At 40.8% G+C, this 128,072-nt stretch overlaps 2 protein-coding genes across 2 annotated transcripts; one reads left to right on the top strand and one right to left on the bottom strand.

Annotated features, from left to right (window-relative positions):
* Positions 1-4,507: 4,507 nt before the first annotated feature.
* Positions 4,508-72,158, top strand: ADAMTS14 (ADAM metallopeptidase with thrombospondin type 1 motif 14). The gene is made up of 22 exons (XM_063307512.1): positions 4,508-4,655; positions 7,171-7,556; positions 14,010-14,166; positions 15,658-15,848; positions 37,078-37,161; positions 38,256-38,403; positions 44,114-44,219; positions 45,100-45,243; positions 45,807-45,939; positions 48,820-48,933; positions 52,301-52,449; positions 54,677-54,852; positions 57,258-57,391; positions 58,323-58,446; positions 61,437-61,520; positions 62,613-62,776; positions 63,795-63,960; positions 65,978-66,110; positions 66,936-67,143; positions 67,846-67,975; positions 69,270-69,380; positions 71,256-72,158. Exons 1-22 carry the CDS (start codon positions 4,565-4,567, stop codon positions 71,864-71,866), a joined length of 3,744 nt encoding a protein of 1,247 aa, XP_063163582.1. The 5' UTR covers positions 4,508-4,564; the 3' UTR covers positions 71,867-72,158.
* Positions 72,159-78,405: 6,247 nt separating this feature from the next.
* On the bottom strand, positions 78,406-99,309 carry LOC134500299 (microsomal triglyceride transfer protein large subunit-like). The gene is made up of 18 exons (XM_063307516.1): positions 99,154-99,309; positions 96,346-96,533; positions 94,892-95,023; positions 93,767-93,874; positions 92,822-92,938; positions 91,742-91,881; positions 90,785-90,935; positions 89,508-89,665; positions 89,027-89,195; positions 87,262-87,369; positions 86,942-87,154; positions 85,929-86,143; positions 85,021-85,121; positions 83,507-83,628; positions 82,331-82,552; positions 81,986-82,110; positions 80,307-80,477; positions 78,406-78,577 (listed from the first exon to the last, which is right to left on the bottom strand). The coding sequence occupies exons 1-18, from the start codon at positions 99,218-99,220 to the stop codon at positions 78,430-78,432; spliced, it is 2,655 nt and encodes an 884-aa protein (XP_063163586.1). The 5' UTR covers positions 99,221-99,309; the 3' UTR covers positions 78,406-78,429.
* Positions 99,310-128,072: the final 28,763 nt, after the last annotated feature.

Here is a 128,072-nt window from a genome sequence, read left to right on the forward strand (position 1 = left end):
GACTGTTCCTGGTTGGGATCACAACTATGACATCAGGGAAATAGATTCCTAGTTTGCTTTCCATTGCCCTTGGTCACTGTTTGCCCTGATTTTTTAAAACTCTAAAATTGGAAGAAATAATAGCTTGCTGGGAAGAGGAAGTTCCAAGAGAAATAGTCCTCAAAGTGTGATATATTTTTCCCTCAATCATCAGGGTCTGGTTTCAGGTTCTCATGGGCTGCAAAAACCCAGATGACCACCAGATAGAAGCAAAAGGGCAGAGAAAATCCTAATGTTTGCTGTTGACTGGCAGTTGCTTGAATTCCTGCATTGCAATCTGCAAAAAGAGATAGGACATTAATAAGAGCAACAACAGTGATTTTTCTTCTTCTGAAACTCTTCATGAGTTATTTTAACTGTTCAGTACTAATTTATAATTGAATCAAGAAAGATAAAGTCAGTTGCATATTTTTCTGTGCCATCCCTGCCTCAGGGATGGAAAATCTATGATACATTGGTTTGCAGTAATTTTATCATTTTGCATGGTAATTGACACAAGCGAGGGAAAACACAGACGTTTCCTTCTTATTACAGCGTAATTACTGAATTTGCAACCACATTTCTTGTTCTGCAACTTCCTGGGTGGTCTTGAGTGTGACGTGTGCCGAATTTCAATTTTTGGATGTTACAAAAGTGCCCTCAACTGTTTTATAATACATTAGTCTCTCATAGGAAGGAAAATTTGCACTTTAGCAGTCTATGGGGCAGCATATTGTTTTTCTTCAGTATTAGTGGCAACTCCTTGCAGGGAACTTGAAATCCTTTTGGATGCTTGATTGATGGGTCCATTTTTAAGATTCTGAACTTGAAACCTTCATTCCACCACAGCAACCTCTCCCACAGATTTCCCCTATATGTGGTTTGGCTTACAATTTATGTTATCCAATCCACACAGTCTTGGAACATGCAGACTGGAATTATGGGGGATGTAGTCCAACGTGTCCATGAGTTATCAGTTTGGGGAAAGGTTGTTCTATGGCAAGGCCTGAACAAATGTAATGGTATACAGCAGGTGAAAGTAGCTTTATGATTTTTTCATAAAATCCTGGTTCTAATCAGAATTACTTGTGGAGAGTTACAACCCATAAAATGTATAAAATATTTAGTACGCCATCATACGTTTTATTTTTGACTGTCCAATTTGGTAATCATAACCTCAGGAGCTGCAAAAATCCTATTAGCATTCCAGGAACATCTCCCTCTCCAACTATTCCTCTCCATGCAACTGTTTGCACTTAAGATCATATGGTAATGATACTTCACTACTCATGATTTGCATCGTGCAAAAACAGATGTTGTCAAGTCTCAACACATAATTGTACATGACAAGGAAGATCTCTGTCATACAGAAGGGAGAGCATTTTCCTTCCTTGCAAGCATCCTGTGGTGTGGTTTATTTTAGATGAACTATAGCTCACTGGCAGATTACACTATTTATTTAAGCATTTACAGGGCTTCCCCAACTCAGAAAACATGACTCTGGGTAGAGTAATAGAAGGGAAAAAAGAGAGAGAGAAACCATAATCAACCAATACAAAAAAGCGTATCTCATTAAACTTGCAACAGTAGAACAATAACAAGGTGATCCAAACTGAAATCTCCTAAAATCTTTCACACTGGGAACTCCAGTCATCCTGACCTCAAGGCCTGTGGAAAAAGATGGGTGTTGACCACCTTTCTGAAGGCCTGCAGGGTTGGGGCCAACTATATGTTGGGGGAAGATCATTCCAAAGGGCAGGGAACACCAATGAGAAGCAATTCCTCCTAAGTTCCCTAAGATGACATTCTTTCAGTGAGGAGACCTGGAGCCTACCCTCGCTGTGGGATGGGCAGATACCCCGGGGAGCAGGCGGTCCTGCAAGTATCCCAGCCCTATGTCATGTAGGGCTTTATAGATGATAATCAGCACCTTGAATTGCACCAGGAAGCCTATTCGAAGGCAGTGCAGCTTGCAGAATAGAGGTGTTACGTGGGCATAGTGAAGGATGCTCATAACTACCTGCACCACTGCATTCTGGAATGATTGAAGCTTCTGGATGGGTTTCAAGGACAACCCCATGTAGACCGCATTGCAGTAATCCAGTTGGGAAGTGACCAAGGCATGTAGACCGCATTGCAATAATCCAGTCAGGAAGGGACCAAGGCATGAGTGATCCCCAATCCAGGAAGTGGTACAATTGATGCACAAGGCCAAATTCTGCAAGGCTGCCAGCTGTCACCGGCTCTTCAAGCAGGAGGTGTTAATCCAAATTGCACACTTAATCCAAGCAAGGCTAGGCAATGCTGCACAGATTTAAGAATGGAATTTCTCCAATTGCAGGTTCCATTAACCCCAAACCCACAGCCACTTGGTCTTGGCAGGGTTGAGCCAAAGCTTTTCCAACATTGTTTGTGGACCCAAGTTTGAACCCTGGCATCTCCAACTAGGATTAAAACTCTTAAACCCTGGGCCTTAATCTGATTTAGGATACTGAAGCTACCCATGATTTTCTCCCTGGAACTTAGGGAATTCTAAGCACACATAAGGAATGAACAATCAACAACAAAATAATGAACAACAAAATGATTTTGCTCAGTCTTCCCCAATCCATTGTCCACTGGATTGTTGGACTACAATTCCCATGGTTCCTTGATGATTGGGGAGGAAATTATTTTAGAGGTGAGGGCAGGTAAACTGCCTGCACCATCGCCATTTTCAGCAACAGATGTACATTCAGGTGCTCTCCTGGGATGTGAGCAACAGTTGTTGCCAACCATTTGTTCCAGTTTGACACATGTAGAAACAAAATTATTATAAGCACATAAAGGACTGTCTTGGCTCTTCTGTAGAAGGAAGAAAGATCCTTGAAAACACTGCTCTGAACTTGATCCCTCAGGGAAGAGAGATCAAGAGACTTTTCTAACTTAACTGGTACAGCGTTACCTCCATAATGAACACCATTTTTCTGGGATGTTTAGTCCACTTCCCACTTGCCTAAAGTTTTGAGATGTCTTGGTGTTTTCCCATCCTAATACTAACCAGGTTCCCTCTTGCTTAGCCAAGATGGTCTAGGTGCTGTCCCCTGGCTGGTACTTGAAGTAACCAGCTAATGGCTGTGGGCATCATCTACAGGTGGTCCTTGCTTAATGACCACAATTGAGACCAGAATTTCAGTAGCTAAGCAAAACAGTCATTAAGTGAACCTGACCTGATTTTACAAACTTTTTTGTGGCAGTCATTAAGCAAATCACAGTTGTTAAGTGAACCATGTGGCCATTAAGCATATTATGAGGTTCCCCGATTTTGCTTTCCAGAAGCCACCGGGAAGGTTGAAAATGGTGATCATGTGACCACACAATGCTGCCATGGTCATAAATGTGAACTGGTTGCCAAGTGCCCAAATCGTGATCACATGACTGCAGGGCTGCTGAACGGGTCATAAGTGTGAGCACTGGTTGTAAGCTGATTTTTTCAGCACTGTCGTAAGTCTGAACCATCACTAAATGAATGGTCATTAAGTGAGGGCTACCTATATATTTGCAATGGGGTGATCATCACAAATCACAATGGGAGACTTGTTTATCTACAGACTCTTAGGCACACATCCCACCACCCCAGGCAAAAGATAGTTTAGAAAACTAGGCAGTTCCAGGCATCCTTATATGCTAGAAACCGTCCCCGGGTAGATGCACTACAGAAAGTAAAGAACTCCGGTTCTCCGGAGCAACACCTCTTGGCTGGGAAAAGCAGACGCCGCCGCCACAGCTGCTCCCCTCGGAGCAGTGCGGAGGAACCTGCCCCGCGTTGCATTAAGGTCTGAGCTTCTCCACCATCTTTCTGGACGGGATGCGGGCAGGTAGGACCCTGCGAGCGGGCTTTACTACCCTCGAGGAAGCAGCGCAAAAGAACGCGCGAGAAGAGCGCGACGTCCTCACTCCAGCGCCCGGGCGAAACTGGGACCGCGGGCGAAACCACCCGGGGCTCCTGCGCGGCGGCCAGGCAGAGGGCGGGGCTTGGCTCCGGGGCTGGCCCTCGGCAAGCCGAGCCGCGGGGAAAGCGCCACGTGCAATGGAAAGTCCTCTCTCGGCGGCGGGGGGTCTCTCCAGCCCCCGCTCCGCCGCGCGGGTCAGGTTGCCGTCCTGGCTGTCGCTCAGAGGAGGTCGTCCAGGAGCGCGCGCGCGGCCCTCCCTCCCCTCGGCTCCCCCCAGCTGGCACCAGCCTTGCCGCGGGAAAGCGGCGCCTCCTCCGCTCCCGGCCGCCTTGCGGTGCAGTGCGTTGCGTTGCGTTGCGTTGCATGGAGGGGACGCGTCCCGGCTCGGGCTCCGTGGACCAGCTGGCGGACGGGCTTCGGCTCCCGCGGGTCTCCTGCTGAGAGTCCAGCCATCTCGGCGGGGGGCAAGGGAGGAAGCGGGGACGGAGGCGCAGTGGGCTCCCTTCGCGTCCCGGAGCAGCGCATCGGAAGGGGCACCTCCCCCCCCCCCCCCCCCGCTCTCTCGCTTCGCCGGGCTCTGGAGCGGCCGGAGAGCGCGTCGCGAGCCTCCCCGGATGGCTTCTCTTCTTCTCTATGTGATGATGCTCGCCTGGTTGGTGCCTCGGCGGTGCTGGCTCGCCCCCGGCCGGGAAGCCAGAGTCCGAGGTAGGAACGGCGCCGACTGGCCTCGGGGTGCGACTGAGTAGCTAGGGAGGGAGAAGGGGACCGCCAGGGTGGGCGGCAGAGACGCTTCCCCGAGGACGGGCGCGGGAGCGACGCCCCGATGGAGAGAAGCCGGGTTGCCCCGTCTGCTGGCGCGGATGGGAGATGCAGCGCCGGGTGGAATCTCGGTCCAAATCTGGCGGAGCCGCTTGCTGGAGAAAAAGAGCTTCGTTGCAAGCGGGCGTGCGGGCGTGCGGGCGTCTGGGGACCGTGTTCCTCTAGGCTGCGACAGAGTTCCGTTGCGGGGCAGTGCGATTCTGCAAAATCGGACCCGTTAAACTTCCCGGGGCAAGGTATCAATGAGCGTAACTCCTGCTACTGCTAGCCAGTTTAGATCAGTGTTTCCCAACCCTGGCAACTTTAAGCATTGCTGGCTGAGGAATTCTGCAAGTTGAAGTCCGCACAGCTTAAAGTTGCCAAGGTCGAGAAACACTGGTTTAAATGTTCATGGGTTGGTGGGGGCCTATATAATTGGAACGCTGCCTTTTTGCCCAAAGAACAAATCACCTCCTATCTGTTCGCAGGCTGGGAGTGGGAGGGTTGGGCTAGGAGACCTCCAAGATCCCTTCCAGCTCTATGATTCTATGATACCCCTTGATCCCTGTAGATCTGGGACAAGTCCCTGTCTCCCACATGTCGCTGTTTCGATATTTGAGCCTTTCTTTACAACTGGCCCACAAATTTCTAGGAACCAGCTTCCCATTTCAAGCTATGTCTGATTTGCCAAACTCTATCTTTCCTGATTTTATGCTTTTAAACTGGAAAGGAAGACAGAACTTTCCTTCTATTACAAGGGAGAAAATTTTAAAAATCCATCCATCAACCCTGCTACAAGTTGGGCATGGACATAAATAGCAGATTTAAACTTGATCATTCGTTGTTACTTTTCAGTCTCTACAGTCAGATTTTCTCAGTAGTGTTAAACTTCTTTTAATAAATATAGGATCACACTAGTCAGGTTCATGGACTTCAGTTGGACTGTTGGTTCATGGGAAGGGCTGACTTTTTTTTTGGTATCTTCTACCAGGTTAGTTTGTTACAGGTAGAGTGGATCTCACTTTAGAGAACTTTGTGGTGCCTTCCTGATGTGGAAGACCGTAGGCTATAAAGCAAAACAAAATATACAGTAGGAGTTCTGCGGCATGCCAATCAAGAGAACTCTGTTTATAAAGGAAATCTTTGATCATCTTCTTAGTATGTATTATTTAATGTGTGAGGCTATTAGTCTTCTTTTGACATGTGATATCTGCCCCAGCAGATACCTGGTTTTGCTGGGATGAGAAACTGGAAACTGCTGTGAACGCAGAGGATTCTATTCCAAAGTCTTTTGGTGTTTGCTATTTTGCTGATGCACTATTTCATTTCAAAGGATTTCTCCCTTTTGGAGGATCTCCATTCTGTGTTACTTGGGGACTGCAGAATGAATCGCTTAGATGCTTGATGTTAGCCAGGCATATAAGTGGCGTAAATGTGTGTCAGCATGATTCTCTTCTGCTGTGTTGAACATACTGTATTCGCTTGACAAACTGAAGTTTGTAAGAGGAAATACTTTGTTCTGCAACTGGAGATGGAGCAGTGGTTCCTATTCACTTCAAATCTCCTCCACCAGGGGTAGGGGAAGTCAAAGGTAGTGGCTACCAGACTGTGTGTGTGTGCGTCTGTGTGCATGCACATGCGTGCTTGAAAACCAAAGCCTGGCGTTTACATTTTTCTATACGAATGCCCAGCCACTATAAGAATGAGGGTGAAAGATCAGAGTCAAATCACGATCTCTTCATCATTCTCCCAGGTCTGTACAATATGCAATACATCACCAAAACATTAGTGATCGCTGTATGCTTGTACCGCTCTCTATAGAGTGCAGTTCTGCATAGGCGTAGAAAAAAAGTGCAAAGTGCATTTTTGGGGGGCAGGGTGGACCTTTCTGAACTTTTTCAGTTCAAAAAGCAGGAGCGTGTGCAATAAAGGTTTGCTTTGGCAAAGGGTTTCGATGTGAAAATATGCTTTAAAGTGTGCAGCAGTGCCTTGTTGAATACATGTTTTGTATTTTCAGTGGTCAAAAGGCTTACATCACTCTTCCTCATATCTAGTGAGAAGTAAAATCAGAGTAAAGAAGGGAAAAATAGTTACTTATGAGTTTTGCAAATTACTACATTTGCATTAATGTATCCCGGTTGCAGAATTCACCCTTTTTTTATCTTAGTTTTTTTTCTCCCTGCGTACCTGTAACATACAGAAGTACAAACTAGCCACACATGCTAAATTAAAATATGGTTTAGTGACATCATGCAAACACAACCTTGTTAGGATTTGCTATAAGCGAAGAGTTGATGAACAAAGCTCCATGTTGCTGGAGTTACAAGTGTAGATGTTTTGGGAAGAAAGGCTTCTTTTCTCATGCAAAAGATGTTTGGTTTGAATGTATTGAAGTTTGTCTATCTGTATTTATTTCCACTAGAGCTGCTCCTGTCTGGAAAGCTAAGTGAATATGATGTGATTGTGCCCTTCAGTGCAGATCACCAGGGACGGTTCCTATCACACACGGTGTCTGACTCACTGGCTCCTCCACATCACTCAGGTCGACGCAGGATGGTTCGCAGCATCCCCGTGAGACAAGGCATGTCTGGGAATCACTTGTACTTCTTCAATGTTACTGTTTTGGGGAAGGAACTGCATCTTCGCTTGAAGCCCAACCAGAGGCTGGTATCTCCTGGCGCATTAGTTGAGTGGCAAGAGGATTTCAGAGAAGTCTTTCAGGAACCCTTGAAGCAGGAATGCATTTTCACAGGAGGCATCACGGGCATGCCAGATGCCACAGTGGCTATTAGCAATTGCGATGGATTGGTAAGCAAAAGGCAATTTCATTTCATTCTATTTGTCATCAAAGAGATTTTTAGACTTCCCTCTTGTACTGGTCACAATCACTATATCCTGACTTTTGCAAGTAGAAATTCCATGTATACACTAATAAAGACATGCAACCTTTGAAACAATTGCACATTGAATTATTTTCTGGGAGCAGAATAAGATTAGCACAAGAAGCAACATATTTTAAGAATGGCAGTATCTTGTCAAAATCTCACACACCACATTTTCCAGGTCCCCATTATTGGTATTAAAGTGGGCCTTAAGTGGGTATTAAAAGGCCTTTTTGGGAAATTTGGCTATTTTCTTGGCAACTGAAGTTTATTTTCCATTGCATAGTCAACCAGGAAATACCTGATCCTTTTTGTTCATTTTCCATGGCTATGTTTTGCCCTCTCTATATCTGGAGTTCCCTGAGGTTTCCTTCTCTCCATTTAATCAAAATATATGGACATTTTTTTCCCCCCAAGGGAATTGGAAAATTGAGTTTTCCATAAGCATTATCCTATTTTTAGCGCATTCTTGCTTAATAGATAAAAGTATCAGCTTAGCCACTGGGTAGCCTTCCTGATTCCACTTGATATGATAATGGAATACTTAATATTAAATAAATTTGGACTGTAGCCATGTATTCACCTTAATAACTTAAGGAACTTCAGTGAGTATCAAGGTTCCTGAGATTTTGTGTATCAGATCTTTAGCTCTGAATAATTTTCTGACTCAAACCGTTTAGTTACCATATATATTACTTAGGTAATATTAGTCAATCAAGAGACTTAATATTAGTCGATTGATACATATTCGTAGATAGCTATTTTTTTTTAACCAGAAAAGAGTCTCTGAAAGGTAGAATAAATCATTGATATCCTAGGGTGGGGCAAGTTGTACTGAAGTTACTTTTCTACAGGCCTCTTACTGGATAATAAAAACTTTTGCTATAACTATATTTATATTAATATGTAGAGGCTTGTTCAGGACTGGAGGAAATAGAGTTGTCCCGACAGTAAAACTAACATCGGGATGTTAACATTGGCTAATCATTAATTTTGGAACTTCTTTCCCTCCAGAGTGTGCCAAAGTAAAGTCTGATTATCATCCAGAAGTACGTTGGCTGGTTTTATCTGGGCAAGCATTCACTTGCCTGGTAGAAATATGCAAGCTGTTTTTTATTCTTTTAAAAATTTTCATCTCTTTATACTGCATCTGAAATAAAAATAGAAATACAAAGAGTGGTTTCCCTTTGAAGGTAAAAGATCAGGTGGCAATCAACAGTTAAATGCAGCATATATGGGGAAAATGTTTTTTATACTTTTCAGTCATATAATTATGCACATGGACCAAATCTTCCAAACTGTTTTAGGAATTAGAAGTTGTAATTCCCATCGAACCAAAAGCGAGTAAATCTTGTTCCAATTTGGAAAAAACAAAACAAAAAAATGTTTCCTCTGCTCCTCTATCAGTTGTTTGTTGTAGGTCATCTTATCAACACCCTAACTTTTTCTTGTATCCCATATGTTTCATTTGATTGCCCAGAAATCTGCTGAATTTTATTCCCTGAACGATTTCCAGGTTGAAGATCAAACAAATAAGTGGATTTTGGCAGTGATGATGAGGGTGGGGGAAAAGCATTTTATTATGTTTTTAGAATTGCAGGTATGTTTTAGACAGGGAAGATGAGAAGTTACTTTATACCACTGGTTTGCAGCAATTCTTTAGCAATTCCCACCAGTACCTTTCCTAACATTTGTGAAGATGCAGGGGATTTAGTGTGAGATCTTTTGCATGCAAACCTGTACTGTAAGCCATGCTACAGTCCTAGTCATTTAAAATATCTGCTGGCTAATAGACTTTGCCATAAATGCTCCCTCATCTTGGCATGCAAAATTACTGTTGGCCATCTGCTTTCTAAGAACGATAGCCATAAAAGTAATGGTTTTGGCAAACTTGATAGATGAAATAGAGTGGTGTGCTAGAACAAATAGAAATATTGAAGGTTAGGATTTAAACTGGATTTTGAGGAAATAATTTTACACTTTGCTTACTATCTTGTGTGACTTTGAACATACATAGATTAGGCAGAGGAGATCATCCAAATCCTCTTGATTTAGAGGACTCCCCCTTCTGTTTCCTATAAAGAAATAATACAATCTTCAACTTCATTTCTTTACACATATAAAGTATTTTTGTGTTTGTAGATGGAAAAGAGCAGTGGCATTTCTGTATAGGAGTTGCAGGAGATGTGGTCTTACTATATTTTCATGCGGGATCTAAGTTGTCTTAAATTATCTGTGATATAGATGTGGAATTTTAAATTAGCTTTCATTAGGTAGAGACTTCTGGAGCATAGTTTGGACAAGCTGCCATTTGGCCAAACAATCAGCTTGATTTTCTGGATAGCAACAGCAGTAAAATTAGACTAGCATTTGATGGCTTTGATCTACGTTAAAGGGGATTGTCTGGTCACTTTGTTCCTAGCACCACATTCATCCTTTTGCAAATCCTGTTGCTGCGAGGTCAACATACTTCTGTGGAGAAATTGGCGTTCATCCATGTTTCTGCGGCAAAATTCAGATGTCCATGTTTCCAGTTTGATGGAAGTGATGGTTTGTGTTCCTTCTATCTAAAGTTTAGTTTACATAGTATTGTTCTAGAACACATTAATAGAACATCCCCTGCTCTCAGACTTAAAATATAAGAGATGCATCAAAAAAGGAAAAGAGATGGGGTGGAGGAGACACACATGTGGAAGGAAGGAGATCTGTATCTATACTTAATTTAGTTGGTGCAAGTGTGGTAAAACTTGAATTGGATCAAAGCATAATTGTGAATGGTAACAACACGCGTTAATTAAATTAGGGGTTCATGGAAATAGAACTTTAAAATGTACAATTAAAGCTGAATTTAATTTAACACTAAACTGGTTCATGAAAATGCTCCCATCAGATTTTAACCTCTTCATTTTACTTTAGCCCATTTGGATGGGAAGCTTGAATTGCTTTCTCTGTTGGCTTGAATGAGGCTCAGCCTTCTGTTAATAAGGAGGTAAAACACTATAAAGAATTTGTTTAAGGCCTATCCCACTACTCATTTGAAGTGCTTTTCGCTCATCCTTGAATCATCAGAAAACAATATTGGAATATTGGTATAAAATTTACTGTCCCTGTTGAGGACTTTATCCTGTCTCTTCTGCCAGTCACTAATATCCCTCTAAGAAAATGGGTAAAAAAGGCTAACACCTCTAGAGGCTGCCCTTGGATGCTGTCAGAATAAGGGGTAAAAGATTGCTTAACATCAGCACAGTTAAGGGCAGCTTAAGACTGTCTCACTCATGGACTGGGAACAAGATGTAGGCATCATCATGGGACACAGCAGAAAACAGATGTGTGCAGGGTATGTTTATGCTATGAGTAGGTACAAATGGGAATAGTCCCTTACTGGGCAATAATAAATTTGGACTGACTTTTGTGATGTTTGAAAACATTAATTGTGTGGTTCCAGATCCTCTTTATCTGACTGATAAAGTTACAATGGAGCATTTTTCTGTAATTACACTTCTTGAGGACAGATCAAGAACCTTATCCTCAAGAAGTGAGCAGTGTTACCAGTTGTATTATGTTTCAGTGCCAGATTTTCCCTTCTGGAGAGTTCCATTCTCTTTTCCTCCTTTTCAATTAATTTATTTGAGAAGATACTAGAAAGGACAGTAATTACATCCATAATGGTATGGATAATGTTTATGTAAAATTGTTTGACTTCTTGTTAGAAGATTATTAGAAGATATTTCTAGCTGGTTGATTCCGCTGCCGTGTATCCATCAGACAATTGGTGAAGGTTAAAACTCAAGGAAACCTTGAGTTTTGTAATTTAATTTAAGTTTAGGGCATTTTTATAAATAAAACCTTCTGTACCTTACAGTCTCAATCCATAACACCCCTTCTTTTTTCAATAGTTAGAGCTGTAGCTGAAACAATTTTATCTTAATCTTCTAAATTTTCTTAACAAACTAACTGATTGTCCTCTAGAAAGGAAGCAGTGATGCTGTGGTGTCTGGCTTTGAGAAGTGCCTTTAGGAATTGCTTTCAAATTTCATAAACCTTGACTATTTCCAAAGTGTATTCACTCATAGCAACATCTGTTGTCACATATTGGCTTGGATAACTTCTTCCATAATGAAGTATAAATTGTTCAAATGATAAGGATGACAGAATAGGACTCTTACGTAAGCATCTGCAGCATCACAACATCTGGGGAAACATCTTCTTATTCCATTGGCCAATGCCCGGCATCTTGTGTGGAAGTAGGACCTCAGCAAAGTAGCTCAGTAGGGAAATGTTAATGCAAGAAAGTCTCCAATAAATTTGTTGCCGGTTGTTCTTGTCACGGACACTGTTGGATCACTGTTTACAACTAAATATCCTGATTCCTCTTTCCTCTCAGTGGGAATTCTGGAGATAAAACTTCCAGGCAGCCAAATGCACAGTCATGTGCTAACTCAGAACTTCCCCCAGATTTTGCTTGGACAGCATCTGCAAGTATCAGGAGGATTTGGCACGGAAGGTGGCTTTGAGATTACAGTAGTTAGCTGGCAAGATTCCCGTGTTTGAGCTGCCTTGATTCAGTATCAGATTCTTCCAGCCTCTCAACTGCTGGATTTCTCTTCAGGAATGTCTCTTCTAGGTTCAAGCTGGGCAGAACCTTGGCAAAGAAAGATGATGCAGAAGGGCTTCTGACTTTTCCGATTCTGTTGTAAAAATGTTTGGCAAATCTTAAAGAATCGTGAGTTCAGGGTTGCAAAATATTCCAGAAAGGATTACAGAATCTGCAAACTGATTTAGAGTACTGTCTGTGTTCTGAAATGGCCTGCCTGCAAAGCACATTGGCATGTGAAACAAGATCTCAGCAGGCTGTGCCAGGCATTGTTTGTATCATTTGCTAGGCATTCTATTACTTGCTATTTTTTAATAACATCTAGCATCCAGTGGAAGTTGTAAACTTAATGGGTAGATTATCCAGTAGCAAAAATCATCATTTGAGAAACTGTTTTGGTTTATGCCATTCAGACTCAATAATATACATTAGTCCTATTTTTCTTCTTGAAAAAAAAAGTTAAACTAAAAAGTACTGAGAAATAGCAGTGTTGAATGTGTATACAAGTGAAAAACAGACACTGTTCCAAGAATAAATGTTAATAAGTGGAATCTTTTTGGTTCAAACTCTTGAATTTAAATAAAATTATATGGTAATATATTCTTTAGGAAGATTATTTTTAGACCTATTTTATTCTGACGGTGTTTAGTCTACCCAAGGGGATTTGTGGAGATAGAATCATAATGAATATTATTAAGTAAATGTATATGCGTGGTTTAAAATGTGTATAGGATGGTTTTATAGCATGGTGAGATTTGATCTGGAAGTCGTGTCCTGGCTGCAGCTGAAATAATTCACAGAGTTCTAAGAGCACACCTTTCAGAATATAATGATACTGGTGCCTCTGAACATACATTTCACCCTGAGCAACTGTATATTGTTGCTTGTGCTACTGGTCTACTGGCACAAAGCATAGCTTTTCATTTCAGAAGAAGTTCTGGAGATGGGCATAAGGTCCTCATCAAATGGGAGACGACTTGAACACAGGTGGTCTCTGCTTTTTAAAGATAGGTTTCCTATCTTAAAGATGGCTTATAATCATTGTATATGTACAACTCCATTTTAGGATTTGTGCACATTCACACTATTTGGCTTGGTATTTTGATGCAGATGTCAGTAAGTGGCAAACGTCTGGTTAATCCTGCTTAGACTTTGAAAATCTTGAAAGTACCTGGCTTGATTAGTACATGGAAGGCCATCAGTGGATCCCAGGCTAGATTGTAGGCTAAATTGGGCAATAAAAAAAATCCTAGAGAACAACTGATTTCTATTTGCTGCCAAGAAAACTGCATCATAATTAGGTCCATATAACCATCAAGGTGACTTGAGGGTGTCTTTACCTTTTTTTTTGTGTTGCAAAGATAGGAGGAGTTGGGACATTCCTTTGTCAAAGATAAATGTAATTGCTCATTTGAAAAGAATTCTGCATGGTAGGTTATGATTGATCACTTACAGCAGCAAATCAATTGAGTTGTGTAAAGGAATTTAGAGTGACCTTGGGAAAGGCATAAAATTGCAGATTAGGAGGACTGCAAATAAATTTAAATAAATAAGCTCAAAATAACCATACCTTGATTTTGTGTAGTATAAGAGGGGCAGAAAGCAACTTAGACTGGCTTTCAAGATTGAGGAATTCACAGAAGTATTCTAATTGACTTATGTGGTTCATAAACAAATGAACTGGAGGGGAGGACAAGAAGAAAAGTTAACATTCCTGATACTATGCATCCTGACAATATTTAACTTCTTATTTTTCTTTCCTTCTTTTACTCTGTGGTTTTCCAGGCTGGTCTCATTCGAACAGACAATGGCGAATTTTTCATTGAGCCTCTGGAGAGAGGGCAGAGGGAGAAAGAAGAGGATGGGAGAGCTCACGTGGTCTACCGCAGGTCTGCTATCAAGCAGGAGAGAACAGAAGCATTCACAGACTATCGTAATGAAGGTATGACTGAAGAAACAGACACAATGATGCATTCATCTTATTTAGGTACTTGTACAAAATTCATGTGCGGTCTCAGTCTGTATAGCATCAGCTCCAGCTGGGCTCCCCAAAGAAGGTATACCTGTTCCTTGAGTGACTCAGGGCAAAGAAACATTGACAGAAATTTATAGTTTATTTGGTTTTGGTATAGCATGTTGTGTAAACCTAGCTCTGTGGTTTGCAAAGCACCATTTATAGCTATATATGATGTGTGAATCCAGCCACGTATTTGTTTATTATTTTTAAATGTTTATCCCACCTTTGTTTTGGGTTGCTCCTGCCTTGTATTTTCCCCACAACAACCCTGTGAGTTGGGTTGGGCTGAGGGAGGGAGTGGCTGACCCAGCTGGCTTTCATGCCAGTTATGACTTACTCAACAAACTATAGCTAAAAAAACTATGGCTTAGGAAACCTGTAGGTTAAAAATTATACTCTTGTCATCCGATTGCTTTAGTGCTTGATATTTATCCATTAGCCTCAATCCCTTGTTGCAGAGTCTAGAAGGATTTAAGCTTTGCCCTCACTGATCGGTATCACTCCACTCACGTTTACAATTTTCAATGAAGCTTCTTTGAATATTGCAAATGGTAGGTGTTTCCCTGATTTGAGGTCATGGCAGGAGCAAAAAGATTAATTCTCCTATCCGCGACTCCAAGATGTCAATCTATGTCGGGCAATTTCCTGATTTTTTTGTACTGGTTTGGAAAAAGGTAATTCCGATCAGCATGGGAAGCAAAGGAGAGGGCAGGCAGTGCCAAGGAGGAAAGGATCCAGGTTCCATCCTTAGCACTTCCATCCAGTCTGAGGATGGAAGGTGTCTAAGGTTCCATCTTTAGATGAGAGAATACTGTAGACTTGTCTAGTATTTGTAGCTTTATTATCAAATTGGCAAGCAGAACATCATAAAAGTAGGCAGTGTGACTATTAATCTTGTCTCTGATGCTGCAAGCATCCAATTATGTCTTAGCATCTGTTCTAGCTAAAGTGCTCAGAACTTTCTACCTTTCAGATTCATATTGTAAATGTTGCTTTAACTGATTCTCTATTCTTCCCAAAATTTTGATACTTAAGACCTCCAAGGACATTAGAGCAATTATATCAAAACCTAAATATACTTTGGTATTGGTTGACACTTCATGCAAATATCATTGTGGTAGACCCATTCATAGCATTTAAATACACACTGTGTTATCTTTCCCATTGTGCTAAGTTGTGGTTTGTTTTAGCCATGGTTTGTTGAATAACTCATGTTGCCTGCATTCATATAATGTATTAAATCAAACCACAGTATATGCCATATATACAGTATATTGCAGTTTGAGTGCTTGCATTTGTGCGTGTGTGCACGTGTTATGGAATAATGCATTTTAGAGACACTGGCATGCTTATTAAAGTGACCCTATTTCATTCATTTCTTAAGCTGTAATTTGTTTTTAACTTTCCTAACTCCAGATTTCATCTTGGGTCAGCTGCCCCAAACTCTGAATCTGATTGAAGATCAGATTGGTGAAGCAGATAGGAAAAGGCGGCATGCAAAGAAGGATGACTACAATATAGAGGTCCTGTTGGCTGTGGATGATTCGGTTGTACGGTTCCATGGGAAGGATCATGTCCAGAATTATGTTCTCACCCTTATGAACATAGTGAGGCTCTTTCATCTTGTGTTTCTTGTCTTGCAGGGGTGGGAAAGAGAGCAAAAGGAGATTGGGCCTAGTCACTGACTGGATGTGATCACACAGCCTTCCTGGTATTACTGTCAGGGAAAGTTTCCACATTAATTGCCCACATAAGAGTCCAGATGTGGGTCCTAAGAATCAGTGTACCCAGGATGAAGTCACAGTACATAACGTAATATCTTGAAGCATAGCATGACAATGTGGTATTATGCATAACAGCCTTCCCTGATGCCCTCAAAACATGTGCTGTTCCCGGAACATGTTGGCCATGCCACCTGAAAAATTGGATACCTAGTTTGTACTCCAAAATACACAAAAAAGTTGGTGAAGATGTTTTATAGAAGTTAGAATTTATGAGGAAAGGATCTACTTCACTGAAGGATAACAGGCTTGTAAGATAGTTTTATGGAAGATATTAAAAAGAGCTTTAAATGTTTTGGAGCAGTTATAGCCTTAGTCATAGAACAAGGATTTGTACTCTTTTAAAAAATGTTTAAATGGGGTTATAATATAAATACTGTATGCAATTCTGGGGGTGAGTGATGAGCAGATTTTGGGTGGGTGGCCATGGGTATGACTTTTTTTCAACCTACTGTATATGAAAGTGTATGAAAACCGATGGACTATTCGGCTGTTGTCCATGGCATTCATTTGATTTATTAGGCAATATAGTTTCTTGCCTAGTTAATACCCAAAATGATTTATTTAAGATTTTAAAAGATTTCAGTAAAGTAAGGAGTCAAGGGAGGGGAGAATTCATCGACAAGTGCCATCCCTCATTTTTTTCTTGTAGATATTGAAAGTATATGTAGAAAAGTAATACTGTATTTCAAATAAATCTGCAAGGAGGTTGGTTATTTTTCTAAGTGCTATCTTTTTGAGCTTCTCTCTCTGTTGGCTGATTGGGGTCTCGGTTTCTTCAGGAATACCCTGAAGACTAATTTCTTTTGCATGGCTTTTCCTGAGCTGCTTTTTTTTTTTAATGGGGTTGTAGTGTTGGGATTTTTGTTTTGTTTGGTATGGAGTACTCCTTTTATTATAGATGCTACTTTATATCGCAATATTTATTGTTGCATTGCATTACCCAGTGAGTTGTCTTTACAGTTTTAAACACTAAAAGTTGGCCTTTTGCAGGCTAAAAAGAGTGAAATGCTGGACCAGCTTGAAGCAATAGTGTTTTAATGTCAGAATTCCCAACACAGCAATTAAAACAAATGATGCTGCTTTCACTACCTTGTCAGGATGGATGCTTTTCGTGAACATGTGTCAGAAAGGCAAGTGTAATGGAATATAAGTGTTTATTTGAGACCAAGATTTGCCTTAGCTTGCTTCTTCCTGGCTGCTTGGAATAGTCACATGTCATAAAAAGTCTGTGCACAAAACATGCACTTCTGCCTGTGCAAAACGGTCCACTTGGTTACCTGTTCATGTATTCAGATGATGTGATACACTAGCCCAGGGTTTCTCAGCCAGGCTTCCGTGGAACCCTGGGGTTCCCTGAGAGGTCACTAGGGGTTCCCTGGGAGATCAGGATTTATTTAAAAAATTATTTCAAATTTGGGCAACTTCACATTAAAGAGGTAAGTTTCATTATTTTCAGTTTAAGAACACCGTTAGTGCATATATACAGGCCTACGCATGAAACAAATATAATAATTTTGTAACTTTTGGCCTATATTTGAGCCTGAATGTTCAGGGGTTCCCGAGGCCTGAAAAATATTTCAAGGGTTCCTCCAGGGTCAAAAGGTTGAGAAAGGCTTCATAGAATAAACCTCAACCCAAAAACATCTTGTGTACATATAAACATCATATTTGAGATAACCTTTAAATCTAGCCTTCAACGTGCATTTCTTTGATTATTAATCCTATCTGAACCATAAATGGGTTTTCCCTCTCCATGACTCTTAGGTTCCCTGTCCTGCAATGCTGGCTGTTGTTATGATGTCTCCTCCACCCTCCATTGGTGGATGATGGCATGAGGAGCCCAAAATGGTCAAGCTGAATCCAAACCTTTATTTCCACCTCCATTTCATGGGTTACGCTGAGTGGGGAAGGCATTTCACTTTGTCAGTATTCAGGATGTTACAGGGGAGGGTCCTGAAAGAGAGGTGCAGCTGCCTTTTGGAATGGAAAAATCTCTGTCAGAGAGCTTAATGAGGGAAAACATGACCTTTGCCTAATATGCAAAATGAATAGTTTACCAAACCATTATCTCCTTTGCTAGCTTTGAGGCAAGTCTTTTCCTTTCCTTTTGTTTTGTTCCTGTTTCTGGTTCTGAGACTTTCTTTTCGCAACCTTGTCAAATCTCTGGCAGGCTTGGTGAGGAACACCCACAGCTTCATGGCCTCCTTAGTTAGTTATCCATCAATGCTGGTGATCTTTTCAGAAGCTTGTCTTTAGGCTGGATTCCCATTAAGTGGTTATGTCACCCAGAGGGCAGTGGTGTTTCAAAAGGCATTTGTTTGATCCTTGGCAGCTTCTGAAGAAGCTTTCCTCAGAATCTGACAAGTCTGCCTTTGCTTTTTCTTGCTGCTAAAATAACTACAGAATATAACTTACAGATTTCTTTTAAAAACACACACGAGACCGAATAAAAGGTGACAGAGGTACTAATAGGCAACTCAGTATGTCGTAGATACTGGTTAGACTTGGTGAGTGAGCATAATCGCCCTAGTTAAAATTGTGGTTCTGCTTTGACTAGGCCAGGCAAAGACTAGCAAAGTTAGGATTGCCTTTGATTAGTGTTTTTGTGGCTTCATATGTTGTGTGAATCCAAGCCATTTGGTTAATGTACGGTGAGCACAATGTCCTAAACAGTTTCTTCCAAATTCACAATTCTGTGTTTCAATATATTGTACAAAGCTAGAAAATGACTTAACCCCATAACCAAGTCAAGCAAGTTGTGTAAATACAACCTGTGCCTATGATTAAGCCATGTTTAGCCATCATGCTCCTCCCTCCCTGCATATGGTCCTATGGAGAAGATGGTAAAGTTGCTTTGAAGATTTCTGAGATAATGTGGAGCTGCCCTTGAAAAACATTTTTTATTATTTTTATTAATTAGTAATTGTTCAAGGTATATTGAAAAGCATTTAGAAGACGTGTCTGCCACATTCAGCTCAGCAGATCAAAGCTTATGGAAACCTACCACTGTTGATGTTGAGAGTAGTGGACTGACAACCAGTGTTCTGAGTGCAATTCAGAATGTTTTAAATCCTTGTGTGGCCTGCATGTTGGTTCCTTTATAAGTACTTTGGTGAAGTTCCCCTTTACTAAATTGTGACACTGCTACATTGCTCTGGTTCTTCCTGAGTTACAAGGCTTTTTTTTTTCTGATTCCCATCAGATTTGTTTATTAGGAAGTTTATTTTTGGAAAATAGTGCAACAAAAGCACAGAGACTCTTCTCACACTAACTTAACAGCATGCCCAACAACTGAATGAGGCTGCTTCTCTAGGAGATGGAGCCTCTACCAAGTATTAATCTTCAATCCACTAATTATCGAAGGATATCAATTCACTAATGATCAAGGAAGCTACTAAGTCAGAAGATCCATCTAGCTTAATATTAGTGCTGTGCAGTGCTTTGGATTTGAAGGCAAAATGGTGCTTCAGAGCAAGTGGGGCATAAACACAGTTCCTGTCTGAAATGCTTTAAAGCAGCTACAACTTCTGCAGCTGAAACATGGTTTAGGAAAAAGATCTGTTTGGTTTATGGAATTGTAGATAGAAGTACAAATGCTCTGAAGCACCTTTTTGCCTTTGAACATGAAACATCGCACAGCCCTATTCCATGATTTGCAGCAGTTTTGCAAGAATTCAGTCCTGCCTATAAAGGGTCAAAAACCTGACTTTTGACCCTTTTATAGGTAAAGCATGTGCTCTGTCACCTGGTTTAAGCCTCCCTTCAGAAATACATCCTTTTTTGTTGTTGTTGTTGGATTGTTTGTAACCAAGTACTAGATAAACATTTCCAAAGGCATTTGTGGGGCATCTCAATATTTACTTTGAAAATAATATTAGAAATTTATTTTGTTGATTTTTTGGGAATCTAGCCTAAATTCATGTGGCATTTCACCTCTTACAACTGTTGAAAATGGCTTTGTGTTGTATTTTCATTTTAATTGTGTTTTTAATTGTACATAACAACAAATTCTAACATTTGATCCATTAAAAAAAATCTCCTTGGATAGAATGGAAAAATAAAATAGTTCTTGAAAATCTTAACATTTCTGTATAAAAGCTCCACATGCCAAAACAGGCCATTGCACGAAGGAGATTGGTAGAGGGAATACACAATGCTAGATGTTAGCTTTACTCAAAAACAACCTGGGTTATTTTTTTGTTTGTTTAGGCTTGGCTTTGCTTTGCATTTCTTCCTCAAAGGGGAAATATGTTCATGGAATGCACGCTTAAACCAAGTGCCCTGCATTTTTGTAGAGGGAGGAGCGAAACCATGTTCAGAATTCATCAGAATGATGCCTGCAAATATAAATTGCAACCTGACCAAGGCCACACAGATGGACACTAATCCTGTTAGCTCAAACCAAGAGTGAAGCGGAGAGGCTAGAGCCCTCTCCTATCAGATGGTAAGAAGAAAGGAACTGACAAACTAGCATCCTGGGTGAGCAGAAACCACAGCATTAATAGCAAGGGGGCTCAGATGTCTTTCAGAGGTTTCTAGGTGTTGTGTTGTGTCGTCAAAGGAGTCACGTGAGACCTCCACTGGAAACCCATCAATGAATACAGAATGTAGTTTGTTTTTCATATTCCCCCAGGGATATTCCAATGAAAGTGGTTCCATGGCACTTAGTTGCCTTTGATTTGTGGTTTAGTTGGAGAAAATCACTGTAGGATGGATCTAAGCAAGGTTTCTTTTAAATGGTCACATTGCCAAAGTTATCTATCTATCTATCTATCTATCTATCTATCTATCTATCTATCTATCTATCTATCTATCAAATTTATCACCGCCCATCTCCCCAGAAAAGGGACTCTGGGCAGTTTACAATAAAACGTAGATGAAAACCCTACAAAACAATAGAATAAATATAGTATGTGATAAAATACAAATATGATAGGAACCCAATGGCTAAAAGTTCTCTATAACCTGCAAGCTGAATGGGGCCATCCTAGGGAACTAGCCATCCCCAAAGGTGACTATTCTCCCTCCTGCCCCAGGCATGATAGCAAAGCCAGGTCTTTAATTGTTCTCTAAAGTCCAGGAGCTTCAGCAAAGGATCGTTACCTTGTCATGGTGCTGGAGCTTGAGTACCTCAATGATGCCATGAGCTAAACCGTGAAGGGCCACCCAAGACGGGAAGGTCATGACAGAGAGGTCAGACTAAATGCGATCCCTGGGGAAGGTAATGGCAACCCACCCCAGTATTCTTGCCGTGAAAACTAAATGGATCAGTACAACCGGAGATATGTCGGTATACCATCGGAAGATGAGACCCCCAGGACGGAAGATGGTCAAAATGCTACTGGGGAGGAACAGAGGATGAGCTCAACTAGCCCCAGACGTGATGACGCAGCTAGCTCAAAGCCGAAAGGACGGCTAGCGGCCGACGGTGCTGGTGGTGAACGGCGAATCCGATGTTCTAAGGATCAACACACCATTGGAACCTGGAATGTAAGATCTATGAGCCAGGGCAAATTGGATGTGGTTATTGGTGAGATGTCAAGATTAAAGATAGGCATTTTGGGCGTCATGAACTGAAATGGACTGGAATGGACCACTTCACATCAAATGACCACCAGATCTACTACTGTGGACAAGAGGACCACAGAAGAAATGGAGTAGCCTTCATAATTAATAGTAAAGTGGCTAAAGCAGTGCTTGGATACAATCCAAAAAATGATAGAATGATCTTAATTCGAATTCAGGGCAAGCCATCTAACATCACAATGATCCAAATATACGCCCCAACCACAGATGCTGAAGAAGCTGAAGTAGAACAGTTCTATGAGGATCTGCAGCACCTACTGGACAACACGCCTAAAAGAGATGTTATTTTCATCACAGGAGACTGGAATGCTAAGGTGGGCAGTCAAATGACACCTGGAATTACAGGTAAGTATGGCCTGGGAGAACAAAATGAAGCAGGACATAGGCTGATAGAATTTTGCCAAGACAACTCACTCTGCAGAACAAACACTCTCTTCCAGTAACCTAAGAGACGGCTTTATACATGGACTTCCCCAGATGGACAACACCGAAATCAGATTGACTACATTCTTTGCAGCCAAAGGTGGCGGACATCTATACAGTCAGTAAAAACAAGACCTAGAGCTGACTGTAGTTCAGATCACAAACTTCTTCTTGCACAATTTAGGATCAGACTAAAGAGATTAGGGAAGACCCAGAGTTCAGCTAGATATGAGCTCACTAATATTCCTAAGGAATATGCAGTGGAGGTGAAGAATAGATTTAAGGGACTGGACTTAGTAGAGAGGGTCCCGGAAGAACTCTGGACAGAAGTTCGCAACATTGTTCAGGAGGCGGCAACAAAATACATCCCAAAGAAAGAGAAAACCAAGAAGGCAAAATGGCTGTCTGCTGAGACACTAGAAGTAGCCCAAGAAAGAAGGAAAGCAAAAGGCAACAGTGATAGGGGGAGATATGGCCAATTAAATGCAAAATTCCAGAGGTTAGCCAGAAGAGATAAGGAATTATTTTTAAACAAGCAATGCGTGGAAGTGGAAGAAGACAATAGAATAGGGAGGACAAGAGACCTCTTCCAGAAAATTAGAAACATCGGAGGTAAATTCCAGGCCAAAATGGGTATGATCAAAAACAAAGATGGCAAGGACCTAACAGAAGAAGAAGAGATCAAGAAAAGGTGGCAAGAATATACCGAAGACCTGTATAGGAAGGATAACAATATCGGGGATAGCTTTGACGGTGTGGTCAGTGAGCTAGAGCCAGACATCCTGAAGAGTGAGGTTGAATGGGCCTTAAGAAGCATTGCTAATAACAAGGCAGCAGGAGACGATGGCATCCCACCTGAACTGTTCAAAATCTTGCAAGATGATGCTGTCAAGGTAATGCATGCTATATGCCAGCAAATTTGGAAAACACAAGAATGGCCATCAGACTGGAAAAAAATCAACCTATATCCCCATACCAAAAAAGGGAAACACTAAAGAATGTTCAAACTATCGAACAGTGGCACTCATTTCACATGCCAGTAAGGTAATGCTCAAGATCCTGCAAGGTAGACTTCAGCAATTCATGGAGCGAGAATTGCCAGGTGTACAAGCTGGGTTTAGAAAAGGCAGAGGAACTAGGGACCAAATTGCCAATATCCACTGGATAATGGAAAAAGGCAGGGAGTTTCAGAAAAACATCTATTTCTGTTTTATTGACTATTCTAAAGCCTTTGACTGTGTGGACCATAACAAATTGTGGCAAGTTCTTAGTGGTATGGGGATACCAAGTCATCTGATATGCCTCCTGAAGAATCTGTAAACGACCAAGTAGCAACAGTAAGAACAGACCACGGAACAACGGACTGATTTAAGATTGGGAAATGAGTACAGCAGGGCTGTATACTCTCACCCTACCTATTCAACTTGTATGCAGAAGACATCATGTGGCATGCTGGGCTTGAGGAATCCAAGGCTGGAGTTAAAATCGCTGGAAGAAACATTAACAATCTCAGATATGCAGATGATACCACTTTGATGGCTGAAAGCGAAGAGGAACTGAGCCTTATGGTGAAGGTGAAAGAAGAAAGTGCAAAAGCTGGCTTGTAGCTAAACCTCAAAAAAACCAAGATTATGCCAACCAGCTTGATTGATAACTGGCAAATAGAGGGAGAAAATGTAGAAGCAGTGAAAGACTTTGTATTTCTAGGTGTGAAGATTACTGCAGATGCTGACTGCAGTCAGGAAATCAGAAGACGCTTAATCGTTGGGAGAAGAGCAATGTCAAATCTCGATAAAATAGTTAAGAGCAGAGACATCACACTGACAGCAAAGGTCCGCATAGTTAAAGCAATGGTGTTCCCTGTAGTAACATATGGCTGCAAGAGCTGGACCATAAGGAAGGCTGAGAGAAGGAAGATCGATGCTTTTGAACTGTGGTGTTGGAGGAGAATTCTGAGAGTGCCTTGGACTGCAAGAAGATCGAACCAGTCCATCCTCCAGGAAATAAAGCCAGACTGCTCACTTGAGGGAATGATATTAAAGGCAAAACTGAAGGACTTTGGCCACATAATGAGAAGACAGGACACCCTGGAGAAGATGCTGATGCTAGGGAGAGTGGAGGGCAAAAGGAAGAGGGGCTGACCAAGGGCAAGATGGATGGATGATATTCTAGAGGTGACGGACTCATCCCTGGGGGAGCTGGGGGTGTTGACGACCGACAGGAAGCTCTGGCGTGGGCTGGTCCATGAAGTCACGAAGAGTCGGAAGCGACTAAACGAATAAACAAAAACAAAACAAAGTCCAGGAGGGAGGGGGCCAGTCTGGGGGAAGGATATTCCAAAGGGTGGGAGCTGTTGCAGAGAAGGCCTGCCTCCTGGACCCCGCCAGATGGAATTCTCATGCAGACGGGGTCTGCAGCATGCCCTCTCTGCATGACCGGGTGGGACGGGTTGATGCAATGGGAATGAGACAGTCCCTTAGGTAACCTGGACCCATGCCATGTAGGGCTTTAAAGGTGATAACCAACACCTTGAATTGGACCCGGAAGCAGGCTGGCAACCAATGCAGCTCACAGAGCAAAGGAGTGACGTGCTGATCTTGGAGCACCCAAGATCACCCGCACCGCTGCATTTTGCACCAGCTGTAGCTTCCAGATACTCTTCAAGGGTAGCCCCATGTAGAGCGCGTTGCAGTAGTCTATTACTATAACTGCAGTACTCAAATCAGATAATTGTTCTGCTTTATTTAAGGAGTGTTTGTACTACTTTGAAAGATCAGTTTTCATGGCAATATTTATGCATATCAATAACATTGCAGATGAAGTTTGCTTTCCACAATTGCAAGACACAAGCACTCATGGGGTGAGCTGGCTACATTTTCTTATGTAGGCATGCTAATAAATTAAGTTCATGTTGCCAAATCACGAATGTGCTCACATGTGCAGGTTAAACATGCTGTTCCAGTTGAGGCTGTTTTTGACCATATACTGTATATCACAAACTTTCATCTGCTTTCTTTCCATTTCTCTGCATGGCTTTGTCCAGTAGGTCCTGAGTTTGGCTATCCAAGATAAGAACAAAACTACAGTTCCCTAGGGAGAGGAACACCAGAACAAATAGTTTCACTGGATGAACTTTGCATAGTGATGAGGGTGCAATTCTGTAGTTTCTCCACAAGAGATATAAATACTGTAAGAACTCTGAAAAAGATTCAAGATTGCTCTGCTCTTTGTGAAAGAATACAGTTGAAGGTTGTTCCCTTCATCAGGGTAGATAGAAGGAAAACAATATAATGAATTTAATATTTGCTACGGTGGGGGGAAACAACAGAGATTATTGTTTTGTATCCAAGACTCTCACAATATACTTTAGTCTTGAATACAACAACATCTGGTGTACAAGAGGACATGATAATCTTAGCACTTCCTTATGTTTCGGAAATACGTTTATCTTTCAAACAATTCATAAAAAAACTTTTATAAAGACTTTGAATAACACATATTAATAAAATTAATAATAAATCTCTGTCCTTTTAAGTTCAGTACTTTGAGAAACATAGCTCATTAATTGGACTGTTGGAAAACATAATTGTCCTGGATTGAAATATTATTACTATCTTGGAGGTGAAAGGGGCCTCTAACCCTGTTAATGTGGAATTGGATTATATGGAATTGGACAGGTTGATGTCCAGATATTCTGCCATTTGTGTACTCATTGTCCTCCTGTGATTACCCCTGTGATTATAAAGAATACTTGTTTGAACTATTTGAAGTGGTGCTGTGGAAACTGATTTTTGCTTTGAAAAAAGCATATACCTATTGTGACAGTTGAAGTATTTAAGGGTATAGTTATTTTCATGCTTTCTCAGAAGTAAGATGTCTTGAACAAGCAAATTCAGATCGTGCAGGGACTATCCACATGGAACACAGGGCAAGGCATTTTGCATGGGATGGGAGGGAAGGGATTGGGCCTGTTCGCTGGGTGAAGAGCTTCCAGGAGCATAAATCCATCTACCATTGTAACAGAGATAAAGGGTAAAGGTAAAGGTTTCCCTTGACATTAAGTCCAGCCGTGTCCAACTCTAGGGGGCGGTGCTCATCTCCGTTTCAAAGCCGAAGAGCTGGCATTTGTCCGTAGACACTTCCTCCATGGTCATGTGGCTGGCATGACTAAATGGAATACCGTTACCTGCCTGCCGAAGTGGTACCTATTAATCTACTCACATTTGCATGTTTTCGAACTGCTAGGTTGGCAGGAGCTGGGATTAGCAACGGGAGCAAAATGTGGCTTTTATCACATAGACTGTATTTCCTTCTAAATTGGATAGAGCCCCAGAAGTATTTAAAACTAGTTCGTTTTGCACTTGCTGGTATAATGAGAGACAGACAGAATAGCACCCTTTATTTATTTATTTATTTATTTATTTATTTATTTATTTACAATTTAGTCCTACTTTCATTAAAAAAATAATCCAATAAAAGCTATGGGTATTAGTCTCTGCTTGCGTGCCTGGGTTTTATGGCCAGTGATTTTTATTCTTTATATATGAGCTGCTGGAAAGCCAGCAAATGCTTAGATTAGTAGCTTTAAGCAACCCGCTGAAGCTGGAAACGTTGAAAATTGCACTGCAAGAAATGGGGAACTTATTTATTTATTTTTATTCGATTTGTGTGGCCACCCATCTCATGTAAGTGACTCTGGGTGGCTCACAGCATGTAAAAAACACTCCAATAAAAAAACACAAGTTAAAAACCAATATACAAACATGTAAGAACTCTCCACAATCAATTTAAAAAACAGAAATTCATTGTCCTAACAGCCAGGAACCACGCTGAGACAAGGAATAGGTCTCTAGTGTTTTATTACTGCTACATTAGACAGAAAAACCTAACAAACTGAAGAAGCGTGGGCAAACCCAGACAGATAAACCCCAAAGTCAAGGCGGGTCTGATCTGTGTCTCTTTGAATGGCTGCTCAACTCCTCAGTACTACGCATGCGTTTTCCCCCCCCCGGGATAGGGGCCCCCTGCTGCTCACCATCAGTGCTCATGACATTCGTGATCAGCAGCAGAATTCATCCTACATCAGCTCAACACAGCCACTATAAGACCTCCCCACCATTGCCAGACCTCCAAGCACAGCAGCAGAGCCATGTGCTGTATTACTCATGTATTCCATTCCTAACAGTTGTGTTTACAAAGGGAAGGATAAAGCTCTTTATGCATTGTTTGTCTACATGAAGCTGAGAGATGGGTACTAGCTCCAGCAGCTACTAGCAGTTCCTGCCACCTTAATCTGATTAGAGGGGGGAAAAACCTTCCTGTGATATTCTTGAAGGGAAAACTGTAACTGGTACATTTTAATACTAATGAAGTTGCCTGATTACTTACAGTGATCCAGACATTAATGCTGAGGTATCTGGATTCCCATCAGAACCTTTGGAAGTTGTTACATCCAAGCAGCGAGATGTTATTATTGCCTTGCCATTTATTGCACCTACAACAGCTGTCTGTAGATCAGTGTTTCTCAACCGTGGCAACTTTAAAATATGCGGACTTTAACTCTCAGAATTCCCTAGCAAATAATGTTAAAACTTTATCCATTGCAAATAATGTTAAAACTTTATGATATTGGGTGGCTGCATTACTAGCTGTTCAGGGTTGCATGCAGCCCATGGGCCATGTATTGGACACGCCTGATCTACATGCAACCGCTGGGTGAGATCATCCATCACCACGGGATGAGGTATCATCAATATGCTGATAATACCCAACTATACATCTCCATCCCAGGTGACTTAAGTGATGCTGTGACCACCCTCTCTCGGTGCCTGGAGACTGTAGGGGTCTGGATGGGGAACAACAGGCTTCAGCTGAACCCTGGTAAGATGGAGTGGCTGTGGGTTGGGGCCTCCTCAGTAGCTGGGAAATTACCATCTTTGGTCCTGGATAGGGTTGCACTGCCCTAGGCAGACCTGGTGCGGAACTTGGGGGTCCTCCTGGACTCAGGACTCCTGCTTAAAGAGCAGGTAACAGCCGTGGCCAAGGGGGGCTTTGCCCAACTTTGTGTTGTGTGCCAGTTACACCCCTTCCTGGATCAGGAAGCCCTCAGATCAGTCACTCATGCCCTAGCCATCTCCCGTATAGATTATTGCAATGTACTCTATGTGGGGCTACTCTTGTAGAGTATCTGGAAGCTACAGCTGGTTCAGAATGTGGCCACGTGAGCAATTTTAGGGACCCCAAGGAGGGCACGTATAACACTGTTGTTGCGTGAGCTGCATTGGGTTCCAATTTGCTTCCGGGTCCAATTCAAGGTTTTGGTTATCACCTTTAAAGCCCTACATGGCATGGGTCCAGGTTACTGAGGGACCGTCTCACCTCCATTACATCGACCCGTTCCACTTGGTCAGGCAGAGAGGGCATGTTACGGACCCCGTCCATGAGAGACTGTAGATTGGCGGGACCCAGGAAGAGATCCTTCTCTGCCATGGCCCCTGCCCTGTGGAATATGTTGCCCCCAGAGGTGGGGCAGGCCCTCACTCTCCTGGCCTTCACTCCCTTCCGAAAGGGTTCTGCCATCTTGCCTTGGGCAGGAGAGGGGTTAATCAATTGTGGGGGTGGTTAGCACCTTGAAGAGGCCCCCGGGAATTATTTGTATTTAAATTAAGATCTTTGGATTCACCATATTTATATTCTTATGAAGAATTTTGCTTTTATTGTATTTTAATCTGTAGTTATTTCATTTTATTGTAAACTGCCCAGAGTTGCTCTTAGTGAGATGGTGATGAAATATGAAAAATAAATACATAAATAAGTAAAATGTGTGGTTGCTAAGAGTCAACACTGACTTGATGGCACTTAATCAATCATAATCAAGAAGGGACCTGATGAAATCCTCTGCGGATGCAAAGGTGTTCCCACCAAAGTCCAACCCCCAAAGTTTCTGAATGTCTAAAATTATTCTAGATCCCATCTGGGGTAGAATGTTCTTTTTTTTAAAAAATAGATAAAATATAGCCTGTTCTGTTGTATGAGGGAAAAGAGAAGCTGGATTCTAATTCTAATGGACTGCAATTTTTGTGCATATGGAAATTCTTCTTTTCCATGGAGGAGAATTCTGTCAGGTGAGGTTCTCGTCAACCTTCCTATCAAATGGCATGGACAAAAGACACAGCTTTTGTGTTCACCAGGGCTGGGAAAAAAACCCCATACATGATGTTGTAGGTGAAAGGAATGGTTATGACAAATACTGGGCTGAGACCCTGGTCAAGGAAGGACTAGAGCTCTCTGTTTCTCTTGCATTGTTTTCATTAATTGCATTACAGTTGTGGGGTGTGTTATTTGTATCATGCTTCCAGTTTATCTATTAGAATGGCACAGGGTTTTTTTTTTGCCCGAAGTTGCAAATTGTGAGGAAAAAAGCCTTCTTTCCCTTGATTTGACTGTGTAAATGGCAAAACTTCCCATTGTAGTTCCTTACATTCTAACATATCCAATTAGAGAGGCAGGTTTTCCTGTAAATTTAGTTGACAAGGCATAGTCTCTTAAACTTCTTCCTATTTAGGTTGTCAAATAGGGCAATTGTGGACTAAATTCCCCTAGGGGAGAATTTAATCTGAGGTATTCATTAATCAAACTTTTAACAAAGATGAATCTTCCTGTGCCATCAATGAAAGGCTGGACTAAATGCTACATCCTCTCATTGTGAAGAACTGTGGGGTGGTCCAAATCCAATAAAGACTGCTCCAGGGTAAACGGTTAAACTCTTCCTTCCATTCTTCCAATCCCAGTTAGCTCTCCCTCTGTGCCAGATATTTATTTAAACAGCCTGAGGAGAAAAAAAAAGACTTTGGAAATGAGGTTTCTGGAAAACAAGGAAGCCTTTAACTGTCCTGTAGTATTCTTAAGTGATAGAATTTGGGAATGTAGAAAAAACATTTATGGCAGAAGTGAATTCTGAAAGTTTCTTCACATGTTCTAATTCCCTCATGGCGAGAAGCAATTCTAAATATTATAGCACATGTGCATTTCTACATCAGTATGGTATGAATGTTGGGAAATGTAGTTTATTAAAGGTTTCAGCTTTGGGAAGTACATTGGAGTTGTAAGGGAAAGCCACCTGAAGATATTTTTGTACTAAAAATGCAGTTAGGCTTCTTATCTATATTCTTTTCAAAGAAAACTGAAACTCTTTGATTTAATCTCTTGAATTTTTTTTCCATGTGTCCTTACTTGCTGCCCAAAACTTACTTATAATCACTTGTTTTAGCCTGGCCTCAGGAAAGTGTACATTTAGGATGAGTAAGTCAGATACTTTGCAAGTGGTGCAGCAGTAAAATCTGCTATTATTTGATTAGTGCAAATCAAGTCTTGTGCATGTCTTGATGTGCAGGCAATGCAAAGTATTACTGTAACATTAAGTACTGTATCTGAATTGGGTCTGATTAGAGATAACCTGCTAAGGTGGGCAGTCAAATGACACCTGGAATTACAGGTAAGCATGGCCTGGGAGAACAAAACGAAGCAGGATAACTTGGATTTTCAGAGCCGATAGTGTCCTTTTCGGTGTGAAGAATTAGTAATGCACTTTCCTATTAAATTCTCTTATTTCAAGATTCTTGATATATGGATTCTCCTAACTTCACCTGCTATCAGATGAAGGCTTTTGACTAAGGAATCACTAGTGGAATAACTTCTTTTATGGTCCCACTCACAGTTCCAGTCCTTGGATTAGCTATTGCACTTCTTATCGTAACAGCATGCCCGTGAGATTCTTTATTAACCTAGAATTTTACATCCATTGATTTGTCACAGTATTTCTATGTTGAATTACAATTAGAATTAAAAAGAGATTTCTGTGTTTTTTGATAAATCCCAATTTTAAAGTTTAAAAGTGTGGAATGCACAGCATGGCTGAAAACAGTGTTTTTGAAACTTGGCAACTTTAAGATGAGTGGACTTCAACTCCCAGAATTCCCCAGCCAGCAAGCTGGCCAAGGAATTCTGGGAGTTGAAGTCCACACATCTTAAAGTTGCCAAGTTTCAAAAACACTGCCTTAAAAGGTAGTGATGCATTTGTCCTGTAAAAACTCGTCCTATGAAATCCTGGCCTTTCAAGAAGTCACAGAGCACTTCTTTGATACCTGCAGTTCTTCACCTGGCACTAGGGCTCTGCAAAGCATTTAAAATGTATTGGTTAAAATTGGGCCTCTCTCCTCAAAGCACTGAGGCATTTGCATCTTCCAGAAAGCTCAGCAAAGTTGCTCCAAATTGTTTCTCCAGATGGTCTTTGTATGTACTGACAAAGCTACCTTTGGGGCTGATGGTGAAGCCAAACAGCTGGGCATACTAATGCATGTGAAGATCAGCTGAGAAAGTGCGTGAAACAGCTATGTCAAGCCTGCCAGAGGGCTCAGCTCCTTCAATGCTTCCAGGGGGGAACTTGATTTGTTGTGACCTGCAGTATTCAGCAGTGAGATTACTTTTTCCTTCCCACAGTAAACACATAATGATCTGCAGAGATGCACATTCACTCTCATCTCTTTTAGTTCTAACTCAGCTTTTCCTTTCACTGCAAGCTTGACTTTGTGACACGTGTAACTCTGTCTTTCCAATGATCTGCAGTATGAAGGGCATAAGCATTTCCTGCAGAGGGCTAATAGCCAAAGATTTTTTCTACTTACTCTTTAACCTCCAGCTGAATTCAAACCAGATGCATCCACAAACAACCAGTTAATCTGCTCAGAAGTATGGAAAGGGGAGGAAAGGGATTTATTTAACCATGCTAAGTTAAGCAAAGTGCTACCGCTCAGCAGCTGATTTTTGTTTGCTTAGCTTAGAATGTAGAAATACACAACTGAGCCGTCTTCCATCTTTATTCTCATAGTTTGCCCTTCCCTAAATTCAGCTTGAGGTTTTATTTGCCAAAGTATTTTTGAAGGCACTTCAGGTCAGACCAGGCAAGCTCACAGAAGAGCTGGTCTACTCAATATGATGAACATTTCTTCTGTGGTCCTCCCCCAAAGGACTAGCTGGCCACTCATCTGCTGTTCCTAGTCTATGTTAATTATTGATTGTATCTGTCCTCCTTACACTAACATTCTTCCTTTTTTCTTGTTTTTAATTGGCTGTGAGACCACCTGATTCAGTTGGAATCTTAATTATGTCTATAAATGAGGACAACGTTTGAGAATTTACTCTTTCCTAAATTCATTCTCTTTGCTGGCATCTGCCACATTCAGTATTGCAGAGGTAGGCAATCTGTGGCATTCCATATGTTGCTGAACCACGGCTCTCACCATTCCTGACCATTGGTCAAACTTCTTAGAAATGCTAGGAGTTGTAGTTCAGCAATATTTGGACTGCCACAGGTTGGTTACTCTTGCAGTAATGGGTTGTTTACATAGGTTTTGACACTGGTTGAATTCACAAATTGTTCTAAACCCTAGTTTATTTAACTAAGCTTTTTTGACTAATTCTCCATTGGTCAGGATTGCCAAAATCATAATTCATGGCTTACAAACTCTTATGGTGGAGTTCATACAACATGCTAGCTAGAGTAAAACAAACAACATCATGACCATTGTGTTGTGTGAACTAGGCAGCTTTCTATGGTTTATTTGATGAAAGAAGGGAGAGAAGATCCAGATTCATGCCCTGCTTCTAAACAGGTGATTGTTGTTGCCTTAGTAAATATGCAACATTTGGAATTGCTTATTTGGAACTGAACATCTATTTGACATTCCTGTGCAGTTGATAGAGAAATGGCAATTATCCATTCTGCTTGCTTTTTCACATAGGCTTTCTTGTCCAGTAAATATGGGTGTGGAGAAATCTGTTTTTGCATTTGCATTTCTGGATTTCCAAATATGTGCATTTGTAATTCACTAAGAAATTGTTTGCATAGCATAGTTGTATCTTCGTGCTTTAGGTAAGTGAAGAAAAGGAATAGGAATTGGTACTTCCTTTGCAACTTTGGAATATCTTTGCCCTAGAAGTCTTGCAAAGCCTGAATTTTATCCATATTGACAAGTAGTCAGCAGTAGTGTGAAAAATTAGTTTTGTTCATCCTAATTTTTATGGCAAAATTTATGTCAAGGTCACATGCTTTAACTCTTTATGCTGTACTCTGAAAATTTAGGATAAGGTGCAGGGAAAATATTTTTTTCTCAGATATGTGAAAAATATTTACATTAGTGTCCTTATTTGATGGCTACTAGACTTGCCTTTTCTTGTGAAATCAAATTCATGTCTAATTTACATATGAATTAAGTACATAAAAGAATAGTAAAATAGTAATACTAGTATTATTTGGTGAAAGGTCCCCTGTGCAAGCACCGAGTCATGTCTGACCCTTTGGGGGGATGCCGCTTTTGCGAAGTTTTCTTGGCAGGCTATAGAGTGGGGTGGTTGGCCTTTGCCTTCCCCAGCCGTCACCTTCCCCAGCAAGCTGGGTCCTCATTTCACTGACCTCGGAAGGGTGGAAGGCTGAGTCGGCCTGAGCCGGCTACTCGAGAGAGAATCCAGCTTCCGCTGGGATCGAACTCAGGTTGCAGGGAGTTTTCGGTTGCAATACTGCCACCTACCACTCTGAGCCACACAAGGCTAGTATTATTTTACTAATAGTAAAATACAGTAGGAATAAAAATTTCATAGATAAGAAATCTCTGAACTGAACTGGTTTAAAATTATCCTGTTATCTGTATGTAGTCAAAGTAGAACATTTGGTAGTTCTCTAGTAGCCACTGGAAAGCTTTAGATAGACTGATACAACTCCCAGAATTCCTAACCAATATGACTTAGGGCTATTCTGCTGGAAATTGGCAGAGTTTTCTCAGTCCAGCACCTCTAGAGAGCACCGGAGTATGTTTGTTCACATGGGTTAGGAAAATATATTTCTTGATAGGAAGGACGATTTGTGCAGTGAAAAACTGCATATATATTCCATATGTTGTCACATCAGCCTCTCTGTTCATGAAACTCTCACTGCCTGTTCCCAAGTCTTATTCAGGAGGGCAAACACTGTGCTCACCACATTACTCCAGGAAAACTCTGATCTCTGTTCTGCCCTTTTTCAAGTATTGGGGTGAGGTCTCTTGGATGAAAGGTTAAAATAAATTATGGTTGGAAGGAAAAGAAATACTTTTTTTCTTATCCCTTCCACTAGTTGCTAATATCCTTTGGGTGTAGGTAGAAGTGAACAAGCTAGAAACAGATAAGGGTAAAGTCGTCTTCAAACTGAGCTTGGCTCCTGGTGACATCATGGACACAGCTATGTATTTCACTTGGCAGCAAAAGGGGAGTGGTTTACCACTGCCTTCTTCCAGAATCAGGTGCTATCCAGGTCTACCCTGCTGAGCTTCTCAAGACCAGCTGAAGCAGGTTAGGTGATGCTACAGAGGTCTCTCATAGACATCACCCATCTACTTTAAACTTTAGTTCTGTTGGTTTCCCCATAACATGAAACATCCTGTTTGTTACTATTAGTGAACACAGACCATATGAAGAGCTCAAGGTCTAACAAGAATTCTGGCAGAAGACTCTATGAGGTGCAGATGTGTTTAGTTATGAACTTTTTCCCTTTTGCTGGAATACATTCCATCCACATTTTGGCCATCTCATTTGCAAAATTCTTGCAGGAAGTTCATGGCTAACAAACTCCCCATAGGAAATCCGGCTGTGCCAAGTTCATTTTGGTGATATCGTCACCTGGTGTTCTACCCTTATTTATACATTTTGTTTATCAAAGACAGATCTGTTTATTGTAAGCAAAGAGGTTTCCTTAGCACCTGACAAAGTAGGAGAGGGGTGGGTAAGAGAAGAAATGTTAGTAATATCCAATAAAATATTGAAAAAAAATATTTATACATGTGTTGTTCTTTGAATATCTTGTGTAAACTGTTTCTAAGCCATTAGATGTTTCTATGGATGGAAGAAGAAGAAAGAAATGCTGTTTATTTGGTCAATGACCAGCCAAATTTGAAAAAAATGCACCAAAGTGAAATTTAGTAGATGTGATAAAATACTAGCATAACAAAGATAATATAGCAGATAAAAATGTAACATACACTACTATAATGGTCTGTTGATTGCCTATGCAAGTGTAAATCTAAAATATTACAATCTATGAAGTAAATATATATATATCACCTAAAATGAGATAGCTAGCATGTATTAAACTTGAAATGATAAATAAAACAGAAGTGGTTATTTCCTTAATCAGTTATGCCTTATTTTCGTCACGGCAAAACAGAATTTGGCTACTGTACAAGTGATAAAGGGTTTTGAATCTTCTAGAAGATGGTTCACACAGAAATTGTCTGGCCTTCCTGGAAATTTACATATTAGGGGCAGAATATAAGCAGACCTGATATTCCTGTTGAATTTACAATGTAATAATACATGAGAAATAGTGTCAGTCTCCTCTGTAGATGGAAACAAACAGTGCTTTGTCCTTTAGGAAAACAGAGTACGTTAATGTGGTTTGAGGGACATGCTCCCAGAGTGCAAATGGCATCTAGTCTTTTGGTAATGCAATTTATTTTGCTTTGAGATAGTTTTCCCCTCCCCAGTGAAGTCTTCCTCTGCCCCAGATTGGGAAGAATGGGCATGCTCCAGGTCTTATCAGTGAAACAGCGTCACTTGGTGGGACCTCAGAAGGTACCTCCTCTGTCATGGCGCCTGTCTTGTTGAATAGCCTCCCCTCAGAGATACGGATGACCCCAACTCTGCTGGCCATGAAAACCAGGCTGTTCCCCCAGGCACTGGAACCAGGATGCTAATGGAGCTGTGATGTGGCTCTATATGTTCTTAGTCAGATTTCTTAGGGCACTCGATTTGCCAGTTTTTATGCTATGGATTGTGATTCTGTTTTGTTTTTATCTGTGTGCTGCCCTAAGGACATTCAACAACCTTATAAATGTAATAAATAAATAAACTAATAAGATAGTTTTGGCCTTTCATTGTTTTCAGTTCTTACAAAATGTTGTAGGTTCTTGCGTAGAAATGAATGACTTCTTTGAAGGTATACTGAATCTCTGAGAACATGAAAGTCAAAATGATGGTGGGGAGCAGAAATAGGAAAAAAAAGACCGTTCTGGAGAGATCACTCACAGATGAGAATTCAGCTTCTGATCTAAATTGATAGTTGTGTGTGATTTAGTTGCGTGTGGAAGATGAAAAGATGGAAATTGTCCTGAAACTTTCTTTTGCAGGGTTGTTGAAATGTCTGTCTAATTGAGCAAGTTAAAGTGGAAGGGCTTGTGCTAGTATCTCAGAGCTACTTTTACACAGCTTACATGATGATTATTTTACACAGCTGTTCAGGGAAGCCATCAATCTTGCCCAAACTGATATCCTTTCAGCATCTTTATAATTTGGCATAATGGGAGTTGTAGTTTAACACATCTGAAAGAGGCCTGGTGGAGGAAGATAGGGCTATATCATCTTTTCTGTAATGTAAGAGGTTAATAAGCCAATATAGGAAACTCTCCTTCTAGTTTCATGTGTTGATCTGATTTTGCACACAGCATTGTATGTGGCAAATTTCCAAGTTTTCTCCTGAGTAGTATCAAAAAGCACTTGTGAATAACTTCCCACAGCAGTAGCCCTCTATGAAACAAGACAAGGTAGGAAAAAAAATGTATTAGAATTCAAAATCACCACAACGTTCTTGAATAGCACTGAGTATCAATCTCTTATTTTGTGTGTGTGTGTGCCTTTGAGTCAGTGTTGAATCCTGGCAACTACCTGGACAAGTCCCTGCAGTTTTCTTGGTGACGTTTTTGGAAGTAGTTTGCCACTGTCTGCTTCCTAGGGCTCAGAGAGAGTGACTGGCCCAAAGTCACCCAGCTGGCTCTGTGCCTAAGGCGGGACTAGAACTCACAGTCTCCCGGTTTCTAGCTCAGTGCCAGAACTGATATTGAGAGTAATAACCACAGGGTTAATGTGAAGTCAGATGAAGTGAGGGGATCTTTCATGTCCAAAAGATTATGCATAAGTAATTATAATTTCTGGGTTTCTTACATGTTTTCTTTTGCTTTAGGTAAATGAAATTTACCATGATGAATCATTGGGGGTCCACATAAACATTGTCCTTGTTAGAATGATCATGGTGGGATACAGACAGGTAACATATATACTGTATGTCATTTTGCCCACATATTTGAAGTAAATGTTTGCTTATGATTTAGAGAGAAGAACTAAAAGTTTTCAAAGAAGTTTATAGCGGTGAAAGTATAGTGTTCTTGTTTTCCTTTTCTTCTTCTTTTAACAGCTGTTTCTTAAGTGATGTAATACAAACTTTTCTACTGCCATAAATAGATGGTACTTGACTGTCATCCTCTTAGTGAAAGGATGCCCAGAAATAAGAGAAAAAGGGAGGGTGGAAGGATTCCTGCAAAGAACACAGCCTTAGTGGGTCTGTGTCATTGCAGGCTTCTTGAGGTGGAATCTAGTTTTCCAAACATTGCTCAGAGTTTTGTTTTGTTTTTTTGAAAAAGACCTTCCTGCTTGAATGTAGAAAGCATATTGGGAAAAGACTGAGCAAGCAAAAGGCTCTTGATGTAGGTGAAAGATCAAACATCAGTTCTTTGTGACTGAAGGACTTGATGGTGGTCAAAATTTTCTGAAGCTTCTGTTTCATCTGACGTACAGATCAGCTTCAGTGTTTATTTTATTTATTTCTTAGATTTATTACCCACATCAGTCCCCAAGACTCTTGATAGTTTACAGTTATAAAACATAGGAAATACTTATGATAAAAAAATGAAAACATACCTATAGAAGCATAAAATCCAAAGACTGTGGTTCATTCATACCCCCTAGGCAGGGTGTCCACAGGGAGGGGATCAGAAAATTGAGGTGGGCCACAACCATGTAATCCACCATTTGATTGCATGGTTGTGGCTGCCATATTGACTTTTTTGACCCCTTTCCTGTGGATACCCCTGCATTGTGCATAACCGTAGGCCCTCTGGAACAAATCCGTTTTCAAATGTTTCCAAAAAGCCAAAAGCAGGGCTGGCTTCATTTTAAGTTGGAAGCTATTCTTAAATGTAGGTGCTGTGACAGAATAGTGGAAATAGGGGACGGCCAGCACTCTTTTCTGGGACAAGCTAATCAGGTGGGTTGATTTTGGTTGGAGAAGGAAGCCCTGAAGATGCTTCAGGGCCAAGCCATGCAGAATTGCAAATTCACCTTGTCTTCTCTTGCTCTCTTCAGTCCATCACTTTAATAGAGCGAGGGAACCCATCTCGAAGTTTGGAGCAGGTATGCCGCTGGGCTCATTCTCAACAGCGTTCAGATCCAGCACACGCTGAATACCATGATCATGCTGTATTCCTCACCAGGCAAGATTTTGGTCCTGCAGGTATGCAAGGTACTGTATTTACCTCAATCAGGTATGTGCAGTTTGGTGGACACCACAGGAAAGGCCCTTTTATTTGACCGAGGCCTTTGTAGTAGTGAGTACGTAAAAGTTTTAAACTAAGAGTGGTGACCCCATGCATTCATTCATGTTTCCTTCTGGGCAACAGCATGGAACTGGTTCCCCATTGCCTTCTTCAAGGACTTTTAAAATTTTTTATTTTCCAGTCTGATCCACAGCTCTGATATTTCCTGGTAGTTTCCCATCCAAATTCTGAAAGTTTTGCAAAAGACAATTAAATTGGGGTTTCAATGTAAGAATAGTCTGCAAACATCACTGTATTTTGTCTTCTTGTATTGTTTATACAATTGTGGTTTTCAGAAATAAAAGAAAGGGAATCACCTGTTTATATTTGTACCACGTGTGACCAAAAGGAACATGCCAGTCATGAGCTGTTGCTTCTGCATACTTAGTAACTGCCTTCTAACTTGTTGAGAACCTCCCTGGCTTTTTCCCAGTTCCAGACAGGTAGTAAAAACAAAGCTTTATAGAATAATAGACTTACAGAATTAGAAGGAACTGCAAGAAACATCAAGTCCAGTGTTTCTCAACCTTGGCATCTTTCAGATGTGTGGACTCAACTCCCAGAATTCTGCCAAGGTTGAGAAACAGTGATCTAGCCCAACCGTCTGCAAGGTGCAAGAAACTTATAGAATATTTCTTGTTGGAGTAAGTTTGGTTTGGTTCGTCACAGATTATGCCAGACTAAGTTCAGTAATACCAAATAAAAAGCTGAAGTTGCATTCTTAACAGATCATTTAGAGAAAATGCATAAGAGCAGAAAAAAATCCTATGCAAGCAAACTTGAGCTCCATTCAGTGGACACAAAGATACTGCCTAATGCATGGAGCACTATCATCCAGTACTGAGACACCACTGTTTGTGCCCCAGCATTTGTACCTTTTCAAATTAGCCCTATTCTAGCTGATTATTTTTTTTGCAGTCAAGAAGAAAGCTCCCCTCTTTTTAAACTATTGGGGCATTTGCTCTAGTTATCTACACTTAAGTTGCTCTAAGACAGTGGGAAAGAATAGAAGGTTACCTTCTTATTCTGTATTTGCAATTGTATGATTAATCTTTTTTATGGAGAAAAGTTTTTTGGCAGAGCAAAGGAAGTGAAACCTGACTAAAAAATGCATTCATGTTTGGCTGATGTTTTTGATGTAAGCAAAAGAGGTGAGGCATTTGAAAAGAATCCTTAACATTTGTCTGTGTCGTTGTTCCCTTTCCAGTTGCCCAATAACAGGAAAATAATTGCACATCATACCTATCTTTATTCTCGAAGAGAATATCCTTAGCTCAGGGTTGAACTGTGGAGTCCTTGGTGCTCTCTGAGCCTTGTTGTTTTCTTGCAGACGTTTCATTGCCAGACTAGGCAACAGCTTCAGTGCGAACAGGGCTTTCTTTATCTTTATTCTATCTTTATTCTTCCCAAAGCAGGGCATTTCAGATTAACCACTTTAATATGCATTGCACATTAAAAAGGAGAGGGACTTCAACTGCAGGGTCACATCTTGACTTTTTGGATTCTCCCCTGAGGCTTTCCTTAAACGAAACTGCCACTGGTTAAATTATGTTCTCCTTCACATAAGGAGTCCTGAGTGGTTAAAGCCTTTGCTCCCTGTTCAAGACGGTTGTCAGATAAAGGTCGGGTTGAAATGAATGTCTGAAGACTTAAGGAAATGGATTGGCATGAAAGGGATTCATGAGTTTGCTCACTGAAAAAATAATTATAATTCATCTTTCGGTTATTAAAGTTTAATCAGTGGAATAAAAAAATATCCTCAGATATGAAAACGATCAAAGCTATAAAATAACTGAAAACAGCATGTTAGCAAATCACTGTTGTTTACCAATCAACAAATACTGGCTGAATTCTATGGGGCAGAGCAAACCAGTAGGAGCAAGTATGGAAGAACGTATGCCAGTTGTGTAGAAGTATATTTCCTTTATCCTGATACTTTTCTTTCTGTTTTCCTTCCATCCAGTATCACTACTGTGAGTCACATAAAAGGGGATTTTTTCCCCCAAGAACCATAGGATTGTGCCCTAATTGTAGGGCTTGGTGGGAGTGGGGGAAAGTCCTTTGACATTTAGATAGTCATTTTGTTTGCTGCCATGGAAAAAGACAGGCCAGAAGAACAGATTAGCTTTATAGTCTTTCCCGGTGGCCAGACTAGTTAGGAATTCTGGGAGTGACAGTTCCAATGCAACTGGAGTTAGTTGCTGTTTTGGAAAGCAGTATTCTAAACTGCATAGTGGTGCTTTTTAAAGATATTTATAATGCAAATGATGCTGATCAATATCCTTCTTCTTATAACAGCCCATCGCATGCCTCTAGGCTAGTGTTTCTCAACCTTGGCAAGTTTAAGATGTGTGGACTTCAACTCCCAGAATTCCCCAGCCAGCATATGCTGGCTGGGGAATTCTGGGAGCTGAAGTCCACAAATTGTAATGTTGACAAGGCTGAGAAACACTTCTCTAGGCTGTACTTGGAAACAATAACCACTCCAGTGATTATTCTAGCTACTGGTATTGATGGTACAGTATACTGCCTTTGAACACAGAGTCTCCCTATAATAATTAATGCTACTTATAAATGAGGCAGGGCAATGCTTTCAGTACGAAGGTGAACATGTACTTCAAGGGCACATTCCACTGAATTCTGCTCATATTTTCTGCTGTTCTCATTAGATATTAATTATCCCCCCCAAATGAATTAATGACAATACTGAGATTACTCTGGAAATATTTTACATTTTCTCATCGTTTTATTACCCTTCAGTCCTGTTCCACCCAGCTGCTTAGCATATAAATAAATTTCAGCATGATCATATTTGTTCTAATGCAAGCAGATACCATTCATCTGTGTTCTTGTATGGGATAGTTGTGCAATAAACTCTTCTTGGGAAGAACTTTGAAGAGCACAGTGCTCGGAGCCATTTGCAAATGTTTTCAAAAAATGCAGCAGTTTCACAATGTTTGACTCAGCAGAGGGACATCAGCTGAGAAACAGTCAGCAAATCTGAAATGGAATTCGAGTGCACAGGCCGGTGGGTGGTGTTCTTCAAAAAGGCCTAGCACTGAACCTGCTAAAGCCATTTGTTTTAGAAACTGCCCTGGGCCCTTAAAATCTGTAGGTATGCAGTGTAGAGAAGAGTGATGACAAGTCTCAATAAAATAGTTAAGAGCAGAGACATCACACTGACTACAAAGGTCCGCATAGTTAAAGCAATGGTGTTCCCCGTAGTAACATATGGCTGCGAGAGCTGGACCATAAGGAAGGCTGAGAGAAGGAAGATCGATGCTTTTGAACTGTGGTGTTGGAGGAAAATTCTGAGAGTGCCTTGGACTGCAAGAAGGTCAAACCAGTCCATCCTCCAGGAAATAAAGCCAGACTGCTCACTTGAGGGAATGATATGAAAGGCAAAACTGAAGGACTTTGGCCACATAATGAGGAGACAAGACACCCTGGAGAAGAGGATGATGCTAGGGAGAGCGGAAGGCAAAAGGAAGAGGGGCCGACCAAGGGCAAGGTGAATGGATGATATTCTAGAGGTGACGGACTCGTCCCTGGGGGAGCTGGGGGTGTTGACGACCGACAGGAAGCTCTGGTGTGGACTGGTCCATGAAGTCACGAAGAGTCGGAAGCGACTGAATGAATAAACAACAACATGCAGTGTATTGTAAAGGAATGATCAAAGTTACAATGATTCATTGGCAGAGTTGTCTGACTTTTCAACTCCATTTGCTAAAAAGTGGAGGCCTCTGTTTGTATGGAACGTAGTGCTTGGGAAAGTGCATGATAGTTTATTATTATTTGGAGAGGAAGAGTTGTGTCTCCTTTCAATTAATTTTGTTAAATTCCAGTCAGCCTTCCCCTGGCTACTGCTTAGAGAATTGGGTCTGTTGGTTAAGAATTCTGGAAGGGGCAGACTTTTCATGCTACAGATTGTCCATGTGCATTGACTTGAGCAACACGTGTAGAGATTTTCCTAACTGCCTTAAGGGAGGAACAAAACAGAAATGACAGTCCTACTTTAAAATATGGCCTCACTGGTCAAGGCTATTACATTTACATCATGGAAAAAACGAGAAATGTAAGGTGTAACACATATTCAGTTTTGTTCTTGGATATGAAAAGCAGGCTGATTTAATGGGAAATCCAGTCTCCTCTACCCTGCTGACAATTCAGCAAATCCTTCACCAGATAAGATATTTGGAAGAGTCCTTTGATATATGCTCTCCTTGATGGCATTTGTTGTACCTTCTACCAATATTTCCACCAGCATTTTCCACATGTGCTGTTTTCTAGATTTTGCTGCCTCTACAAAAGGTTTCAAAATTCAGATCAGAATAACGGGATATCTAAAATTACAATAAAGGGAATAACCAAAACCATAGGTTGTGCCTAATTTTCTGAATCTTAGATATTGTTTTAATGCTGTAGTGCTACAGAACAGTAGTCCCAAGTTCCAGGTGGAATTGGGCAGGCTTTAGATTTGTGGGATCTACATTTTTTTTTAAAAAAAATCAGAGCTCCAATATCTACTTCCTATTCCCAATCATAAGCAGGAGATAGTAACTAGATGTGATATGGAAAAGTCCATTAAAAAGTCATCTGAGTGGAATAAAATCTGAATAAAGAACATAACCTTTACAGCTCTTTGTTTTTTTTTAAGTGATCCATCTCAGCTGCAATACAGTACTGCCTGTTGTATATATTTGAATATAACATAGTGACGCTATTGAAGTTGCAACATTGCATATGAAGATTTCATGCATATTTAATAGCGTAAATTCAACTCAAGTCTTACATCATAGTGCTATAAATTATACTGGCCTCTTAACTCCAAATTTCATACCAAACATACTGCAGTCTCTAACAGTTCTCAAGCCAACATAATCAACATATTTAGAAGCACCAAACTTGGAAAAGCTATTTTATGACGTTAAACATCTTCAGAAAAAAAGTCAGACATGGAATGAGTAATATAGAAATTGGCACAGAATAATTATTCCTCTTTCTGCCTTTGTGAAAATGTGAACAGACAGTTTAAAGTGATAAACAGAATCCAAACTCAGTTGTGTGTACAGTATCATTTTTCCTTGCCAATAGGCCCAGTTTTTTCGTACTATAAGCTTACACAGCTTGTGACTCATCAACCTGAATGTAGCTCACAGCCATACTTGGTGGTCCACAAAAGAGCCAGTGAACGCTCTGGTTTTTGCTTCCTGCTTGGGACTCCAGAAACAGAACTGGTGTCAGGCACTTGGAGGGTCAAAATACTTAATTTGTGGTCTGTATTAGCTAGGTATAAACTTGGGGGGAGGAGGGGGTTGATATTTTTCTTGCTATTAGAAGGCCAGATGCTGGGGGGAAATGATATGGTGTAAGTGTGTTCTTAGATTTAAGCCAGTTATCATTTGATTAATGGTTCAAAACAGTTGCTTTTGTGAAATATGTGGCACAATCTAATGGGTCTCCTTTTTATAGCTAGGCAGCTCTGAGACTCATGTCTCTTCCCGAGGAAGCTGGGTGTGAAATATGATTGAAACAGTTCTAGCATGTGGTTCCTTCTTTCTCATATGCTCTTTTCCATCCCCCCCACTTTGTTCTTGTTCCTTGTGTTATCCTTTTATCTTATTCCAGGATATGCTCCTGTCACTGGCATGTGCCACCCTCTGCGTAGCTGCACTCTTAACCATGAAGATGGATTTTCTTCAGCCTTTGTAGTTGCTCATGAGACTGGACATGTGTAAGTTTCTGAGGAAGGTTGTTCTTTAATTGTCCAGTGTCTTTGTTGTGGTTGTTGCTTCTCTGAGGGAGCTGTGGCAGAACACTGGATGCCCTGGATGCCCTTTGCTCCAGCTGCTCTTTCCAGATTAATGAGAACTTTAATACCAGGACCTTTAATACCATGGGTTTTTGAACAAACCCATAACTTTTGATGTTAACCCCTGGCTGTCAACCATCACACTCTTAAACTTTCCTTTTCATGTAAAGCTGTGGAAAAGCTATTAAACTTGCAGCCTCAGGTGTACTTAGAGAACATTAGCTATCTTGTCCTGTGCCAATGCAATTTCTCCCATGGCTCTGAAATCAAGGAAGGGAAATTGTTCACTGCTGATCTTGTGAGACCATCACAGCCTTTAATACATTGACTGTGATGGGTTAATGACTCAGCTGTGGAACTTTGGTTATGGAACTCATGCCTGTGAGAGCATTTTCAGAGGGTGAGCATGAATTTTTGACTCTCATTGGGTGAGAATCTTTTGGCAGGAGTCATCCTCAGTTTGGTGTATTCTATAACTCCCACTATATCTAGAGGGCCACAGATTGGGGAAGAGCTTCTTCAGGTTAACATATGAACTTAACTCCTCCTTAATATATACAGTAGATGATACCACTGACTTGGTATCAACTATACATCACTTGCTCTGTTATTAATTTACCATCCCATTTCATTTCTCTTAATAAGAAAGGCAGATCTGGTTATATTAATAGCAAAGACCACACTTTACGCAGTTCAGTCCATGTGGTAATAAACGTTCAGTGGTATTCAAAATGCTGGTACTGTTTCATTATTTAGTGACTCATAGACCTTGGGAAATACCATTTAAAGTCTTTTTCAACAGGTTAGGTATGGAACATGATGGCCAAGGTAACCGATGTGCCGATGAGACCGGCATGGGCAGTATTATGGCACCACTGGTGCAAGCTGCATTTCACCGTTATCACTGGTCCCGATGTAGTAAACAGGAGTTGAACCGTTATATACAGTAAGTTTATTTAACTTTCTTCAATCTTTTTTGCTTTGAAATAGTTCTGTTTCATTGTGTGTATAGGATAAATTAATGGATAGAAGGAATACAGTTGAAATAATATGTGTTCATAATTTACAGTACAATTAAGATGACAGAATTTTATACAAAATGCCAAACCGCTTGGATATTGGGGTTGGAGAAAAATGTCACTTATTCCAAGGCTTGTTTTTGTGTCTGCTGATGAATTAGGAAGCAGTTTATAAACTATCATTTCTTAAACTTTTCTTAAAGTCATGATGTTTTGCAACTCAAATAATGTATACATCGCTAATTATATTGGAGAAAAGTGCCCAAAGAAATACAGATAAAACATGCATGAAAATGCATATGTATGTAATTTCTTGCCAATGAGAAAAAAATTTACAATCTGATGCAGAAATGGGGTGAAATGAATTTCTGGTCAGAAAAAAAATTAGAAACTGTTATTATCTTAGAGTGCCAGGACTTTTGGAGCAGCTGAATGAATCTGCATGGAACATTTAATGTCTAATACACAATCTCTGTTTTTTGTGCTGCAGTTCTTATGACTGCCTCTTAGATGATCCTTTTATGCAGGACTGGCCTGAGCTGCCAGAGCTGCCAGGAATGGATTATTCTATGGATGAGCAATGCCGCTTTGACTTTGGTGTGGGATACAAAACATGCACAGCTGTGAGTATGGAAATGTTTTTGGTTCGGACCACTTCTCTTTCCTTCTGTTAATTCCTAGGGTGAAGAAAGTTTCCCTTCTGAATGAATCACATGTTGGCTTCAACCCCCTGGGGGCTTAGATTTGTCCACCTCCCATGTCCTGCAGCTGCCGATGACCTATTCCATTCAGTTCCACAGAGTCCCTTCAACCTCAGGAGTAGCTTTGCAGGGTAGCGTGATGGAAGGCTTCCGTAGGAAGGCTGGATCAGCAAAAATCTGATTTATGGGAGTGGACATGTACTTGCTGTGGTAAAGCTGCAAGTTAAAATAACAAATAATGTTTATGAGGGCTACACTTAAAAAGAGATGTGAGTGAGATGAAATATGTCTTGTAAGTTCATGCAGATAAGAAAGGCCATTTTTTTCTGTGGTTTAATTGTATGTTCTATTGAAAACAAGTCTTGCTGCCTCATTCTGGGTAGAAAGGCTCTAAAAGAAGGTTCACATTGGATCATCTCTTTTTTTTATATATGTAAAAGAAGCTACAGGTTGTTGGGTTTTTTTTTTACTTTGGATATTTTTCTGTATTCTTATCAATGTATGTGAACCACCAAGAATCTGTCTTGATTGTGGCCTTTATTTATATATTTATTCATTAGGTTTGCCTCCTGCCTTTCATATAGTAGCTCAAAGTGGCATACAGAGTGTTTCTTCTTCCTATTTTTCCCTACAACAATAAGCCTGTGAGATAGGTTGGGCTGAGGCAGAGTGGCTGGCCCAGAGTCACCCAGTGAATTTCTGAGATTTGAACCTGGCTTTTCCTGGGGACGCGGTGGCGCTGCGGGTTAAACCGCTGAGCTGCCGATCGGAAGGTCGGCGGTTCGAAACCGCGCGGCGGGGTGAGCTCCCGTTGCTCGTCCCAGCTCCTGCCAACCTAGCAGTTTGAAAACATGCAAATGTGAGTAGATCAATAGGTACCGCTTCGGCGGGAAGGTAACGGCGTTCCGTGAGTCATGCTGGCCACATGACCCGGAAGTGTCCTATGGACAACGCCGGCTCCAAGGCTTAGAAACAGAGATGAGCACCGCCCCCTAGAGTCGGACTCGACTGGACTTTATGTCAAGGGAAACCTTTACCTTTACCTTTACCTTCCCTGGTGCCAGTCCAACAGCTTAATCATGATACCACACATCACCTTTCACACTTTTCCCAAGTTGGAAAGCTGGCCAGATATGTACAAAACCATTCTCCTTATGGGAATTGACACAGGGTGAAACATCTTGCATATCTGTGTTAAAATAGATTCTTTGCCTTCTGAAGCTCAAGGTGGGTAGCTTTTTCTTTTCTGCATTTTATCCTTTGTAATGAAGTTTTGTACTAATTCAACCTGAGAGATGGTGATCGACCCAAAGCATTTTGAGTTTCGTAATTCCATGCTTTAGTTATGTTCCTATAGTTGTTGTTATGCCAGAAAAGAAAAGTCTCGAGTGTTAATTGTGATGTTGGTAACTTCTGATGTCATGTTTAGTTAATCACAGAGATAGCTTTCCTCCAAGAACAAGGGACTGCTGTTTGTTTTTTAAAATATTAAATATTAAATTCAATATTAAATTGAATATGCTCTGCCACTAGCAACTAGTGGTGATCCAGTTAGGTGATTTTGGATTTTTAGAGTTGCTAATGGTTATAAGTATTCCACGTAGGAGTTTGATTCATTCATTTATGTAAAAAAGTTTGATTAAAGTCAAAGGAAGATGCCTAAAAGTATTAATATTTCTAAAACTTGTAAGCAATTATTCTGTTTCATTATTTAACAGTTTTAATCTGCCTGGCTTAGATCACAAAAGTTATGATACTGTGATAATTCGTGATAATTTTTAAGGTGAATTTTACTGTAAACCACCCAGAGTCCCCCTTTTAGGGGGAGATGGGCGGTGATAGAAATGTGAATGATAAATAAAATAAATAAATAATTCAAAGGTTCCAAGAATACTTTTTATCAATGAGAAACTAGTCTTAAGGAATGTTTCATATTAGGTATCTACAGTTCTTGAAAAAGAGACTGCTGAAATTAAAGGATGATACGTATTTAAAATGGATAATAAAAGCCTAAGACCTCAGAAGAGATTGTGCGTTTAACAGCCCAAGCTGCAACACCAAGCCAACTTTAATCTCAGACTTTGATCTAAGCAGAGTCATACTGGTTTAGAGTTTGGATGGGACATCACCAGGCCAGTCTCATAAGAATCTGCAGCAAAAAAAGGTTGCAACAAAATGACAATATACGTGCAACGACATCACAATGCAACTTCTGCCTTATATACTGGTTTCCCAAAGTCTGAAGCAGGTCCCTAAACGGCATTTTTTAAAATTATTATGATAATGATGTCATGATACATTTCGCCACTCCCCCACTTGCAACCCTTGCAGAAGCTGGCTATATTGGGAAATTAAAAAAAAAATCCTTGAAGAAGGCCATGGCAAGCCATATATGAGAGTGTGTTTGAAGTCACCAGGGGCTGAGCTCAACTTGGAGGAGTCATTAGCTTTTGAGATGAAGAAATAAGCCTTTGCTTGGTATGAGGCAAATGTGGTTGGAAAGGTCTCCTGTGCTGAACTCTGTATCTTGAGCTTATGTCAAATGTGCTGGATCAGGAGTTGTGCAAATGGTGGACAACAGATAACCTTAATAAATCCTTAATTTATGAGGTTGTTCTTTAGTAGATGTACAACACTTACTTTTTTTTAACTGTAGTTATAATGTATAGCTGCAACTGCACTAAATTAAAGGATAAAATACTGGTTCAAAGCAAAGTGCACTTTCTGCTGCCTTAAAAGATATATATATATATATATAGAGAGAGAGAGAGATACTCCTTATGTGGTCTTTCTCCTTTACAGTTCAGAACTTTTGACCCTTGCAAACAACTGTGGTGCAGCCATCCAGACAACCCTTATTTCTGTAAAACAAAGAAAGGACCACCCTTGGATGGAACGGAGTGTGCATCAGGCCAGGTATGTCTGCTGTTGAATGGGATGTTAGTCTCATTTTAGCAGGAGGCCAAACAGTTTTTCATCCATATATGGACAGACAGACATGTGTCCTATGGGCCAATACAGAGGATGTTATACATTTTTAATCCTTTACCTCATATGCATATTCTTTCCTTTCAGATTGACAATACAGGTAGTCCTCATTTAGCGACTGCAATTGGGACTGGAAACTCCGTTGCTAAACTCCACAGTTGCTAAGTGAAACCACGACCATGTTTGCAATTTTACTTCAGCTTTGTTTTGCTTCTTGCTACTTCCTTCAGCTGAACTGGGGTTCCTTCTCTTTCTCTTTGAGGATATCTTGGTGTGGGGTAAATAAACAAGTGAAAAATAACAACAGAGAGACACTGCAAACGTCATAAATGCGGGCATTGGTTGCAAAGTTACTTTTTCATCACCATCATAACCTTGAACGGTCACTGTCCAAGGCAGTCACTAAATAAGGACTACCTGTAGTGAGGAGAAAGTAATGGTTTCTGTTGTATTTGGTACTTCCTTGTTTCAAATCAGTACTAAAGTACCAGATATGTATAGACTGCAGTTAAGTGTGGCAAAGAATACTTCCTCTGTCATTTGGGGAGAGCCAGGTGGAAGGAGATTGTCAAAACGTCAAGATGCTGGGTGCAACTGCGTAACTGAAACTTTTTTACACGTGGCGGTGTGCACACAGGGCCTCCTCCCCTGATGTGCTGCGATCTGTTTCTATAGGCCACAGTATGAAACCTAGCAAGAGGACCAACTTTCTGGTCCTTTCCCCCCATGGTAAATTCACTGTTAAAGTGCTTCAGTTCTGTTCTACTCATGTGACCATACAAAAGGGGGCCATCCTCGCACTTTTTCTAGCCCCCTCTTCGTCCATTCTCAAGCTCAGACAAAAATGGCAGTCGTGATTGCAGCAGCCACCCTTAAGTTGTGTGCTAATCCCTATCTCTCCCTAGCAATCTCACTGGCAGTTTATTACCAAGCTAAACTTAAGATGAGGTCTTTGATCTCTTAAACTCCATGTCAGGAAAGCAGGTGATTTGGGCTCCTTCGATGTTTTAGAATTCCTATAATCCACATGAGCGGAGGCTTCTAGGAATTGTAGGGTAAAGTACTAAATTGCTAGTGTCTGGGCTAGAGATGGCTTTCTTCCGTATGCCTAATATTTTAAATAATCATAATAATTTATTAAATGTATATGCTACCTGACTCCCAACAACTCTGGGTGGCTGACAGTTGTTAAAACATTTAAAAACAAAGAACAATAGGGAAAAAAACCCACAAACACACAGCACAAGACAGAAGAACAGCGATGGCAAAGCAAATAAACCCAGAAGGGAACAGCCAGAAAGAAAGGGGCATCAATCATCCTCTCCAAAGGCCTGGGCAAAGAGCCAGGTCATTAAGGTCCTTCAAAACACCGGCAGGGTGGGAGCCATTGGGATCTCGGGAGGAACTTCATTCCAGAGGGCAGGCGTGGCTGCAGGGAAGGCAGGCTTCTGGGGCCCTGATAGGTGGCATTGTTCAATCGATGGAACCCGCAGCACGCCAACGTTGCCAGTTTGCACCAGTCAGGCAGACAGCATAGGAAACAGGTGATCCCTCAAGTAACCAGACCCTATGCCATGTAGGGCTTTATAGGTAGCGACCAGCACCTTGAATTGCACTCAGAAGCAAAGTGGCAACCAGTGGGGCTTGGAGGTCTTACATGGGTATACCAAGGCATGCCCACCACTGCCTGCGTGCTACATTCTGGACCAGCTGAAGCTTCTGGGTGGTCTTCAAGGGCAGCCCCATGTAGAGTGTGTTACAGTAGTCATGCTGTGAGTGAGTGACTGAAGTGCCCCCCCGATCTAGTGCATAATCAGGTACATAATATCAGGTACACAACTTTTAAGTGGTTGAAGGTTGCCCCAGCATTTGAATGGCACATTGTGGAGCCATACTACAAAGACATCAAAAGGATGAAAAAGACTCGGGAAGGAAACAAATTAATTAAATAGTAATGTTTATTATTACTTTTAAAGAATTGATTAATAATGAATTGATTACATTATATTTATTATTTTCACTTTTAACTAATTGAGTTGATTAGCTGTTAAATCTGTTTGCTTACAGTGATTCGCATACCCATGTCTCAGTGTCCAGGTTTAAAATGAATTTAAGAGCATGTGAGCAACCTCCACTCTTATTTAGATGCAGAGAACATTGGGGGGGATGCTGGGGCTACAGCTAAAGCCATGTGAGCCACAGAGCCAGTTTGGTCTAGTGGTTAAGGTGCCGGGCTAGAAACCAGGAGTCTGTGAGTTCTAGTCCCGCCTTAGGCAAGAAAGCCGGCTGGGTGACCTTGGGCCAGTCGCTCTGTCTCAGCCCAACTCACCTCACGTTGTTGTTGCTGTGGGGAAAAGAGGAGGAGGAAGGAGTATTAGGTATGTTTGCCGCCTTATTTATAAAAATAATAAAGGTGGGATAGAAAATAAATAAATAAATAAATAAAAAGTAACTTCCTTATCTCTGTTACAGCTTTCCCCAAGCTGGGTACATCTCACAGATGTGGATTTAAACTTCTGCCGTTCCTATCCTGGCATTCCATGAAATTTGAGTGGTTCTAAAAAATAAGGCTTTAATTTAATTTTTGAGTGCCTGAGGTGGTTGGGTGAGGCATGCATAAATAATGATTGAAGTCTCTTGCTAAACCACTTTGTACGTTTCCCTGGTAGTTGTTATTTTGCAACTGCTGGGTAATTATCTTCCTTTTGGGCTATGCTGGCTTTTCCTTGATGTCCCCTGTAACACTAAAATGCTTCAGGTCGCACTTCCTGGTTAGTTGTGAAAAGATGGTTGCTTTCCAATGTACGACTGTTTGCTGTTCATGCTTTGTGTTTGCTGTGTTCATGGAAGATACTCATATAGGCTTATGCCTTCCTGTTGCATCCTTTCAGTTTTCCCACCGGGAAATATTTATTTATTTATTTATTTATTCATTTATTTTTCAAATTTCTATCGCCGCCCATGATAGGCAGTGGAATATGGATGTGGGAAAAAAAAAAAAAGGTAAGGATAGGAGTCAGCATGTTTTCAGACTGCGCCAGGATTCAGCGTTGGTGCTCTAGCAGTGATAAGGTGTTTTCATGGCTCTCCTGTGCCACCCAGGCCGCCTGAGACCTTTCTTTATTACTTCACAGTCGTCCCTGTCTGCCTGACCAATGAGAGTGGGAGAAACAGATTCCGAACCCTGTTGTAAAGCTGGGTGCTTCCGTGGCTGTACAGCTGCTCTCCTCACTAACACTGGACAGTTATGAAGAGGCAGGTGTTCAGGTAACCCGTATTTCTTCTCCTGTTCCAGTGGTGTTTCAAGGGTCACTGCATCTGGAAGACTTCAGAACAACCTTACAGCCAGGATGGCAGCTGGAGTTCCTGGTCCAAATTTGGTTCCTGCTCCAGGACTTGTGGGGGTGGGGTGCGTTCCCGCAGCAGGAACTGCAACAAACCACCGTAAGTCTGGTTTTCTGTGGTAAAGGTGTTCAGCGCACCTGTTGTATTTGGCAGAGCAGCTCTATAGTTCCCCTAATATGGGTGTGTGTGTGTGTGTGTGTTCACGCGCCTTTGAGTCAGTGTTGACTCCTGGCGACTACCTGGAGAAGCCTCTGCAGTTTTCTAGGCAAGATTTTGGATGTGGTTTGCCATTGCCTCCTTCCTAGGGCAGAGAGAGAGCGACTGGGCCAAGATCACCCAGCTGGCTTTGTGCCTAAGGCTGGACTAGAACTCACCGTCTCCTGGTTTCTAACCTGGTGCCTTAACACTACACCAAATTGGCTCTCTCCCCTAATATAGCCAAAAGTAAAGAGGATTTTATGCCAAGAAATGGTAGAGCAATTAATAAATGCCAGAATATGAAGATAACTTTCTTTTTCCCTTATAGCCTTTGGGTATATGATTGTCTACAGTGCCAGTTCTAACAAAATTAGGACGGTAAATATAATACATTTTTATGGGAGCACATAAACAGATAAGCTATGATATACAGCTAATATAAAACTAGAACTAGAAAGAGAGTGGCTGCTTAGTTAAACCAGTTTTAATTATTAGAAAAGTTCTTTCTCAAGGTCAATCCCTTCATTCTGTCACATTCCTTTTGGGCATCTTATTACAGTGGTTCTGTTCCTACCTTCAGGGCAATGTTCGGAGAACGACAGATTATCATACTTTGGCTCCACAGCCCGGGTGCTATTCTGTTCTCAGTGATAGGTGTAATCGTCAGGAAATTTGGAGTAAATTTTCATCGGTATGCGGATTCCAGATTGTGATAACCCACTCTATTTCTCCTCTTCCATCAGAAGAGGCTGATTCAAATAACACATATTGAAACTGGGACAGGTGTCTGCATTGGTGGATTCGATGAGGCTAAGGCTGAATCTTGACAAAAGAGAAGCAATGGAGTTGTGGATAGGTGGTTCCCTTATCCTGGAATTACAGAGATTGCCTGCTTTGAATGGGATTGCGTTCTTCTTGAAGGAGCTGCTGTATGATCTGGCATTCTTCTAGAGCCATTACAATTTATGGGAACATAAGTGTCCTAACAGCCAGGAACCACGCTGAGACAAGGAATAGGTCTCTAGTACTTTATTACTGCTACATTAGACAGAAAATCCTAACAAACTGAAGAAGCGTGGGAAAAACCCAGACAGATAAACCCCAAAGGTCAAGGCGGGTCTGATCTGTGTCTCTTTGAATGGCTGCTCAACTCCTCGCTACTATGCATGCGTTTTCCCCCCTGGATAGGGGCCCCCTCCTGCTCACCATCAGTACTCAAGACAATAAGTGTTCTCTATGGCAGAGATTACTTGTTTCCATCTTTGGTTGGTTGTCAGCCATGGCTATACCTGTACAGTGATAATTTGGCCATTAAAAACTACCTCAAGATCGGACTGTTGGAATGAACTTCATGCAGTTTACCCTGAGGTTGGCCCAGAAGCTTACACGGTATGTAAAATGCTACCTCTAAGAGGCTGGAGGTAGCACCAATCATATTATAGCTGCTCTGAAGCAGTTACACTGGCTAACCAGTTTGCTACTGAGCCATATTCAGGTTACTTGTAATCTTTAACTATATATTCCTTGGGACCTAGATATCTGGCAAACAGCCTCCTTCTTTATTACTGTCTACTGGGGTTGTCTTCTTCATCTATCAGTGATTCATGATAAGCTTTCTGAAAGAAGGCATTCAAGTCTATTGGCTATGGAATTCCCTCATTTGCTTATGGATTGTACCACACCGTGTAAGCTTCTGCTGCCGGCTTAAGGTAGATCTGTTCACCAAGCCCCTATTAATTGATGCTGCATCATGTTTCTGTCTGAATGCTATTGTCCTGTGCGTACATAGTTTACAGTGGTTCATAGTTTTAGAGCTGCTTGTTAAATAGTAAATACACTTTAATCACAAATGTTTTAACAGTTTTAAATATTTAAATGAATTGCATCCCTGCTCTGAGATTTTTTTAAAATATAAAAATCTGAAATATAATTTTTATCCATTTATGCTGGCTGGGGAATTCTGGGAATTGAAGTCCGCACATCTTAAAGTTCCCAAGATTGAGAAACACTGGTATAAACCAACAAAGGAAAATATTAAAATGAATCAAACTGAATGCCCTTCCTGCCTGCATTGGTCTGCAGAATTTGAGTGCTATGCTCCTTAGCTGGCTCTTTGTTTGTTTTCCAGCCCAGCTTATGGTGGCCGTCAGTGTCCAGGTGCCATGTATGAATATCAGGTCTGCAATACAGAAGAGTGCCAAGGTCCCTTTGAGGATTTTCGTGCTCAGCAGTGTTCCAAGCGGAACTCTTATTACACGCATGAAAACTCTAAACACACTTGGCTTCCCTACGAACATCCTGATGGTAAATTACCGAAACATTCTGGATATATAAAACTTGAATGGACATAGCATGCCTGACTGGCCTTGTATTATGCCCTAAGGCCTAAGACGTGGCTGGGGAACTGGTGGCTTTCCTGTTGTTATTGGATTCCAACTCCCATCATCCCATCGGACAGAACTAGTAGCCAGGGATGATGGGAATGATAATCCAGCACCATCTAGAGAACTTGTTCATATCAATTCTGCTAAGTTTATTAGAAAATTTAAATCTAATTCAGTCAGAAAGACAAACAGTATATTAAGTGTGTATTAAGGCAAGTCCACTCAGGGACCTCTTTAGCATCACTTTCAAATGACATAAAATTTTAACCCCAACGTATTACGATATTTTGTGCTAGTTGGAGTAATTAAAAACGGCTCCTATACTGGCTATTTAAATGTTTTGCCATAAAGTTTTGGGGCAGGAACTTTATTAAGTTCCTTAAGAAAGGAAATGGCTAATACAAATTAAGCCTTTCTGCACATGACATAACGCAATCAATTCTGCTTCACTGCTGCTTCAGGCTCTTAAAGTTATTTTGGATTGGAGTGTATATCTATATCAGCACAATTCATATTATATTTAGAAGAATTTTAAGATTTTCCCTTTATTCTAATTGCATTTTGCTGCCTTGTAATGGGCTATGAGAACAATCTTGAGGAACAGGAAAAAGAGCTGCAACCAAGACAACAGTCAGTCCAAAGCAGGAATATAATTTGAGAAAGAGCCTCAGACTTGACCCTCCCTAGTTCTCTTGAAGGTAAAGGGAGGGAGGGAAGAGGCGCATTCAGATTTGCAAGATTCTGTTACTGTAATTTGATAATAAAATAAGTATAAATTCATAACTTTGGTTTCCTGGTCTGGACTACCTCAAAGGGTTGACATGCTTCTTATGGCCAGATCTGTGGCTTTTAGTTTTCCTTTTGTTCCTCCACTTCCCAACAGCTTCAACTACTTCTTCTTTTTGAACAATAGAAACATTGTTCAAAAACATCCTAATGTTTTTACCCTTATTTCTACAACAAAAAGTTCTGCCCAAGGCATAGAAACAGCAATGAGTAAATTTCAGATCAACTGTTCTTTAAAACCTGAGAAACTCATTCCTTATTCTTGTTCAAGAGCTGCTACTGCAGTGATTATAAAATATGCTGCATTCACTGCAATGACTTCTCCATGAGATGTTGAATTGCCATTCCCCACATCCAAATGCCCTTTTGATCAAGGTCCTGTTCAGGTTGGTAACAAAAGAATCCTGTGCAGAAGAGCATCTGGTTCACTGGGAACTAGACGAGGGACCATGTTAGCTAATTCTGCTCCTATTGTTGTGGGATTTCTTTCCTTGAGAAGAGAGGTCTACACATAAAATGTACTCTCTGTGTTCTGGGTACTCTTTGCAGATATTTGAGACCAATGTTCCAAGCAAGGTCAATATTGCATGAATAATCACATGGAATTACTTGCCATTGCCCTAGTCCTTGCTCATGTACCAACTTTGATGAGTGACTGTTCTTCTGTATAGGATTAACTAGACAACCCATAACCTGTTGGGTCATTGTTTCATGATATTGGTAGGAAATACCTGATCATGATGTTTCCTTACCAGATTCCTCAATGCCTTCAACAATGACAGAGCTTGTAATGTACTAGAAAAGTTCTTAAAAATTCAGGGAGAGATGTATCTGCCTTGAAAGTAGCCAATGTTGAACTGTTATAGCCCAGTCAAACATAAGGAGTTGACCACAGGAAATGTTTTATTACATTTGGTATTATGTCATAAAATGTTTTATAATATTTGCCAAATTTCTATTCTATGGGAGTCATGGGTCCTGGATTTTGGACACATTCGTAATCATTCAGGTTAGCTCATTTGAGATATGTTGGTTTTAAAACTGTTGCCCTATGATGCACCATTTCACCCAGTTGAAGGTTACAAATTATCAAACAGACACAAGAGTTTTAGTAGTCTATAGATGAAATCATGCAACTTGTCAAACCATTCAGATCAGAACTTTTATGAACACACAGAAATATCTAGAAGGTGTTTCAATCCATGGGGAAGCAGTAACATTGATTGATTGTTTAAGCATCTCTGAATATATTTATTGAAGAAGACTATTTATGTTTTCCTGATCCAGGTTTTCCATTTGCATATGCATCCATGGTTTAGTCCTTAGGATCATTGTTCTTTTTTCAAATAAAGAAGGATTGATAGGAGGAAGAAACCATCATAGAGCCATTTAGAAGCATGTGTCAACCACCCTGAAGTTAAGAAATTTAAAATGAAGAAATTGTTGATTCCCAGGAAGCTGAACTGCAAATACTGAGTCCCACCTGTGTCTCAATTACAAGAACATAGAATAAATCTCCATGTATTTATTTTTCTGCAGATCCCCAGAAGTGTGAACTGATTTGCCAGTCCGAGAAAACGGGGGATGTGGTATTTATGAATCAGGTTGTACATGATGGTACCAGGTGCACCTATAGAGACCCATACAGTATCTGTGTAAGGGGTGAATGTGTGGTATGTAACTGAACTTGCAGGTTCATTCATTTTCCATGCTGTTTCATATTCTGAAGAGAGAAAGAACAAGCAAAGGGTACATATAAAAAAAAAGTTGGTTGACCCTTCAAAGCTTTAGAGATTTTTCTGAAGGAGGAATTATAAGATAGATATGTATCAGATGCTCTCTGATTTCAGTGCTGGCAATGGCCATGTTAGGTGGGAGATTCTTAAAAGTTGTACCCCCAATATACCTGGAAGGCCCTGGGTGGGAGACAATTGTTCTAAAACATTTCAACAGTGGTGATTTAAACACATTCATAATGCCAAGCTCCCCAGTTCCAGAACTCTGTGGTTGCTGTCTTCCCAAGGAATCATGCCACATGGCCAAGGACTAAGTTTTATTGAAAGCAGATTGGGGATAAGGACAATATATAAACAAAATAAAATATACATGAATAAATAATTTTCCCATGAAAAGTGTAGGGTAAATTCTTAGTCACAGTTCTGAAGAGCCACCGCCATATACCCCAAAGAACTGATTGTGTACTCAAAGCAGAGTATCCATAATGCGTTTTAGTTTCCAGTACAAAATGTAAGGTTTGTGGGGCAGATGAATAAGCCATGTGAGGAATATCTGAAGGAAATACATTTGAAAACCAGGAAATGCACATTATTGTATATTTAGGCTTTTCTGAACGTTTGTTTTGGTTTTAAATATATTTTATTGATTTGTAAGGCTCCTCTAAAATATAAACATAAGCAGGTTTTGTTGGTTAAATCTGACCATCTGATGGTTGCCCACAAGTATATCGTTCTATCATGCAGAGGGAAATATTGAACTGTACTCTGCAAGGCCTGTTCTGAGGTTATTCAGAGGATTGCCATTTTGAATTTGCATCCTTAACCCCATTTTCTTAATACTCTGTTTTTCTCCTTCTTCCAATGGCAGCATGTTGGGTGTGACAAAGAAATTGGCTCTCTGAAGGAGGATGACAAGTGTGGTGTTTGTGGGGGTGACAATTCCCACTGTCGGACAGTGAAGGGAACTTTGGTCAAAACTCCCAAACTGCCAGGTGAGAATAGAAGAATAAACGTTACTTTTTGAAAAGGCAAATGGTAATGGATTTAGAATCGCAATTACTGCCAGGAAAATACAGCGTTCTATTCTTCAGCATATATTTATAGCCTTGAAAAGGCATAGCAGTACAGCAGGTCCCTGGTTTAAGAATGAGTTCCATTCCTAAGCCTGTCCTTAAGTCGAGTTTGTATGTAAGTTGGAACAGTTATTTAGCATCAGTTAGTCAAATGTTTGTCTTACTATATAGTATATATTTTACCATTCTATACATATAAAACACTTAAGAAATACTTCCAAATACACTAAAACATCTTAAACATAATAATACACAAAGTTTTGTTGTTTATTCATTTAGTCGCTTCCGACTCTTCGTGACTTCATGGACCAGCCCACGCCAGAGCTTCCTGTCGGTCGTCAACACCCCCAGCTCCCCCAGGGACGAGTCCGTCACCTCTAGAATATCATCCATCCATCTTGCCCTTGGTCGGCCCCTCTTCCTTTTGCCCTCCACTCTCCCTAGCATCAGCATCTTCTCCAGGGTGTCCTGTCTTCTCATTATGTGGCCAAAGTATTTCGGTTTTGCCTTTAATATCATTCCCTCAAGTGAGCAGTCTGGCTTTATTTCCTGGAGGGTGGACTGGTTTGCTCTTCTTGCAGTCCAAGGCACTCTCAGAATTTTCCTCCAACACCACAGTTCAAAAGCATCGATCTTCCTTCGCTCAGCCTTCCTTATGGTCCAGCTCTCGCAGCCATATGTTACTACGGGGAACACCATTGCTTTAACTATGCGGACCTTTGTTGTCAGTGTGATGTCTCTGCTCTTAACGATTTTATCGAGATTTGTCATTGCTCTTCTCCCAAGGATAATACACAAAGTAGTATTGTGTATTTAATCCGAAACATTGTACTTAACTCCAATTTTTAATGTAACAGCTTTTATGGCAGTCCGTTCTTAATTAGGAGTAAATTGGGACATTCTTAAACCAGGGACCGGCTGTACTCTAAAACCAATACTGTGCTTCAGTTCTCTTTCAATAGTTTGAGGTCTCTCATAAATCTAGTTCAGCTCCTGGAAAGCCTATGGGTGTTGGCAGTAATATGGAAATGGTTTGCCATTGATTCTTTTCGGAATGCTTTTCCAACTAACTAATCTAGCTAACCACTCTAGCCATCCATGCTAGCATTTCTTGACAATCTACCATCCCACTACTATCCCAGTGCAACTCTGCTTAGATTTTCTTGAGATCAGCCAAAGTCAGCTTGATGCTGCAGCTGCTATCCTTTAGGTAGAAAGCCAGATGTGGACTCCAACAGTGATGAAGAAAGGTTTCTTAATTATGAAAGCAGACTGCTTTTAGGAGGCCTTGGCCTGATCCAGTTGATCTTTAAGGAGTTTTGAAGTTCCTGGAGAAAGTGGCAGGCTTCTGGAATTGGCTGGGAAAGGTTCAGCGGCAGACATAGGTGGTGGCTGTAGGTAGCCTAAAATGGCAACATCTGAGTGGAGGCCTGAACTGAGTTAATAAAAGTGAACTGAGCCATAACTAAAAATTTAGCCAATTGTTTTGCTGGTAATTTACACTGCAACAGATATATCACTCTGAGGTGGCATTTGTCCTTCATGTTTCTCCAGCAGAATGTGGATGATGGGCAGAGAGCAGATGGAAGTTTACATCCAGTAGTTAAAACTGAACTTTCCAATAACATGCTATCATTTAAGGGCCTATGTAAAAAAATTGAGGTGAATAAGCAAAGATTGAGTTTCTGACAAATTGTTGAATGAAGAGCAAGCTGTTTCAATGGCAGGGGGAGGGACATAACAGGAAATGAAATGGGTCATCTTAGAAGACTGATGACTGTCATGAGAATGGCATCCAAGCCTTTACTTGTGATAGCTCCTAAGGAACTGTATCCCAAGGAATTGCTGGTCACAGTCGCAGGTGAGACTAGAATGAATGTAGGCTTTGACATTTCCTATAACATGAGGCCACCAAGAGATAACAGAGAAGATGGGCCTTTGTAAATGCTCCAAAATGTCCAGCTGTTGCAGCCCAGCTGCAGCATTTTTTTTCCTTTAAGAAAGGAGGGAAGTATATCCAGTTGTTTTGGTGCCGTTCTTCCGGTTCCCAAGCAAAGAGATCCACTGAACATTCTCTGAGCCCACACATCTGAGCTGTGCTTTTGCTGAGTATGGACTGAATTAGAGAAGGAATTTCTGTTCCTTCCCTTAAAGTCCTCACTGTGAGGAAATGGGGCAAAGTTTGCTGGCTACAGATTGGAGGCTGGTGGAGGATTGTAAGATGAGATATATTATAGTTTACATGTTGAAGCATTAGCCTTCTCTTAAAATGAAAAAAGAACTGTGCCCACCTGACCTGGGTTGTGTGAGCCGTGAGAAGTTTGTAAATGTCCCAGATTTTTGTGGTTAGTTCAGACCACTCTAGGGTATTGTGTGTTTTTTAGGAAATAGTGCTGATGCCAACAAGCCTCCTTCATAGCCAAAATCTCCTTGTTAAAAATACAACCAAAATTTAGCCCCAAAATTCATGGAAAATATCATCCATCAGTCTCTGAAAGATTAAGGGGCTGCCTGACAATTCTGTAGAGTAATTTTCAAATTTCCCATATTGGCAATCAAAGGCAGCTAAATATTTGTGACTCTTAACCCCTGATTCAGGAATTGGCTTACTCACTAGAAGGCTTTCAAATATGAGACCAAGGCATATAAATACAGATTTGCCCACTATAATATGCAGAAATCAAAATCTTAAATTCAACCTTTTTTCCTTCCAACTTTTATATCAATGGAGATTTGGTCATTTTCTTTATGGCCTTTCAAGGCACCTTATCTAGGTTGACATAACAGCTCTTTGTAGCCTGGAAACTGCTGGTTCCTGTCTAAGCAGCTTCTTTGTTTACATTTAGGATGCATACCTAACAATAACACTGCCCATTTTAAACATGGCTTATTTCCTTTGCAATTTTCAGTGGGTGCTCTGAAAATGTTTGAGATTCCAGTAGGTGCCAGGCATGTTCAGATTGAAGAGTTGGAGCCTGCATCCCATACAATTGGTAAGAACAGATTGCCTGGGAAACAGTTATATATTGTACTGTTTATTCAGAGGGAAGTTCAACAAGTGCTCAAAGTGAGCTTGTCAAAAAATAGTGGGGCTGAATCTAGTCAAAATTAAAGTTCACTTATTTTAAGGGAAGTAAAGGAGATGTTTAATTTTCACAGTGAACTCCTTGGGGATGATCTCTGGATGAGTTAATGGTTTTTCAAAAAACTGCCTTTGCATATCAGCCAATTAATATTTTTAAGAAATTTGTTTCCTAATGTCCTGTGCCTGTTTTATCCAGTTGTCATTTCTAAAATATAAATAGGCTCAGCAAGATTGACTCTTACATGGCTTATCTATTATCATTCATTACTGCAAAATATCAGTCTTTCCAAATGGTGTGTATGCAAGGGGGAAGGTTTATATAATGTAAAGAATCTGTGGTATTGCATTTTGTTATTTGATGTATATTACATCCATGTCCGAAATACAGCATTTACTGTCCTTGGTTGAAGTGTATGACTTAAGGTAACACATTTTCTATTTAAAGTCACTCAAAACGGGAAAATGACTCCTAGGGTGGGGTGGGGGTTGGATATCATGGTTGCTTTAAGTTGCAATTTTGCTCCTTAAAATTCACTCCCCACTCAAAAAAATAGTAGGTCCAAAATTTTTATCCCTGTGTAAGTTTTTTTTTTCTTATACAAGGATAATTAAAAATGAATTTACAATTTATGGTTTTGATGATTAGACAGGACATATTATAGACAGAAGAGAATCATGTTGTAACTTTAGAGAAAGGGGTAAATTTATAATCACTGCACTGAGTCCCAATCTCCCTACATTACATTAGTTCTCACAGTTTGTAAAAGACAGAGGCATATACCACATTCTGTTGCTTTATAGGTACAAGAAAATGCTGAAATGGCTGAAAATCTAAACCAGTGATCAAAATAACATTTCAAAGGGAAAACATTTCCCTTTATGACTTCGGAGTTTTCTGCAACTAAACAGTAACTAAACAATTTCTGTATCACTTCCCTCTGCTCCTTCTGAAGGATGTCGATGAGAGCCATAATCCAAATAATTTCTTTGTCTTTTCTAGCTGTCAAGAACCAGGGATCTGATGACTTCATTATCAATCCCAGCGCCAAAGGGGTCAAGAGCCATACCTTCCTCAAGCTGGGCTTGGAATGGGAATATACCACTGAGAATGGCAAGGAAAGCTTGAAGACTAGTGGCCCCCTTCATGAGGCTATCAATGTTCTGGTAAGCCCTGAAGATATCTCAGGCTCAGACACATATATGCAAAAAAAGAAAAGGAAAGGAAAAAAAAAGCAGAAGTATTGTTTTCTTGTTTGACACCAGAGATGTGAGAACTACAGCCTCCAAGTCACCAGCATCACTTTCTGTGGTCCTCCATAGGTCCCCCCAAAGGGTGTGGGGCTGAAAGTTGGGAATCCAGTTCTTTTGTGGTTTTGAGGTAGGGGGAGGTAATGTGTCCATTTTGCTGCTCTGAGCAAGTGGAAGAGAATGACTTCCCTCTTCCACTTGCTGTTCCATCTGTTAAAGAAGAACAGGTGGCACTGTGATTTCTTATCAATAGAGGGAGCTATAACACTGAAAGTCTCCATACCATAGCCCATCTGCCGATGACATAACCACCCCCCTGAAATTTATTTTGTTGTTACCACCCCGTCAGCAAAAAATAATAACATGTAATAATAAATTTAAATTAGGTTTTGAAAAATGTCTCGCTCGTTAGGGAATGCAATTCTCAATATGCTATACAAATCACAGAGCAGCCATGAAATTGACAGACATTGTGCACTCTAAATGTTGTGTTTTGGCAATAGATTTCTGGAGCCCATCTCTGTTGGTGGTTTTGTGTGCGTGTGTGCATGTGTGTGCCTTAGAGTCAGTTTTTGACTCCTGGCGACTGCCTGGACTAGTCCCTGCAGTTTTCTTGGCAACATTTTTGGAAGAGGATTGCCATTGCCTCCTTCCTAGGGCTGAGCAGGAGTGACTGGCCCAAGGTCACCCAGCTGGCTTTGTGTGTAAGGTGGGACTTGGACTCATGGTCTCCTGGTTTCTAGTCTAGCGCCTTAACCACTACACCAGACTGGCTCTCTATCTGCTGGACATGGCAACTCGTTCAGAATCCTTGTGCACAGCTGGCAGTTAAGTAAACTTCGGTAAAACAGCCCTCCAAAACATTAGGAAAAAAGGCAGTGTTATGAACATAAAAGAAGCATTTTCTTTATCATCCTGTTTCCTTTGATTCTAGGTCATCCCACAAGATGATAATTCCAAAAGCAGCTTGATGTATAAGTACATAATTCATGAAGATCTCCTCCCCGTCATTGGAAACAATAATGTCCTTCTTGAAGAAATGGATATCTATGAGTGGGCTCTTAAGGGCTGGTCTCAGTGCTCAAAAACTTGTGGAGGAGGTATTTAAACACTCTCTGTAAGCTTAGAACTAGTTTCCATATGCAAGCTTGTCCTGTAATGGCTCAGCCCTTGATGGGTCTACATCTAAATAAGTATGGGAACTCCTTTCTGAAACAGCTCTGGATGATGCCACAACTAAGGCTACAGGAATGGTAATATCCAAACGGCCACTAAACGGAGGCAGGGCATTTAGAATTCTCTACATTTTTTTTAAAATCTGTTTTTATTTTCTTTTAACAGGTGCTCAAAAATACAATAAAAAACAAAAACATAAAGAAAAAGTAAGACAAACCAACAAAAACAGAAAAGATATACAAGCGTAATGAGATTGAAAAAAAAATGTTTCAAAGTAACATTAGATTAGCTCTGCATATTAAAATACCTTGTATTGGTTTTGTTAGCAGATTGCTAGGAAAGCCTTTGGCCCAGGAGAGATCAGAAAAGTCACACACCAGGCATTTCTATAAAAATAATTTTATTTACAGAAAACAAACATAGTTAAAGGCTGTTTGCTGAGAGGAGAGATTTCGCTCAGCTGCATATTCTCTGCAAGCCTACACAGAAGGGAAACTGAAACTAAAACAAGTTCAGGCAAGTTTCTCCCTTAGGCAATGCAACCATTAACATGTGAAAAGGGGACAATTAAATTCAACCTCTTCACCCTGCCAAAATGATTAGTTACCATAGTAACCTTAATCTGTAGTAGAAAACATATTAACAGGTTTAGAACTTCAGAACTGTATTAAAAGCAAGTAAATATGTAATCGTTGATAGCCAATACAGGACGAATCATAGAGTTTTCTCTATATGCTCTTACTGCCATCTGGATTTTTCCTGCCCAGATCTGGTATCTTTGACCCTCCCTTTTCTTTTTTGACATCCTCCTTTCTCCCCTAAACCACAGGCTTCTTTTGCCAGAGACCTGAATTGATCTCTTTCACAGGAATTTTGAAATTAGGCCAAGGGGCACATGAAGTTAGTTGGAGGGCAACAAGTTCCTCCCCTCTGTATTAAGGGCATTTCCATAGTGAAGTGGTGCAGTAGGTGGGATCTTAGAAATACTGATACGCATACGCAAGGATTGTTTTTTTTAAATTGTTGCTTTTTAAGTTTGACAAATAAGGGAAAACAGCTGGTCATATTTGCAGAGTGATAGACTGCTTTTAGACAGGGTTGCAGTTCGTTATAGGACCCATTTGGCCCAACACAGTACCCATTCATTGAGATATGAATGAATGAATGAATGAATGAATGAATGAATGCAAACATGCTCAAAATAAAAACAAAGGGGTTTTTGAAGAGTTCAGTCTGAATGTGTTGACTCAAGCCTGTTTTTCTAATATTGCAGCTACATAATTTTGATTTCCAGGGATATGCTCTGGCAAAACCCATACTAATCTCAGATAGTGGTCAGGATTTGGCTTGGATTGCTTTTTAATTATTTTTGGTGGCTTTTGTTGGCATTGTGGATGACCTCATTAGAGTGGCACTGTTCACTCCCAAACCCAAACATTTCCTTTACAGATACATTAGGGTTAGAAACAAAATATACTTAATGCAAATCTGTCATCTAAAACAGCCTGCTAGAACATGCTTCCCAACCGTTAAACAAGGGTGTGAATCTGGTAAAATGTGAAGGAGCATGATGCTACAGTAGCACCTCCGTTTGTGTTCACTGGATTTCAGGAAAGATTCCAAATTCATCTCCTGCATGGAGGTCTCACAAATGTTTTCTATTGTTATTGCCACCTAATGTGAACTAAATTTCTGTGCTTTGTTACTCATGAACTTCTTCATATTCCTCACAAAGATTTACAAGTGATTTTGAAATATTGTCCAAATCAAGAATTGATTATTAGAGAGAAAACTATGCCAGAATGCTTTTAAACCAAGTGCTTAGAGGTATGTATTTAGGAGAATGTTCACCTCTCTGTAAGGAGGACTATCTTGCTGTCTGGCTTGGGCCTAGACATGCTGGTTCCCACATCATTGTGCTTTGCTTCTGTGGTCTGGCAGGAATACAGTACACCAAGTATGGATGCCGGAGGAAGAACGATAACCGAATGGTACACCGGTACTTCTGTGTCAATGGAAAAAAACCGAAGCCAATCCGGAGAAGATGTAATGTGCAAGACTGCTCTCAACCAATGTGAGTGCTTCTTTCATTAACAGTATTGATATGTAGGTGACAGTACACATGTGTTATAACTCGTGAACCACTATCGTCAGTTCAAATCAGTCAATTGTTTATCCACCTAAGTATGTATAGCAATGTTAACTTTCGATTTACATAACCTTGCATGGTAGCTTTTTTGGAAGATTTGTGCCTTTGTAAGAATGCTTGGAAGCCTGGGCCCAGTGAGAGAGAGAAAGAAACCCATGTTTTCTTATTTTATTCTATAAATACTGTATATAGAGGACAAATTAACCTACTGACAAATTAATCTTTATATGTATTGTAGGAAAGGACAATAATACATTTTCAATGGATAATTCCCTGCCCTGTGTTCACATGGTATAACAGTCTTGTAAGATATTGTATGATAAAATTGCAAGTTAGCTCATCTTGAATACCTAGAGAAAGATAATTCTAGCTGTGAACATTAAGAGAAAGTACACATGCAGCTACAAATTTGTTTTGATGCCTTGACCAAATCGGCTTTGTTGTTGCTCACAATGATGGTTTATTCTCTGGTTATTGCAGTTATTTGTTGTCGAAAGTCAAATCATTGTTTCCTAAGTTCAGTGGAGTTAAATAGAAGTCTGGTGAAGGAGTTCCTCCATTGTTGGCTGGGGAATTCTGGGGACTGAAGTTGGCACATCTTAAAGTTGCTGAGGTTGAGAAACACTGGTCTAGATTATATGAGTCCCCAAATGCAATCTGAAATAATACTCCAGATGACATTGGTCAGAAAGAATTAGGCCAGTGCCTTTCTTCTATTAACAATGCTGACTTTTGCTATTCTCTTGGCAGCTGGGGGGTTGAGCAGTGGGGTGCTTGCAGCAAGTCCTGTGGCAAGCTGGGGGTCCAGATCAGAGTGGTGCAGTGCATACAACAGCTGCACAATGGCACAAACCAGACAGTGCATTCAAAGTACTGCGCAGGAGAGAAACCAGATACTCGTCGGCCTTGCAGCCGCATCCCATGTCCTGCCCAATGGAGGATGGGGGCCTGGTCCCAGGTAAGGCATCAGCCCCATGTGTTACATTACTACAACCATTCTGGGATTCTGGCATTGATGCCCTAACAAAGCAATAGAATATAATTGCTCATTTTGCAGCAGGTCATGAAGATACTAGATTTGGTATCTCCCCCTCTTACAGGAATTCATGAAATAGAAAAGAGGCTTTGTTTCAACCTCAAAATAAAACATTCCCATTCAGAGCAGTCTGTTGAAACATTTGGAGGTGGCTTTGTTTCCCCAAAACAAAATACAAAATGTTTTTGAGTATTTTGGCCATGGGAAACAACAGGACCAGAGGTTGTAGGAGAACCATGTTAGTCTATGGCAGGGAAGGGAAGGGAAGGGAAGGGAAGGGAAGGGAGAATCCAGCTAGAGCAGCATTTTCCAAACTTGGCAACTTTAAGATGTGTGGACTTCAACTCCCAGAATTCTCTAGCGAACATGGCTGGCTGGGGAATTCTCGGAGCTGAAGTCCACACATCTTAAAGTTGCCACGTTTGGAAAACACTGAGCTAGAGGAACCATGTGCACACCAAACTTTTGCACACCCTGTTCTAATTACATGTACACTCATGGAACCTCCTAGATGGATCTGCCTTATTTGCTTAATTTATGTATCACATGAAAACTTTTAATAGCTACAATTTTCCTTCTTTTCACTTCTTTGATAGAACTGTTTTTCTTCTTCTCCTATGGCAGTGCTCAGTCAGCTGTGGAGAAGGCATTCAACAACGCCAAGTGGTCTGCAAGTCCAATGACAATAGCATTGCTCAGTGTGATGGTGAGAAGCCAGAGGCTTTCCAAGTTTGCAAACTGGAAGCATGCCCAGGTGAGAGAAGCTGGAATTATACAAGGAACTGAATAAAAGTGTATGTATACGTGTAATGAAATAAAATAGCTCCATTGTTAGAAACAAGTCAGAACATAGGAATGCTGATCAATATACATATGCATGGCTCTACGCTTGCACAGACATAATACGCGTTTAGATTTCTCTGTTGCTTTTTGCACTGTATTTGATGCTGTAAATTAGAATCACAAAGCATCTGGTCAAGACTCAAAACCCATGTCTTTCATCTGTATCACTAAAATTACAATTTAGGGCAGCCTTTCTCAACCTTTTGACCCTGGAGGAACCCTTGAAATATTTTTTAGACCTTGGGAAACCCCTGCACATTCAAGCTCAAATATAGGCCAGAAGTTACAAAATTATTGTATGCGTTTCATGGGTAGGCCTGTATTTATGCATTAACAGCGTCCTTAAATTAAAAATAAAGAATGAAACTTAGCTCTTTAATGTGAAGTTGCCTGAATTTAAAATAATTTTTAAAATAAATCATGACTCCCAAGGAACCCCTAGTGACCTCTCACAGAACCCTAGGGTTCCACGCAACCCTGGTTGAGAAACCCTGATTTATGGACAAGTTTCAGAGAGGCTCTGGAAGCCTGTATTCATGACTTTCAGGGACAATTTGTGGACCTGGTGCTGATGCTGCTTAGGGAAAGGAATTGGAGGAGGACAGGAAACAGCCCTGGAAGCTTCAGGTGTGCCGAAACTATTCAGCCTGTCAGGAAGTGGGAAAAAGAATGAAATCTGTTCTCGGCCATGTGGAGCAGAAGCAGGAGCCTCTATACACACTCTAATCGTGAGAGTTACAAAGAAAGAAAGCACATTTTTGACATCTACCTGTCCTGAATCAGCAGCATCTGTGATAGTGTGATAGTGTGCAGGGGGGGGGGATTATGAAAGCAGTATGGCACCATCATGAGTAAGCTCCACCCCTTTCATATGTTCATTGTGTATTGCATATGCATATGAAGTGGGTGGGAGCTTGTATCAATGGTGCAATGCTTTCATTGTTTTAATGAAAGTGGTAGATCCTGCAGATACCTCTGTCCTTGTGTTTTCCTTGGAGCTGCCTCCAGGAATGTTGTTTTCAAGACAGCTTAGACTACAATAAATCTGTTTGTCTTTAAAGGAACAAAGTGTACTGGTTTTGGATTTTCTTTAGAAGGCTTAAACTATGTCATCAAAAGCAGGAGATTATTCTAGGGAGGGGTCTAGTGACCCATCAGCATTCAAGCTGAGACCCAGATATGGTCCTCTACTTCTTTTCTTTCAGGAAAGACACCAAATGTCACAGCAAATGCAAACACCAGCAACCACGTGACTCCTCAGGTTCAGTGGGTTTCACGGGAGAGTGTCAAAAGTCCTGTTAGCAAGGTATCGTCAAGTAAGTGCAGAGTTTCATGTTCTGAACCAACCTCTGCTTCTCTCTCAATTCTTCTACTCTCCCCGGCATAGGAAGATTCCGTTCAGAAAATATTAGAATTGCTCTCAGGGCCGTGACAGGTTTATCACGATAATGTCAAAACAGATGCCGCTGTTATTGTCAACGTAAGTATCATCTGAATAACCACTGAACAGAAACAATGAAAGAAGCAATTCTTTAGAAGAACAGAATGATCTTGCTTTGCTTGAGACAACAAACTGTTCCTTACTTTACAGTACACCAGGCATGTTAAATACTTTCATAATGTGGAAAGTATTTGATGTGCTTCCACTCAAAAATGCATGATCCCAGTTGAGAGTAATGCTGATTCATTAGTGTAATCCTTTACATGTGTTTATTCAGATCAACGGCATTTACTCCCAGGTAAGCAACGTAGGATTAAAGCCTTCCAGTATTGCATGCCTGTCTGTTCAGTCTCACCAGGCTAATACCTACTCAGAAGTGAGGTGGACAAGGTCTGTGAGGCATATTCCGAGATTAAGTGGGTGCAGGATTGCAGTTCTTCTTTGAAAAATATTTTTTCAGTTTTTTTTTCTTTTAATTAAATCAATTGCCATCCAGCATTCTTTAGGTATCTGCAAATAGCCCAGATCTACCCATTCTACTCTAAAAGCGGCTTCTTTGCAGAAAGTTTAACCACATCTCTAAGTTGGTATTTGTGCCTGCCTGGTTTATATTTTTTAAGCCACCTTAAGCCAGGTTGGCATGGTGGTTAAAGGCACTGTGCTAGAAACCAGGAGATGTGTGTTCTATCCTGGGTTAGTCATGAAGCCAGCTGGCTGATTTTGGCCAGTCACTCTCCCTCAGCCCTAGGAAGGAGGCAATGGCAAACCACTTCTAAAAAACGTTGCCCAAAACCCCTACACTGATTTGTTCATGTAGTTGTCAGGAGTCAAGACCGATTCAAAGGTACAACCCCGAAACCTATAAAGATGTACCTCAACATCTTTTCTGTTCCTCTCTTCGTCTTCTCATCTTGGGCTCCGAGGTGACATTCTGAACTTGCTGAGCTACTCATAAATCTAATGCCATCTGAATGCTTGTTTTGGGGCACCTTGTCAAGGATTGTCAAGTAAGCAGTCAAGGACAGCATGTCCTTTTTTCTGGACACGCATCAGTTTGAATCGACTGTCTGTGTTCCAAATATGAATTTTAAGAACTGCTTATCATGAGAAACAGAGAACGCATACTCCACTTCCGTGGTCTGTATATCGTTGGAGCAAGGGCTGGGATGTTGGAATTGACAGTCTCTTCAGAGCAAAAGGAGATGAGAAGGGGAGGACACTAATTACTCAATTATGACTCCTGACGGAAATGGTCAGTAACATAGATCAGGACACAGATATCAATGACATCCTGATTTTTGGATAATCCTGTTTAGTTTGTCCCATATGTTTCACTTGAAGGTTGTCATGTAGCACTAGAAAATCTGTGGCTCCTCCTTATCTCTTTCCATCTCCTTCTTTTCTCTCTCTTTCTCCTTGTTGATAACTCCTACTTCTAGCAGTGCTGTGATAGATTTGTGTCTGTGTGTGTGTAATTCTCCTCCATTATAGCAAGAATGATGTAGACATGGTTGATCTATTTTGGATGTACTTGTATATAACAGGGGATTGTATTTGCATAACATGATGGCATGAACATTTATACTCTTTCTGCACAATGATTGGATGACCCAGAAAATTCATTAGTTATGTTCTAGATATTTATCCGTTTTTCAACTCTTCCAAATTGGGGGATTTGGCCGCAGCTTGCCTGCCTGAGCGAAGTGTATCTTCACTCCAAGAGACCTCTTTGTAATTTTTCTTGTCACAGAGGAGTCTTGCCTTGGGGACAAGTCTGTATTCTGCCAAATGGAAGTCCTGGCTCGTTACTGCTCCATTCCAGGCTACAACAAGGTGTGCTGTGAATCCTGCAGCAAGAAAGTTGCCACTACTCGGCCTCCTAGCATTGATCGCAGAGCCCCTGAGACTGAAGTACAGGAGGGGGCTGTCCTTCCCAGCCCTTTGCCACCACTGCCTTCCTACCCCACTGTTGTGAGTCATCTGCAAAGGATAAAGACCACCACTTCAAAGGAGAAAGGGGCAGTCCATCCCTTGCTCATCACACTTGCCAGTTTAACAGCCCACAGCATCTGCCATGTGACTACTCCTTGGCACTGTCCTGGCAGCAGCTCCACAAGAACTAGAAGATCAGGTCTCCTGTCTTCTCTTCACCGGGTGAGAGCTGGGTGGACTCCTGAGGACCTCCAGATTAACTCAACATTCCAATGGTTCCCTGTGGTGTTGGACAAAATTTTAGCTGCATCACAGAGAGAAAGCAAATCCTCTCGTGTCTCTCCAGGTGTGGCAGAACAGGAAGGAGACAGTGGGGTGTCAGAACAGCCAGCTGCCATTCTTAGGACCTCCTCCCTGGCATTGACATGAGCATGGCTTCCCTTTGCTAGAACTTCATCTCTCTGTCTCTCTCTCCCCCCACAGATTCTGTGGGGCACAGTCAAGACATTTCTCAGTTCCTTCCTAAAGCTGAAGAAATACCAATTCAAAGCAATACCCTATTCATTTATATTAGCAACAACAATTTTGCTGTTTTGTAGCACTTTTCTAAAGGTTTAAAAGGAAAAGAAAAGCCAGAAGCAAATGGGTATAGTTATAGCTGCCATTACGTTACGAATGAGAAGCCAAGAGTGATTGAATACCCAGCCCCTGTAGGTTATTTCAGAGCGTTATCCTCAGTAAGCAGGTCTTTTCGTTAAAGGTGCTCACAAAAGCATTTTTTTAAAGCAACAAGGGAACAAAAACAAAGCAACCCAACCCAACCCAGGGATCTTGTTTTCTTCCTCCTTGGTTTCTGGCCGTTTCTGCTGCTATTCCTGTCATTGGGTTTCTGAAATGGGCTATTTGTTACATAGCTTTAGCCTGAGTGGAACATGAACCTGGCGGTTTTAGGCCATATAAGAGAGACCTCCTGTGAAGGGGAGAAATGAAGAAAACTAGTTTAAAAAACTAGAAAGATATGTATGCCCAATTCGTATAAGTAGACTCCTGAATCAGCAACATAGCATCCAAGCTGATTAGTTGGGTGTCATGGGGAGGATTTGGGGAGTCTTGGAAACCAAGCAGGGAGAATGTAGGAACATAATGATTGCCTGGCTGGAAATGTCCATTTGTCCTGTGTGCCAGAAGCCGCAGGGTGCCAGAAGCCGCAGGGACTAGGAATGGGGCAGGACACTGCCCTCTGCCTGGAGATGTGAGCCACAGAAGAGGCAACCCCTCTACTGTAGGGTGCTGTCTCTCAGCATATGCTGGCTTTGCTTCCTGGTGTTTGCCTTGTCCCACCCCTTACCTGCTCAGGAAGTGGTTGTGGTCTAATTCAGACAACAACTCTGATTCCAGCACTTTGTCTATAGCAGCACTCAGCTGGAGAACCATGAGCAATGGATTTCGTACAGAAAGGACAGTAACATGGGACGAACTGCCTTTGCTTCTGAAATAATGTTACAGGAACAAAAAAGATTGTATGTAGGGTCCTTTTTTATTTTAAAATGATTTGGTTTCTTTTGTCTTTTACAAGTACACTTCATTTCATTTCATTTGAAAGTATTATTTTACATTGGCAAAGAGCTGTTTTGGACTCTGCTGGAGGTGGAAAGTAAGAAGCTCCAGTCTTCCTTTTTTTAGTATTATATGTCGATCAAGACTTTCAGTATACATTAGATCAGTGTTTTTCAACCTTGGCAATGTTAAGAAGTGTGGACTTCAACTCCCAGAATTCCTCAGCCAGCATGTGCTGGCTGGGGAATTCTGGGAGTTGAAGTCCACACATCTTAAGGTTGCCAAGGTTGAAAAACACTGCATTAGATAACTGATTGTAGGTCCATTTAAAAACTGCTCAGGGTGACATATAACCAGTTACTTATTGGTAGCTTTGAACACAACTTCATTATGTTGAAGAACATAAGAGCCATATGTGTAAGATTATTGTCTATTGGGAATGACATGTGGGGAAACTATCAACCTGTCTAGTGTATTTTAATCATAAAGCCCTTTCACTAAATCATGCCTGTCTTAACACCCCATTCCATCCCTTATATGCCCTTAAAACTCTTTATTTTCAGGGGATATGGTTGTTAAACTGTATATTTTACAGCAAGCTCCTTTCATTTTCTTTGAATATATTTGCATCATGTATGCAGGCTGATGTTCCTCCATTATCTGTCTTATCTTGTCCCTTTTAAAATGGTATGAGCATAATCTCAGGGATCAGAACAGCTTTTGTGTAGGGCCCAGTAACCACAGTTTACTTCTCAATTCCTACATTTTTTGTCTGTGAGATGATCTGGATATTGCTGTGAAAAGACTTCCATAGACAACTGCAGCATAAGATAGTGGGAATGATACCATGTTTCTCTTTATTCAAAAAATACGTAACAAATCTCTGGAAAGTCTATAATCATTTGCATTCAGAATGGGAAATTTAAAATTTGTCTTTGCTGAAACTTTAGGAAAGATAAAAATTACACTTCTCACTTTAGAGACTGTTTTGAAAGTCTGCTGTTGTGAGAAACTGATACCAATTATACGGAATTGTGGGAAAGGAAGTAGAGAGAAGATTGACACCATAATTTTATTTGGTTTAAATGATACAGGAAATCCCTTGATAGCAGAGGTCAGAAGCATTCATATATCCTCAAGGCCAGCAGCCAAAGATTTGGGTGGCTAGTATTTCATTCAATATGTGAACATTGGCTTCACTTAATCTCATGTGCAGCTCTCCTCTGTGTCCAATCTCCTTTTCTCTCCCTTCCTCCCTCTCTGTTTGCCTTACTCCCATTCTTCCTTTGGCCCCTGTTATCCCTCATGTCCTTTGAAAATTCTGGCTTCCAGCTCTGTTGCAGACTTGCCAATGCTGCAATCTTAGCTTTATTCCTCCCCACCCTCCTCCCCACCCCCATCCCCAGGCTTTATCTAACCCCCTTTTTCTTTTTTTTCATCAGAACAGCTTAGTCAACAGCAAAGTCAAGATGAGAACAGTTACATCACTGCTAGTAAGAGACCCTTATTCTTATCCTACTCCCTCTCGAATCAGGAATGCTGCGATAAGAGCTTTCATCTTAGGCCTAATCAAGTTCCTTTATCATAACATAAATACGTTAAGAGCATTTTGAGGTGCGCTGGTAAATCTTGCTTTCTGGATTCCATTTCTACTGTATCTGTTCCCCTGAGTGGACCACATTGAGTTTGTACTGTGGATGCTAGTGCCACTGAAGTAAGTGGGACTGGTGCAATGAATGCCATTCAAATTTAATCAAACTATTAAAAGCTTTTGTGGATCTATAGAGGAAGCTGCCTACAATAGCTATGATTTTTCCCCTCTCCTAGTAATTTCCACCTGCTTTGTTCACCATTTGCAGCAGAATCACCAGCCTCAAAAGAGACTACCTGGATCTTTGCAGGCCATCTATTCTGGACTTGGATCTCTCCAAAACAGGCTCCCAAAGAATGTGGAATACTAGGCTCCAGTGAAGCCATATGTATGTTTACTCTCCCACATTCTAGAAAGAGCGCTTTTTGGGATCTAAGAAGAAAAAGTGCCTTTGGGGCTAAATGCATTGTAGCCATCAATGTAGGTTTATAAAAGCAGTTTCTGTATACAGGGCTGAGCAATGCCAGTCTGTGTGTCAGTGAGTACTGTAAAAACGAGAGTGCATTTGGTCTGATCAATGGCCCCACAGTTCTCGTCCCATTCTCAGTTCCTGACAATCTCTTTTCTTTAAATAAAAAAACAGCTGGCCATTTATATCACAGTTGCCAGGGAGAGAGAGTCTCCATTGACATGAAAATCTGCAAAAGAGTCCAGCTGAAATGCTTCATTAAAGATAGAGTATCTGCCTCTGAACTGTCCTGGGTGTTTGTTCGCTACAGCAATGTATATATAAGAGAAGCTGGAATTTGGGGAAAACATTTCCAGTTCCATTCAGGGGGATGCTATCAGACAAATCCATCATTGAAGAGTTGTAAACTTGATGAATATTACCATGTATAAAGAGTTGTGTGAATATGAGATTTGGAGCTTTTAAAAGTATTTATTTTATTGTTTTTCAGTTTGGGGGGATGGGAAGAGAGATGTTAATCCTGTAAGAGAAATCAGACTATTCATAAAGGACTGATGTTTTCTTTTTTAAAAAGGAGAAATACATCTTATGAGTAACTCAGTGTGGCTGATTGGTTATTGATTTAGGACCCATTTATATTTGATTTAGGTGGCATGGGAGGATCTGCCTATAGCTAAACTGCCAAGGGATGATTGCATAGCCTTGGACCTTGTATGGTATCCATTACACACTGTGAGGTATTGGTGATACTTGGATAGACCTAAAGGAATGTCCTCAAATATTAGTTGAGGTGGGGAGACATCACCACCAACAAAAGCTCAAAATGAGCAGAGATTCTTTATTCTAAACAAAGATTCCTCCAGCCACAGTGAGGTAGTCAATGGAAAGTAATAGTCAATAGCCTTGGAAAGTCAGGTGAGAGAAGTGTACAGAAGGAGGGAGCACTTCTTTTCTAATATTACCTATAAGATTTTAGACTGATGGGAAGAAAACCTAGTCCGGTATCCTGCTTCCCATGGTGGAGAGCCAGGCATGAAGACAATAGCTCCCTTCCCTATTAGGTGGCACTCATTTTGGAACATGGCATTTCAATAGAAGCATTATGACTCATAAGTGTGGGAGGAGTTATCCTTCCTGAACTGAAAGCCAGCTGAGCTAATGGCTGTCACGTCTTGTGAAGGTGATTTCCATACAGAAATAACAAATTCGCTTCAATGATTTTAAGAGGAGTTGGAATCCTGCACCACGATTAGAAGCATATAAATGCAGACTGCATGGCCTCAGATTTTCCCCTAGGGTTCCTTGATGTCTTCATCTATGTCAATTCCTCTGAATTTGGATGAAAATGGAAAAAGTCCTTTCATACTTCACCAAAACTTCAAGCCTAATTGTGCCCCAAGAAGTAGCTCTCCAGGGTCTCAGGAATAGTTTTTTCTCGCCTGAAATGCTTTAACTGAAAATGCCAAATGTGTGTAAGATAGGGGCCCTTCCAATACGCTGCTCTTCTGCAGTTGAATGTTTTGATTTGTTCTGTTTAAAATATATTTAGGCTGTATCCTCAGAAGAGGGCTTTCCTGAGGCATTTGCAAAAATGGTATAAAAAAATTAAAAATCTCATCAAATTTTCAAATCTGGCCTTTACAAAGAAGTAAAAGTAAGACCATCAAACCAGTATGGAAACAGTCACTGAACAGCTAATGTGGAAGTTTGAAAGCCCTTCTAAACTGGCCAGGTAAGCAGTTCCTAGAGAGGAAATACCAAAGGGAAGATACCACCCAGAGAAGGAGCTAAAACTGGTATATTTGCTGGGATCAGCACAGGTGTGTTGTGTGGTTGGTTGGACTTTACTAGCAGAAAAGGCTACCTTCCTGCCCTCAGGCTTAGAAGTCATAATTACCAAATTATGTTCAAGAAAAGTCAGAAACTAGGAATAAGCTTTTTAACAAGAAGAACAGTCCTCATCTCATGTGGACACCTGTCTTCTCCCTATATACATCTAAAGCTCTTCCACACTCACTCAAAATATGTTTTTCCAGGGTAAAAGAATCCTCTGGAACAGATTTTGGGGAATCTGAGGGTTATTTAACTAATGACTGATTTGACAATATTTGCTAATAAATAGTGGTTTTTAAAATCACTATTTTGTACCAAAAAGCCATTACATAAATTATGTTACTATTGTTATTTCTACCCCCTTCTAAGGAAGGGGGAAAAAAATACTAAAATCTGTTTTTGGCATTACTGTCTTCCTTTTAAGTAAATATATAAGGTAGAAAATCTAGCAAACAAATACAAAAATAATACAGTTGTAAGACTGCAATGATTTGGCGAATTGTTCATTTTTATAATACAGGCTTCTCTGAGATATTGATTGACCTTTATTTCTTTTCCAAGACTCTTTGTATTTGTGCAAGGGTATAATTATCTATGAGAAGTTTTCCTTATCCTTTTCCAGAGTACAGAATAATTCATTTTAATGGCCTATATTTTAAATGGTGTCTTACAAAACAGCTCCCCTTTACAATTTCTGTTAGTGCAGACGATTACATTTATCTGTTTACCCATTTATGGTGTCATTGGTTGTACATAGAACTTTTCATAGAACCATATAAGTCAACATGGCAAGTTTCTGACACTCCCCAAGGACTTCATACTTTCTGTGGGAACATGCCCTTTTCAGCATTTCTTCATCACAGTTAAAAATTAGCATGCTGAGATTAAACATTGATGTAAAAAAACCATAAAAGGAGCATGAAAGAACAAAATAGTTATAAATTAGGCTTGTATATTTTGTGGCTTGATTTCCCACTGGGTCTGTGTGTGTGTGCATGTGTTACTCACAAGTAAAAATATTAAAAACAAGAAAAAATAGAATAAGAGACAAAAATAAAAGAATAAAAGATGACAAGGATGACAAGAACCAAATGGGACAAAAAAGAAACAACCGCACACAACAAAAGGGGGCTTTACTCACCCTTGCCAAAGGCGAGAAGCAGTGAAATAGAAACTGGGAGATACTATTATGGAGCATGCACAAAAGGCAAGTTTGTCCAATCATTGCAAGCTGTGTTGTACCACTACTTGACTCATATTCTGCGACTGCACAGTTTTGAAATAATGTAATGAAAGGGTGGAAATTAGAGGCTTCTGCAGACTAGTGACAGGCATCACCTCTGCAACTCGGTTGGACCATGGGCTTCAAGACTGGACAGGTGGGCTCTACAGGTTTCAAGTCTACTTCATGTGATATTTGGCTTCAATCCACCCTCCCTGTTAAAGAACAAGGCTCCAGATTCCCCATTTTTAAACTAGGATGTAGATCAGGTGGAAAAAGGGTCTGCGAGCTCACGATACGACAAATCAACACTGCTTTTATTACAATTTTTTCCCTGCAAGCAGGACTTTACACATTTCAGAGTTGGCTCTGTAGAAGGGAAATTCACGCCCAGACACTGTACTCTGTCTCCTTTTGCGAACACGAGTACTATAGTCTGCAGATGATTCAGAGACCAAGAACGTTTCCCTGCAAGGAGGAAAAAAGGGAAGCATACATCAAACTAATCTCATCTAATATGTAGCATCCACTGTGTCTGTGCTGGGAGCCATCCTCTGTATATACAATTAAGTTTTGAGGCAATACGTAACATCCTTTCTGTTGTCTCATGTAAGATAGGTTTTTTTTTAAAAGTATTTTGAGGGTCCTGATTCTCCAGTGGTGAGTGCCTCTTCAATATGCATGCTTTTAATTAAATAACACATGGAACATCACAGTTCCTTCCTTTTCCTACTAACGCTCCTCTGCAGAGTAATTTAAAGGGGAAGAAGGGAGAGTAATTTGGGTAAGTGTGTTTTCAAGCATCTGTTTGTCCAGTTTATACGTAACAATTTTAGGTGGACGTTAAAAAATATCCTCGGTGTGTAATCTGTGAAGAGAGCCTGTATATATAGAGCAATAGGTATTTTGTGGAGTCTTACTTTTGGGGGGGAAACAGTAGCTGATGTTGGCTCAGTAACCACTTGTAATGGAGAAGGGAAAGGAGAAAGGGCACGGATCGGCCCCTTGCTAAAACAACCCCATTGAAACATGGCCAGCACCACAACTAAATTAGCAAGGGAAGTTGTCTCGAAGGGAGCCCAATTACTTTCTCAATAGGTTGATCTGCAAACCTGCCTTTCCATCAGAGAAGGATGTTAGTAAAACAGGCCAAGTTATTGATGTACCCTGTCTAAAAGTTGAGACGGAGAGAAGGAATGAACAGGAAATTAAATTTTATAGTTTGGGTTTATCAAAGGAAGAACAAATCTTACCTACTGAGTGAGTTTTAAGAGTTTCTCAAGCAGGTCTGTCTGTCTGTCTGTCTTCCGTTCTTTCTTATCCTGCCTTTATTATTTTTATAAATAACTCAAGGTGGGGAACTTACCTATTATGCCTTCCTCCTCCTATTTTCCCCACAACAACCACCCTGTGAGGTGAGTTGGGCTGAGAGACAGCAACTGGCCCAAGGTCGCCCAGCCGGCTTTCATGCCTAAGGCAGACTAGAACTCACAGACTCCCGGTTTCTAGCCTGGTGCCTTAACCACTAGATCAAACTGGCTCTCTTAATATTGTCTTAATATTGTCATCTATAAATGCCTCTCCTAGAAGTTTCTCTGCTCTCCATGATGTAATTAGCTAATCGTATACATAGGGTTATACAACAATCTGACCCCATAATCCTCTTCCTCCCACTGGTCCCATCACATGCCTCCAATCAAAATTGTCAAAGAAAGGAGGGGTGCTTTGGGGAAACATGAATATATGTCTGAAAATTACAACCCCCCCCCCCCCACTTCTTCTAGCATTAGTACAGCCATCTGGCTTAGAATTTTATGGATATTTTTTTAAAATTGATACTGTATGCTTGAAGTTTACATCATGGTGTGAGTTCCTAACAAAACAGATGGTTTAGTGTCTGAACTGACTCTCTTTTGAAGTTTGATCTGTGGTGATCCTTCCATATGCAAGACCCTGCTTAATCCTCTGGGAATTGTGATAAACATTACATGCTTCACCTATAGATACATGTGTTGGAAGTCAGGAACAACACCTGCTGCAATATTCACAGTGGAAATGTCATGATTACTTAGAAGAGATGTAAATATTTTAAAGCAAAATAAAGTAGTATTCATAGCAATGTCTAAGATTATTTTGGTTTTGGATTCCATAGCTGTGAAAAGCATTTGTCTTGGCTTAAACTTTATATCTAGCTTACCTGTAAGAAGCTTGATCCTCTACAAGCTGCAGACACATGAGCATAGGACCTAAAGAAAATCTTGCATGAATGTCAACGTGCGTGCCCAGTTCTATGTCTGACTGACTTTTGAGTGTGGCTTGAAAGAAGGAAGTATCCAATTCTGTTTGGAAATCAGAAGTCAGTGCAACTCTGTGTTGGGGAAAAAGAACAAAGCAATACTGACACCAGTGAGAGACTATTTTTCTTGAATATTGCTTTCTACTCTAGAAAAATGTAAGAAGATTCCTTGTGGATCAGAATAAATATCAGTCTGAACTAGGAGCCTATTTCCCATAATGGCCAGATGGAGATCACCAAGCAGGACGTGAGGGCAACAGCCTTCTCCTGCTATTGTTACCCAGGAACTGCTATTTAGAGAAATGCTGTCTCTGATCTGGCCAGCATCATCTGGCCATCTTCCATGGTATTTATTGTAACATCAAGATTGTTTTGTGATGTAATTACTACATTAATTAGGTAAAGGTAAAGGTTTCCCTTGACGTAAAGTCCAGTCGTGTCCGACTCTAGGGGGAGGTGCTCATCTCCGTTTCTAAGCTGAAGAGCCGGCATTTGTCCGTAGACACTTCCGTGGTCATGTGGCCGGCATGACTGCACGGAATGCCGTTACCTTCCCGCCGAAGCGGTACCTATTGATCTACTCACATTTGCATGTTTTCGAACTGCTAGGTGAGCAGGAGCTGGGACTAGCAACGGGAGCTCACCCCGCCGCGCGGTTTCGAACCGCCGACCTTCCGATCGGCAAGCTCAGCAGCGCAGCGGTTTAACCCGCAGCGCCACCGCATCCCTTACTACATTAATTATATATTATTAATTAATTATGAAATAAATTGGATTGATTTGAATATAAGAGAAAAAGTAGTTCAAAATAAGGATAGAATGCCCTTTGGTTATCTTATAATTAAAGGAAGAGTCCTACTGGATCATAAATGCTTGATTGGTTATTTGGAATCTTCCTTATTCCTTGAGGTCATGAGTCAAATAATGATCAAATGTCGTATCTTCTGTTTAGCTTAGGCCAGTTGCTTTCATTGTAGAATCTAGGATGCTATTAAAAAACCAAAAACAATGGGCTTCATAGCTGGAGATAGATTTATGTATGTATATATGTATGTATGTACACACACACACATTTATTTGCGGCCCATCTTACTCAGAGAGCGACTCTGGGTATTTACATAACATAAGAATAAAACATTAGTTAAACTACAGTAAAACAAAACCGTACAATAAAAACTATCTTCTTAATAAATACGTTGTTACCATGGGCAATGATCTGGTAAATTCTCCTTGGCGTGACATTAAATAGGATTAACTCTATACGTTTCCCAGTCTGTTGGACAATGACTCCCAGAATTCCATACAAGCATGGCTGTTCAGCAGGAATTCTCAGAGTACTGTTCCACTTCATCTGGAGGGTACCATGTTGGTGAAAACTTCCATGATAAATAATGAGGACACCTCAACAGAGAAAGTGTGGCCAGCCTTTTGAGCAAGTTGCTGTCAATGGCTATATAATAGGCATAACCAGAGAACAGAATATCCCTCCTACAGATTTTCATGAGTTGATATAAAGGCTTAGTTTCATGAACTTTGCCAAATTCACTGTTTAGAGGTGAAATTGGTTCCTATTCACATACCTTGTTTTGATACTTGTAATGAGTTCCTGGTCCCACAAATTCATGTTGACATCAGCTGAAATATCTAAGCCAAGTCCAACTTGAAGAGTAATCACAGCTTGCAAGCCAGACTGAAGTGGGACTGCCTGGAGCAATAATATTCCATTACTGGATTGTTCAAGTGTTGCCTTGGACATAGACAACACAATCATCTATAGGTATATAGCCATTCCAAAATAAATCTAAGTTCAATGGGGCTTATTTCCAAGTACAGATATAAAAATTCCCAAGGTGGCCTATTCTTAAAGATGTACTATAATGGGAAAAAATAATAGAGCTGTCATAAATATCCTATAGGACTAATACCTGTTGATGATCCACCAACAGCAGATTCCCTTTGACCACATTTATAGGCTCTTCTGAGCTCATAAAGACTTTTGATACTAGATCTGAATATCCATCAAAGAAGGTCACTGGCTGCAACTGGACATCAAGCAACATGGCAGACATGCCAGCTTTGAAATCCTGCTGTCCCTCAGCTGGGTCTCCGCCCAACAATCCTTCAAGCCCTTTTGCTTCAACCACCACCTGCAGGATGCACAGAAAAATCAAGTGTGATACACAGATTCTTCTAATTCATTCATTCATTCATTCATTCATTCATTCATTCATTCATTCATTCATTCTTCAAATTTCTATCACGGCCTATCTCTCCCAAAAAGGGGACTCTGGGCGGTTTATATTTATATTTTGGTATGTTTTAAAGGATGTGTAACCTCTGCTTCCAAATTTCAACCAGGCAAACCCACTAAATGCCATCTTTAGATCTTTGGCTGATGCCTGCTAGCTTTTTTTCTACTGATGGCTAAAGCATATGAAAAGCTTTGAGAAAAAACAAGAACACAGGATAACTTTCTTCAAGCAGCTATTGTCTAGACATACTGGATTACAACTTCCAGCATCCAAGACTATTCACTGTGGTGGGTAGACTTCATGAGAACTGGAGTCCAAAATATTTAGAAGGCTCCAAAATGAGGAAAGAAGACTCAAGACAAGTGCCAGATCAGGAGTACAAAAGTTGCCACTAAATTATAATGTTTAATATGATAAAAAGGCACATTATTCCCCTCTACTTTCTAGAATATCATCCCCAATATGCCACTCAGACCAATGTAAATTGGCCTGAAAAAAAAATCTGCACCACTATTCTATAGTTACTCAAGCACTTTAAAATCCAATTAATTGCAATAAAATAGTAACATTATTTCAAAGCTGATTGGATGATATCCAGGCAGTTAATTGTCTACCTGGTATCTAGTTAGTGAGTATAGACAACCACTCGGGGCCTTTGGGGAAATCTTAGAATGACTATGGTTATCTGGCCTTAGGGCTGTAATAAACTTGATTTGATTTGACTATGGATGGAAATGTATCCTGTAGACACTTAAGTAGCTACCAGAAGGTGACTGGTAGCTTTCAGAAATCTTTAGAATTGCCTTGAACAGGAGAAGAGACTTTGATCAACAACATAAACCATCAGACCTGAGCTGCTTGGAGCTGGTGGCCATGACTTTCAATATTGAAATTAGTGGTGCTCTTTTGAAGGAGACCGAAATTTGAGAACAAGAGTTCCACGCCAAAAGTAGAAAATGCATCTTCAGTGACTGAAGGAAAGAGAAAGGAGACAGAACTCACTACGAAGGCCTGTTATGAGCCCTCACACAAAAAACAACTTCATCACCTTTTCAAATGCTTTCCTAAAGGGAGGACCACATGGAATGTATATTGTAGTGCAGGAAAATACACATTTTTGGCACCAGGGGCAATTCTTTTATTATTTTAGGTGGCTGCAGACAGCAGTAGCGTGGGCAGTGGCATCATGATGTCATAGAAATGGGTGGATTTTTAAAGACCATTTGTATATTTTATGTATCTCTTGGAAGTTCTGTCTCTCCTAAGCACAGATTTTTTGTTTATTTTGTTTATTTATTTATGCTGAAAATCAACAAGAAACCATGCCTTTATTGCTTGGGTGCAGGATTTATGGGAGCAGTGAAATTTTACAAAAGGGGCTCAGGGGCATATGCAGCCAGCCCAGGGCCAGGGTGCTGTGTTAGAGCACTGAGACCCTACAGTTGAGTGATGAATGCAGACGTGTGAACCCATCTCAACTACTACATCAAAGTCTTTCATTTTGGAGAGTGATCTCACATAAAAGTATCCCTAGCAGGCAACAGAGCTATTTAGGACGTCAGAATGCAGATGGGGGGCTTCTTTTGCCGATATGCAACACCACAGTTCAGAAAAAGGCATGTATTTAAAATGTCTTTGCTGTGATTCTTTTATGCCATAATAACCATAGTATTATGTATGGATGAAATTGCCTTTGACCTTTACTTTATGATAACCATATTTATGATTACGGCATGTAGCATGCTCATCCATAGAATAAAGAATATATAATAATAGTTATTTAGGGAACTGACAAGAAATAAGGGTGTTCTTGAAAAATGATTACATGTACTTTGCTTTCCTCCTGTGCTTGAGTGGCATCAGTCTTTGAATAAGTGGTGCCAATGGCACCATATAGCCAACATTCATCTTGAAAGGACTAAGCATGGTCAGCCCTGATTAGTACTTGGGTGGGAGAGTATCAGAAAATTCCAGGCTCAGACTAGGCTGGGTAGTAATAAAAGGGGAAAATATCTTGGAAGAAAATGATGGCAAGATGAAGTTCCATTTAATTGCTAAGAAAATTACACAGACATGTTCCAGGAAATCATCAATACTGTAGCTGACTTCAACTTAAAAGAAGTCCTTACTTTATGGTTATCTTATAAATCACATTTGTATAATTCTTCTCCTTGAAATGTTTTCGTGTATATATTTGGAGTTGGAGGTTGTGTTGGTTCATGGCACACAATTGTGGTGCTCTGATATCTTAGTGTGTATTTTACCACATTGCTATAGGAGGCCTCCATAGGTATTTTTGAATATCAAGGGGTTTTTCCTTCATTTTGTTCTGAGAGATGATTAAATAGTACTGCATTATTCACCTGCTAATAATCCTGAGAAGGAGATGGAACTGCCAGCTTGGAGTGAGAAGTAGTAGTAATTGTTTATCCGTGGATCCTTCAAGACATCTTTGATCATCTGCCTGGATCAGAAGGAGAGATGGAGAAAAACAGAAGGACGTGATGGAGGAACTGAAGCAGACAATGTCAATAAAAGAGCAGCTGCATTTATTAACATTTTAGCCAACATGTTCTGTCCTCTAATTCCTGCTCCCCATGTATTTCTTTATGAAAGAAGAATGTGCTTGGCTATTTCAGTCTCATTGTGCTAAGGAGTGTTTCTCAACCTTAGCAACTTTAAGGTGTGTGGACCAACACCCAGAATTCTGGGAATTGAAGTCCACACATCTTAAAGTTGCCAAGGTTGAGAAACACTGGGCTAGAGAATATGTTTACCTGATACCTATCTTACAGTATATGATGGGGGATTTATTTTGTTTGTGTGTGTTTTACTTCTCTGCATCATTCTGAATCTCACTGTAACATCGGTCTCCTGGCCACTGTGGACTAATGGGAAGTTGAATTACCGTATAGGAATTACTGAAATGCCCCAGCACAGATCAGAGATTCTTAGAACCTGACTTCAGCGAATGCCTAAAATTCAGATTCCAAGGAAATGCAATTATGGGAACAGCAAATATTTCTACCATCTCAAAGGACAGTTATCAGCAGTGAGCTAGAAAATATGCTGTTGGACTAGTTGATCAAGATATAGCCTAACATAAAGGTGATTCGTATGAAATTGCACCTCCAGCAGCAGAATTATCATTGAGAAGTTTTATTGGTTTTATTTAACTGATTGAAGGAAGAGGTGAAAAGAAATAATATTGGTTATCGTACAGAGATATCATTAGATATAATTTTATCTAATAATGTTCAGTATATTATACCTGGTTGGATGATGGTGAGAATATACAATGCCTAGAATTTTGGACAATATAAATCTTTGCATTTCTGGTGAAAGTTGTCTGGCAGCCAACAGGACATTGATGAAGTCCATCAGTGAGGGATCATTATCCAAGAGGATTTCTGCAGCAGCCAGCCTTGAAGCCCTGGGGTAGTTTCTCTGAACTTGATGGAAAATGCGTCTCGTTGCTGTTTTAACCTGGTGCCAGAAAGCAGATACAGACTTTCAATTTATTTTTTTAGTGCAGTGACAATTATTAATTTGATTTGCATGGCAACTTTTCTTCCGTCCAACTGAGCTAGAATCCTTGACGTGTTAGTTTGCTATGTTTCAAGAGATTGTTAAACTCCAGTTTCTACCAGATGCACATGGCAAAGGGCAAGGGATAATGGGAGCATTATTGATTTATTAGATATTTTTAAACTCCCACTTTTAGTTTGGTCAAATCAAACTAAAGCATACAGCAGTGTATGTATCTAATGTTCCCAACTATTTTCCCTACAACAACCCTGTGACTGGTTCAAATGCAGTTAATAGCATCATGAAGGCCATACACTATCCACTTCTAACAGAGCTGTTTTCTGAAGTTCTACAGTCCCAGGAAGACTATGCCAAATACTTTGTTCAAAACAATAACACTGTCATTTACGGCCACTATTCAAAGTCTGAGACTCTTTGAATCTATGTCACTACAATTCTCATAACCCCAGCTAGCAGCTGCTGATCTGTTGTGAATCTGTCTCTAGATTCAACCCGTAGGAGAAGCAAAATAAGTTTGGTCAAGAAGAACCATGCAAATTGGATGGAAAGAACAGAGCCTGTGGAAATGGAATTAATTTCTGATCTAAGTCAAGAAATGAAATGATCAAATTATATAGCTTCTGGACTTCCTGGCAGAGAATAGCTGCAATGTTTCATTAAAGCACTGGTTTTAAAGATTAATTCTTAGAAATTAATTTATTAATTTATTAACTTTAGTAATAGGACATCCCATACCATGCTTGAGATGTGTTGTGTAGCATATCTCTTTAATGCTGTCACTGCTGCAGCTGAGACCGCTGGTGAGCCTTTCTCTGCATAATGCAGAAAGGTGGGGATGGATTCTGGGAGCAGAGCACTTTTCAGGGACAACAGGTACATCACCTTCTCAGAGTCCTTCTTGGAGCTTTGAAGTTTTTGCAAGATGTTTTCCTTTGCAAGCCTGACATCCTGATTTATTTGAGAGATGGAAAAAAAAAAGAACCGAAAGGAGTGACTGGGACATCAGTCAAAACTCAGATTGGCAAGCAGAAGAGGAAAGGAGAGTATCAACTCACCTGCAGCTCACATAGATTCATCTGACACAATTTGCCCACAAGGCTGCCAACGATAATGTTTCCTGTTTCCCAGATGTTTTTGTTTAGGTTTTTCCTGTTTAGTTTTTCCTATGAGAGAGAGAGAGAGGCCATAGCAAAGGATGTGTCTTTGTTTAACTGTGTATTAAAGAGGATTGCCATTTTGAACTGAGGTGAAGAATGGTGGAGAACTTAAGGGCTTTCCTGCATTCAACATTTGACCAAGATGATGATACTTGCTGTATCAAAATTCTCTGGTCTGGATGTCCTCCAGTGGTGTGAACTTCAAATTCCAGAATGGGAGATGGTCATTTGGAAGATGCCCATGTTGACAGAACCTAGCAAATCTTGACTTGATCTCCAAAGAGCTAAACACAGTTGGACCAAGTTAGTACTTGGATGGTGGACCACCAGAAAATTCAAGGGCTGTAGGGTAAACCAGGAAATCAAAGAAACATCCCAGAACACAGCAAGGCAAATCTGATTTGCTGCTAAGAAAACTACATGAATGTATCCATGGAGTCACTAGGAGCTCAAAGGAGTCTTTATCTTTGTAGTTCAGAAAGACTATTTTATGGCAACAAGCACCCATAAACAACTCAATATCAACCTGGCAAAAGTCTCAGGTGGACCACACAGTGCACTGTCCTATTCAACAGTTTTATACAGTATATGATTTGGATGAAAATGTGGAAAGGTTGCATATGTCATGAAGCTAGGAAGAGTAGCTGGTATCATAAAAACAGAATAAAAATTTGTAATGAACTTGGCAAACTGAAAACACTGGACTGAAACCAACAACATGAAACTCAAGAAGCTTATCTCTGGATTATAATAAGGATTCCAATCAAATTCTGTGGTAGACACCATGTTTTAAGTTGAACACTGTCATAGTGGAAATTATCCAGAGCATGGTGATCAGGATGGCGTGAGATGTAAAAATGTTATCCTATGAGCTAGATGTGCTTGGTCTGAAGAATGTCAACAGAAAGATAGCAAACAATCTTCTTCTACATGAAGACTGAACTGTAGAATTTGTTCTTTTCTTGTCTTGAGCAGACCAACTAGAACCAATTGCTAAACATTACAAGGAAGCACATTTCAGCAGACCATTAGGAAAATAACCTAATCATAAGAAGCATTTTTCAGATTCCCTTGAGACACAGGGAGCTCTCCCATCACAGGAAATGTTAAACTGGAGCTGGACAGCTGCCTGTCAGAGATGTTATTCTATATTTTGTGCAGTGAAGTTCTGACTTGTTTAATTAATCAACCTCAGTATCTCTATGACATGGATTAAATCATTTTCTTTCAATGCAGACAGCTCAAATATTCATCAAAAGGCCATCAAGCATTGAATACAAAGTGTGTGTGCATACATGAGCCAACCAGAGAAGAATCAGTGAGGTTATTCTATTTCTATCAAATTCATGTATGAATCGAATCTGTATGCCATTCTTCTGCAGTCCTGCTTAATATAGTTGCTGCCCTGTAACTTAGGCATCTCACAGCCACATCCAAATCTTTGCCTAGCTCAAATAATTAACTAATTAATTCATTTTCATTCATTCATTCATTCATTCATTCATTCATTCATTCATTTCATTCGTTCATTCATTTCATTTATTAATTCATTCATCATTCATTCATTCATTCAAAAGTGAAAGGAGATACAAGCAAGATGGAAATGTCAAGGTATGGAAATTGCAGTACAGAGAATATAGTATCAGAAATGACTTGGACTTACGAGCACCAGACGCAAAAGCTCCCTGGAAGGCCGGGGAGACAAAGCTGCAGCATACAGAAAGTTTTCCAGCAAGGATGTTTGCTTTTTGCCCTGCAGATCCAAAAATTCAGCCACGGCTATTAAGGAAGGTTTTGAGTGGGCAGCTACTGCAGCTTCAATGTAGAAGGGTCTGAAAATGGGGTAAGACAAAAATGGCTTCAAGTGTTGGGATGGCCAAGGATAGAAGGGACACAAAGAATTATTAAGTGCAGGGATGTCTGCAGGGTAGTAAAAAAGTCACGATGGTGGCCACAAGTATGGCATCAACATCTCATTGTATACACATGAAAAGGGGGTGGGAGTTTGATCACATGGTTGTGGGCTTGAATTTTTTGACCCCTCCCTGCAGATACCCTTTAAATTACTGTAAAAAGGAATAGCAGTACTTTGGATGATCCCAGGAAAGTGAAAAAAATGTTTTTCCTTTAATTGGTTTACTTACAACATATTCTCTGGAGCTTTCTTCAGTAATACAAGAATATCTTTCTTCTTGGCACTACGCAGCATCTGCACAACTCTGGAAAAATGCCAAGTAGTTGATGCTTTTGAGGGATCCAGTTTGATCTTCTTTTGGGCAAATGTTTTCAAGGAGGATCTGAGCTAAAAAGAACAAGAAGGATTTACAATGCCCTGTAGCTAATCAAACACTTGCTACTTCTACCACTATAAAAATAAGATATATACAGGGCCGCAACCAGGGGGGGCAAGTGGGGCATGTGCCTCGGGCGCTGCGCTGCGGGGGCACCAAAATGAGTGAGCCATAAGGGGCGCGGAATCCATGTTTGCCCTGGGTGACACAGTCCCTAGTTGCAGCCCTGGATATATATACCCTTATCAACAATTCATACTTAGTATTCAGACCAAACAAATCTGCATTATGTGTGAACATGTGAAATGTTCTGAGACAGGAGTTGGCAGGGTCAAAAAAGTCAAGATGGCAGCTGTGACTGCACAATCAAAGCCCTTTTTTACTTGTGTCATATTTGCAATCGATGGAAAAAAGGGTCAGAGCTTCCAGTGATGGTTACCATGTTGACCTTTTTAACTTCCCTTTTGTAGATTCCCCTGTGTTCTGAGGAGGTTCATCAGACAAGAATTGTAAGGATTATTCTGAACTCCTATAGTAATACAAAAACTACCTTTGCATCCTTTCTGATATGTTCAGAGTAATCTCTGCCAATTTATGTGAGATGATGTCAAGAGAAGCTTGTCCAAGGAAAGAGAAAAACCTATATTTATTCATATCCTATACAAGGGAATACATATTAGGGCTGTGCATACTTCAAAACTAATAGGGAAGAACTGCATTGACTCTCCTGCAAGTGAAGCACCTCTGTGCTATTCCTTACAGTAGCCTAAATGTGAAAAAAGTTGCTGCTCCTTGATGGAGTCACTTGACTAAAGTTACTTCAACTTTTAAAGCAGCAGCATCTTCTTCTTCAGGATCCCATATAGCCCTGTAAGAAGACCTGCATACTTTAATGAACAGTGGGGAGGACTATGCTTGCATTTGTGGAGTGTTTCCTCTACATAGTTTTTTGAAGGGTCCACAGCCCTAATCTATATGCTATAATATTTTTGTCTTAGGGTCAACTTGATGTTCTTGCATTGGTTTTCAACTCCCATTACTCATTGCTTGAAGATTATGAAAGGTGGATTCAACCTTAGCTAGAATGATGATCTACAGTAGACTTAGGTTAGAATTTATCTCTCACTCACTGTAGGGCACTCATTGCAGATCCTTTTGGAAGGCTTGCTTGTTAAGCTAATGGGCTGAGGTTTTCCCAGGACCGAATCCAGTATTTCCTGAAGATTCTTTCCAGATAATTCTTTTGATCCAGGCATTTGAGTCAGAAATTCAAGATGTTGCCTAGGGAGAGAAGGAAGAGACTGGGGATAGGGCCTTCGCCTTTAAACAACTCTTGCTTCTGATTGTCTTGTTGACTTTGCATGTTGTATTCATGGCATGAGAATTGCAATAAATGTTGCATTGTTGGGTACTTCTGATCAGGTTTGAAGACAGCTATGCCCTCTTCCAGAGTACTCCATTCCATTACCTTCCCTACTATTTTTTTTATTCCTCTTACAACAGTTAGTTATTACTGTATTTTCTGGCCACTGAACAAGCTTGGTCTTCATTTACTTGTTTTTGCACCCTCCCCTCAACTATGAGAAGATCCATTCTTGGAGAATTGAGCTCAGAATGATGTATTGTGGCTCACTGGAATTTTTGAAGTATTGAAAACATGACAATTTGGGACATTGAGGAAACTTTATGAAATAGGCATTCATTTAATTTTAGCTGATGGAGCACTTAGCCATATTTAGCTGACCTTGAAAAAGCTAACAAAGATCAGACCTGGTTAGTTTTTTGAATAGGAGATTTCCAGAGCATAACAGACCTATAGGCTACTCTGGCATGTAAAAACACATCCTGGAAGAAAGCAATAGCAAATCATGTATGTACTCTTGTCAAGAAGACTAGAGAATCTGAGCTCAATTAGCATTTTTATCTTTTATCTTCCATTCAGCAGCCAAGTCTTGTGTCCTCTGTGCCTTTCCTCACATTCTGGCTTCAGCCTTAATGAACTTAAGATGACATTTTCTAATGCCAGTCAACAGAGAGTCATTAGACTTTTCGAAAATGCCAACTGAATGAACCCATGCAGTATTAACCTGGAAGTGATATTGACTCCAGAAGAAGACTTTATGCTTTGACAGATTATATGATTTTCCTCAGACAAGGCTGACTTTATGAGATTTCCTTCCATAACATAATGGCCTTTACTTGTGGGATGCCACAGGAGTCCAAAAATCTGTTAAAAAAAACAGAAATGTTATCATATTGCATTCTCTGATAGAAGAGAATATTTGTAGCTCAGGATTGAACTGCGGAGTCTGTGGTGCTCTCTGAGCTTGGTTGTTGGCTTGCAGAGGTTTCATTACCTGACTAGGTAACATCATCAGTGCTCCACATATTACATTCTGGCAGGAAGAAATGGAGGAACTCAATCCACAGCTTGATTGATTGATTACATTAAAGTATTACTGTGCTAAATAATCAGTGTTAATGAATCTGGGTTTGGGCTGAAGAGTATGGTCAAGAATGTCTGATTTATGTTCTTAAAAGGGGCAGTGGCCAAGCTACACCAGCAGTGTCCTTGGTTTAGGAAATTATAGACTGATACCCAAACTAGTTGTGTTTCTTTCCTAGGAGATCATGGCGTTCCTCTTTAATTCTAGGAGGGGGATATGATGAATGTGCATGTGTGTGTGATGTAACAGCAGAAAGGGAGGCTCTAGAATATGAAAAATGGGATACAGCCTGGCTTCTCATATAACAACAGACCACATTAAATGGTATGATTAATTGCAATATCTTTATTCCAGAGTATATTTTAATTTGCTCCAAACAAGATTTGGAAGCCAAAAATAAACACTGGTTTAAGTATGCATACAAACCCGGGTGTGTTTGGCATAGGAAATCATAATCCTAGCTTCAGACATCATAGCAAGATAACATTTCTTGGTTAATTTTATCTGTGTGTCTGTGAAGGATGAATGAAATTTGAGAAATAGGCTACTGCACCAACAAGTTTTGTATTCACAGTAAACTAAGATAAACTAGAAATTATGTCTTGTGAAGGGGCCACAATAAGACATAATTTCTAGTTCTAATAGGCAGTTCTAATAGGCAGACTGTAGTATATCTGAAAGAGGTATAAAATATGAAGTGATAAAAAGAAATTGACTTGCTTTGTTAACTGTGCTGTATCCAAATTTTGGTCTTATGCAGCTCTGTAGGTCTTTTGTCTTCAAAACAGTATCCTTAGAGACAGCATAGGTAACTTGACAGCTCCCAGAAATGTCCTCCTAAACAATAAAAATGAATATACTGTGATTAAAATAGCAGATGTAACGTTAGCCCTTTATATAATTCAAACATCTGTCTTGTTTTATTTTTTTTTAAGACTTCACCTGTGAAGTTCTGGCTATTCTACATGTACTGTATTGGATTGGTTGTTATAAATCAATAAATTCAACTGGGTTGAATTTATGTTAAAATCCACTTTCTTCCAATGTGTTCCAGACTCAGAGATTCCTACACAAAATACAGAGCTGCCTGGAACTGATTCTGTAGGATCTGAAAGTACTTGCTCCTTGCAGTAAAATTAAAAAGGATGTCTGAGGAGGGCAGACCAGTCATGACTTGCTTCTGTATGAAAGGGCATGATTTGCCTTGTGATTCACACTGTAATTTTTGTGATTTTTGTTGTCATTGGGATTAGCAACCCATGTCAGTGATAAGTGCCCTTTATTCAGTGTTTACATTTTTCTGTTTCTGGAAGCATAATCTACAATGGTTATGTTGATTTATCATTGATGAGTTCATTTTCACCCTGGCTGCGGTTTATATGGGTGTTGTCATTTCTCGTTTTTTTATGTTTTACGCGGTTTTTAAAATATTGTTAGCCGCCCAGAGTCATGAATTTAAGATAAGCAGCCATATAAATGGAAATCAATCAAACAAATGAATGATCATTATGGATCATTATTGTTCAAGTCATTATGAAACTTGCCTAAATTGTAATTCCTGGCTTATTTCAATGTTTTTAGGAAAATGCTGGCTGGGGAATTCTGGGGGTTGAAGTCCACAATCTTAAAGTTGCCAAGGTTGAGAAACACTGCCCTATATTGTACCTCAGTCATTGTTCCAGAATGGGTCTGAAACTGGAGAAGGCTGAGAAGACCTCGCTTTAATTCCAACATTAAAGGATCCTCTTCTTTGTTTCCGTAGAAAGCTTCAGCCTACAAGATGAAAGCCAGCTTTTACAGGCATGCTTAGGAAAGAATAACAAAGTACACAAGAGATACATGGCAGGAAATAATGGCATGAAGCAGGAAGCACACCAAGAAAAGGCATTTTCAATCCACTGTAGCCACTCACTTCTTCTTCCTGCTCCTTCTCTTAATGTTGAGATTCCTACTTGGAGGATGGCTTTGTTTGGCTTGGACTCCAATCCTGGCTGGTAAGGGGAATGAGAGAAGCCAGACACTATTTTAATTTAAATCATCCTGCCTCAGAGTGAGAGTGGCACAAAGTTCAGCCAGTCAGAGGCCAACTCTGGGGAAAAATTATTTAAATTAAAAAATTGGCCACGGCTGCAGCCTCAGAGCTGTCTGGCTCCTCACTCTAGATCTGGCTGCTTGAAATACTCCCCCCACTGTTCAGCAGTGATGTCTTTCTATGGCTTGGGTGCACTCTGGCCAGCCATGGCACAACTGCAATATCTACCTATCCATGGTTGGAATTTGTGAACTGGGACAAGTATCCCTCACAAAGTGGCTGGCACATATTCAAGCCCTGGTCATCTGTCTTCAGGCAAAGCTTGCATAAGAAAGATCAGGCTGAGAAATGCTGAGAAACTTTTGGTTACATGAAGCTGCCTGGGTTTTTACTCATTAGAGGAATTAGCTGGGAATTTCAGGACCCATAATCTCAGTTGAAGTGGAGGGCAACTGGTTGGGGAAGACTGGATGGGAATATGGAGTAACTGATGTATAAGGACTGGTAGAATCAGGGGCTGCCCACTGATATCACTCTTACTCCCATTAAGAAAAGCAGGGTTTGGGCATTCTGAAGGGAGTGCCATCTTACTGAGATAAGCACCACAACTGCTTTGACTGTTGAAAGCTATGGTCTCAATGTGCAACTGAGGATGGAAGCCAAAAATCTTGCTTGGACACAAAGCTGAAGGGAAACAGCATGTAAACAAGCCTGTGTGAAAAAGGGTAGCAGGTGTAGGTACAGAAATATTTACATACCTTCCCATTATTCCAGTGGAGGAAAACTGGTTGCTGGAGTTCAGTAACATTCAGTGAGCCTTTTACAGAATGGTCATTGCTAATAGTCTGCTGCTGCTTTTCCAAATCACGATAGACACGTAAGTCATGGAGCTAAGTCCCCCAAATGGGCAGAAGAAAATCAGGAGGCTTCAGTTCAACAATAGCATTGTTAGGTGAACTCTGTGTCATAAAGCAGTATACAAGAATGCAGCATTCAAGCAAGAAGGTAGATCAGATGTAAAAAGAGAAGGGAAGGAAATGAGGAAAAAGTGCAGATATTCAGGCTATAGTCATATTTAGTCTTAGATGTAGTTTGGATTAGACCACAAATGGTCCAGTCAGAAGCAGGATGAAATGCTGGGATGGAGAAGTATCCAACAGTGCTCATCTTCCAATAATAAGCCCCATTGAGTTCAATGGAGCTAACAGCCAGATAAATGAGAACAGGATTGTGTTCTCATTCCTTTCTCTCCTTTTTCATCCAAACAGACCAGCTCTAAAAGCAGTGTCATTGTGACAGCGTGTCACCATTGTTCCATTGTAAAAAGTTTTATTATTGCACTTACTTCTATAAATGATGGTGTTAGACTTGTTAGTGCATTATATTTAATTAGTTTGCATTTAGCTAGTGTATTATAATTTATAAAATCTGCCTTGAGTTTTACTTCATGCTAAGCTATCCTTGTATTTGGCCAAGGGGGTTGTGTATGTGTATGTAATGCATTCTGGTATCTATATCAGAAAATACTGAATAGGTATGGAATAAATTATAATTAATATGGAACATTATATTTACTGCTGTTTAATAAATATTGAGGATGATCGTATCGACAGAATCCAAAGTAAAGGCAATGATGAGTGCCTGAATATAAGCTAAAATAATTTATAGCTATCACAATCAGTACAAAGGAAACAACTTCCATTGTCAATGGCCAGCATTCTTCAAGTATCATGTAATCTTAAGCTATATTCGGTAGAAAACCACTGGCCAGGTAATCAGCATATTTGACACATGGATACCATGTGTAGTAAATAAAGATATAAAAATATGTTTCCTCAAGGTAAGTTTGGATAGCATTTGTAGGGAAATGAGACTTGGCTAATCTCTTCTAAATCTACATGCTATTATTATCAATTTCAGTTATGATTACATAAATTATGTCCCCTGAAAACACTGGTGCAAAAGCCAAGTCTCGCTTTTTGGCAAATGGGTCTTTAGAAGCCTAGAGAGGACAGGAAGAAATAGGCCATCTGAGTGTACTTAAATAAAACCAAAGGGTCTATAGCAGGTTTCTCAACCTTGGCAACTGGGGAATTCTGGGAGTTGAAGTCCACACATCTTCAATTTGCCAAGGTTAAGAAACCCTGGTCTATAGAATGGCAGTGTCTTCCTCAGAAGCTTAAAACCAAGAGTGGAGAAGAGCAGGACTGACTTGGAGTTGTAGCAGTTGCTCGCCTGCATCATTGGTGTTTCTCCACAAGAGCTGCACATCAACGAAAGCTTCTGCCTGGAGCTTGCTTCCTTGCAAAGTTGGCCTCGACAGGAAACGTAATTGGTTATCTAGTGAGTATCGGTACTGATAGACAATTCCTGACCTGAAAGAAGGTGTTTCCAAGTTTCCTGTAAAAAAAAAAAAGTCCCACACTGACGTAACTTGAATGCTTTTAAATAAGATGTTGGGTCACTGACACTGTTCCATGAGAGAAGAATGGATGGCCTAGTTTCACTTATTTTACTAAGATGTGATGTATCTTAATCGTATGTTTATTGGGTAAGCTAGAAATGGTTGGCTTCACACAACAGGCTAAGCCATGAGCAAGCATTAAGCCGATAAAACACAACCTACACAGTTTAACATGATGTACTAAGCCACAGGGCTTTTTGGAAGAATGGCTGAAGTATCCTGCAACTTAGTTTTGTTTACTTCAGAAACAATGTATCAACATCTTACTGTGAAAACCACACTGAGTAAAATGCCTTCTCTAATTACTATCCATAGCTACTTAGTTTTAGGAGAAAATAGTACAGATGCTGAAAGAAACATCATGTACCTCCAAGTCAGCTTTTGGCAAAATCATGTCCTCCAAATGCTCTGGAACTCATCTGCTCTAATCCTAAGAAAGATGAGATCCAGCACATCTGGAGGTCAAGAGATTGGGAAAGGGGCATTCTGTGTGATCAGTGTGCCAAAAGTTTTGTTTATTAATAACAAATACTTCAGAGAATATGTTCTTGTGTGCGTGTATATATGCTATACTATATGAGAGCCAGTGTGGTATAGTGGTTATAGGTGCTGGATTTGAAGCCAGAAGGCCATGCCTTTTAGTTCTACCTTAGCCATGAAGCAACTGGGTGATGTTGGGCCAGTCACTCTCTCTCAGCCCTAGATAGAACTTACTGGCAAACCATTCCTAAAATATTGCCAAGAAAACTGCATGGACCCCACAGTGTCCCCAGGAGTCAGGATTGACAGGGTTTCTCAACCAGGGTTCCATGGAATCCTAGGGTTCTGCAAGAGGTCACTAGGGGTTCCCTGGGAGATCAGGATTTATTTAAAACAATACCTCAATTTCGGGCAAGGTAAGTTTCATTCTTTATTTTTAGTTTAGGAACACTGTTAATGCATACAGTATATACAGGCCTACACATGAAACAAATATAATAATTTTGTAACTTGTGGCCTATATTTGAGCCTGAATGTGCAGGGGTTCCCCGAGGTCTGAAAAATATTTCAAGGGTTCCTCCAGGGTCAAAAGGTTGAGAAAGGCTGGATTATAAGAACAACATAGATAATATATACAATAAACAAGACAGAAATTAATGTCTTCTCCAGAAGGATAGACATCAATCATTTCTGATACTAACAGACTAACATACTAAACTGGAGAGCCAGTTTGGTCTAGTGGTTAAGGCACCAGGCGACTGTGAGTTCTAGTCCCGCCTTCGGCATGAAAAATGGCTGGGCAACCTTGGGCCAGTCACTTCCTCTCAGCCTAACTCAGCTCACAGGGTTGCTGTTGTGGGGAAAATAGGAGGAGGAAGGCGTATTATTAGCTATGTTTGCCGCTTTGTTTCATGTGTAGGCCTGTATATACTGTACACATTAACAGTGTTCCTAAACTAAAAATAAAGAATGAAATAATAAAGGTGGGATAGAAAAATAAATAAATAATATAAACAAATAAATAAATGTTACAAATGTACAAAAGTATTCTTGGAAGTAAGTTTCATTGTTTTCAATAGGAGTCACTATCAAATAACTATGCTTAGATTACAGCTTTAGCATATTTAACAGCCCATTCCAGCCAACCCTGAATATATTCAGTCCCATTTATTTCATTGAAAGAGAGTCTGACTGCAATTCTATACTTTCTTTACTAGAATAAGTCCCAATGAATTCAGAAGTAAGGTCTGTCCAGTAGGCATGTAGAGGGCTGTACAGCATAGCTTAACTCTTTGGGTGACATTTGTCGTGTTAAAAATACTTTAGCTTGATTTGGCCACATCAGTTTTATTTTTCAAGATTTGTTGAGACCGAACAGTAAGCTTGACTCTCAGAGCCCCCTTACTAAATTAAACATTTCACTTCATCATGCAGTGATGTAGTTAGGATACTTATAATTTCTACCTTTTGAATGCTTTCAGTTGTTAATGAGCATTTCAATTAGGGATTTAGGTTTTATTTATTTATTTTATTTTCTGTCCCACCTTTATTATTTTTATAAACAAGGTGGTGAACATACCTAATACTCCTTCCTCCTCCTGTTTTCCCCACAACAACCACCCTGTGAGGTGAGTTGGGCTGAAAGAGAGGGACTGGCCCAAGGTCACCCAGCTGACTTTCATGCCTAAAGTGGGACTAGAACTCCCAGGCTCCTGGTTTTTAGCCCGTTGCCTTAACCACTAGACCAAACTGGCTCTGCCCAATTTTTCAATTTTCAATTCTGTCCAAAGTCCACAGCAAATCCAGGGACGATGAGCAAATAAATATGTATTGGCTGTTTTGAAAGTATCAAAAATAAGGGTTTCTGGATAGTCACAGGAAGCAACACGTGCTCGTAGTTTTCAGCAATTTTCAGAGGCAAAGTTTTTAATCCAGGGGTGTGAAACCAGAAACTTAGCTTTTCAATCTCGCATTACAGAGAGTGCCTGGCATCAGGGATCTGGAGTAAAAAAGTGACAATAATCTCCCGTCATGCTCAGTTTTCTTCTTTTTCTCTAAAACAATGCCCTCTCTTACCTTCTGCTGTAGCAGCTAAGAAAAAGGAAAGCCACCAACAGTACCGGAAAGCTTCTTGCAAGTTCATGGTGTGGTTTGTGGGTGCAAAATTGAATGCACCAACGAGCAGAGAATCCAGCAGGGAAGAGGGCAGGGAGGTCGTCCTTTCGACAGAGACTCAGCCGAGCCGAGATTCACATATCACGTAGGCACAGCCCTGACTTGCTTCCTATCCCCAAGTTACACATCACAGGGAAGAGCAAATGATTAATTACTAATAGCCACCCAACAAACGAAAAGCAAAAACCTTGAAGCCTCAAGTGTCCAGAGAAAGAGTGCTTCACGACAAAGTTGCAGATTTGAAAGAGAGCAAGCTCAGCTTCAGAAGCTGCCGGTGTCAGTCAGTCTCTCTCCTGAATGGGCCCTTTTTATTCTCTGCACAGCAACCACTGTGGGCTCCCCCCCACCCCACCATCCTCCTTTCATCCCCTTCTCCGTCTCAAGGGGGGAATTGACATGGAAACTTCGCAAGCTGTAAGAGGAGGCCTCTCCTTTGCCAGTTTTCACTCAGAGGCTCCCTGTGCCTCCCTCTTAAGACTGAAAAAAGAAAAAGGGTTTTTGGAACAAATGCCTTCAGGGAAAAGATGCCATCCCATCAGCCCAGCCCAGTAAATTTCATTATACTTCCTGCAAGCATTTTTTTTTAGGCCAGGGAAGAATAACATGTGATTGTCCAGGATGAAAATCTTTAGTATCCCTCATAGTCAGTTATGCTGGCTGGTGCTGGCTGTTCCTTCCCCCTTCTCCAAATCTGAGAGAGTTTGGGGTTCATTGTAGCATGTTTACACACCTCACAGGAGGAAAGCTGTGTGTCTATGGTGACAAAACATCTGAGTATGGTAGCACCTTTTCCGACTAACAAATTTTATTAAAAGGCATAAACAAATTTATTATTTGGAAAAGGTGATTCCTTCTAATTGTTTACACACCTTAGTAAGACAATAGCCAGTTCTTGTAGTCACATTAATTTGCTGTAGTAAGTTTAGGTGTTTTTCCTTCCCAATCAAATTTACAGCCCTGAAAAAAATATTCCCTTTGTTAGACCTGTGCAAAATGTTTCAATCTCAGGGACTTAGATGGAATTGGTGGTTGTATGTGTATAATATTACTTATTTGTTTTGGTTTTAAAAATACTGTTTAAAATAAGCTTTTAGTTTTATACCAATTCTCCAGCTGGAGGAGAAGAATCTTTCTTTCTGCATAGGTGATGTCTGTGCTGGTTACTCATGTTTGTGGGACAAGTGTATTCAGCACTGGCCAACTTGTACTGTAATTCTCACAAGCTGAAGACTCCTGGCCTTCTTTATGTATGAATGGACTCCATTTCAAAAGCAGTATGTCAGAGTGGATGTAAGGTGGAGTTAAACATTGTCTGTTTTGTTTGATCTCTGATGGCTCTTGATAAACTCTCCCATGGCCAGAATGCAAATACCTAAAACTGACTTCATGATCCAAAACCTTTTTGACACTTAACTTGCAAAGTCTGATAATTGTAATTGTGGCAGGCTACAAATGCAATAAATAAATGAAATAAATAATGGCAAAGATATAAAGGCAAATCCTGTGAGATGCATATTTCTGGCATTCACCAGTTACTCACCAGAAACGTTGGGTCTTTATTATGTTATTCCTTTTTACCACCTTTTTTACCATTTGCCAGTACAGTAAATATTAAGATTTATTAGGACAAGATGCAAAATACACAGATTATAAACAATGTATTTGCTTTTTAACACATATTATGAATATATTAACAGTATTTCAGGATTGTAGATCTTATTGTACAGAAATACCTGGATAAAATATTTACATTTGGTATTAGCATTATCCTATTCCTTCCAATACTTGATATTTTAGTTATTTTCCCCTTCCTTTGGGTTTTAGGGATTTTGTGAAGAAATTGACCGAACTCCACTCCACAGAGTTTAGAACATTTGATTTGGCTATAATCACAGTTCTGCAAAAAACACATTAGTTCAGTTTTCTCATCTATGAGGCCTCTGTTAAAAATTTGCATTAAGACCCATTTCTGGTTTTTTTCTGTGCTGTGCCTATGGTAGACTTTATAAAATTACAAGCTGTTAAATTTTACATTGCTGTGATTTTTTTCATGGAGTTCTAGAATAGGAGTAAATAACCTGCACCCACAGGTTGTATATGGCCTTTGGCACCTTGAGATTGTGCTGATGAAAGCTGCAAAACTGGCATTACCTTTTCCAGTTTGTTTTCCAAAAAAAGCAGCTGTTGAGGGTGGGGGTAGAGGGTGGGAATGGGAATGGAAATGGTTTGCGCTCCTATTTTCACTTCTGGAAATCCTTAAAAAACACAAACAAATCTGGCTTTGTGAATAGCAAGAAGAACCAGTTGAAGCTGGAAGCACAAAACTTCAGGAGAAAAATGCTTCCTAATTATTTAGGTGGTTTTGGTTTTCATTTGTGTTTCAGCAGAGTTGGAGGACCTTTGCAATACTGACATAAAACACATTTAATTGGTTAATTAATTGCAAATACATAACATAGACTGATTTGTAATGCCATTCTCTTAAATAAAGAGCATCTTCTTTTTGCTGCACTAAACAGGACATGGTATAACATTATTTATTTATCAAATTTGTCACTGCCCATCTCCTCCGACCGGAGGGACTCTGGGCAGTTTACAACACAGAATAAATATACAATAAAAACTCAAATAAAAACACAGTAAAATTCCAATAGAATTCCATTAAAAACCCAATCAATTTCTTAACTACCCCAGCTCATAAAATCTAGATGGCTATGATCTCTTCAACCATCATGTAGGAGGGGCACTTCAAGGCACCAGCCAACCTCAAGTATGTCGATTCTCTGCCCTGCTCCAAGCCTGGTGGCAGAGCCAGGTCTTCAGCTTCCACCGGAAGGCTAAAAGCGATGGGGCTAACCTTACCTCCGGGGGCAAGATGTTCCAAAGGGCGGGTGCTACTGCAGAGAAGGCCCGCCTCCTGGACCCCGCCAGATGGAATTCTCTCATTGACAGGGTCCGCAGCATGCCCTCTCTGCATGAGCGGGTGGGATGGGCTGATGATACGGGGAAGAGGCGGTCCCTCAGGTAACCCGGTCCCATGCCATGTAGGGCTTCAAAGGTGATAACCAACACCTTGAATTGGACCTGGAAGCAAACCGGTATCCAATGCAGCTCACGTAGCAAAGGTGTTACGTGTGCCCTTCTAGGTGCACCAAAAATAGCCCACTCAGCCGCATTCTGGGCCAGCTGAAGCTTCCGGATACTCTTCAAGGGTAGCCCCATGTAGAGCACATTGCAGTAGTCTATATGGGAGATAACAAGGGCATGAGTGACTGTCCGAAGGGCTTCCCAATCCAGGAAAGGGCGCAACTGGTGCATGACACGAAGCTGTGCAAAGGCCCTTCCAGCCACGGCTGCCACTTGCTCTTCAAGCAGGAGCCGTGAGTCCATGAGGACCCCCAGGTTACGCACTGGGTCTGTCTGGGGCAGTGCAACCCCATCCAGAACTAAAGACGACAAAGTCCCAGATACGGAGGAACCCTTAACCCACAGCAACTCTGTCTTACCAGAGTTCAGCCAAAGCCTGTTGTTCCCCATCCAGACCCCTACAGCCCCCAGGCACTGAGAGAGGGCAGTCACAGCATTACTTACCTCACCCAGGATGGAGATATACAATTGAGTATCATCGGCATACTGATCCCGTGGTGATGATCTCGCCCAGCGTTTTCATGTAGATGTTAAATAGGAGAGGATAGAGGACCGAGCCCTGCGGCACCCCACAAAGGAAAGGTCGAGGGTCGGATCTCTCCCCCCCTATCACCACCGACTGGGACCGGCCCTGGAGGAAGGAGGTGAACCAGCATAAGACTACGCCGCCCACCCCCAACTCCGAGCCGACCGAAAAGGATACCATGGTCGATGGTATCGAAAGCTGCTGAGAGGTCAAGAAGAGCCCAGATGGACGCACTACACCTATCCTGCTCCCGCCAGAGATCATCCATAAGTGCAACCAATGCCATTTCTGTCCCATATCCTGGCCTGAAATCTGACTGAATGGGGTCTAGATAATCCGATTATGCTGACAAATCTACTTTAGCTAGACTTTTTCACATTTGTGATCTTGATGCTGGTTCGCAGTTACGGAATCTGCAGTCCCAGCACATGCGGAGAAGGCCAGGGCAGGATCCAGATTGGACTCAGTATGTCCATGAGGGAACTTTGTGATCACAACCTGTAACCACTATTAAATGAGCACATTTATCCAGTTACTACCCTATTCATAATGTGGGTATGGACGCACTAAATTATTTTAATTGCTCAGAGTCATTCCCGGTGGGGGGAGATGGGCGGTGGTATAAATTTGAGAAATAAATATTTTTTTAGTGGAAGATATGACCTTAAAGTAGTGTGTGTGTGTGTGGAGTGGGGGTATATGTGTCTGTGTGGCTGCTTTGATCATGGCTGTTGTGCAGAACCTAATGTTGAGCAGAAGCAGATTTAATGCAAAGTCTGGGGCCAAGCAAACTAAGGACCTCATGCTGTGGTGGAGGTGTTGGTGGAGACAGGGGCTTCCTGTCTGTAGAGCTAGCAGAGCGAGAGCGAGAGAGAGAGAACATGGTTATTTTTCATGGGGAAAAAAGAAGCCCATGCAACCCCTTTCCTTTGCCAAGGTCTTCAAATTCTTCTCATGTTCCTGCTCACATCTAGAATAGATCTTAGCTTCTGAAAGCTGCTCCAAGAGCTTCTGCAAGAATGAACATTTGATCCTCTAATGTTCCCAAGCACAATAATGAAAAATATTCATATAACCTATTTCCTAAAAAAATTAAGAGGGAGGGAGGATGGTCAGAAGAGCAGGTTGTGATTCATAAGTCTGCCAGTTTTTAGGATTCAGTGTTCTCCGTGAAGGGGTCTAGGTGGTTAATTTTGTTACTTCATTGGTACTTATGGAAACAGTGTTTATTTGCTGATTCTGGCCATGTACAGTGCCAGGGTAGAAAATGCAAACAAACTGGTTCAAGTCAAAGGACACTCTGATAAGACTAATGCTTTTGAACAAGAGTTGGCATTCCTTCAGAGGAAGGCTGTCTAAAAGCTTGACTTCAGGTAGAAATGAAATTATGAAAGGTTTTTCCTTTTTTAAAAACCTGCCACTCAGGATGTCATTTAAATTCTGTCAAGGCTGATGTGAAGAATAAAGTCATTTAATAAAGTCATTTAACCTGGGTTTGCAACCATGGAAAATGTGACAACGCATTCCAGAGATGTTTCCCAAATATGCACCCTTTGTGTTGGATTTCCTAAGTATCCCAGTGAGTAGAACTGATGTAAAATTACATACATTGCATAATTTATTATTGCAATCAGAATTTCCAAATGTCAGAATCAAAGTGACACTCACCATTCTGTTCACCAGTTTGACTAGTGATAAGCAGCCCTGTTGAATCACAGCCATGGAGTGAGTCTATAGGAGTTAACAAAGCAACTTCAAAAAGTGTTGATAGAAGAGGATGATGAAAAGGGCAGAATGGCAGGTCACAATGACCTTCACAATAGATAGCTAAGAAGCTAAATACACACAGGGCTCAGTTTTACTTGAGTCCCTGTTACACTGTGGAGGACTTTGTCCAAACCACCATTTGGTTGTACCCATTCATTGGAATCTTTCCACTTGTCATACTGCAGGTTCTTCAGGCAGACATTGAAACTAGGTGGTTTCATAAACTCTGGATAGGTTGCTGTACCTTTAGGTTCCCCAGTGTCCCCAGAGCCTATGAATCCTTCCCTCCCGTATTATTTTTTAACTATAATAAAATAGGAAGTTGGAATGGTGTGAAGTTGGAGTAGCTAAGTGATGCAACAAAGAGGACATCGTAATGGTATGTGGGAATGACCTTCAGAGATGAGGGGAAGAGATGTTACCTAGGAACAATCAGATAAAAGGGGGAGAAGCCCACAGCTGCATAACAGACAGAAAAAACTTAGGATCTGCCCTAACTTATCAGGCTGTAAAGAGAGATGGCGGGAGATTTGTACTTTCAAACTTGCAAGATTCTGTTAATGTAGCAGTACAATAAAGTAGAATTAGCTCATCTGGTTGTGTTTCCTGTCTGGTCTACCTGGGAAGTTGTCGGACTTGAAACTGCTATAAAGCACTACTGTGGAAGTGACCCACAGTATCTGAAAGATTCAAAATATTGAGGTAAAGAAAAAAATTAAGATGGGAATGGTAACTATTGTCCAGTACAGCTGTGGACACAAACTTGAGTTTGCTGCCATGGACAGGCATTCCAGAGCTAACATCCTATTTCCAGCATCATTTTCACTTCCAGTAATACCTCTGGGCTCTGAAAGGGACACTTACACTTTCACAGAAAATGAAAATGTGGGATGGATGCAGTCCAGCACTTTGTTTGGAACACTGCCCATCTGTCTGGGGTGGGGAGATAAGGGAAGCCAGAGTGATAAAGAGGCCATGGATGAAGGTGAGGAAAAACAGATTTCTTGTTGCAGCTGTTTTGTGAATAGCAAGACCAAACTCACGGACAGACATTTTTGGAGAGGTGCCCATCAGATGCTCTCAAAATTCTGGACTGCCCACCAGCCAGAAATGGTTGAAGACTGTATGATACCCACATTCAACTACAGTCCAATGGAGGTGTTCCAGGGGGCTACCATTAGTTTTTTTGCAATCCCCCTCCAAGGTACAGTGATATTTTTAAGTTTCCTTAAACGTTTTCAGAATTTCTGTTGAGCAATAGTCAGGGGTGTCTGCAGGGGTAGTCAAAAAAATCAAGATGGTGGTGCAATTCACATTAAAAGGGGGTAGGCCTTCTATTACGTGGTTGCAGTTGCCATCTTGACATTTTGGACTTCTTCCTGTAGACACCCTAGCAAGAGTTTCCGATCACCAGAATTCGTTCTTGCATCATCTCTTATGAAGTACTTTAATACTCTTTATTAGTACTTTAATAACTCTCCCCCACCCCCAACATACATGAAACTGAACAATTTGTTAGATCAGCCATTCTCAGTTTGGTGCTCTTGGTTGAATTGGGATAACAACTTCTGAATTCCCATCCATCAAGGCCAGAGCAATTCTGGGGCCTGTAGACCCACATATCTGGATGGCACCAAGCTGCCTGATGAAGAAAGCATGTATGTGTGTTTCAAACAAAAGACCCACTAAGTACTCAGTTGTTATTGTGATGAATGCCTACCCAAGTTTCCAACCAGACTCACACAAGAAGCTTATGGATATCTGATTTATTACAGGATAGTATGCAAGTTCAAGAGCAAAGCTGAGAATGGCAAAAGTGCAGGCCTTTCAAACAATTAAAGCTTAGACAGTTCCAATCCCTTCCCCCAGAGTCAGAAAGAGTCCACTCCCCACGGCCTGCAGGTGTTCCTAACGGTTCCTGCCGGTCTTTGGGAAAGTGTCCTTGAACAGGCAAGATACCCCAGGTAGACATTCTAAAGTCTCTACATCAGTGCCTGGTACAAAGAACAAGAGCAGCACCCTCCCAAACAGTAACATGTGTCAGCACCAGCATGGCCTGGGAACTGCTTACGACGTTCACAGGAACATTGGAACAGGAACCATGACAGTAATATTACTTTTTATTGCTTGCACATCAAATCCTACTTCCCCTGTAATGCCTGATCAAATTTTACGTATCTGATTTAAATTAGTAGATTTTCTTACTTCTCCAGCTATTTAATTTTCTGGCTTTTCCAGACCCTCTGCACATGAAAGAATGCTAAATAGACATCATAGATGGTGGCTTGTATGTTAGCAGGACAATAAAAGATGGCTACTCTTGTACTTGCACTTATGCTTTGCTTGCTATTAGTTGATTCTGGAGAGAGAAGTTTGCATCTCTGCCTTTCTTTTTAGCATTGTTTCTGAACATGCAATGGAATAAATGGTGAGTTGTGTCTCCACAGGGAGGAAGGAGACGACGTTCAGTTTCTTCCAAGGGCTGTGTTCCTCTCTGAGACTCTTCTGCCTTCAGATCCAACGAGACAGAACCTGACATCAGAAAGAATGTAAAGGAGAAACAGAAGAACAAATGCTACTGCGACAAAATAGCACAGCACTGAGTGCTTCTTTTCAGGATTTCAGGCATTTCATTCCAGCCATCTCCAGATATGTTGAACTATAAATCCCATAATCCCCGCCCAGCATCCAGGCTGAGAAAGGTTTCTGCATTCCCTGTCACCCTTTCTGTTCTATCGTCATCCGCATAACTGTAGTATTCTGTGTTCCTTTGAAAAGCTTGCTCCCCATGGGGCTGCTTGTAGAAGGGTCTAGCTGCGTAAATACCAGCACTGCAGTAATCTGCATGGACTTAGTGTAAGTGTTGCAACACAACTTTATAGTAGGTCAAAATTACAAAATCCTCAGTTGCCCTAGTAAAGGTATTGCTTCTACAAATGTTGGATTTTTCCCTTTGTGCCAATACAGCTGCAATGGTTTTTTTTTTTTTGTTCTTTCTTTATAAATGAGGTTTGTGAGCCATCTACTGGTGATGGACAATTGATGGGGAAATCCTCCTCACTTTCTGCAACTGACTGACCATCAAGATGAGGCTTTGGTTGCTTATGGATATATGCAATGTACAGCACTCAGTCGAATTGAGCTGGACGTAGACAGTTCTCCAGATGTTTGACAATTAATTTTGGCACATAATTTCCTGTTTTGATATAATAAATTATTTCCAATATTTTCTCTCCTACTCTCAACCTGAAGATTATTTCAAACTCTCCTGCCCACTAATATATTAATTGCCAATAACATGTCAATATTAAAAATTAAAGTATTAATTATTGGACCCAGGTGAGTAATACTTTAACCCTTTTTTTGGTCCAAGATTCTTACCTCTGGCATGGTTTCAAAATAAGCCATGAAGTTAAGAGATGATTGGGCTGGCTTCCAAGTGAGGTTCTATGGCGGACTAGATCCCCCAGAAGTTGTGTGGATGGCATTGAGGAGATTAGTGGCTAGACAGTGAATTCTGGCTGGCGCTGTCCTTCTGGACAAGGTGAGACCTTGAGATCACTCACCCGTACTTCAGATAGCTGCTCCTCATGAGGAGACTGCAGGAAGTGAGGTTTTTGAGGTCAACTCATGAGTTGAGTGGCTGGGGGTCTAGGGATTTCAATCAAGCTCACAGCTATAATGCAGCCTATATGGACACAAGGTTCGCAAAAGCCTCACTTTTTAAATCATTATCAAATACAATAAATTTACAGTTAAAGAGAGATTTTCTGAATTGCAGGATAAAAGAAATCCACTTGGTGAGTCAACATTCTTTCTGGATTAAAGGAGGAAGGAAAAAAAGGCTTTAAAGGATTTAAATGTTCAGCGAAAAGGTTAACAAAAATTGGTTGTAAGAAATTTAAAACAGATAAAGGGGACAGTAATTTCGAAAGATTAAATGTTGGTGAAAGTGCTTTTTAAAATATTGCAATTAAACAGACAACTGGGCCTGACCTTTGTGGGAATGTTATTTGTTTAGTATTAAAAAGCATAGACAATTGGTGGATTTTACAAAATAAAGATAAAGGTAATATGAGCCAGATTGTGACAGTGGCTGTAACTATGGAGTGCCATTTGAGATGAAAGTATTGAAGACACAGAAAGACAAAATGGAGTCGGGGAGGAAGCCTGCCTTTCACTTTCCCTCTTGTAACTGAGACACTTTCACACGTGGATTAAAATATTAGAATGGCAACCACCAGAAAAGTGGCAAAAACAGGAAAAGGGAGGAGGAGATTGTTAGAGCAACCCGTAGAAAGAGGAACTACACCAGAATTGCTTCAGAAGATGTTTGAGGAAATAGGCAAAGAGTTGTCTGAATCACTTAATACTAAATTGACAGCTTTTGAAGAGAGAATGGATGAAAGACTTGTAAAGAAGAAAGAGGAGATGGAAGAAGTATTTAAGAAGATGGAAAACTCTGTAAAACAAGTGACTGGAGATGTGAAACAAATTAATGACAAAGTAGAAATTGTAAGACAGAAATTATATATATAGGGTAGTTAGAGTGTTGGAAAGAGAACTAGATAACCTGGCTCTATTGGAGTTGAGAGAGAAGGAATTTTATTTATTTATTTATCTATCATATTTCTACACCACCCATCGGGCACGATGACAACTCTGGGCTTGAGATTTAGAGCAATCCCAGAGAATTCTGGTGAAGACATTAGAGAAAAAGTAATTAAAGCTTTATCAAAAAATTTTGGAATGGGATGAAGAGGATACAGGGGCAGAAATTGACAAAAATTTATAGGATAAACATAAGATTTGCAAAATTAAGAAAAGTTCCAAGGCATGTCCTGGTGCACGTTGTCAGGAAGAAGAGAACATGTTCTACAGCAGCATTTTAATATAAGATTGTAGATTAAATAAAATTACATCTGTGTTATCAAAGAAATTCCAATTAGAATACTGCATAAGAGAAAAGAGTACTTCTTTCTGACTGGTAGACTTAAACAGAAAAAGATTCCATTTTGATGGGACAAACTGGAAGGAGTGATTTTTTACTTTCAAACAGCAGAGGTTTTGACTGAATTCTGTGCAGAAAGCAAGAGGATTTCTGAAAAAATTTAAAGAACTGGAGACAATACAAATGGATGTGATAGATGAGACTACACAAAAACCTTTACAGGTGCAATAGGAAAGTGAAAAGGATGATACTGAATTAAATGCTTTGGGTATTGACTTTTCTAAATTTTTGGCCTGGTTACAAATGCTTAACATGGAATATAAATGGAGCAAATGCTACTCAAAAGAGAATATATATATATATATATATATATATATATATATATATATAATTTGAAAAAATTAAAACAAGATATAATTTGGTTACAAGGAACACACATTAGAAAAAAAAGGATACAAAAAATTTGAGTTACAAAAAATTTGGGTGAAGAATTTATCTCAGCAGGAACCAAAAAATAAAAATGGAGTTGTTTTGTACATAAACCCCCAATCACAGCCAGACTTTATATTGACTGATGAGCATGGTAGCTATGCTGGGTGGAAGTTAATTTTGCATGGGGTTAAGTCTCTGATATTGGGAATTTATGCCCCAAGTGAGGACAAGGGCAATGTTCTATAAAGGACTTATAATGGGCTTTTCTTATGAAAATTGGTGTTTAATGGGAGATTGGAATGGAGTGATCTCCCCACAAGTAGACAGAACTTCTGAGAAACATATTAAAATTACACAAAATAAACTACCAAAAAGTTTTTTTTTAATCTGATGGACAATTTAGAGCTTTCTGATGCATGGAGACATAAAAATGGCAATTCAAGAGAGTATACTCATTTTTCTAAAAGACATAGATCTTTTTTGAGAATAGACATGATTTGGATTTTGAAGAATTTGACTACTAAGGTTCATAAAGTAGAGTTATTACCAAAGACCCTTTCAGATCATAATCCAGTGAGTTTGGTTTTTAAAGAAAAACCAAGTTCTTTCAGATAGAGGTTAAATGAAATGCTGTTACAAAAAGAAGCAATGGTGGAGAACTGTAGAAAGAAATCAAAAGAGTTTTTTTAAAAATAATCCTAATAAAGCTACAGATGTAAGAATAGTTTGGGACACAAGCAAAGCTTTCATGAAAGGTTACTTTATACAACATAATAGTGAGCTCAAAAAGAAAAGGCAAGATAAAACACAAGCTATTTTGGATGAGATAAAAAGAAAAGATTAATTAAAGAAGTGTTGAGAGAAGATAAATATTTCTCAACAAGATCAACAGACAAATCAATACAGCCAGATCAGTTCCCAGGGAGGATCTATTAAAAGACTGACTACAAAAACAGAACAACAGAATACCACAAGTTCAGCTCACACTCAAACCACTCAAACTCACTATTAATAAGCACTACTACTAAGACTGCACTTTCTCAGGCATTGGATAGCAAGCCCATACTTATATGCAGACAAGCATCCAACTTGAAATAGATTCTCACAAGCAACAAGAAACAACAGAACAATGATACTAACATGGGAACCAGACCCTGCAACAAACTCAGATGCTTACTTTGCTCCCACATTTACACCAACAGTACCATCCCAGGCCCCTTCTTCTAAACTTCACACAGAAGATTAGAGGCACCTTCACATACTGTTCCTCCAATGTGATACATGCCATAATCTGCTAGCAATGCCCCTCTAGATTTTATGTATGACAAATGGGACAAACTTTGCACAAAAGAATTAATGGACATGTCTGACATCAGAAGTCAAAGCTAAGGCTAAGTAACATCAGAGTATTTTACCCTCCCAGGAGATTCCATGACAGATTTTAAGATGTCCATTTTAGACCAATGGAACTATGCCAGTATTAGAGTGAGAGACTGACAAACTCACATATTCAAAAGGTTCCAGGCTATTTCAGAAGGTCTTAACAAACACAATGGGTTTTTAACCCATTACAGTTGCTGACTGATGTCATTTGCTTCAGGTGTAACCTGCATCTGTATAACCTCCCTTTCTCTCCCTGTTAACTCATCCCCCTTTTAAAGCCTACACATCCGTTTAAGCATTCATATGCATATGGTGTAGTGAGCCACAGCTAACGAACACTTACGACTTCTAATAAAATTTGTTAGTCAGAAAAGCTGCTGCCAGACTCTTTCTGATTTAATTATTTCACTAAAAATAATTTCAGCTGTATGAGGAAATTAGATGGCTAGAAGGCTGGAAGTTGCTTAACTTATCTTTCTTGGCCTTAACGCATTGTCCTCACCTTGATTAGCAAACTTATTCTCAAAGAAGCAGAATTAGAGAGCTTGTTTGCCTAATTTTGAAGGCTGTTTGGAGTTTCATGCCCTGCAGCTTAAGCCCCACTGGTTTCAACTAATAAGGTATTATACCACCTCCTATCCCTCCAAATTTGGCACCCTCCAGAGTTGTTTGAACTATAATTTCCAAGATCCTTAGCTAAAAGGAAATTCTGGGCATTGTAATTACAACACACCTGGAAGTTGGCACAGCTACCATGCCCTGAAACAATCACCTGTAGAAATAGTCCAAGCTCCAGCATAGTTATTTCTCATTGGCCTTGTTTCTTTCACCCACAGTCACAGGCTGATCTCATTCCTTAGTAAAGTGGAGTTTTAATGACATTGTACCCACTTACTGCTTCTTTCTTCTCTGACTCAGTAGAAGAGGTAGCAGCTCTGGATGTTGTGGCAGAATTCTTGAAATCTTCTCTCGATATGTCTGACAAACAACCTCATGAGAATCAGGAAAAGAATGAATAATCAGTAACGGTTAAGTATCAGAAATACCAACCCAGTTCAATGGCACAAGAGAGATCTTTTGGCAAAAACCTCCTGGGGTCTTTAGAATAAATAGCCTCAACTGTTATATTAGTCACCTATAGAATTAACCAAGATAAATCAATGGTTCAATTTTCAAAGGCCGCAGGAGAAATGGTTAGTAGTGCTGTCTTGGGGTGGGGGCTTGGAACGACTTAAGAACTCCAGAATGATAAACAAAAACAGACCAACAAACTGGTATGGGGGAATTAAGTTGTCAAAATGTGGCATTTTTGTCTCTGCATGTAGGTGATATAATCTTAGGGTGCTCTGGAGATTGCAGAATGGGTGTTGTGGATCACATATGGCATGTAGGTTGAGTAGCTTGCCATGCCTTGTTTTAGCAAATCTGCTTTAGTTAAGTCCCTTATGTATTTATGGACAATGCCTCCTAGAAACTGGCAGAGTTTCCTGCAAACAAATGCACAGGCTGATATAACTGGGTTGAGAGAGAAAAGGATCAGAAAAGAGTTGTGGTGGCACAGAGTGAAATCCTTACCAGTTGCAAACTATTGCTTCCCATTTACATTTCTTAGTGGAGAATCAATGGTTAGTGGTGTGAAGAAGGTGGATCCCAGATTCACATAGGCCAGTCCTAACCAGAGCATCCTGATTACTGTGGTGTTCCTTAAACTGGTGTCCTTTAGATGTGTTGGACTGTCCATTATTGGGGAAGGTGGTAGTTGTCAGATTATAACCTATCTATATCTAAACAAAGCATACACTGTATATTTCCATACTAACCTACTGATAGCTTGGGGACTGGAATAGGCCGTGGATCACCAATAGGCATTTGGAGTCCAGGCATCTTCAAAACAGAAGTTCTAAGATGAGTTTTTATCACTGTCTTCTCTGACTGTTCATCATTAACTATGCAACTAGGAGCACCATTCAAACCTGCAAAACAAGAAATTATCTCTAAACAATACAACAAAGAGTCTGTGGATTTAAAATTGCATAAAATTCCATGGATCACAGGCTGCTTTCATCTGATGATCTAATAGATATATTCAGCAGTTTAGGGGAGAGAGAGAGTTGGGTCTAACACAAGTTGCAACTCAACATCTTGGGTCAAAAGACCTGAATTTACTTTGAAAAGAGGTTCAGTAAGATCCAGTTAGTCATCTGAACATTTGCTGTATGCATGACCTTCTCTCTGGAATCTGTTTCAAATTCTGTAACCCCCAGATTTTCTTTGAAATTTACAGAAAGGGAAAAAGGAGTCTGGTAGCACATATTAAGGCCTACCTTGTGGCGATAAGAGCGGTGAAGCGTCAATACTTCTCCACTCTTATCGTATCCACGGAATGCCGCCTGACAGCCCCGTTTAAAATTACTCGATCTCTTTTGGGGAATGTGGGCTCAGTAACCCACCTGCAGGGCTGTGCAGAGGAATTTGCTGAGCATCTGCAGGATAAAATCACTCGGATCTGCTCCAAGTTAGACTCTGAGCGTACTTACCTGTTATCTTGGAACAGTTTGATCCTGTTGGGCCTGAGGAAGTGGACAGGATCCTCTAGACTGTAAATGACACCACTTGCCACCTGTCATGAGTAAGGATGGCGAGCAGGGGGCTCCCTTCCAGACTGTTAAGCGCATGCGTAGCACTGAGGAATTGGTGAGCCATTCCAAGAGGCACAGATTGGGACCGCCTTAACCTGCGGGGTTTATATGGCTGGGTTTTCCCACGTTTGTTCAGTTTGTTAGGATTACTGTTATGTATTAGCAATAAAACATTAGAGACCAGTTCCCTGTCTCAGAGTGTTTCCTGGGAGTCAGGACACCACCTAGATCCATGTCCCTCCTGGCTGGTAAAAGCAGCCTGGGAGGTGACAGGTGGTTGGGTCCAGGTGATGGTTAACACATCCTTGAGAGAGGGGGTGTTTCCGACTGCCTTTAAGGAGATGTTGGTACACCCCCTGCTCAAGAAACCATTGCTGGACTTTATTGTTCTGGACAATTTTTGTCCAGTCTCCCACCTCCCCTTTTTGGGGAAGATGGTTGAGAAAGTGGTGGTGTTGGAGGTCCAAAGGGTTCTGGATGAAGCAGATTATCTAGACCCCTTTCAGTCAGGTTTCAGACCCGGATATGGGACAGAAATGGCACTGGTCGTACTTATGGATGATCTCTGGTGGGAGCAGGATGGTGGCAGTGCATCCATCCTTGCTCTTCTTGACCTCTCAGTGGCTTTTGATACCATCAACCATGGTATCCTTTTGAGGTGGCTCAGGGAGTTGGGGGTGGGTGGCGTGGTTTTATGTGGGTTCACCTCTTTCCTCCAGGGCCAGGTGGTGATAGGGAGTGAGAGATATGACCCTCAACCCCTTCTTTGTGGGGTGCCACAGGGTTCAGTCTTCTCTCCATTCCTTTTCAACATCTACATGAAACCACTGGGTGAGATCATCCATCAACACAGGGTGAGGTATCATCAGTATGCTGATGATACCCAATTGTATATCTCCATCCCAGGTGAGGTAAGTGATGCTGTGACTGCCCTCTCTCGGTGCCTAGGGGCTGTGGGGGTCTGGATGGGGAACAACAGGCTTCAGCTGAACCCTGGTAAGACAGAGTGGCTGGGCTCTTCCATATCCAGGACTTTGTCATCTTTGGTTCTGGATGGAGTTGCACTGCCCCAGACAGACCTGGTGCAGAATCTGGGGGTCCTCCTGGACTCATGGCTCCTGCTCAAAGAGCAGGTGGCAGCCGTGGCTGGAAGGCCTTTGTGCAGCTTCTCGTTGTGCACCAGTTACATCTCTTCCTGGATCGGGATGCCCTTCGAATGGTCCCTCATGCCCTTGTCATCTCCCATATAGACTATTGCAATGCGCTCTACATGGGGCTATCCTTGAATAGTATCCAGAAGCTACAGCTGGTCCAGAACACAGCCGCGCGGGTTATTTTTGGTGCCCCTAGAAGGACACACATAACACCTCTACTATGCAAGCTGCACTGGGTACCAGTCTGCATCCAGGTCCAATTCAAGGTGTTGGTTATCACCTTTAAAGCCCTATGTGGCGTGGGGCCATGTTACCTGAGGGGTCACCTCATCCCCATTACATCAACCCGTCCCACCCGGTCATGCAGAGAGGGCATGTTGCGGACCCCGTCGGTAAGAGAATTCCATCTGGTGGGGTCCAGGAGGTGGGACTTCTCTGTAGTAGCTCCTGCCCTGTGGAACATGCTGCCCCGGAGGAGAGGTTGGCCCCTTCACTCCTGGCCTTCCGGAGGAGCCTGAAGACTTGGCTCTGCCATCTTGCTTGGGGCGGAGAAGCTCTGCTTGGGGATGGCTGGCACCCTAGAACACTCCTCACATACTTGGACTGTGTTAGATCTTGCCAGTTGGACTTTATTTTTTCTTCTATCGTTATAGTTATTTATTAATGGTATTTATATTTTTATATATTGCATTTGTATTTTATATTTACTGTTTTAACTGATTACTTTTAATTGATTACTTTTGTTGTAGTCCGCCCAGAGTCCCTCTGGTGGGAGGAGATGGGCGGTGACAAATTTGATAAATAAATAAATATAAATAAATAAATTTTCCATCTAACAAATGTTATGAAAAGGCATAAGCATTCATGAACTTCATCAGATGCATAGAGAGGCCAGACTGATGTAGTATTTAAATTAGGAGGGAGGCAAGATGGAGAGAAGATAGAGGGTGCATGTGAGACCAATTACAAGTAACTAATCAACTAACAGTTATAGTGTGTTAAAAGCCCATCGTGCCGCCTGATGATCCCACAGCAGAACAGGAATTCCCTTCATGTGTTCAAGAAGTCCTACTTCCTAGTGTCAGAGGAGAGCTGTGTTGGCCTAAAGTGGCAAAAAATCAGGAGTCTAGTACCACTCTTTCCTCCTAACAAATTTTATGGAAAGGCATGCAACTGCAGCTCCGAAAAGCTTTATGTCTTTTCATAAAACATATTAGTTGGAAAAGGTGCCACCAAACTCCTGATTTTTTGCTACTGGACTTCATAGTGGTGACCTTCAGAATCATGCATGCTGGATCCTGGGAAGTCTGTAGTCCATTATTTGGCACAGAACTTCCATCTCAAGGACCACTCAAGGTAATCTCTCTAGTGGTACAAATAGAAACCATTCTTGGTGGAGAAAAAAAACAGGGGATGATTGTGTTTGAACTTGACTTTCATTTAAACACCACCCCGCATCTTCCTGTCCTCACTCCTCATTTCTCCCCCAACTGTGTATTGCAGTTACATACTTGTAAAGTTGAGAGAATGTCTGATGGTTTCCCCCAACTTTGGACTCTTCAGAAGGGGGACAAGTTGGTAAAGGCCGGCCTTGAGTAGAGAATGCCTCCACTACTTAGTAACATAACATTCTTCCTCAGCAGCTGCAACATGTATACATTTATTTTTCAGTAGGGTAGACTTTATCCCACCTTGGTCAAAGTAAAAGTGCCTTGTCAATATACAATTCTTCAAAACACTGCAGCATTGTATAACTACCTATTTTTTTTCTCTTTTAAATTAAGTCTTCCTCAAGTTGTGCTTGACTCCTGGTGACTTCAAGAAGTTTTCCTGAGAATAGCACAGACGTGGTTTGCCCCTGCATTCCTACAGGAAGTATGTTGACTTCCCCGTTTAGTCTAACAACCCTGGTATTCTCCAAATGTCTCCCATCCAGGTACTAACCAAGCCAACCCGTGCTTAGCTTCCAAGCCCAAACAAGATCAGCTGGATGCTACCACTTAACTGTCTTTCTATGAAGTTACAGTTAAACTATACAATACAGAGAATAAAAACATACCCAGGTTTGCCCTAAGTCTGAGGCAGTTGTGCACAGGAAGGTTGCTTTAAAGTGCTTACCTTGGAGATGGGTTTCTTGGTGAAGGTTGGCATTGTGTTGTAAGAGCAAAAAGTGTTGATTGAGACTGCCAAACCGAGCAGAGTTTTTCAGATGGGTCCTCAAAGCCTGAGCCCTGAAAGGGCCAGGGCAATCCAGGGACACTTGTTTCAGCTTCCCGGTAATACTGTCAATAAGTGGAATCTTCTCTATTTCACTTTTAGTCAGCATAGCCTTGGCTCTTGAATTAAAACAAAGAACAGCAAGATCATAATATTCTGGGATCCAACAGAGGCCTAAATTTTAGCTGCTCTAAGCCAAACAGTCAATGATTTCCATGTGCTTTGCTGCTGAGATCTGGCAATAACCAGCATTGCCATTGGTTTTGGCAAGCTTTATGGGCTACATCCAAGTCTGGACGGTTTATGGGTTGCCCCCTCCTAGTCTAAAATGAAATTGAGTTGGTTAATTATATAGTCTTCAGGGTTACCACATTCTGTACTCAAAACTGTGTAGACATTTTTAATCAGCATAACTCAACCATCTTTAAGCCCTGTAAACCCTGATTCTAATGAAACATTTAATGCATTCCTGTTCTTTGAGAACAATTTTGAAAATAATGAAATTGCTCCTAACTGGACCCTTTTATTATACCATGTTATTAATTTTATTATTTATTCACTTCTTTTCCATAGAATTCAGCCAGCCTGATAGAATTTCTTGTTCAGAGAATGAATACTTGAATTATTTTTATTTCTCTCACCCTCCCTGCAACAAAGCTGGTACTTCTGAAGCTTGTACTTACCTAGAGGAAAGAGCTGGAGTTTATTTAAATGTTGTAGGAAAATGAATGGTCTGAACACTTCTGTGTACTTGCCATAAAGGTCTTAAATCACAGATGTTTGTGGTGGCTTTATGGGTAATTCTAGTTGCACAAAGCTGGAACCTGAGACATGTAACGCCATCCCATTTTCCAAAGAAGCTCCAAGAAATGACAGCTCATGATACTTCTCCCATTTGATCGATGAACTTCTTGTTTACCACTTAAATTATATTCTGAAGACTTGCAAAACTCTTCTTGGAGCTTTGCTACCTCGACATCATGAAAATAAGTGGCAGTATCAGCAAAAGTAAAACAGATGGTTTTGTGAGGAATCATTGAAGCGTCATACCTGCCTCGTATTGGTTCCGTGGGTTCTGTTTCAAAACCAGAAAACAGGACATCAAAAACATTGCACTGATTGTGGAGAACGCACAGCTCAGCGTAACCTGACTCAGAGATGATGTTGCTACACAGCTGGCGCTTGTACAGCTTCTGCAGTTTGGAAAGGAGCAAATCTGCCGGGTTAAGATGCAAGGGCTGGAGGAAAAAAAAGGGCCAGCAGGGTGAACAGTGAATAAATACCCTATTTCTGGAGAGATCTGCTACAAGCTGTCTTTGTCAGTGCCAAGACTAGAAGCTTTGATGTGGTAGATGGATTGCATCAAAGTATTTGCTATTAACATCTGTTTTTGTTGAACCCTTCCTCTATTTAGCCTTATCATATTATATGTCTACGCAATCACTTCACCTGATGCAGCCCCTCCAGCAAGCTGCAGGGCAGAGAAGATGGGGAAAAAAAAGCAAGACCTGCTGCTGAATAAATTACTTTTGGTCCCTTTCTCCTCTATCACTTAACAGCGGTCATTCCATCAGGCTATATGAACTGTTTCTCCTGGCTATTGGAAAGGTTATTTTAAGAAAAAGCACCTTATTTTCTTTTTCTCCCTTGCTTCCTTCCATCCAGTTCAGGGGTGTCTTGGGGAGGGATGTCAAAAAGGCAAGGTGATGGCCACCACCATAAGATCAAAGCCCCACTCCCTTTTTGTGTGTGTTGGGATACAGGTAAAAAAAAAGAGTGTGCCTTTGATTGCAAGTTGTGGCCATCTTGACTTTTTTACCCCACTGTGGACACCCCTGCCCCCATTTCTTTTTCCTTGTTCACCATGTCTTTTAGATTGTGTGCCCAATTATAGTCCTAAAACATTGTATGTTGCTCTTGAAGGCTTTTTGGCTAAAGAGCAAACTAAAATGGCTTTGAATAAATCAATAACGCTTCAGAGACATTCATAGAACATCTGAGTGAGGACCTGAATCTGTCATCTGAATCCTTATAGAAGAGCTTATGTGGTCTGATAAAGCTCTCTGGGTGTACTAATGTAGCCAGCACTGACAAAAGGCTGATCTTATGCTCTGTGGAGCAGTGTTTCTCAACCTCGGCAACTTTAAGATGTGTGGACTTTAACTCTCAGAATTCCCCAGCTGCTAGTTGAGGAATTCTGGGAGTTAAAGTCCATGCATCTTAAAGCTGCCGAGGTTGAGAAACACTGCTGTAGAGCACTGATAACTTGAGAAGGATAGAACAGATTGTGTCCCAAATGAATAGCTACCAACATTGAACAGGACCTGGATGCTCCCTTCTACAATTCCACATTTCAGAAAGAGTGACAAAATACACATCAGTGTTTGGGAAGAAAGGTGATCCCCAGTCAACGGCCATGTTTACCATGAAACTAATTTGCAGGTAAGTTTGCATAGTGTGAGTCAGCGACAAGGGTCTCATAGTTATACAGGGCATATTGCAAATTTGCTTCATGGGGAATCAGAGGTACAGTGGTATCTTTCAAGGATCTGCAGAAGCTATCTTTCAAAGAAGTCAAGGTGGTAGCCACAACCAGATATTCGAAGCCCTGCCCCTTTTTAATGTGCCTTCCCCATGGAGCCTCGTGTGGTACAGAGTGATAGGCGGCAGTACTGCAACCGAAAACTCTCCCTCTCTCTTCGATCCCAGCGGAAGCTGGATTCTCTCTCGAGTAGCCGGCTCAGGCTGACTCAGCCTTCCATCCTTCCAAGGTCGGTAAAATGAGGACCCAGCTTGCTGGGGAAGGTGACGGCTGGGGAAGGCAAGGGAAAACCACCCCACTCTATAGTCTGCCAAGAAAACATCACAACAGTGGCATCCCCCCAGAAGGTCAGACATGACTTGGTGCTTGCACAGGGGACCTTTCACTTTTTTCACCTTTTCCCCATGGAAGACAGGGGTGGAGCTTCAGCCACAGGGGTGGCAATCTTTCTTGACCCTCCTCTGCACATGCCTTTGAGGGGTAGGAGGATATAACCTGATCAAAACTAGAGTAGTGGAATAGGGTAATTGTTCTGTAATGATGATCAGTGCCTTTCATCCTGCTTGATTCTCTGATGGCAAGTCTACTTTTTAAGACTAGAATAACGGTATGGTGTAGTTTGATGGTGTTTGGGGGCACATTTTAACACTACCAGTGAAAAGACATTGTCTTGCTCCCCCATCTTTTCCTCCTTAATTAATTCCCTCTCTCCTCTTTCTCTCTCTCTCTCTCTCTAAGAAAAATGACAGAAAGGTTAAAAAGGAAAATGACAGACCAATTGCAAAATGAATGCTTTGTCTTAAAACACTCTTACCCTAATCAGAGCAAACAGAAATGATCACAGATAATCTAAGGCTCATCCATTCTAGTCTTCCATTCATACTGTAACATCTGTCTCATCACACAAACCTCGTTCCCAGTCTGTTTTTCGCCAAACACCTCATACAACTTTTTCATAGGCAGGATCTCCACCCAACAGGAAGGACTTCCAGCTTCTGCTAACAAGTGCTTGTGCTTCATTTTCCAAATGAGGTTATTAAATAAAAGACAGCTGGTAGAGTGAACATCTGGCAGCAGTCCTTACCCTGAGGAAACCGATGAAAGCATCAGTTGTGCTTTCAAAGAAGCTCAATCTTCAGGCAAAGGAAGCCGATGGTAACTACCAATGAAGAGGAATTATTTCCAGATTTTGAAAAATTCCCTGGATGATTAAAACAAAACAGAACGGGCATGTTTTACACAGTGCTTTTGGACAGAAGAATCCAGAAAAACATTTAATTCAGCTTATTGGTATGATAAAAAGAATGAATGAAGATACATTGTTGTTTCCCCATTGTCTTCTCATGCAACTAGTTCAGTAATAACTTTCTGGATAGAAGCTGGTGTTGTGTCCTTAACAAGTTTCACCCATCATACGAAGCCGTGCTTTATATCATCGTGTTTTGTTGAATGAACTACAATTGACTGAGATGCAGACTACACTAAATTCTAAGAAGCACATATTGAATCTCCAAAATGCCAGGCAATTCTTCTTAAGCAGAAATATCTGATTCTTGGGATGAAAAATATTCAAAGGTGTGGCAATGCAGCAAGGGGGTCTCACTTTCTTTTTCTTCATAGTGTCAACCTTTTGAGGAAGGCCCATTCAGGAAACAGAGAGCACAAGGATTCCAGGAATGCTATTTTATTGTTGCTGGGTATAACAACAGAATCTTGAAAGCCTACCAGGTTTCCTTCTTCTCCCTCTTATAGCAAAGAGACTCAGGATGGTGTTAGTTTGAGTTTCTTTCTCATCCCTTCTCCTTTTCCAGGACTAATAATATTTGCCTCTTATTTTCCCTTAACTGTTCTGACATAACTTTTTCAAGGTTCTCTAACCCAGTGGTTAGATCAGTGTTTCTCAACCTTGGGAACTTTAAGATGTGTGGACTTCAACTCCCAGAATTCCCCAGCCACCTGTCCTAACAGCCAGGAACCACGCTGAGACAAGAAATAGGTCTCTAGTGTTTTATTACTGCTACATAACAGAGAATCCTAACAAACTGAAGAAGCGTGGGAAAAACCCAGACATGTAAACCCCAAAGGCTAAGGCGGGCCCGATCTGTGTCTCTTTGAATGGCCACCTAATTCCTCAGTACTACGCATGCGCTTTACAGCCTGGATGGGAGCACCCTGCTCGCCATCCTCACTCATGACACCACCACATGCTCTACACATCTCTTCTAGGATTATACTTACCACTTGCATGTTTATTGGCTCTTGTTTTAATAATATTTAAAACAATTTTCCTAATAAAATTGTGTAACCAGGCTCATGATTTAAGCAACTAAGTATTACAGGCCAAGACATTGCAGCCTTACTGGTCTGACTTCTGAAATGTTCAATTTAAGAAAAGTGCCGGGTATGGTTACGTTCAACTATATGGTTTGTAGAATTATAACAAGCTACCTTAAATGTAGGAGGTTTTTTGCAAGCTAATTTTCAGTAAAGGGTTGAATATGAAGAGGGGAAAAAAAGAGGAAAATCTGACATGAACTCTTAGACTAGGTATCAGGATAGTTGGTGTTATTGACAAAGAGTGTTCAAGAAATAAGAGAAAGACTCTGGTGCAAGGAGGGAGGAAAACACACAAACACACACACACAGAGTGTCTGTGTGTGTGTGTGTGTGTATGTGTATATATATATACACTGTATATATATACTGTCTCAGCAAAGGATCGTTACCTTGTCATGGTGCTGGAGCTTGAGCACCTCAATGATGCCATGAGCTAAACCGTGAAGGGCCACCCAAGACGGGAAGGTCATGACAGAGAGGTCAGACTAAATGCGATCCCTGGGGAAGGTAATGGCAACCCACCCCAGTATTCTTGCCGTGAAAACTAAATGGATCAGTACAACCAGAGATATGTCGGTATACCATCGGAAGATGAGACCCCTAGGTCGGAAGATGGTCAAAATGCTACTGGGGAGGAACAGAGGATGAGTTCAACTAGCCCCAGACGTGATGACGCAGCTAGCTCAAAGCCGAAAGGACGGCTAGCGGCCGATGGTGCTGGTGGTGAACGGCGAATCCGATGTTCTAAGGATCAACACACCATTGGAACCTGGAATGTAAGATCTATGAGCCAGGGCAAATTGGATGTGGTTATTGGTGAGATGTCAAGATTAAAGATAGACATTTTGGGCATCAGTGAACTGAAATGGACTGGAATGGGCCACTTCACATCAAATGACCACCAGACCTACTACAGTGGACAAGAGGACCACAGAAGAAATGGAGTAGCCTTCATAATTAATAGTAAAGTGGCTAAAGCAGTGCTTGGATACAATCCAAAAAACGATAGAATGATCTCAATTTGAATTCAGGGCAAGCCATCTAACATCACAGTGATCCAAATATACGCCCCAACCACAGATGCTGAAGAAGCTGAAGTAGAGCAGTTCTATGAGGATCTGCAGCACCTACTGGACAACACGCCTAAAAGAGATGTTATTTTCATCACAGGAGACTGGAATGCTAAGGTGGGCAGTCAAATGACACCTGGAATTACTGGTCAGCATGGCCTGGGAGAACAAAACGAAGCAGGACATAGGCTGATAGAATTTTACCAAGACAACTCAATGTGCATAACAAACACTCTCTTCCAGCAACCTAAGAGACGGCTTTATACATGGACTTCACCAGATGGACAACACCGAAATCAGATTGACTACATCCTTTGCAGCCAAAGGTGGCGGACATCTATACAGTCGGTAAAAACAAGACCTGGAGCTGACTGTGGTTCTGATCACGAACTTCTTCTTGCACAATTTAGGATCAGACTAAAGAGATTAGGGAAGACCCACAGATCAGCTAGATATGAGCTCACTAATATTCCTAAGGAATATGCAGTGGAGGTGAAGAATAGATTTAAGGGACTGGACTTAGTAGATAGGGTCCCGGAAGAATTATGGACAGAAGTCCGCAACATTGTTCAAGAGGCGGCAACAAAATACATCCCAAAGAAAGAGAAAACCAAGAAGGCAAAATGGCTGTCTGCTGAGACACTAGAAGTAGCCCAAGAAAGAAGGAAACCAAAAGGCAACAGTGATAGGGGGAGATATGCCCAATTAAATGCAAAATTCCAGAGGTTAGCCAGAAGAGATAAGGAATTATTTTTAAACAAGCAATGCGCGGAAGTGGAAGAAGACAATAGAATAGGAAGGACAAGAGACCTCTTCCAGAAAATTAGAAACATTGGAGGTAAATTCCAGGCCAAAATGGGTATGATCAAAAACAAAGATGGCAAGGACCTAACAGAAGAAGAAGAGATCAAGAAAAGGTGGCAAGAATATACGGAAGACCTGTATAGGAAGAATAACAATATCGGGGATAGCTTTGACGGTGTGGTCAGTGAGCTAGAGCCAGACATCCTGAAGAGTGAGGTTGAATGGGCCTTAAGAAGCATTGCTAATAACAAGGCAGCAGGAGACGACGGCATCCCAGCTGAACTGTTCAAAATCTTGCAAGATGTTGCTGTCAAGGTAATGCATGCTATATGCCAGCAAATTTGGAAAACACAAGAATGGCCATCAGACTGGAAAAAATCAACTTATATCCCCATACCAAAAAAGGGAAACACTAAAGAATGTTCAAACTATCCAACAGTGGCACTCATTTCACATGCCAGTAAGGTAATGCTCAAGATCCTGCAAGGTAGACTTCAGCAATTCATGGAGCGAGAATTGCCAGATGTACAAGCTGGGTTTAGAAAAGGCAGAGGAACTCGGGACCAAATTGCCAATATCCGCTGGATAATGGAAAAAGCCAGGGAGTTTCAGAAAAACATCTATTTCTGTTTTATTGACTATTCTAAAGCCTTTGACTGTGTGGACCATAACAAATTGTGGCAAGTTCTTAGTGGTATGGGGATACCAAGTCATCTTGTCTGCCTCCTGAAGAATCTGTATAACGACCAAGTAGCAACAGTAAGAACAGACCATGGAACAACGGACTGGTTTAAGATTGGGAAAGGGCTGTATACTCTCACCCTACCTATTCAACTTGTATGCAGAACACACCATGCGACATGCTGGGCTTGAGGAATCCAAGGCTGGAGTTAAAATCTCTGGAAGAAATATTAACAATCTGAGATATGCAGATGATACTACTTTGATGGCTGAAAGCGAAGAGGAACTGAGGAGCCTTATGATGAAGGTGAAAGAAGAAAGTGCAAAAGCTGGCTTGCAGCTAAACCTCAAAAAAACCAAGATTATGACAACCAGCTTGATTGATAACTGGCAAATAGAGGGAGAAAATGTAGAAGCAGTGAAAGACTTTGTATTTCTAGGTGCGAAGATTACTGCAGATGCTGACTGCAGTCAGGAAATCAGAAGACGCTTAATCCTTGGAAGAAGAGCAATGACAAATCTCGATAAAATAGTTAAGAGCAGAGACATCACACTGACAACAAAGGTCCGCATAGTTAAAGCAATGGCGTTCCCCGTAGTAACATATGGCTGCGAGAGCTGGACCATAAGGAAGGCTGAGAGAAGGAAGATAGATGCTTTGGAACTGTGGTGTTGGAGGAAAATTCTGAGAGTGCCTTGGACTGCAAGAAGATCAAACCAGTCCATCCTCCAGGAAATAAAGCCAGACTGCTCACTTGAGGGAATGATATTAAAGGCAAAACTGAAGGACTTTGGCCACATAATGAGGAGACAGGACACCCTGGAGAAGAGGTTGATGCTAGGGAGAGTGGAAGGCAAAAGGAAGAGGGGCCGACCAAGGGCAAGGTGGATGGATGACATTCTAGAGGTGACAGACTTGTCCCTGGGGGAGCTGGGGGTGTTGACGACCGACAGGAAGCTCTGGCGTGGGCTGGTCCATGAAGTCACGAAGAGTCGGAAGCGACTAAACGAATAAACAACAACAAATATAAATACTGTACATATAAAACATAAGACTCAAATAAGTTGCTGAATAGATAGAAGGAATGAAAGAAAATGAAAAGAGACTTATGGTGGTTTAATAACTTTTGTGTGCTGTACTGCTTTTTAACAAGTTCAAGTAACTGTTTTGCGTGGTGCTACCTTTTAATTAAAACTTCTTTCACTTGCAGTTTTAGAAAATGTTTAGTCCTATGTACAAAGCATAATAAAGGGGAAGAAATTATTGTGTTTGTTGCTTTTAATCTCAAATCATTAACCACAAAAATGCATATTATAGTGCAAGTTGCTTCCCCGTATACATCAGCTCTGCATAATTAGATTGTTCTGTCATGTAAGAACAAGAAAAGGCCAGCATTTCCCTTATTAAAATAATGCAATTATCTCAACACACACTTAGCAAAATTGGTGTCTTGTACCCATGAAGGGCTAAAATTCCAGAGGTTTTCCCATGCAATATTTAATTCAAGAAAAAAAGTATCTGCATTTTAAAATACTTAAAATTTCAACCAGAATATATTTAAGCCATGTTGAGATGTACATCAAAAAAAAGTTTCACATTAATAAAAGAGAAAGAACAATAGAAGTCACTCAACTCCCTATGACCCATTTCATTCTTTGTCAAGATCAGTTGTCTCCCTGGAATTTCAGAATGTCTATGATTCTAAACTTCCACAAATAAGGCTTTGTAGGGATCCAGCTGGTCCCCACAGACCTTGTCTTTTCTCTTAATACATCCTGTAGTTTGGGGCTGTTGAATAAAGTGATTCTGAACTTTTCATATCTTAAGTCTTCCTTAGGCAGTCTCTCTATTGAAGAACCTGTGTCCCACCAAAGTAGAAAGCCCACTTTTTCTAAAGACATTTTTTATATTCTGGAACAGTGTTTCTCAACCTTGGCGACTCGAAGATCTGTGGACTTCAACTCCCAGAATTCCCTAGCCAGCATGGCTGGCTGGAGAATTCTGAGTGTTGAAGTCCACAGATCTTCAAGTCGCCAAGGTTGAGAAACACTATTCTGGAGGATGATTTAGTAGATTTATGTATGGAGGGGGGAAGGAAGTGGGTGTGTGGTGTGTGGACTAGATGACCACATTCTATGTTCTGTGATTTTGTCTTTACATTTACCTTCTGTTATTACTGGACTTGGAAGAAGCAGGATGGGAAGACTATTGATACTTTTGATCTTTGGTGTTGGAGAAGACTCCTGAGAATACCATAGACAACCAAGAAAACAAACCAATGGATCATCAAACAAATCAACCCAGAGTTCTCATGCAGGGCACAAATTACCAGGCTCAAAATTATCCTACTTTGGACACATGATGTGAAGACCTAGCTTTCTGGAGAAAGCTCTAATGCTAGAAAAGTGGAAGGAAAGAGAAGAGGACAGCCAGCAGCAAGGTGGATGGACTCAGTTACAGTGGCGATGGGGACACATTAGGAGACCTGAAAGACCAGGTTAGGGACATCATGGAGAAAATCTATCTATATAGTCGTTAAAAGTCGACAATGACTTGATGTTATGTAATCACTCAATCAATCTGTTATTATACCTACCATTTAAGGAGGCTGCAGTTAAGCTGAGATGAGATGCAGATTCGAAAGCTCGTGCAGATAAGAAACAAGAAGCGTGGGCTTTAACTCTTTTTCAGCTCTCAGGAATTTAAATGACTTTCCCAATAGAAACTGCGGATTCGGCCACTGAATCGCGCTCTCCTAAGGAGGACGGGGCTGGGGGGGGGCGGATGGGGGAATTATGACCTCGCTAAATCCATCTCTCTCTTTGAGGGGCTGGACAGCTCTACGTCCCGGGGTGTTTTTGTAGATCGGCCAGGACAATGCCCGTCATTCACCCCAGGATGTATGGCAAGCCAACGTTTACACCAAGTTTGAAAGACTTAATTGAAATTGCAGCGACTCATCTAGACTATCTCTTAGCCTCCCTTTGGTATCATTGGAAAGAGAGGAAAAAGAATTTGAAAAATGCCGTCTCAATACAGGGACTAGATGCATCCGAAGGGGTAAAAGGAAGGCACGGGTAATTCACCCCAGGCGTCACACACATATGCCAGAGCCACCCAATTCCTGCTCCGGCTTCTCCCGTTTCCCCCCAAGTGTCTCAGGAGCGCA

Source organism: Candoia aspera, chromosome 6, assembly GCF_035149785.1.
Source record: "Candoia aspera isolate rCanAsp1 chromosome 6, rCanAsp1.hap2, whole genome shotgun sequence".
Classification (NCBI taxonomy): domain Eukaryota; kingdom Metazoa; phylum Chordata; class Lepidosauria; order Squamata; family Boidae; genus Candoia; species Candoia aspera.

Coding starts and splice junctions, on each gene's coding strand:
- ADAMTS14 (XM_063307512.1), top strand. CDS start 4,565: ATGGCTTCTCTTCTTCTCTATGTGATGATGCTCGCCTGGTTGGTGCCT. Junction 58,447..61,436: donor CAAAACTCCCAAACTGCCAG/GTGAGAATAGAA, acceptor TGCAATTTTCAG/TGGGTGCTCTGAAAATGTTT. Junction 69,381..71,255: donor TGTTAGCAAGGTATCGTCAA/GTAAGTGCAGAG, acceptor TTCTTGTCACAG/AGGAGTCTTGCCTTGGGGAC.
- LOC134500299 (XM_063307516.1), bottom strand. CDS start 99,220: ATGAACTTGCAAGAAGCTTTCCGGTACTGTTGGTGGCTTTCCTTTTTC. Junction 87,370..89,026: donor AGCTTTTGCGTCTGGTGCTC/GTAAGTCCAAGT, acceptor TCTCTCTCATAG/GAAAAACTAAACAGGAAAAA. Junction 85,122..85,928: donor TCTCACCATCATCCAACCAG/GTATAATATACT, acceptor CTTCTGATCCAG/GCAGATGATCAAAGATGTCT.